We start from the raw sequence: 144,179 nt of genomic DNA on the forward strand, positions 1-144,179 counted from the left end.
GGACCACTGAATGGAGATGATAGCGAACCAAAGAAAACTGAAAACTGAAAACAAGTTCACTAGGAGAGACCAAATGAGGGTCAGAAACCTAAAATTGATCCACTTTATTAATGCCAAAAAAAAATAAGTTTTCGGCACAAGTGAAAAGTCTTCTTCAGAAAAAACACACTGACTACCACTATCTAAACACATTATATACCTTTTCTCTATTTCTTAATTGATTAATTGTCCAATAAAAATCCTTAAGACAATTTCCTTGAATGCACAAAGTGACAAAAAGTGAAAAAACATACCCATTCACATACAAAAACAAACTTTGAAATTATTAACATAAATACACATGGTAAATACAAAATTACTGTTTGTTATATAAAAATAAAAATGATTTATATCATTTGAATATAAAATTCCTAATTGTCTAAATATTAAAACCTAGAATAATAAAAAATGTATGTTTTAAAAAACCAAGTAGTTCCTTGGATTCTTCCAAACGGTTGTATAATGCTGCCACCTTGTGTATCTTTACACAAATTACATCAACGTTTTGCTGCTCTGAGCTTAAGAACAGAGGTAATAGACACACACTCATTTAAGCCAGGGGGTTTTGTAGATTCCAAGACAATCTGCCAAAACAATTCCCTGTATTCAAACCTGGCTTCCCACATACCACCTGTTATATTCTTAGAAACAATGTCCAATACAAAAAAGGAAAAAGTAGCCTGTGGACAGTCAATAGTATGACGGAACAAAGCATTATTACTATTTTGTTTTTTTAATTTCATAAAAATGTTCGTACATACGACTTTTCAATTTCCTTTCAGTTTTCCCAACGTAAAAGGATGCACATTGATTACAAGTAACAATATAAACCACACCTTGGGTGTTACAGTTGGCATAACTGTTGCTAAAAATGTGCCTGTCCCTAGCTGTCCCTAGCTGAAATGTATAAATCATTTTTGTTCACTATATGAGAACATTGTGAACAGGCACCACATTTAAAAGTGCCCTTCTTCCGTAAACCCCCTTCTTTACTACAAGATCCACCAAATTCAAATAATTGTTTGAAATTTAAATCCTTCCGTAAATAAATTTCAGAGGCTGATGACCCCCTAAATTCAGATCTGAATTTTCCACAAATCTTTTCCATTCCCTGGATACAAGTTCCCTGATGACCTTGGAGTCCCCTGTATAATCTAAAACAAATGCTTGTTCCCAATTGTTTGTTTGAATAGTCACCCCATCATTGTCCCTTGACGCTTCAATGCCCATCCCTAAAATGGGGGCAAGTCTACCTTTTCTCCCATGGAAAACCCCCTCAAAAACTTCCTGCATTAAATCCTGTGGATAGCCTCTTTCCTCAAACATACCCAGAACTTTCTTACCCTCAGCCAAAAATTCATCATCTTTAGAGGTCATTCTGCTTACCCTGACCAACTGCCCCTTAACAAGATTCTTTTTCTGATAAAATGGGTGGCCGCTTTTAAAATGTAGATAAGCATTGGAAAAAGTTTCTTTACGACGTATTTTAGATGAAAACCCTTGCCCTGTTTTAGTTAAAGAAACATCCAAATATATTAATGTCTGTGAATTAAGAGTATAAGTAAAATCCAGGAAGCCGGTGGTACTCTTTATATAATCCAAAAATTAAAAACATTTTTCTTGTGAATCAGTCCAAAAAATAACTATATCGTCAAGGAACCTTTTATACAAACTCCAACAACTAGAATAGGGGCTATGTAAAACAAACAGTTCCTCCCACCTAGTTAAAACTATGTTTGCATAAGTCAGTGCACATTTGGCCCCCATGGCTACTCCTTTGGTTTGCTTAAAAAACTCCCCCTGAAAAAACATAAAGTTGTTTGTAAGAATGGTCTCCATAAAAACCAAGCAGTTCCTAAAATCATTCTGGGTAAAAAGATTACTTTCTCTCATACTATCTTCTAACCATTGGAGTCCTATCTCGTGGGGAATGGAACCAAACAAGTCCGCAACATCCATTGTTATAAATAAAAGATTGGAAGAGAATAAGTGTGGTTGAACTAACCTGAGAAAATCCCATGAATCTCTGAGAACTGCTTCACCCCTATGTGAGAGTTGCTTTAGTTTGTCATTAACAAATTTAGCCAATGGTGTAGTGACTGATCCCTCAGAAGAAACAATGACTCGTAGAGGGGGGTCTTGTGAATCCTTATGCACCTTTGATATACCAAACATTGAAGGAACTTTAGGGTGTAAATTAATTAAATAATTATACAAGTCCCCGGTGATGGAACCATCTAGAAGTAAATCCTTCAAAAGCAAACTAATTTTGGAATTTGCTATATTAACTTCATTAATTGAGGCTCTTGCATATTTAGTAGTGTCATAAAGCAAATCCTTCATCTTAGATAAGTATAATATGGTGTCCATAAGGACCGTACCACCCCCTTTATCTGGTTGCATTATTCTAATATGACTGTTATTCTGCAATTCACTTAGTAATTTTCTCTCTTCATGTGGTAAATTTGGAAAAATTCTGTGATGAACTATTGTCTCTCTTATTTCCCTCTCTAGCAAGTTCTCCAGATTTCTCAGCTGTGGATGTAAAGGGGGACTTATTGTGCTTTTTTTCTTTAAGGAAACTGAACAAGAACCAGAATTGCAAGTATCTTGAAATAACAGCGCTGAGTTCTTCTTTCGTAAAAATAACTTTAAATCTACTATAGATCTTGGTATACTTGCTTTCCTGATAGGAATGAACTTAAATCCCTTGGAGAACAAATTAAAATGGTCCAAATTGACCAACAAACTACTAAAGTTAAATATTTTGTAGTTATTAAATTCAAAAATATTCCCCTGTTGTACAATCTGAGGATTTATATCTGAATCAGTGGTCACTGGTAAATCGGTCGGCGGTTGCGGGAATTGTAATAAACTGGATTCTTGTTGCGGATCCTGTCGGACCGTCGCAACAGGGGTGGATAATCTAAAGGGAACCTGTCCTCATTATTGTAGAAAACCTCTTGTCCATCATGCTCAGGTTCATTGACAAAACATTCAACCCGTTGCTTGTTTGTGTTAAAAGGAACTTCTTTAGCCCTATAATTGACAGGTCTAGGTTTAGGGTATGCCTCACCTGCCCTGTAATCTCTAAGGTCTCTTGCCAACTTAGCTTGCTTTCCTTTCATGTTGGCAATACATTTGATCTCAATGTCCGAAAAAATGTTAAAATAATGTTTTTTCTCAGCTTCAACAGTAAAAAGATCATTAATTATAGCAGTGTTAATACATTCAATCTGTTCAAGAGTAACTGTCCTAACTCTTTCATTCTCCCTTAATATAGCTCTAACTACTTCAAAACCATAATTGTCAAATATGTTCAGTAATTCTGCATGAAACTCTGAACCCTCCACTACTTTGTTCGGAAATTTACTAATTCTTAGCCCTTTAGGGACAACTTTTTTGTCCAAACATTCCCTAAGGAATGCACAGTCACAACCCAAACGTTTGTACTTTTCTAAATAAAAATAGAGGTCGTCCAAATTCTCCTTATAGGTTTTGACTGCACAGTTACTCTGTCTAGAATTTGAAGACGCACCTTTGAAAGAATAGTTTTTATCCGCAAATGCCTGAAAATCAAAGGCTTGGGAAAATGTAGAAAAGTCATCTTGTTTACGATGAGAATTAGATTCTTTTTCATTAGATGGTAGCGTTTGTTCTTTTTCACGAGGCTCCGAGGTGGTGGAACGTAGTAAACGTGGAAAATTTGTAAAATCCTCATTCAAATCTTGTTTCAAACCATTGGAGCCCCCAGGAATAGTTTTAGTGGATGGTATACGCGTTGGAACGTTGTTCCGTATCTTTTGCAATTGCTCAGAGCCTGTACTAGAACCGGAAGCAAGAAACACAATGGATTGGCAGGCTGGTGTCAGCAGTTCGACCAACTGTGATAGTTGGCCAATAACTTTTCTTAGTTCACCTTTCTCGTCGTGGTTAGTTATCTGATGTTCGGTTTCACCCCCTGGAATCTCCGCCATATCACACAAACACTGGAACCACTGAATGGAGATGATAGCGAACCAAAGAAAACTGAAAACTGAAAACAAGTTCACTAGGAGAGACCAAATGAGGGTCAGAAACCTAAAATTGATCCACTTTATTAACGCCAAAAAAACAATATGTTTTCGACACAAGTGAAAAGTCTTCTTCAGAAAAAACACACTGACTACCACTATCTAAACACATTATATACCTTTTCTCTATTTCTTAATTGATTAATTGTCCAATAAAAATCCTTAAGACAATTTCCTTGAATGCACAGTGACAAAAAGTGAAAAAAAATACCCATTCACATACAAAAACAAACTTTGAAATTATTAACATAAATACACGTGATAAATACAAAATTACTGTTTGTTATATAAAAATAAAAATGATTTATATCATTTGAATATAAAATTCCTAATTGTCTAAATGTTAAAACCTAGAATAATAAAAAATGTATGTTTTAAAAAACCAAGTAGTTCCTTGGATTCTTCCAAACGGTTGTGTAATGCTGCCACCTTGTGTATCTTTACACAAATTACATCAAAGTTTTGCTGCTCTGAGCTGAAGAACAGAGGTAATAGACACAAACTCATTTAAGCCAGGGCGTTTTATAGATTCCAAGACAATCTGCCAAAACAATTCCCTGTATTCCAACCTGGCTTCCCACATACTACTCGTTATATTCTTAGAATCAATGTCCAATACAAAAAAGAAAAAAGTAGCCTGTGGACAGTCAATAGTATGACGGAACAAAGCATTATTACTATTTTGTTTTTTTAATTTCATAAAAATGTTTGTACATACGACTTTTCAATTTCCTTTCAGTTTTCCCAACGTAAAAGGATGCACATTGATTACAAGTAACAATATAAACCACACCTTGGGTGTTACAGTTGGCATAACTGTTGCTAAAAATGTGCCTGTCCCTAGATGTCCCTAGCTGAAATGTATAAATCATTTTTGTTCACTATATGAGAACATTGTGAACAGGCACCACATTTAAAAGAGCCCTTCTTCTGTAAACCCCCTTCTTCTTTACTACAAGATCCACCAAATTCAAATAATTGTTTGAAATTTAAATCCTTCCGTAAATAAATTTCAGAGGCTGATGACCTCCTAAATTCAGATCTGAAATTTCCACAAATCTTTTCCATTCCCTGGATACAAGTTCCTTGATGACCTTGGAGTCCCCTGTATAATCTAAAACAAATGCTTGTTCCCAATTGTTGGTTTGAATAGTCACCCCATCATTGTCCCTTGACGCTTCAATGCCCATCCCTAAAATGGGGGCAAATCTACCTTTTCTCCCATGGAAAACCCCCTCAAAAACTTCCTGCATTAAATCCTGTGGATAGCCTCTTTCCTCAAACATACCCAGAACTCTCTTCAAAAGGGACCTTGACAATTGGATGGGAGAAAGGAAATTCACCCTGGGGATCACGTCAGTCACCCTGCTAGACAGGTGTCCAGGGAAGTAAATAGTGTGGGAAGAAATAGCCAGGGAATTGTTAGGCTTGTATAAGCCCTAGGGCTGATAGCCTAGTACCAACCTCAGAACCTATGAAACTATGAACTTATAAGTAAGGGCATGGCATCTGGGTCCAAAGCAGTGATTATCCCACTGTACTCCACCATTATCAGACAAGTCATAGAGTACAATGCTCCCTTTGGTATATACTTGACCAGGCATATGCAGCAACTAGAGTGACCTCAAAGGTTCCTTACAAAATTAATACAAGGTGTAACAAACCTGCATATTGAAGAGCAACTTAAAGCCCTTTCCCTCTACTCAGACTCCTATAAATCATTGAGGGGTGATCTATGTCAGACTTACAAGGCATCCAAACCCCACATTTATGAATCTCCTACATATTCGTAAGTCAAAGAGTACCAATAATACAAGGACTAAGGTCCTGAATTTTGTCTGTAACTTAAACAGAATATGCTGGAGAGACAGATATGTGTCCCACAGACTGCATTGCATATGGAACAGGCTTCCCATCCATATGAAGCTGAGTTTATCTATTACCTAGTTTAAACACAACCTAGACAAGTGGATGGGAAATAGAAAATGTCCACTGGACCTGGCACCCATGTCTCTTATGAACAGAGGTAGCTTATAAATGCCTGGTCCTCAATGTCCTATTTGGATGCAGGACATCATTATTCTTTCAGAAAAACTTAGCTAGACTTAGAAAGGCCCCCTGGTCATTAGCCTAGTAACAGTTTATGAATCTATGAACCTATGAATAAATGAGTCACATCTTGTAATCATGGAATGCAATGAAAAACAGGAAATAGCACAGGCCAGAAATGTTAGTACAGATACAGACAGTGATGCAAAACTATATGTATAATAAGTACTACAACAATAATCCAGAATAGTTCACTTTGCACAGTAGTGAGCAGACCCTGGAGTTGAGTGGGTACAGATCTGTAATAATCCTGTACATAAAAATATGTGAATAATTACTCGAAGTAGCATAAGGGATTAAATGAATAGACACCATGAGTAAAAGCATGATAACTGCATTGAAATGTAGGTAAACCAGAAGACAATGGTAGACAGTTAAGAGCATGGCATTTCAAATCTCTGAATGTGAATGGGAGATGAAGCCTATGATTTCAAGTCAAAGGCGTCCCTATTTTGAGACTATGTTAGAAGAAATATTCAAACGGTGAACACACGATGCTATAGTGTAGCAGTAGCCATGAGGATAGAGTAGAAGAATACTTGGCTGTGAATTCTCAGTCTATCACTAACTCAGTTAATAAATTAAAACTGAAAAATAACACCAAGGCCCCGGCACTTTCACTATTTAATTTAGCACTTTCATCCACTATACAGGACTTGTTCAGAATAACATTCATTCATTTTCATCCTTATACAGCAACTTAGAATCACATGATACTCATTAAATCAGCTAACGAGCACATAATTAAATGCTAAATTCCTAAAATATCACTATTTAAAATCTATAATAAATAATGAAAGATATCGCTATTTTTAAAATGTTTTCATCTCTAAGAGACATTTTAAATTCAAAGTACTATTTAAACCCGGATATCTCTCAGCTTGCAATCTAATCTGCTACATAGCTTTTTTTTGTTCCAATCTATTCTTATCATTGCCTTCTCTATGATCTGGAAGAAGAAAATATAAAGCAAAAAATAAAGCTTTTTATATTCAGGATTTTCTACCATATGTTTATATAAAGAGATGCATAAATCTCTATGCTTTATATCATATTGGAGCTCTAAAATATATTTTCCAAATGTCCTTGTTGTCATTCCTTCATAAAACCCTGACATGAGGTACACAACACACTATAGATTATTTATTTGTTGTTACATATAAATTACTGTTTGGCATAAATATTTTATTAATGGAGGGAATAAAATTAAACTTCCCATTAACCATATACTTAAAGCCTTAAATGTCCAACAACCATAAGTGCCTATTTTTTATTACTCTGTTCCATATTTATTAAATTACTACCCATTTACTAACAATTGTTTTAAATTCTTGCTTTTTTACATATTACTTCTGGTTTATCTCCTACAATTCGTAGTTCATCATCATCATAGGATCATAGGAGGTTACTAGGCTAATGACCCCAGGGCCCTTACAAGCTTAGCCAAGTTCAATCCATGTTCCCAAGGGTGCCTTGTTCAAGCAGACACTAAAATCAGCACCTAATACCCCTGTCCATGACGGACACAGGTGGAACCCCCTGGAAAGAATTTCCAGTTACCCATTCAATCGTCCAAATTATGCTTAAATAGGACCGACGAGGGGCTTTGTTTAACATGAATAAGAAGCTTGTTCCAAAGGTGGGGCAACCTCTGTGAGACAAATCTGTGTCTCCAGCAAGTTCTGTTAATGTCACATACCAGGTTAAGGTCCTTTGAGCGAGTGACCCACATGCCATTTGATTTGCGAATGTGCAGCATTTCCATTAAAGTTGGGTCAGAGATTGCTCTATATGCAAGGTACAGGTCACCTCTAAGCAGTCTGTAAGACATAGAGTAAAGTGACAATGATTTCCGTCTGTCTGCATAAGACAGCTCTTGAAAACCCTGAATATTCTTTGTAAGGAATCTTTGTGGTCTCTCCAATTGCTGCAGGTGTTTGGAAAAAAACATACCAAACAGAGTGTTGTACTCTATTATTGGCCTGATGAGGGAAGAGTACAGAGGGTTTTTTTTTCTGGAGGCAATGCACTTACTTATGAGATAAGCAATATCAAATGCCCTTCTTACTACTGTGGAGACATGGTGATCAAAATTAAGGTTGCTGTCGACCTATGTGCCCAAATCTCTCACCACTGACTGTGTGCTTAGAGTATTGTTATTGATGTGGTAGTTTGCAATTTTAAATATCTCTATATTCCCTTGTATTATTTTCCAGTTATTTGTTAAAATATGCTTTAGTATAAATAGCGTTAGTATCAGTGGAAATATCCATACCAAAAAAAAAAAAACTTTATTAAATTTTGCATGTTTATCTTTTTTCTCTGATTCAAACCATTCACAGTTATCGGGAGGGTATAATTTCTCCCTATTATTAACAACATATTTAGCTGTCTCTTCAAAATTTCCCCAATCATGCACTTTCTCCACAAACATTTCTCTTATAGCTTTCACTTCTTTTGAAAATCTTATGTCATAACTAATCATCCTTGAAGCCCTCATGAATTGTCCCTAAGGTATATTATTTCAATAAATACCAGATGTTCACTAGTATAAAACAATTATTAACTGCTGTAGGTTTTCTGAAACCCTGTGTTTCTAACTGACTATTCTGTTTGATAACCTTAACCAGTACATCTAAAATAGCTAACAGAACTACATGTATCACATAATGCAAATTCCAAAAAATGTGTAGCTTATTAAAATTTTGAATAAATTCTTAGATTCTTCCTTAGTGCCAGTCCAAATAAAATGAAAATTATCAATAAACCTGATGTAGACTCTTGTCCTATTGTATAAAGGTAGTACTGTCACCAACCTAGAACTAAATAAGCAAACACAGGGGCCATGGCCACCCCCATAGCTATACCTCTAACCTGTGGGAAATAACTGGACTAAAAAACAAAGAAGTTATTATTCGTTACCAAATCCAATAATGTACATAGTTAAATTTAGTACTAGACCAATTAGTATATTTAGTAATAAAGTTCCTAATAAATTCCATTCCCCAATAATTGGTATACTAGTAAACAGTGATTTCACATCAGCTGTACATAAAACTATGTTATTCCTTTCTACCTTATAAGTTCTAAGTCTATTTAAAAGTCCAATGCATCTCTAATATAAGTAGGTAAATTTTGTACCATTGAGTTTAAAAACTGATTTAAGTATATTGACATCCCCTCAGGGATGGAACCACTGTATGCCACTGTAGGCCAATAGGGAGAAATATTTTCATTTTTATGCATCTTAGGGATGCCATATAATATATACAATTTTGGTTTAGAATTAAATATAAACTCATATTTATCAGGACTAAGAAAACCCAACTCAATAAATCAAGTAAAACATCATTTATATAAATATACTTATGATGCATCCCTGATAAAATACCTTCTAAATATTAATTAGTATTATGTAGCATCTTCAAAATACTGTGAATATAGTCACTTTTATACATGATGACTAATCTTCCACCAGTACCAGTTTTCATTAATGTAATTTCTTTTATTATGTATAAGTTAATTTACCTCCTTCTCTCTATAACTGCTAAACTGTAGTATGACCAGGTCAGCATTTCAGTCACCACCTTTATTATTTGCTCTTCACAGTGCCACTGCCAGATCTGGCAGCCTCAAAACTAAGATGAGGAGAGAAAAAAATGACTCTTCTCTGATGAGACACTCCTCTTTGGAGTGCCACATTACCTCTGTAAGGTCCATACACTGATGTGAGGAGTGAGGAGCAAAAACAAAAAAATTAGAGATGCTGTTCTCAACACTTATGGTTGTACCCCCTAACACCTTGTACCCAATGTAGCTTAACTTTTTTCCCTACCCTAGTTGTGCTTATTTATTTATTTATTTATTTATTTTACATTTGTTGACCGGGCTAGTCCAACTGGATATATTTCCATTTTCAGCAGAGGCCCGGGGAGAAAAGCTCCACATTTAAACAAAAGGAAATACATTTTAAGCACAAATATCATAATACACATTATTACCTATTTCTAAAACAAGAATAGTAAGAGTAAGAGCAGGGCAAGAGAAATGAAAGAAAGTTGTCAAAAGAAAGAAGAGGAAGTTGACTTTCTAGGGAATAAGTAACATCAAGATGAACATACTAACATGTTTTAATACCAAGAAGAGAGATTAAAGATCAAGGAGAGAAAAGCAGCAAAAAAAGAGAGAGCAAAAATAAAGAGACAAATACTTGTTTGAAAGAGATTTGTAGCCATAAGGAGGAAAGATGAAGAGGAGGAGTTTAAAGAGGTAGAGATAGAAAGATAAAGAGAGGAAGCAGGATGGAGAGAAAAGTAGGGAGAGAAAGATGGATTAGATGGAGCAAATTACTTCAGTCAGGATTAGAGCAGGGACACATCCAATGGCTTTTAAGGTAAATTCTGAGCTTTTGTTTAAACAGAACAGTAGATGCAATGGAAGTAAGTTCAGTAGGCAGTTGATTTCAGTGTTTTCCAATAGTATTAGAGAAAAGGGAATCACCTGCTAGGTTATTGGATTTGGTTAAGGTAACTAGCAGCTTACTAGATGAACGGAGGGAGTTCAGATTAGAGTAGGGGGTTATGAGGTTGATAATGGGAAGAAGATTAATTAGTTGTGCGTATGATAATGGGCAGAAGATTAATATAAGGTAAAACAGATGTTAGAAATGAATCAACAAAAGCAGAAATATTACTATGAGAAGTCCTCCAAAAGATACTCAGGACAGCAGAGATCAGACACAGTGAAAAAACATCAATCAGTGAGGGATCAACAGCCTAAAGAAACTGAGTTCAATTATATCTAGTCTAAAGAGTCATGTACAAGCTAAAAAAGCAGTAAAGAACAATGATGCACAGGAATCACATTAGATAGTAGTTCTGCATGAACAAAATACTTCTGTTATTTCTTCACAAGGTCAGAAGTTCTGAAAGAATTGTCACGTGAAACAGCCTAGATTTGAAAGTCCATTGAAGAAACCAGACATATATATGGACAGCTTGAGAGATGATTATAATACTAAAGTCCAAAAAGTTGCATTCATAGAAATCTGTGTTGAATCTCAATACAAATCTGATATGATGTAAAAACCCAAAGATAAACTGAGTGTAGCTTTAAAGGTAATTAAAAATGATCATTGCACAGTAAGCATAATAAGAGAGTCTTCTTCGTCTTTTGGCGTTTTTAGGGGTCGCCACATCGGATCACCTGTCTGCTCATGATTGGCAGTGGAGTTTTACAGTGTTGAGCTGGCAGCCCGGTGCCAACCTTCCACTGAAGGCACACACACTCACACCTAGGGCCAATTTGGAGTGTCCAATCCACCCACATCTTTGGGATGTGGGAGGAAACCGGAGCACCCGGAGGAAACCCACGCGACCACAGGGAGGACATGCAGACTCCACACAGAAGGCACCCCAGCCAAGAATCGAACCGGAGAACCTCTTGCTGTGAGGTGGCAATGCTAACCGCTGCACCACCGTAAGCATAATAAGAGAGTATTTATTAAATAACATGTTATATAAGAAAAAAACAAGGAGTGTTGTACATTGGGAATATGCAAATACATAGAAGTACACAATATATATATATATATATATATATATATATATATATATATATACACACACACACACACACACACACACACACACACACACACACACACACACACACACACACAGTTTTTTTTAAATACAATTTACAATTCTTATTATCAGCAAATCTGGTCTTTTAATAATTACTTTTTAAACATTGTAATTGGATGTTTGCAATTTTTTTTATAGCAAATTTAGTACTTTTACTATTTTTTTTTTAAATATTGTTTAGGCCGGCATGCACACCTGCAAGGGCTCCACCCATCCCAGGCAACTATAGCTAACAATATACTTGCTGTATCTTTCCCAAAATAAATATGCTACCTTTCTGCCTCTATCTCTTCCTTGCTTTCACTTACCTTACAACTCCAAGGTTTCCACTTCTCATACTGATTGTTTTTCATTGCACTCTACTTTGAGGGGGCGGGACATAACTCTACCTGCTTTTTCTGGTTCTACCTTCCCCCATTTTGTATCTCCCTCCTCTAACTCCCCCCCTCCCTATTCACATTGACTAGCCTATATTAATTGGTCTTCTTGAGCAATGCCATTTTTAAATAGTTATTTTTGGCCTGCTCGTGGTGAGGAAGCTCTCAGCATTCCCTTTTCAGTGTGCAGGCCTGCAAGTAAGTGCCTGCAATTGTTGAAGCTATTCTCAAATATACGTTGTGCACCTGGGTCAATAGGCATTTTTATGCTTTCCAATTTAAGTACTTATACAACTATATGTAGTCTAGGGAACTAACTGTTTTTACTACAGAAATTGTTTGCTGTTACATATGCTATTATGCTTACAATGGATTTTGGCTGGAGACTTGTGTAATGTAATGTAATGCTCCTTAACTTGTTTTGACCGTTTTGTGTACTTGCCTACAGTATCCTTTCACTAGTTATTTTTAGAAGCTTCAACTGCAAATGGTCCATTTACTAAAGTGGTGTTTTAAGTTGCCAGAGATGGAAATGCTTGTTCCCTGTTGGCAACTGGCAAGCTTCTTCAGCCTCTATTGATCAGTGCTATTCTGTATTACTTAATATTAAGGGTCTGCACAAGTGTGTGTTCTGTGTTATCTTTAAATGTGCTCTAACCAATTATTACCTACTGCACTGTTATTTTGAGAAATGATAACTGCACAAGTTCTAAAGTTGGATGGCACAGTGGTGCAGCGGTAGTGCTGTCACCTCACAGCAAGAGGTTTTCCGGTTCGATTCTCGGCTGGGGACCCTTCTGTGTGGAGTCTGCATGTCCTCTCTCCATTCATGTGTGTTTCCTCTGGGGGCTCCAATTTTCTCCCACTTTACAAAGACATGCATCTGGAGACTTTCTCCCGGGGCCTCAGCTGAAAATTGGCTTCATTCCAGGTCGGACTTTCCCGGTTAACAAATGTTAAATAAAATAAAAATAAGTGTATGTTTTATTGTTACTATTGTATGATTTCTACCTGATATCTAATCCATTACAAGCCCGGAGGTCAGCAGTCCATACATTATGTCTGTTGAACTTCTGTCTCTCTCAGTCATTGCACGCTCACTCCACAGACACCACAGATCCTCTTACAGCCTTTCTAAGTTCCTTTATACCTCTCCTAACAACACACATCCGCACTCAGTCAGCTCACCCTCACTGCTCTTACTTTACTGCTCACTGAAGTGTTGTGCACTTCACAACTAGCCATATTCCTAACATGACTTATTATCCCATTTTTATAGAGCACACTTGGTCTATCTTTATCATCGCAGCTCTGGTCCCCCCCCCCGCAACATTGCCAAATAAAACCACTGCTACAGCCCAGTTTCTCCCTACAGTACTTTTACTGTTTATTTTTTTCAACATTGTTTCAGCTGGCATGCACATCTGCAAGGGCTTCTCCCCATGCCAGGCAACTACAGCTCTCTCACCACTAGGTATCTTGTCCCAAATAAATCTGCCTCCCTAGTGGAATTCCTGTAAAGTAACGCTAGTACCATTTATTTGGTGCATTTTGTCCCCAGATAGATTTGCCTTCCTTTGCTGATTTACTTACACACCAAGGCCATAAAAGTAGTGTTTATGTAACTATCTGGTTATACTCTTACATTTCTGCATCTACCTCTTCCTTGCTTTCACTTACCTTACAACTCCAAGGTTTCCACTTCTCATACTGATTGTTTTTCTTTGCACTTTTCTCTGAGAGGGGCCACCCCACTCTATTTAGCCTTGCTGCGCTCAGGCTCACTCCACTCCTCTACCCTACCCCCATTCCCTACCATCCCTGAATCACCTAAACTTATACAAACACTAACCACGCCCCCTAACTTCCCTAATTCACATTCACCCTCCATCCGCCAGTCACACCTCAATTAACCAATACACTATTTGTAACACTCCTCCCTCCCCTCACACAACTTAATTGCTACTGTCCTTAATCACTCTACTCCCACCACACTAAACCAACATTCCTCTGTACCTACATTTTTTATCACACCATCCAGCTAACCTAACATTCCAAAACAAAGAATAACCACCATGCTCTTTCTCCTGCCCACACTCTATACCCTAGTGCTATCTGCATACTATCTAACATCCTATACTTACCTACAGATACATGTCCATAGCCCCATGCTATATTATACTAATACCGTCCACTCCTCACTTTCCTACCTTGCCATCACCTCCCAACTCTACAATAACACACCTATTGCATACTTCTACTTCAAATATGTATTTGTCAGCAATACCACTAACCACTTCATCAAACTGTCACACAAACATGCACGTATATTATCACAGATTCTCCATAGTGGTGATATGCACCCCAATCCCAGGCCACATACTGCACAATATACCATCATGCCTACCATTCCACCCCTTCCTCACATTAAAACTTCAGACCTTCTCATTCTTAACATGAACCTTACAAGCCTCGTTAACAAAATCACAGACTTTCATGCAGTCATTGCACAATACTCACCAGACATTCTTATGGCAACAGAAACTTGGCTAAAACCCCATATAAGAGACCCAGACATACTCCCATAAGGTTATTGCATACACAGGTTAGACAGGATCAGGAAGGAGGGAGGCGGGGTTGCAATCTTCTACAAAGATAACCTAAGCATAGACTACCTACCCATCAAATACCCTTATGATAACTTTGAAGTCCTAGTAACTCGGCTCAGAATCAACCCAAAGAAAAATATTTCCATAATTGCCACTTACATACCTCCCGGCAATACTCCCACTGTCATTGAAGAACTCATAGCCTGGACAGCCTCAACCTACACCCATGAAACCATTATCACAGGCGACTTCAACTTAGACTGGAACACTTGCACTGGTGATAACCCCTCCACCTTCATAAATCTACATGGTTTCTCCCAAACTATCCAGTTTTCCCAGTCGAATAGATAAACAAAGCAAAAGGGAATCTATCTTAGACTAGTCACTTATTACAGTACCACTCAAAACTATCAATCCAGATGCCTTCCAAATAATTTAAGTAACCATAGACCTACCTACTTAATCCATCATCAGCTCAACCCTCCCAGAACCATAGTTTACAAAGTCATACAAAATACCAAAAACTTCTCCAATGAAGCATTCTTAGACGTGCTCGATAAATGTAACTGGACACCACTCCGTTATCTCCAACTCTACCAGGTTGTAACATACTTCAATGACACATTTCTAGCTACTCTAAATAGCTTAACACCAACTCATACATATCATGTTAAAAATAAGAGGTTGCCCTGGCTATCAAAAGAAACCATTAGACGTCAAAAACTAAGGGACAAAACCTGGTTTTAATACCAGAAAACAAAAAGACTATAAAACTCTGTTAGCATACCATCAGCTCTGAAATCAAACAAAAAACAACTCAAACTAGACAAAAAAAATTATTATGCATCTATGCAAAAACAAATATGAAAACAATCCCAAAAAGTTCTGGCAGGCAATTAACTCACTCCTCCACCCAGGAAAAGCCACAACTACAGAACCAGCAACCAATGACCAAAGCATGAGTATTGCCTCATAAATCAACACCTATTATAAACAACATCCTCTTCTTAGTTACAGGGAACAATTCCAGCCCACCATCTCTTGCACCGAATGTGGAAACTAACAACAGCTCTTTTGACCTCAAAACTGTCCCAACTAACACCATAAGAACGATACAAAAAAAACTGAACCCTTCTTCCTTAGCTGCTGACCAACTCCCCAATGAGTACCTCAAACTTTCAGCTCAGCTGATACCATAGCTCTGCCTATCTCCAGTCTGGTAAATACACCTATAGCAGAACAATATGTCCCAAAATTATGGAAAATTTCCCATATCATCCCTCTACATAAAGGAGGATCATCAACAGAATTAAACAATTACAGACCTATAGCCATCCTTCCCCCTGTGTCAAAATTTGGAAAAATGCATACATGCTCAATTACTACAGTACCTGCCATATCACATCCTTATATCTCCATCGCAACACAGTTTCAGACCAAAACACAGCACTACTACAGCCCTAATTAATTTCTCTAACACCATCAACCAACTCAGAAATTCAAACCAGAAAGTAGCATCAATCTTCCTAGACAAGTCAAAAGCATTCCACACTGTCTTCCATCAGAAATTCCTTAATACTCTTGCCTCACTAAACCTATCAAAGACGTCCTCTCCTGGTTCCTAAGCTATCTTTCTGACAGACAACAAGCAGTATGATGGAAATCTGAGCTCTTACTACTTCTGCCTGTCTCAGTTGGAGTCCCCCAAGGATCCATACTAGGGTCCCTTCCTTTCTCCATCTTCTTTAATGATCTAGCCTCATCCACAACACATGCTAAAGTAATTCAGTATGCAGATAATTCAGCTTTAATCTGCTGAGCAGATACCTTACCAGTCCTCCAAATCATAGCCTAAGCTTTTAATGATATAGAAACATATACAAATCACAACTAATCCTCAATCCCAAAAAGACACAGTTAATGCTATTTTCCAGTAGCAAACAATCCCCTACCACCCCCTCCTTTCACCATTCTCTCAGCAAACAACACAGTCATCCATCCAGTTAAGCATACAAAACTCCTCAGTGTGACTATCAACAACAAACTCAGATTTGACCAACACATAGCCAACACAATTAAGAAAGATCACATCAAACTTGGTTCCCTGTACAGAAGCAAGCCATTCCTCACTGACAAAACCAGACTAGCCATATCCAGAACCTTTCTCCTCTCTATGCACCTTTATACTTTCCCCCTCTTTACCAACTTAAAAAATCAGACTTAACCAATTTGGAAACTTGCTACAACAAAATAGGTCACTTTGCAGCCAACCTTCCCCACCAAATAAACCATTTTATTGCTCTACATAAATTCACCAACTTAAATTCACACACAATATCATCTTCCATCCTGACAGCTGCCCATCCTTCAAGGAACTTGTTGTCCCCTACTCATGCCCACGAAGTCTAAGATCTGCAGACAGAACCTATCTCGCAGTAAACAAAACTAACAGCACTCACAGTGAAACCCTATTCTCAAATCAAATAGCCAAATAATGGAATTCTCTACCCCACACCCTCCAAAACATACCTGAATCTACCAATTTCAACTATTATTTGAACATCTATCCAAAAGGTGGCATTGCTCCTGTGCCAAACGTAACTGACAAGATATCTATAACTCTGTCATCACACTGCCCAGCCCTTACCTCATTTTTCTCCCTCTCCTCAGTGTTATTACTACTCAAAAAGAAAAATATATATATATATATATATATATATATATATATGAAATCTCAATTGTTCATAGCCATTATTTAATACACAGTACTAATTTTATTTTTCTCACAGTGACCATTACTGAAATGCTTGTGTGTTTTTCTTTTTGAATTTATATCTACTAGAAAACTGTATTGAATATTTCTTTGTATAAACTAACTAGATGATGTGTATTCTGCATGTCATTATATGTATACTATTGTACTATCTAATTATTGGATTTTGCTTATATCTCTGTGAAGCTTTTGTTCCTGGGCCACCACTGAAAATGGGTTTCTGGCCCAGTCAGACTTCTGTGTTAAATAAATAAATAAATAAATTATATGAGTGTATTACTGAGGATCATAGATGAAACTATGACGGATCAAAGCAAAATACACTGAAACATTCCATGTATGATCACATACATTGAACTGCACGAAGATCATAAAACAATGATCGCGAATGTAAGCAATACTGTTAGATTTGTGATCACAAGCAACTAAAAAGAAAGTCATCTGAAACAAAAGAAAAGCCCAGTAAACTTCTCCATACTTCATTATGAACTATAACTACATAGCATTGTAAAATATAAATATATCCACAAAACATCATAAATATACATCTCCACAACTAAAGCACTACACTAATATACGCCTAACTCTCTTACGCCAGTGCCTATAATGAAGACATATTTTACTTTTTACTTTGTAAGTCTTAAAGTGTGCAGTCAGGCCAGTAAATTCAAACCCCATTAGCAGCTGTAGTCATGCCATGTTTTAGACTATTTTGACCTCATCAGTTCAGCATAAGTTGATTGTTTGGCTATATTTTATTAATACGGGTTTAAAAACCTATTCTGATGCCCATAAACATTAAAGTGCCTGCAAAATAACCCCAAAAGCATTTAAGCATAGGGTAAAAAGGTTATACAGATAAATCATTCAATAAAAACGATAAATAAAAAAGTCAATCAATAAAGCCAGACGTTATAGTTTCATACTTTTAATTGTTCAGATTATTTGTGTTGATATAAAAACTTTTGTTGCATTTCCTTTTTGAGTGAATTAGAAGCATGTTAAAAACTGTCCCTGACAGAATTCTTGAGCAAAGAAGTTGACAGGTATGTATTATCTCTGCTTCTCTTTTGCCTCTTTCTGTCTCTCTCTGTCTCTCTCTCTCCCCCTCACACACACACACACACACACACACACACACACACACACACACACACACACACACACACACACACGTGCACACACACATACACACACACACATACACACACACACACACGCACACAATATGCTTCCCTGAAGTTTTTTACCAGGTGATATCTGTACATTAATACCCTATTGGGAAGCTTTCATTCTCCAATAGGGTACTGATATATATATATATTGCCCGTTCTCAAAAGTAAGGTGAATTTGACTAACTTGCTAATCCTATGAGCCTGAGATTTTGTGTGGCAATATGTTTGCTATTCGGGTAGAATCAAAGTATACTTTTCTGGACATGATCTAAGCTAGAGTGGTAGAGCATTCACTTTGCATTGGTATAGTGGATAGAACAGCAAGAAACAAACAGGAAACCCAAAGCAGAGATAATGCATTGGCAGCTGAATCAAAAACAAAAAGCAGGTATGCAATTCAAGCAGACTATTGCAAAAAGGCTTAACTGTTAAACTAAACAATAGACAATATAAACCCAACTTACATTAGCAAGCAGAAGCTTAGTGTTGACATGGCAAACAGATGTACAAATGTTAAAACTGGAGTATGGCGCAAGTTTGTGGACATCTGTTTAATTAATGTGTGATTAATCATGTTGCATACTTTATGGAATGAATCTCCTATCCTTCAAAGGTGCACTGACTTTGGAGTTAATTACATTTAATAAAATATATGGGTAGGGGGGAGAAGCCTCCTACATAGGGATATGATGCAAAGCAAAAAATGGTTTTAAAAGTATTTTAGCAAGATATGGAAAGATCTTTTGGACTTTCTGGTTTTGAAATGGAAATAAGAGTCATGTCAGTCATATTCTAACCCTAGATGTTGTAAAAACTTAGCCTTGTATCTCGAGACTTCACTACAGCTGATGATTAGTAAACATGAAATGGAAAACTACCAGAAGATGTACTTACACAGACTTTCCATGAAAATGAATACAAAAGCATTCTTAGCAAATGAGCAGAATACAGTGTTTAATTAGAACTCAATAAAGTGGATAAACACATGGCTAATTGGAAGAAAACAAAGTGAGAGTGATGTTGGTTTTGTATTCGCAGATGGCAGAGTAATGTGTGGAATTCCTTTGAGACTGGAATCGGACTTGCTGATGCTAAGCAACTAAGTGAAAAAGGATTCATGAAGAAGCAGAAATGGGGGTGCCTGAATCTGTATGAAAGACTGAAGCAGCAGACTGCAAGGAGGGAATAAAAATCATTCAAGGGAACCGACTAAACACAGTAATTAGGTAGTAAACTTTAGGATGTGTAAACAAAGTTGCTTTACCAAATGAAAAGTAACTGAGCTAGATATCTTAAATCCAGTCCCTAAAGAAGGCACACATGGAGTAAGTAAAATGCTTAATTTATATTAAATGGACCTTCTGTAACTAGATTCTGGAAATCAGTTTCAGTTTGCTTATTTTAAGAAAAGTCCCTGTAGGCAGACTTACAATCAAAGAGGTGTGAGAAGTGGAACTCCTGACTCTACACATTACTTCTCAGACAGTATATCTTATTTCTGTAGTTTCCCTTTCATTCATTGCTTATGAATACCTTCTCCTGTGCAATAATTGCATTAACCAGTTATTCTGGGGAATGAAATGTTAGTAAGGACTTTTGAGAGATGTTTTATCTCTTTTTTGTGAATACTGCCTTTCATTAGATTAAGAACGTTTACACAAACACAGAAAAAATGCCTAGTAGGAAACATCTTTTTTAATCTGAACAGGGGTGTGGTCAGACGTATGGCACTTACCTGTTCTTTAAATGTCACTAGCTCATATATCAGTTCATTCCTAATATTCTCATTTTCTGAATAAAAAATTGTGTTGCTGAATGAGTATCATTTCAAAGTATGTCAAAACGCTGAAATTACTAGCACAGTAAGCACATGTACAAGAATTGTTAATGATTAGTAAAGCACATTACCAAAATTCTAGCTCTACAAGAGCTCCATGTCTAAACAGCAAGTTCCATAAGAAGTGTTGCAATACCTGTGCATTTGAAGAAACCACAAAAGTAGGCCAAAGAGCATATCAGCAGGTCAGTTCCCTACTACTGAAATAAGTAGCTAAATATCTGAGAAAGTAGGCACCACTGAAAATGGTTTAAATCTGTTTCAGGTCTAAAATGCCATAAACAAAACTCTGAACAGACCTGTAATGTATAGGAATCAGTTTCCCAGAAAAAGATAAGAGTACAGAGTGTAAAGGCAAGGCATCATGCAAGAAGTAAGTAGCTCTGAGCATGCAGAGTAGTAAACACCATCAAGGCAAATATCTTTACAGACACAACCCAGAGACCAAGCATGATCGTAATAGAACCCATTGCAGCAGTGTGCTTTATTAAGTCAGACTGCTTCACCTCACTATAAGATACATAGCTATGGAAGATCTGTAGGGTGCAGAACCTCATTAACAACTAATATGTATGTCTATGAAAAGGTCAAATGAGCAGTTTAAAATCAGCTGCACCATAGCACCCTGCACACACAGGCATCCACATAAACACACACAAAGCATGCATACAAAGACACAGTCACACACAGGCACATACACACACACACACACACACACACACACACACACACACACACACACACACACACACACACACACACACACACACACACACACTGACATACATAAACACAACCTGCATAATCTATCCACACCAATGACTATCTGAGAGGGGAGACTGAGTACATCAGAATGGAGTATGAGCATCTGCCACTGGGAGGTCTATTATTTCCCTAATGCACTCAGTTTTGTAGTTGTTTTATTTTTTATATATACATATTTTTAATATATTTTAATGTAAAAAAGTTCTCTGCATCAAGTCTCATAGTTAATTGTTGTTGAAGGGCATATTTTGTATCCAAAATTGACACGTATACATCATGTATTTAATGTCTACACAGACACACACACACACACACACACACACACACACACACACACACACACACACACACACACACACACACACACACACACACACACACACACACACACACACAGTGTTTTATATATATATATATATATATATATATATATATATATATACACACACACACACACACACACACACACACACACACACACACACACACACACACACACACACACACATACTAATAGATGCAGACACAGAGAGGCAGGCTCTCACACATACGCAGAAACTCAGCTGCAAAGCTACACACGTAGAACAGACTCACCACATATACACAGAAACAAAAGCACTCAGACACACACACACACACACACACACACACACACACACACACACACACACACACACACACACACACACACAAGGTTTTTATTGCGATAAAATGACGGTTGCTGGCAAAATGTATAAACGTGTTTAAAAACATGGGCTTTCTATATAATTTTAAATTAAATTTTTGATGTTGAAAATCCTTTCGCAATGTTACATCCAGGTAGTTAATGATTTCTATAGAGTATGTCAAGGTAAAACTCAGAAAGTCAGTAGTTGAGTTTAAATGTGTTATAAAAATCTCTACTGGAATGCACTGCCTTTCAAAATCGCAAATGTGTTATCCAGAAAATGCAAAAAATGTGATTATGTGGCACATATGCTTGGATTTGAACACCTGCTATTGCTCCCAGTACCACAATACTAAGTTGGCATTCAAGGGTTCACATGCTGCCCACATTGCAACTCTTGCCACCTGCTTGTAATATCCTCCCACAAAATAGAGGAAATTATTAAAAAACACCATTTCCATTAATTTATCTATTATATTAATGCCCCTACTTTGCAAGGTGTCACTTTTAAGACGAGACTCTCTGAAGCACTATACCTGTATTATGTGGTATGCATGAATGCGAGTTAGTTACATCAATATCGACTAAAAGACATTCATTGTAGCATAATTCATGTTTAATTTGAGTTAAAAAAATCCCATGAATCTCTTAAAATGTAAGGGTGCTTTTTTAGAAACTGTTTTAGATTCCATCGATGTATACGGCGAAATGATGAGGTTTGGATCCAGCTGCTGCTGCAATGGGTCACATAGGTGCATATGATGCCAAATATTGCCGGAATTAAAGGATAATCAACTTTTAAGAACCTGTATAATTTGAACTCAATCTCATCTGGATCAAATAAGTCCTTTAAATATAAATCAGTTTTGTGGTAAGAGATATTGATCTCATTCTTTGAACCTCCAGTATACTGTAACTCATTATTGAGTATATTATACCTTCTAGATCTGTAATCCATATTGTTCATGAAAGCCACACCACCACCTCTATCAGGCTTCATTATTCTAATTTCATGTTGTTTTATTAGTTCATTCATTGAGCAATACTCATCATTATTCAAATAAGCAAATGCAGTAAATCTTTGCTGCTGCACCCATTTCCTCAAATCTTTCTCACAGGATTTTTAAAACAAGTGCAGTGTAGAATGCAAAGGTGGGATAAATGTACTACTTCAGCAAAAATTGTTCCCACTGTCACTGTTACTAAGTTTGGCATGATGCAAAATCTTTAAATTCAGTTTTCTCACATAAAGCTTGAGATCCACAAGAATATCTGCTATGGCCATGTTAAGTTTAGGGACAAAAGTGAACCCCTTAGTAAACAAGCTAAAATGTCATTTATCTATATTCAGTTGGCTATAATTGAAGATTGAATTAAAGATTGTTTAAGAAATATTGGAAAGTGAAAGGATGCCGAGGAGTGGAGAAGAAGTGTATTCGTATAGATTTTTAAGAATAAGGGTGATGTGTAAAGGCATATTAACTACAAAGAGATAAAACTGATCAGTCACAGCATGAAGTTATGGGAAAGATTAGTGGAAGCTAGGTTAAAAAGGGAGGTGATCATTAGTGACCAGCAGTATGGTTTTATGCTGGGAAAGAGCACTACAGTTGTGATGTTTGCTTTGAGAGTGTTGATGAAGAAGTATAGAAAAGGTCAGAAGGAGTTGCATTGTGTCTTTGTGGACTTAAAGAAAGCATATGACAGGGTGGCTAGAGAGCAGTTGTGGTATTGTATGAGGAAGTCAGGAGTGGCAAAGAAGTATGCAAGATTGGTATAGAATATGTACCAGGGCAGTGTGACAGTGGTGAGGTCTGTGGCAGGAATGATGGATGCATTCAAGGGGGAGGTGGGATTACATCACGGATCAGTTCTGAGCCATTTTTATTTGTAATGGTGATGGACAAGTTGACAGACGGGATCAGACAGGAATCCACATGAACTACGGTGTTTGCGAATTACATTGTGGTCTGTATTGAGAGTAGAGAACATTGTGAGGAGACCCTGGAGAGGTGGAGATATGCTCTAGAGAGGGCAGGAATGAAGGTCAACAGGACTAAGACAGAATACATGTGTGTGAATGAGAAGGAGGACAGAGGAATGGTGAGGATGCAGGGAGTAGAGTTGTCGAAGGTGGATGAGTAGAGTTGTCGAAGGTGGATGAGTGCAAATACTTGGGATGAACAGTTCAGAGTAATGGTGAGTGTTGGAAGAGAAATGAAGAAAGTACAGGCAGGGTAAGGTGAGTGGAGATTTCTGACAGATGGGTACCACTAAGAATGAAAGAGAAGGTTTACAAGATGGTGAGACCAGCTATGTTATATGGGTTGGAGGCAGAGTTGAGGTGGCAGAGTTAAAGATGTTAAGATTTGCATTGTGTGTGACAAGGATGGACAGGATTAGAAATAGGTTCATAGGTTCATAGGTAGGTACAAGGCTATTGGCCCTAGGGCCTATATAAGCCTAGCCAAAAAGGTACCCCGGCTTTCACCACCCAAGAAAATTATTTTCCTGTGCCCCTGTCGAGCAGAGCTACAGAAGTGATCTCCGGGGTGAATTTCCTATTTCCCATCCAATCATTAAGATTCTTCTTGACGAGTGCTAATGAGGAGCTTTGTTTGATAGAGATAGGTAGTTTGTTCCAGAGTATGGGAAGTCTCTGGGACAGGAATCTATACCTCCAGCATGTTCTGTTTATTGTGGTGACAAGGTTTAGGTCCCTACAGTATGTAGCTCGGAGGGATTGGGATTTCTTTGAGTGGAGCATGTCCAACAGCTCTGGGTTTGACATAGCTTTGTATGTTAGGCAGAGATCGCCTCTGAGTAGGCAATATGCAACGAAGAAATGCTGGAGTTTTTTGAGATGGTCTGTGTAGGGTATCTGATTGAGACCAGTAATCCCCTTTGTGAGGTATTTCTGCAGCATTTCCAGTTGTTGTAGATGTCTTGTGAGGTAAATACCAAAAGGGGAATTGTATTCTATAATAGGTCTAATGAGTGAATAGTAGAGAGGAAGCAATGACCTCTTTTTTCCTCGATGAGAAACCTTTTGTGATGAGGTGTGCCACAGAGAAGGATTTCCTGACTACTGTGGCAATGTGACTATCAAAGGAGAGACTACTGTCCACCTGTGTCCAAAGGTCTCATCATACTTTCAGTGTTAAGTAGACTACCACCTATGTGGTAGTTCATGGTTACAGAGCTTTTACCAAAGGGGATGACAATGCACTTTTTGGCATTGAGTTTGAGGCCATGGATTTGACACCAGGCATCTGTCTCACTGAGGCCCTTTTGTAGGATGTCCACATCATTAGGAGTTTCGATTATGGCTCCTAGTTTGCAGTCATCTGTGAACTTCATTAGCCAAAAACCTTCTGTATTAGCCTGTACTTCAGAGAAGTAGATACCAAGCAGGAGAGGACCCAGGACTGAACCCTGTGGTACTCCACTTATCACTTGTCTGAAGTCAGATTTGGAGTCTTCTACTTTCACAGTCTGGGTTCTGTCAGTTGGCAACCCATCTTGTGACATAGGGATTTATACCTAGTTTAGTGAGTTTATCTATGATTCCAGAGTGGGGGATGGTGTCAAAAGCCTTGGCGAGATCTAGATAGGCTGTGTGAACCACCTTACCCTCGTCTATGGCTTTGGTGACTGCTTCAAAGAAGTCTATCAGGTTTAGGAGACATGATCTGCCTTTTACAAACCCAAACTGGGTGGGGTCCAGAGTTTGGAGATTGCCAATGTTTTTGTTTATAAGTTCCATGATGATACGTTCCATGGCCTTGCAGACCAGGCCATCAGTCTAATAGGGTGTTAGTCCCCGGGGTCCGTGGTTGCTCCCCTTTTGTGGAGTGGGATAACTGTCACTGTGCACCATTCAGTGGGCACAAAGCCTGAGGTGAGGATATGATTGAACATAGTACTTGGGTGGGGTGCCAGTTTGTTCTGTAGTTCATGTAGAACGCAGCCTGGGATGTTGTCAGGTCCAATGGATGTTGTGTTCTTGGCTTTGGAGAGTGTGTTTTTTACCTGTGCAGCTGGGATTACAGAAACTTTGCATTCTTCCAGTATAAAGCTGGGCCCTATAAGGGATGGGGGGGGGGGGGTAAAGTTAGCACTTATCCTATCTGCCAGGATGTTGGCAATATCACTTGGTTCTGTATATTTAGTGCCATTGTGCTGTAACTCAGAGCAGATCTGAGTGTTGCCATTGAGATTCTTGACATAACTATAGAATGCTTTGTGGTTGTCTTTAGAATCAGTGGCAATTTTGTTTTCGTAACTAGCTTTGGAGGATTTTATGAGGGATCTCAGCTTCTTACTGAGGCTGACCAGGGAGTTCCTCCAATCATGGGATTTTTACTCTTTTTTGCAACAGTTTCTTCTGTTGTAGAGTTTGTTTATGGCAGGGGACCACCAGATTGGTTTCCTTATTTTGGAGGATAGCATCTTGGTTCTGTTAGGGAAAGTACGATCCATGCACACGTAAGTGCATATAAAGTGTATGTCTGTAGGATTCAACAGTCGTACCTCTATTGTCCATCTGCATGGGTTTCGTGAAGTTTGCCTCTTCTGTCTTAAGAAGCGTGAAGTTGGCTTTGGAGAAATTTTTAACAGTGGTTTCCCTAATGGGGGGGTGGGGGCGGGATGTGGATGTTTAGGGTGATTAGCTTGTGGTCAGATCTAACCAATGAGGAATTAACCTCTGGTGTGAAACACCAGTCGCCCATGTTGGTAATGACCAGGTCTATGATATTGCTGCTCCTCGTGGGGGTGTGGATAATTAGATCCAAGGCATTGAAATTTATGAATTCCAGAAAATGGTGAGCAGAGTTGGTACATGAGTAGTTTTCCCAGTTAATGGTGGGGTAGTTGAAATCACCCATTATTAGGGTGTTGGGTTGTACCCTAATATTTTCCAGTGTATCAAGAAATGAGGAGTGGAAATCCTGGGGCACGGTGGGGGATCTGTAGCAAGCTACAATTTGCATTGCGGTCTTGCCCAGAGTTAGTTACACTTGGATAATCTCAGATGCATTATGCTGAGCAACTAGCCTGGAGGTGTGAATATCCTTAATGAATATGGACATGCCTCCGCCTTTAGTGTTTTGGTCCAGGTTGGGTGGCTGAACGGTGTGGTATGAATTATAGCCTGGTAATGCAGGGGTGCTCTCTGGAGCCTTGAACCAGGTCTCTGTCACTGCACAGATGTCGATGTTCTCCATTTAAGGAGTGCCCCGAGTGAGTGCATTTTGATATTTAGACTTCTAGCACTGTGTAGCATTACCCTCAGATTTTGCTTGGTTGTACCTGTTACGGTTGTGAATTTCTCATTTGAACCTTGCCTAAAAAAGACACTATAGGGGTGGCAAGAGCCTTAGCTAGTATCCAGAATCCTAAGGGCAACAGGTGCAAGCCATCTCTGGCAAAGCATCGAGGTCTGTTGATCATGTCATCCCAGGCAGACAGACACTGAATCCCCTTAGAATGACACCAGAAGCTTAGCCATTTGTTGAAGTCAATCATTTTGTCCTTGTACTGTGGTATCATTCTGGGTGATGACAGGATGCTACGCAGGGCTAGGGTCATAGCTACCTGAGCTACAATATCGGAGAGCTATTCCATGTCTCTTTTCATGTAGTCCAGGGAGGTATGTTTCAGGTTATTCACACCAACATGGACAATGACAGAGTCATATTTGTACTTGTTGTGGAGTGAACTGAGTGTGCATTATGTGGCAGATCCTGGCACCCAACTGGCAGCTGACAGTAACTTTCTCCTTGTTTAGCCTGGTGAGTGGAACATCAGTGTGCCCGACTATAGTGTCACCTATGACTAGAGTGTTGGGTACATTGTTATGCTTTATGTGCTGTGGTTGAGTGGCACACTGAGTTTGCGGGCTATGTGTCATTTGAGTTGTGTTGGGGGGGGGGTGGAGGTTGCTTGTGTTTCTGCTTTGGAGGACTCTGTTGCTTGAGCAAATTTTTATTGAGAGCCTCCATGAATGTAGAGGTGTGTGTTTTGTGTTTCTGTGTGTGTGCTTTGGTGGTGTAGGTTTTGAGGGACCATGTGAGGAGTGTGGTGTGGTGCAAGTGTTTACCTTCTCTGCTTGACTGACTAGTCCAGTCTTTGGTGAAGAGAGTTTTGCTTCCAGTTTGGCCATATAAGTGCATCTCTCACAGGTTGTAGTGTTGGGTGGTAGGAGGAGAGGGTTGTCTGTGTACATGAGACAATTGCTGCATTGCCCCAAGATGCCCAGATTCATCAAGTAGACAGGAGAAAACACCAGGAGCTGACCCTTAGACATGCCTAGATAGGTGCTTATTTATTAAGTACTAAAAACTGTTTTCCACTAGATAAGTGAGGAAAGTTGAGTGCTGTAGTCATTTGTAGCTTATTTAGTGCTTACAATGAGTTCTGAGCAAGTGCTGAGCTCAAAGAAACAGATCTGAGTGCTAAAACTAAAAAAAATGGCTAGTTCTAAGGGAAAATTTGAAGAGCAGACTTTAGCGACGATATATAAAGTGTATTTTCTTTTTATATAACAGTAGCAAATCAGCAAACTGATTTAAACAAATTAACCAATAAAAAGATAAAAACTGAACAAAGCCAGAGAGGTGAAATTGCTTTGGTTTGGACATGTGCTGTGGTGGGATGTTGGGTATATTGGGAGAAGGTTCCTAAGGATGGAGTTGCGAGGTAAGAATAAAAGAGGAAGGCCTAAGATAAGGCTTATGGATGCGGTGAGAGAGGACATGCTGGTGGTTGGTGTGACAGAGCAAGATGCAGAGGACAAGAAGAAATGGAAACAGATGATCCACTGTGGCGATCCCTAGCAGGAGAAGCTAAAAGAAGTAAGCCATAATGTTCATATACAATGGAAACAAACTTATTTATAACAAGTGATGGTACATCATAGCAGGCAAAATAATTAACAATGTCAACATTTTTATTGTTGCAAGAACTGTCTACTAAACCACAATTTTCAGTTATTGTCTGAACTTCCTGGATTGATTTCCATGTACATAGTTCGAACTGTGATGAACAGGATAATTCCTGTGCTCCATGTTCATATTCCTTACCATCTGGACTATTCTCTCTGAATGCCAAAGGGGAGATTGTGCAGGGTTTATACATTTTTCATTCTTTATAAAGGTGTTATTAGCTTTATCATCCATCTGTGTACTGGAAATGTTTCTTTTGCTATCATAACATTCAACATTACCAAAATTAGCTTCTCTGTCAAAACCCATATTAGCCTCAAAACATTACTGCACAACTTTTGTCTTCTGTAATATATATGTTCAACATGTAAAGAGAAACACTTGCAGATAAACGCTCCTTATCCAGGAATAAAATAAACAAAGTTTGATAGCAAATGGATAGGAGCGAAGCTGGACAACACACAAATGTAGTTCAAATCCAACACAAAGCACTTCCAAGTAAATTTCAAATATTCCAAGTAATCCAAATAGAACCACCAAGTCCTGTGGTATATATATTTTCTTTATTCGACAGACAAGCGCTTTCGCTGAGTACAGCTTCTTCAGGTCAATTCAAAAAACAAAATCAAGTCCCATAATATATAGGCAATCCAATTAAATAACAACAATATCAATTAAACATTTAAAAGGGAAATGTAATGTTAATAAAAACATAAAAAATATTGTTTCAAATTAAGACCTCTAAAACACTTATGATAAAAACATGTATGATAAAAACATGTATGATAAAAACATGTTCTGATGTTCTGATATACATGTTTTTATCATAAGTGTTTTAGAGGTCTTAATTTGAAACAATATTTTATATGTTTTTATTAACATTACATTTCCCTTTTAAATGTTTAATTGATTTTGTTGTTATTTAATTGGATTACCTATATATTATGGGACTTGATTTTGTTTTTGGAATTGACCTGAAGAAGCTGTACTCAGCGAAAGTGCTTGTCTGTCGAATAAAGAAAATATATATACCACAGGACTTGGTGGTTCTATTTGGATTACTTGGAATATTTGAAATTTACTTGGAAGTGCTTTGTGTTGGATTTGAACTACATTTGTGTGTTGTCCAGCTTTGCTCCTATCCACTTGCTATCAAAATTCTGTAATATATAGGCTACACCATCCTTGTATTCTGTCTCATCTCTTACAAGCTTGTTACTTTTTTTATTTTTACATTTTTCTAACATATTGTCAACATTCTTAAATAAATTACAATAATCATAGGTTCATATGTTCATAGGTGTTTACTAGGCTAATGACCACAAGGGCCTTTTTAAGCTTAGTCCTGCATCCTAAATCTCTGACAAGTTTTTGTAACTTTGATAAGTGTAAGCAGGGGCTTGGGAGATGAAACACTTACAAGCAGGGGCCTGGGAGATTAACCATTTATAGGTTGCCTGTGTCCATTGGAGACATAGGTGCCAAGCCAGGGATGAATGTCCTGTTCCCCATCTAGCTTAGACTTGAACTGGGTTAGGGAGGAACTCTGCTTCACATGGATGGAGAGCCTGTTCCCGCGACTGGGTAATCTCTGAGCTACATACCTGTCTCTCCAGCAAGCCCTTTTTATATCACAGGTAAGATTCTAGAATCAGTAACTCAGGTGCTGTTTGTTTTGTGGATATGCAGGAGGTCCATCAGATGGGGGTCTGACAATACCCTGTATTCCAGGCATAGATCTCCCCTCAACAACCTATAGGAGACAGAATACAGGGATAGGACCTTGAGGCAGTCTGCATGGGGCATTTTACTTATACCTTGTATTCTTTTAGTGAGGAACCTCTGTGGACATCCCAGTTGTTGGATTTGCCTGGTTAGGTACATACCAAAGGGGTCATTGTACTCAATGATAGGTATGATGAATGCCAAATACTGTGGAACAATGACTTCCTTGGACCTAGATACCATACCTTTTTTTTTTTTAAGTTCCACAACATAGAATGATTTCCTCAGTACTGTAGACATGTGATGGTCAAAGGCTAGATTACTGTCTGTGTGTCTCTAAGTCCCTGACTACTGGATCAATGCTAAGTAATATGTTGTCAACATGATAGTTTATCAGGGGTAGATGACTTCCTGATACTATTATGCAATTCTTGGCATTTAGTTTTAGTCCATGGCTCTGACACCAGCTGTTTGTCTGTATCAGCCCTTCCTAGAGAATATTTGTGTCAGTGTGGGATTCATTGACAGCTGCTAATTTGCAATCATCTGCAAATTTAGTCAGCCAGAGGCCATTGACATTAGCCTTGACTTCAGAGAATCAAATGCCAAAATAGAGGGGTCCAAGGACTCCACTTGTTACTGGCCTCTTTGTAGAGTTGGCCTCCCAATTCTACCTTCCTGGGTCCTGTCTGTGACCCACTTGGCTATCCATACTGTGACATACGGGTTTGTACCTAACCTCTTGAGTTTGTCAGCAATGCCCAAATGGGGTATTCTACTTCAAATAAGTCACACTTAAGTGAGTTGTCCAAAAGATGTAGTTCATCCAACAATTTAACCATTTCCTGTTCATTAAATCTAATAATGTGTATAATTTTACAGCCACATTCATCAAAAAACAGTAATCTGTTCTTTCAGCAATGTAATGTCCTTCAAAACACCATTTGGAAATTTCCAAACTCTTTATCCTTTTGTAACCCTTCCCTGTGAAACACGCTCTTTTAAATATACATTATCAAGCTGTAGCATTTTGTACTTAAGAAGTTTATTTTCAAACAATTTCATGGACATTCACAAGTTATATAGCCGGAACACCTGATGCCCTTAAGGGGTCATTTGCATATATCCCATGGGCCTCTATTACAGGAGGTTTAAGGTATCACGCAGTGAAAACTCTAGCTTGTTAGGTTTTTCTTGTAGTTTTTGCTAACTGGTCTGTCTGTGTGACCTTTTTATTTTCTTTACAATTAGTATAAGAATATACTGTTTATTTTATTTTATTTTTTATTTTATTTTACATTTGTTAACCGGGCTAGTCTGGCTGGATGCATGTCCATTTTCAGCAGAGGCCCGAGGAGAAAAGTTCCATTAACATACTAGTAGCTAACAGAGAAAAACAATCAAAAAAATTCAAACAATCATAATTCAATATACTTGTTCTTTCCATTTTAAATCTACAATGGTTAAACTTCCCCTTTTTGCTAAAGTTACATCTAATATCTTTACTGTATTTCTACAGAATACAGCGATTCCAGAACATCACTCATTTCCCAAATTCCAGATTTTCTTTCCTACCTATAGTTTCTTTGTTTGCAATCTTTCTTCATTTGTTAAAAATCATGTGTCTTCTTAATATAATTACATCTACATCACCCATTTTTTTTTCTTTTGTAGTTATCCCTTTAGATTTAATTTAGTGGTAACCACTCACTTTTTTAGTTAGTATCCCTTTAAATTTTTTTTCTGTCTTTAATCCTTTTACCTTTCCTACCTCCAACTTTATATCTTCGCCATCACTTATTTCAGAACCTTCTTCTGTGTCCTCTTTACTGTTTTTTATCTATTTTTCCTTCTATTTATACTACTTCTAAAATGTATTCTCTTAATTTTCCTCTTTCTTTTTATTTTTCCTTACACTTATTTTCATTTTGTTATCATCCATAAATATCCAATTTTGTTGCATTTATAACATTTTATTTCACATTTTTTGCAACGTCCCATTTCTCCACAAATATTACATTTGCTTTTGTCACAGTCACTTATCAAATGTCCTTCTTTTCCAAAAAATGTTTTGCATTGTCCCCAGTATTTTATGATACCCCTATGATACCCCTATTCCCCTCCACATTTACTATGCTTTGTATATATATATATATATATTTAGCACAATATTACAATCCCAGCGACCAGTCCGTAAATCCCTTTTGTAATAAACTTTTTCAATATCCAGTATTTCTTTGCATAACGTTTTCAAATGTCCTTTCAAAGTCTCTTTTTCTACCTCTGTTCAAACCTGTACATGAATCTTTTTTGCTTCTTTCCCTCTTATAAGTTTTTATCACATAAAGAGTCCATGGGTTACAATCTTTCTTTTTTCCTATTATCTGAGAAAATTTTTCATTGAAAAAACAGTCTCAAATATAATGTCGCAAAATGTCTCTGTTAATTAGAATAAATGCTTTTACCTCATGTACTTTTACAGCCAAATGAACTATTAAATTGTCCCACACTTCATACCTGTCCATTTCTTTGTCTTCTTTAGTTTGAACCCACAGACTTCTATTGTTTTATTTCTTCTCCCTTGTTTTCTGCCTTTCCATTTTTGGCTTATTTTACTTTCTCTGCATATGTGTTCTTTTCCATCTCACCACTATTCTTCAAGATTGTCTCTGCACCCTCCTTTTGTATTTTTTCCATAATGCCCCCATGAAACAACGTTTTAATTTTCTGTCTCACTTTGCACCACCATTTCTTTAAGTAAATCATCCTGCAACCCTCCCAACTGGAAGTTTGTAATTATACACCCATCATTTGCTGACTTATCTCCATCAAACAGGTTTCTTTGAAATATTTCGTCAGAATCCTGCATACATTCTCTGGTCTTGATATTTGCTTTCTCCTTTATTTCTTTCAACACTTCATCATCTACTTCTCTCTCCATCTGTCTCCCTGTTTCTCCAGGTTGCCTTTGCACCTAGAAATAAAACAAGAAGTGTTCCTCCAAAATGGGTCCCACTCACAATAATGACAAGTAGTTTTTTTTATTGATATATACATTATATATTATTTACATGTTTACATTACTTATAACTATTTACAAATCTCCATAATCAACTTCAGTTTAAGCATTCCTTCCCCACTCTTTTATCCATAACCAAAGCATTATTTTCTCCAAAATCTTTGTCAATGTCCATTTTCCATTGTATGTAATTTCATTTAGTCTCTTGTTCCATATAGTCTGTGAAACATAAAATATTATTCTGTCCATTTTCTTCACTTCTTCCTGTTTTCATGCACCATAATAACCAGATTCTATTATGTCCCTATTTATTTGCTCAAATTTTAACAAACTTTTCACCCTATTATATTTACATATTTATTTCCACAAATTAACTCTTTCACATTTCAAAAACACATGTCAGTTGTCTCAAACTCCCCACATTTATTACTTATTCTACCTTGCTTTTTTGTATTCCATATTTGACTTAACCATCAATTATTTAATAGACAATCTCCATAAAAATCATTACATTCTTTAATCTTTTTATAGTTATTGCATTTCATCAGTATTGCTTTTTTCTTATCTACTTCTAAAGCTTTCTATGGATCAATGCAATAAAATACTTTCATAATATTTAAGTGCAATTCCTTTTTATTTTTCACACATATATTCTTTTTTATTTTCCATAACACAATTTTGTTGTGATACTCTTTCATTTCTTCATTCACAATGCTTTTACTTATTTTTTTAACTTCCATTCCTTCCCACATTTCTTTGTATTAGAACATAGTATCATTTCTATCAAGGTTTTATTTTCCTTCATAATTCCTTTTAATACCTTATACACAATTAAAGATGCTGCATGTACTATTGGGTTTATTAAACCAAAGCCTTCTTGCCCTTCATTGATATATAGAATCCCTCTCTTGACTGGATTCAGTCTAGAGCCCCATATAAAAGAAAATATATTCATCATTAGCTCCTTTTCATACTTAATAGGAATCATATAGACTTTAGCAACACAAGCAATTTTTTCAGTTACCATGGTGTTCAACAAGTGTGATTTTTTTCTATATGAAAATCTATATGATTTCCAAAAGTTAGGCATATCCTTTACCTTTTTGAGTACATTATCCTATTGTTGTTGTCTGTATTCATTTCTTTTAAATGTTATTCCCAATATATCTATATATTTTTCATTGAACTCAATACTTCCTATCATACCTTCAAAATCAAATACTTTACTTTTCTCTTTATCTATACTTAAACCATTTTTTTAATTTATACTTAATTTTTCATTTACTTTTCCATCCATATTTTGTTTTTAATAATTAAGACAATAGCATCCCCATAATTATACAGTATTGGCAATTGCACTTCCTTCGTCTATTTGCATCCACCACTACTTGACATTTTATTAACTTCATTCACTATTACATTCATAACTAATATCCCGCGGAAGTGGTGCTGCGGTAGCGTTGTCGCCTCACAGCAAGACATTGTCCCATTCGATTCTCAGCTAGAGCGTCTTCTGTGTGGAGGCATGCGTGAATGGGCATACCTTCATTGAAGGTTGTGCATCAGGGCTGGTAACTCAGCACATAAAAATCCACTGCCAAACATTAGCGGACCGGAGTTCCGCTGTGGTGACCCCTAACTGGGATAAGCCAAAAGACACAACAACAACATTACATTCATAACTAATGAGAAAATTATACTACTAGCGGGGCAGCCCTGCTTTATTCCACATCCTATTGTTATTTCTTCCCCAGTCCAGCTATTTACATTTAGTTTCATGTAGTTCCTTTTATAAACAAATGTTATTGCATGTAATATTTTTTGTTTACATTATGTGCCTGCAACATTCCCCATAATGATTTATATTGAATATTATCATAGGCTTTACTTATATCCCCTATCATAACCTTTGCTTCTATATTTTTATTTATGATATCATCAGTGATTTCTCTTATTATCCATAATAACTCTTGACTTCCTTTTCCTTTTCTTCTGAATACATTTTAGTCATATATTCTATTCATTTTTGTAACCTTTTTATTATTATTCTCATAAAAATGTTATAATCTATATTATTCAATGTTATAAGTCTCCAGCTTTTTACCTACTCTTTTTTTCCTTTTTTTAAATATACATTTTATAACTCCTGTACATATCTCTTTCTCTTTAATTCCTAATTCTAACCATTCATTCAGAACTTCTATAAAAATTATGTTTGTCACACTTTTACTTCTTTATACATACCATATTCAATTTCATCCAATCATGTTGCAGAATTCATGTTAATATCTTTTAGAATTTCATTCAATTCTTTCATAGTTATTTTTGTTCTAAATACTTATTATCTTCATTATTTAAATTTTCACGTTTAGAAATGTGTTCTATGTTTTCTTCTCTTTTAACAAATAATTCCAATACATGTTATTTAATTATTTCATATATTCCTTCTTGCTGTTTTATTTGCTTACCTTACTTATTTTTTAATTCTCTTATTATGTTTCCTTCTTTTATTATTTTACTCGAATATGGTGCTACCTCTTCTTTCTTTCCTTGTAAATAATATTTATGCTTGTATAACAAGTTGTTAATTTTAATTTGATTTATTTTATATATTTTTCTTTTTCATAAAAGGAATTTTTCTTCTCTACTAAGTCTCTAAATGTTTCTTGACTTAATATCTTATATCTCTCTTTTTTCTTCTTTTCTTCCTTATACATTCTAAAAATACTTTTTTATATTCATATAATTTTTCCTTAATTCCATAAGTTCTTTTTTCTCTACTAAATCTAATTCCTTTTTCATTATTTCTCTTCCTATTCTTATATATTCTTCATTTTCCTGTACTTTAACCCATATAGCCACATGATCTGAAAACCCAGCATACTTAATTCCTTGTTTCTAACTTTTAAATTATCAGGTATTAAAAAATAATCACTTTCTGTCTTAATTGCATTATTTTTGTAGGTCCAGTGGCTATTTTCTCATACACTTAACTTTCCATTTCTAATAATTTCTTTAACCATTTTAACATCACACTTGCTCTTATTTTTTTCTTAAATTACAATTAAAATCACTCACCACCATAATGTCCATATTTACGCAAACATATTCAAGAATATTTATTTAATATTAATATTATTTTAATTAATTTAATTTCATGCATACAAATATATTAAAGAATATGAATTTTAATATTAATGTTAATTAATTTAATTTAATATTAATTTTATTATTTTTCTCTATCTATATCTGCTACTGTTTCCTGCATTGAGAATGAAGCATTGTAATTTTGTTCAGTTACACTGATGTGTAGTTCTGAAAGACAATAAAGTTTTCCATGACTTTGACTTTAAAATATTTTTAAACATCCTTCCTCTCTTTTTTTGTTACATATGCATATACAGTTATAATTCTATACACATATTTTTCCATCTCAAGTCTATTACCCCAATTTGTCCTAGTTCCACTATAGTTGCATCTAATAATTTAATGCTTTCTTAACATAGTAAACATATGCCTGAGCATGTTTCTTTCCCCATGTTCCAAACTACTGCACCATTCCAAAGTTTTTCAGTGTTTTTTCTTCCTCTGTTAATAATCTGATATCTTCTGAAACAATTTGTGCATGTACTGCAGCACACCATTGTAATATACTTATACTCCTCTTAAGATCTTTATCAGTCACATATTTTTGTATATTTTCTTGTATAACTCATTCTTCTATCTCGTTCTCCTGTATAACTTCATTTTCATTTTCATGCACATTCATTTCACATTCTAGCCATGAATGACCAGTATTGCCACATTTTCTGCACTTTAAATAACAATTTTTGGATTATCCCCTGTTTTACCACATAAATACATTTTTTATGGCATTCATTGATTAAATGATCATTTTGTCCACAAAAATAACAAGTCTTTAGTTGATTCCTGTATTTCACAAAACCCCTATTTACCATGAACGTTAATAATACTAAGTACATGCATAACTTTATAATTTTCCGTTTTCAGTATTACTCAACATTCTCATCCCCAGTCAGTGCTCTTTCATCATATATTTTTGCAATGTCCACTACTTTATTGCATATACTTAACAAATGTTCTTTCAGTTCTTTTGCTTCAACTTCAGTTTAAACTGGAACATTATTCTTTTTTTTTTGTTTGTCTATAAACAGCTTGCACCACATATTATGACCAAGGATATTATTCTTTTGTTGATATGCATCCAAACAATTTTCCATAGTCTGCGCAGTCTCAAATATCAAGTCACAAAACATCTCTTTATTATCTAAAATAAATGCTTTGACACCCAGAGGTGCTATAACAGAGTCCCAAACCTCATACCTGTCCAAATTTCTTCTTTTTTACTGCTCACACATACTCTATACTTCTTTTTTGTTTATTTTATTTATTCTGTCTTCTTTGCTCCTTCTCCAACAGTTTGTGTATAAGTTTTTGTCTCTGGAACTTTTTTCTGGCATAGTCTCGTCTTTTCTTTTCTCTTCTTCTATTTTTTCCATGATGCCGCTCCATGAAATCGCTGATCCACTTTCTGGTTAATTTTGGTTTACCATTTCTTCCAAATAGTCATTCTGCAACCCCCCCCCCCTACTGGAAGGTTGTAATTATGCATTTTTCAGAGGTAACTCTCTCCTTCAAATAATCTCCTCTGAAATGTTTCCTCTGAATCCATCTCAGTTACAGCTACATTCTCCTTTTCCTCAAATGTCAATGTTTTTTCTGCACCCACATCATCAGAAAAAAACTTCTGGTAGCAACTTTACCATTTTAACTATATTTTCAGCAACTTTCACTCTATTTTCAGCAAAAGCTGAATCAGCCATGGTTTCACCCTGTTCCTCCTGGCTGTCTCTGTGCCTGGTCAGGAAACAGGAAGTCAGGATGTGTAACACACAAAGCCTTCCTGACTACCAAGAGTAGGGGAAGTTCCCTGTCAAATGTCCCCTAATGGTATAAACACCATCTCAGGTCTCTTCTGAAAAGAGGCTACTAGCATAGTGGGACTAATTCAGTAATCTAAAGATAAATACATTATATTGTATACAAAAGTCATTCAATAGTATTTTTCTGGTGTCATCCTAAGGGGTGCAATATATGTCAGCATGGAAGGTGATGCTAAAAAGACCACGCTGCTTTACCAGGGATGGTCTGCACCTCACCCCCTGTATGCTTTCAAATATTAACTAAAACTATGTCCTTCCCCACAGTGCCTTTTTTAGGCAATGCCAAACTGAAAGTATTTCTGACATAGCAAATCAAAAACAAGAAAATCTAAAAATGTTACTGTTCAATGCTAGGAGTCTAAATAAAAGACTCTACTCCCTACAAACTCTACTCATCCTAGAGAATGCTGACAGGTGTGCAATCATTCAGACATGGTTTAAAGTCACAGACAGCACACCAGCAGTGAAAGGCTATAATGCCTTCTGCACATTTAAACCAGCTATTCACAGACAGAGAATAAAGGTGGCGGTGACTAAATTAGCATCAAAAATAAACATTCCTCAAAGCTGGTCAAACAAGATAATGCACTTGAGCTTCTCCATGTTCAAATCAACAAAGGCAAAATCCTATACCATTTCCTTGCAAGCTATAAGTCCCCCTGTATGACCCAGAAATCCCTTAACATGTATTTAAACTTATTGGAAACACTCACCATCTAACCCAATACTATATTTATGGGCAATTTTTATTACCCTACTATTAACTGGGAATCCTATATAACAAAAAAACATACAGGCACAGAGATTCCTGGATTTTGTAAACACAAACTCCCTGGACCAGATTGCTAGTACACCAACCAGGGGTGCAAACACCCTGGATCTGGTCCTCACTAATATGGGAGACTGATGCACACCCCCTAGTGTAATGTCTTCTTTGGTAAACTCAGACTACAGAATAGTCTCCTTTGAAGTAAAAATAAAATCTGAAACCCAAGCTAATCCTGGAATATTCAGGAACTGCTCTAAGGCTAACGTCCTACCATTAAGTTATAACCTGGCAAAGTTTCAAGGCCCATAAACCCTAAGAACACTGCTGCCTATGTGGAACTGTTCACATAAACTATATACAAGCATGTTAATACCTATATAGAGGAAGCTGTACCCACCAGGAAAAAGTATAGAACTAACTCAAAAAGCAAACCTCCCTGGTAGAATCCCAACATCAGTAGGCTGTATAACAGAAATAAGAAAATCATGGTAAAAATTAGGAGGTGTAGCACCCAGCAGAATAAAATCACTCTCATCAAACAAAAACAACTCAAAGGACAAATAAAGTATACCAAAGCCAAATTTCAGGTAAATTTGGCCTCCCAGGCTAAGGATAAACATAAGGCATTCTTTAGCCATGTCCACAACCTCAAAGGCAATACACAATTGCATGCAGAGCTCATTGTTAATGGAGGCAGCTATAATGAGCCAGAAGATATGGCAGACCTACTGGCCGACAAATTAATCTTCAACTTTACCATCCCCCTCAACCTTCCCTCAGAAAATACCACCAAATATAACTTCCCTTACTATCACCAGGAAAAAGATCCTTAATGTTTTCTCTAAGGCCAAGAACACTTCATCAATATGCCCAGACAATATCTCAGGATGCTTTCTAAATAGCTTGAAACATCATCTGGAATTGCTATTTAACTGTAGCCTCCAAACAGGCTTCATGCCTCATGAATGGAGAACAGCAACAGTAATCCTTCTGCACAAACGTTGACCATCTACAGACACTGGAAACTGCAGATCCTTAAATTTCACTAGTCTACTATGCAAAGCCATGGCAAGAACTATCATGGAAATGATCAGTGAATCAGTAATGACACAGGAAACCTCCAGATGCTGGGCCCAACCTAATCTGATTTTGACAAGGGCTGATCATGTCTACTCAACATTGTGGAGTTCTTTGAGAAGGTCACCAAAGCAATGGATTAGGGCAAAATGGTTCACACTGCCTCCCGTGACCTGGCCAACAAACTCAAGAGGTTAGGTACAAACCCTTATGTCACTCAGTGGCTCACAGACAGGACCCAGGAAGTTAGAATTGGTGAATTCAGATCTACAAAGAGGCTAGTTACAACTGGAGTCCCTCAGGGATTGGTCCTGGGACTTGAAAATCAAGGCCAGTGATAATGGTTTCTAGATGACCAAAGCTGCAGATGATTGCAATCAGGAGCTGTCATTGAAACCCCACTGACACAAATGTTCTCCTGGAAGGAGTGACACAGACAAATAAGTGGTTTGAGACCCATGGAACTATCCTTCAGGAAGTCATCCACCCCTGGTAACTATCATTTTCACAACACACCACTAAGAGCTGACCCAGCAGTCAGGGACTTGGGGACACACGTAGACAGTAATCTAGCCTTTGACCATCACATGTCTACTGTAGTGAGAAAATCATTCTTTGTTGTGTAACTTATAAACAAAGGTATGGCATCTAGGTCCAAGGAAATCATTGTTCCACTGTATTTGGCATTCATCAGACCTGTCATTGAGTATAATGTCCCCTTTGGTATGTATCTAATCACGCACATCCAACAGCTGGAATGTCTACAGAGATCCTCACTAAAAGAACACAGGCTGTAAGTAACATGTCCTATACAGACTGCCTCAAGGTCCTATCTCTGTGCTCTGTGTCCTACAGGCTGCTGAGGGAAGATCTATGCCTGACATATAAGGCATTATCCAACCCCACCCTGATGGACCTCCTGCACATCCACAAAACAAACAACATTACTTATTCCAAAGACTTAAACCTTGCCTTTGATATACATAGGACTTGCTGGAGAGACAGGTATGTATCCTAGAGATTACCTCTTCTCTGGAACAGGCTCCCTATCCATGTGAAGCAGAGTTCCTCTGTAACCCAATTCAATGGTTACTTGGACAATTGGATGGGGAACAGGAAGTTCATCTCTAGTTTGGCACCTATGTCTCTAATGGACACAGACAGCCTGTAAATGGTTTATCTTCCAGGCAACTGCTTGTAAATGTTTCATCTCCCAAACCCCTACTTACACTTATCAAGGGTACCAGAACTTGTTAGAGATTTGAAATACTTGGCTAGGCTTAAAAAGGCTCTTGTGGTCATTAGCCTAGTAAATACCTATGAACCTGAATCAAGCCATTATAGTTTCATACTTTGTAATAAAAAGGATGCTTATGTAAAACTTGCTGATCTTTTAACTTTTTAATTGAACTGAGGTAATATTTAAAAATTGTCCCAAATTTTTGGTCTTTGCCACCTCATTGTTGTTTGCCTTGTTCAGGATTCTTGAACAGAGAAGCTGAGGAGTAAACACACACACACACACACACACACACACACACACACACACACACACACACACACACACACACACACACACACACACACACATATATATACACAGACACACACACAGACACATACACACAGACACACACATACACACACTCTCCATTACTGTCTTTTTCTCGCTGTCTCTCAGTACAGAGGTACATGTAGACACATATCCATGTACGCATGTAAAACTGCAGTATTTTTGTTTCATTTTTCCACTCTCACTAAATCTGACTTTTTAAATCATGGTTAGCATAGGGAACAAAAAATGGCAAGTACTTGTAACTGTGTTGCATTTACTTTTGTTAACAGAGTCATTTGCTTTAAGTTTTGTTTCTATTTACCTGTTTTACTTTTTATGTTCTCAAAATGTCTGTATTTAACGAGCATAAACAAGAAGCTGGCCGATTTTCTTTTTTTTAATGCATCACAGTGACTTTATAAGTTGCAGTGTTCCATTGACTTAATACTGGCATCTCCTTGTATATTAATACCCTGTTGCAGAATATCTGTTCTCTAATAGGGTATCATGTTTTAGATCCACACATATTCTAATGCTAATTATAAAATGAGCAAGAGACTTTGGCTAATCAGTTTGCAAATTACTTCTGCATGAAATCTGTTCAAACCTACGGCAGAAAATTAGTGATTAGATATCAGATTCCTCTTCCTCACAGACTTCAGAAGCTAACTAATATCCATTTTTCTCATCTGACTGCTATCATTTGCAAATAATGGTAGTCTGGCTGTTGGTACAGTGAGTTATGGCTGTGAGCTGTAGTCTCTGTAGTACAGAGTTCAATTCCCTCAGCTCTTATTTGCCTACTGTATGACCTTGAGTAAGTCCCTTAATCGGACAGTGATTGAGGGCACCTGTGGATTTTGGCTTGGTTCTATAATTGGTCTCCCTGAATGCAAGCCTAGTAACTACCTAAGAAGAAGTTTACAGCTTTTTTCTCAAATGAAATAAGGGGAAACTGTATGTTTATGTGTATTTATTTTCTGGAAATTGGTTAGCACTACTGTATGATTCGTTTGGCTTTGTGACCTACTCTTACTTTTTCTATTTTGAGCGACATTGCACAGCCTCGTACTTACTTGCATTGAGCTGCCCAGTACTACACACCTATGCACCTCGTTTCTCTGGAAGACTTTTGAACAAATCCTTTAATACCAGGGAAATGATTTCAAGGTTATATCGAGACTGGTGTTGAATACTGCCACTGTTTTTTTTTTCCATTGGCTGTTTTCTCTAATACAAGAAAGGGAATCTTCATTGTTCTAGGCATTTATTTGCTGGAGACTAGTTGACACTGTGTTTTTTAGATGTGTACCTACTCTTGTGATCAGTTTTGTGTAAAACTGTATTCTGTAACCTTTTCCCTCTTTAGAAATGTACAAAATAAATATACTCTAACACAGATTTTACCATTGTTTTATATAGTGGAAAAATAACCTTTTTGGGTCTCAAAGTTGTTGTTCCTAATAATATTTTTATAAAAAAATAACATATAGAAAGATAATATTTCATAACTATTCAATTTTCTTATTTCTTTGAGGCTGTGTCTGGTGTTGAGTAGCAGACAGTTTGGTGTTTTGAAAGGACTGACAGAGCTGGTGCATTTTGAGGTAATTTCAGAGTGAAGCAGAGAAAGAGTGGGGGGAGCAGAAGGGAGGAGTTGGAACTAAACTGTCAGTGAGTTTGTTGGCTAGGTCATCAAGATATAAACTGCGGTTACTATCAGAGATCAGCTCAGTCCATTGTTGAATGTCACTTCTGGCATTCTTAAGATATTTAACATGCTTTATGGTTGTCTTTGAGGAGGTACTGATATTCAACTTATAGATGGCTTATACATTTCGGTCTTATGCCTTAGTTGTTTACAGACCTGTCTGAGTTCACTTATAGAATTAATGGATTTAAGTTTATTCTTTGGTGTAAAAATGTATACTTTATAGACCTGGATTATACGAGGGTTCTACCATAGGGACTTATTCTTATATTTTTTCATCATACTTGTACTTAATTGGGGCAGGGGCTTTATTGCAAGAATTAAGTTGTATATAGACGTTGGTGCCATAGGTGCATATTTTTAATGAAATCCTTAGGGGAGGGAAAGCGTTTTAATTTTTTAGGTTGCTAGGTGGCTTGTCTTGGAGTAATCTGAGAATACTGTGGGGTTAGGTGCAGTCTTAGGCTGTTATTGTGGGAAAATGTAATGATGTTCTGATGGAGATTTGGTCGTGGAGGGGAAAACTTTAGGTGTAGTTTGGAATGATGCTACGGGGAGGACAAGAAAATTAACTCTCCAAGAAAGATAGGGTACCAACTGATCTACTGAGTTGGCATTAATAAAATTAAGGAATAATTGTGCATATCTGTTGTTTGTGGTGCATGTTCCCCAGTTTATGGGTGGGTAGTTTAAATTCTCCAGGTTGATAGTGTCATTTAAAGACTTTAGCTTGTTGAGGTAGGTGTCATGGGCAGTAAGAGTTGCAGAAGGGATTCTGTATTTGACAGTGATATTATAACTGGGCTTCTCTGTTGAAATTAGAATGTGTAGGCATTCAAGGTTATTATATTTAATGAATAAAGCAAACACTGCTTGCACCACGGTCTTGAACAAACCTTTATAGTAATTAGTATAAAAAAACACACACGGATTGAGCGCTTTCTTCCCTTACACAGGGATTTCATCAGAATCAGTTGTCCGCCATTAAATTCACCTTTATATACTCCCCCTATTAATAATTAATTAATTACATCATCCCTTATATAAAGTTGTTGTATTAAATTCTTAAAAAGAAACCACACTCCATATTTAAAACTGTAAACCTATAAAGTACTATAAAGTGCCTAATTTAACAAAATGTGCAAAACCATACATTTAAAAACTTTTAAAAACACTTTAACCATAACTAAATCATGTTTATATAAATACACCTGTGTCTATCAATAAACCCATGTCAGTAAAAAGGTTATTATCTTACTTTCTTTCCATGAGGTTATGTAATTGTGGAAAAATATGGATGCACCCCCTTTGTATATACCTCTTTCTTAGCTAGATGATCTAAATGAGGGATAGGCTTTGAAACCGGGTATAGTGGGAGTTTTATCACTACACTGAAGCCATGTCTCAGTATCTTTACAGATGTGAATGTGCCAAGGGTCAATAATGCCTCAAGGTCAGGCTTTTTTATTTGTGTAGCTGGCATTGAGCCATGTGAAATTTATACATGTATGATTTCTATTTGCTAGTTTGGAAGGTCTATGAGACTAACTGTGCCTAAAATTAGCAGTGCAGCAGTAGGAAAGTGTCTTTACCAGATGTGTGGAAGCCATGACGTATAGACCATCTCCCTTCAAGCTAACACTCATTGGATCCCCTTTGAGTGACACAATACACTAGGCCATTTGTTGAAATTAATTATTTTCTGTTTATATTTTGGCATCATTCATGCTGATGGCACGATGCTGCTGAAAACTAGCTGCTTTCCAGCCTTGGTCATATACATTAACAGCTCAGACATGTGTGTCTTTATTTACCTCCAGAGAAGCACATTTGCAATCATTCCATGCCATGTGGTGAACGACTAGGTTGTATGCATACTTTGAGTAAGGTGATCTAAGGGCCATAGTGACATCACAAATTCTTGCACCTAAATATAACTAGTAGTCACTTTATCCTTGTTCACCTGGTCATTGGAATGTCTGTGTCTCTTGCTACAGAGCTACCTTGAAATGGAACATTTAACTGTGTGGCAATATGCTCTGTCTGTGTTGATAACTTAGGCATACAGCTCTGGTGTCCTGTGTTAAGGAAAGAAGCAGTTGGTATTGATGCACATACAGGGGATAAGATGTGAGGATAATGTTGAGGTCTGTGCCTATCAGTACATTTCCTAGAAGGCTGAGTAAGAGATTTTTTAAGTCACTCAGTATAAGTAGGTGTAATGTTTGTTGTTAACTGTTGTGGGGTAGTTTGCTTTGTGTACTGACAGTGTGGTAGGTGGGGTGGCAACCTCCAGTTTGAGTAGGTGCTTACACATCCACATCTTGCAAGTAGATTCTGGGTCAGGTAACAATAAAGGGCTGTCAGTGAGATTGTGGCAGCTACTACTCTGCCTCAAGTTTCCAAGTGCTGTCAGAATTGCAACAGATGAAGTGATTTTAGACTGTTGTCCCATGATGGCAGAGAACTGGTAAGCTGAAAATACAATACAACGGAGTGCAGCCCAGTAAGGTAGTAGGGCAGGCTGTAGGACAAAAATGCAGTGCAGTATGCAACACAGTGCAGAATATCAAAAAGCAGTCAATGTAGTATATCAAAATGCAACTGGAGGGTGGCCTAATGGTTAAGGTATTTGCCTTACAAACATAAAGTGCAGGGTTTGAGTCTCACAAGGGATAATTGGCTAGGCTTAAAATGGCTCGCAAGGGCAGTTAGCTTAGTACTAATCTATGAACCTATGAACAATGCAATAACAGGCACCACAATAGCTAGCTTAATAACATTAAGATAAAAACACAATGAAATGTTCATGACAAAGCAGTAGTAAATAGTGTAATATGATAAAAAGCACAATACCACAGAGTTCAGTCCTGGGACCTCTCCTGTTTGGTATTTACTTTGTTGAAGTACAGGCTAACACAGAAGGCCTTTGGATAATGAAGTTCGCAGATGACTGCAAACTAGGAGCCATAGTCAAGTCCCCAAATGATGTGGACATCCTACAGAAGGGCCTCACTGAGACAGATGCCTGGTGTCAGAACCATGGCCTCAAGCTCGATGCCAAAAAGTGCACCGTCATCCCCTTTGGTAAAAACTCTGTACCCATGAACTACCACATAGGTGATAGTCTAATTAATGCTGAATGCTGAATGTGTGATAAGAGACCTTGGGACCGAGGTGGACAGTAGTGTCTTCTTTGATAATCACATCACCACAGTAGTCAGGAAATCCTTCTACGTGGTACACCTCACCACAAAAGGGTTCTTATCCAAGAAAAAAGAGGTCATTGTTCCCCTCTATTCGACACTCATTAGACCCATTATAGAGTGCAACGCCCCTTTTGGAATGTACCTCACAAGACATCTTCAGCAGCTGGAAAGGCCACAGAAGTACCTCACAAAGAGGATTACTGGCCTCAAACAGATGCCCTACACTGACCGTCTCAAAAAACTCCAGCTTTACTCCGTAGCATATCGCCTACTCCGAGGTGATCTCTGCCTAACATATAAAGCTATGTCAAACTCAGAGCTGTTGAACATGCTACACCTAAAGAAATCTCAATCCCTCCGAGCTACATGCTCTAGGGACCTAAACCTTGTCACCACAAGAAACAGGACATACTGGAGAGATAGATTCCTGTCCCAGAGACTTCCCATACTCCTGAACAAGCTATCCATCTATGATGAGTGGATGGGAAATAAAAAATACACACTGGGGATCACTTCTGTGGCTCTGCTCAACAGGGGCACAGGAAAATAACTTTCTTGGGTGGCGTATGCCAGGGAACCTTGTTGGCTAGGCTTGCTTAGGCCCTTGGGCCGATAGCCTAGTACCTACCTATGAACCTATAAACAGTGCCTGACAGTATAGATGTTAAGCAAGGACAGTAGACAATATTAAATACTGCTGGACAATGTCAGCACAGTTACCACAAATAATGTAAGAGTGTTATCAATTAAAGGTATGGGTGTCCAGTACTGGCATAGAATTTGAGCAGTGTACTTTCTAAAGGTACAGGTGAACTCTGCAGACACGAGTGACACAAATAGTGAACAGTGCAATTTGCTAAAGATGCAGTTAAAATATGCCCAAAGCAGTATAGTAATTAATTTCATAAAAAGCATATATAAAAGTATTCCTTGTAATGGAGGCAATGGTATATTTGGTCCACAGGATAAGACTGCTATATAAAGCAATAGTATGGATTAGTACCATGCTGAGCACAATGCAGCTGTGTGCAGCACAGGGCATAAAGTATTAAGAACTATGCTGGGATCAGAAAGGATTGATCACCATCACCATGGTGTCCATTAGTTAAAATGGCTAAGCAATAGGTCAATATAAATATCGTTTGCCTACGTGTGATTTCAAATCTTAGTGTAGCCTGTTTTGGGGATGGAGGGGTTGCAATAATGGTTAAGGTGTTTACCTCATAGACACACGGTACAAGGTTTGTTTTTCACCTTTGGGTTAGAAAACTTGGCTAAGCTTAAAATAGCCCTCAAGGGCAGATAACCTAATACTAACCTATAATCCTATGAACCAGTGTGGAACAAGAAACAACAACCTGTTGAGATTCAATACAAGAATGAAAATTAACTTTTTTCAAGTAAGAAATTCTATGGAATGGAGTAAGATACCAATATTAATTAGGCAGTCAGAGAGTTTGCAAGTGGTTAACTGAAACTTGAACATGTATTATGAAAAAGTATTTGAGATAACACATTTCTTAGAAGTAGTCTTTATTTAAAAACAGGTCTTAGTTTCATAGTTTCATAGTTTAGTACTAGGCTATCTGCCCTGGGGCATTTGTAAGCCTAGCCATAGTGATGTGGCTTTTGCCACCCCATGAAATGGTACAACAATGTACAGAATAAATTTAGAATACTGTGCCTCTGTCTAGTAGTGACACAATGAAGGTCCCCTTATATAATAGAATTAGTTTACTGTGCCCCTGTCTAGCAGTGACACAGATGTGATCCCGGGGTAAACTTACGATCTCCCATCCACTCATCAAGATTTCTCTTGAAGAGAGTCAGTGAGGGGCTCTGCCTAATATGAACTGGGATCTTATTCCAAAGCATGGGAAGCCTCTGGGTTATGAATCTATCCCTCCAGCATGTCCTATTCATACTTTTGCAGAGGTTTAAGTCTTTAGCTCTCGTGGTCCTGATGGATTTGGATTTTTTGAGGTGGAGCATGTCCATCAGATCCTGATTGGACATGGCCTTGTACGTCAGGCAGAGATCACCTCTGAGCAGGCGGTATGCTACTGAATAGAGCTGAAGTTTCTTTAGTCTGGCAGAATAAGACATATGTTGGAGACCCTTGATCCTCTTGGTGAGGTACTTTTGTGGTCTCTCAAGCTGTTGGAAATGCCGGGTGAGGTACATACCAAATGGGGCATTGTACTCAATCATGGGTCTGATGAGGGAGGAGTATAGGGGTACAATGACATCCTTGGATCTGGATGTGAATCCCTTCATGATGAGGTGTGCAAGGTAGAATGTTTTTCTAACCACTTTGGCAACGTGGGTGTCAAATGACAGGTCGCTGTCAACTTGGGTCCTTAGGTCTCTGATTACTTTTTCTGTACTCAGTGGGTTGCTGTCTATGTGATAATTTGTGGGTACTTTGTTTTTCCCAATGGGGATGACTATACATTTTTTGGCATTTAGTTTAAGGCCGTGACTCTGGCACCAGTTGTCCGTTTCTGTGAGGCCTTTTTGTAGGATGTATGTGTCCACTGGTGTATCGACTATGGCGCCTAGTTTGCAGTCATCTGCGAACTTTGTCAGCCACAACCCTCCCATGTTTGCTTTAACATCTGAGAAATAAATGCCGAACAAGAGGGGTCCCAGGACAGATCCCTGTGGGACACCACTTGTGACTGGCTTTGAGTCTGACATTGCTCCAGCAATTTTAACTTTATGGGTTCTGTCCTTTAGCCAGTTTGCAACCCATCTAGTGACATAAGGGTTTACGTTTAAGCTGTTGAGCTTATCTATGATGCCTGAGTGGGGTATTGTGTCGAAGGCTTTAGCCAAGTCCAGGTAGGCTGTATGGACTGCTTTGCCCTCATCAATGGCTCTAGTGACTGTTTCGAAAAAGTCAACCAGGTTCAAAAGGCAGGATCTGCCCTTTACAAAGCCGAACTGGGTGGGGTCAAGTGTCTGTAGGTCCCCTATGTCTCTGTTTATGAGTTCCATAATGATTCTTTCCATAGCTTTGCAGACCAGGCTGGTTAAGCTTATGGGGTGGTAGTTCCCAGGGTCTGTAGAGGTACCACCTTTGTGGAGTGGGACCACTGTTACTGTACGCCAGTGTTCAGGTACATATCCTGTAGTAAGGCTAAGGTTAAATAGCATTTTTATGTGCGGGTTTAGCTCCTCTTGGAGTTCACGTAGCACGCAACCCGGGATACCATCAGGTCCCATTGATGCTGTGTTTTTAGCTTTGTTGAGGGCGGTTCTCACTTGGACATCTGAGATGACAGGGAGATTACATTCAGCTGGGATAAGTATTTCTTCTTTTGGGGGTGAGGGAGGGGAGAAATTTGCACTGAACCTGTCAGCCAGAATGTTGGCAATATCTGTGGGTTCAGTGTATTTTTTGTTGTTGTGAACTAACTCTGAGCATATCTGAGGGTTTCCGCCCAGGTTTCTAACATAGCTGAAGAAGGCTTTGTGGTTATCTTTAGTGTTCTTAGCAATTTTTCTCTCAAAGTTGGCCTTGGATGTTTTTATGAGAGAATGTAGTTTTCTGCTATTGTTGATCAGAGATGTCTTCCCTTTATGGGATTTTGATCTGACGTGCAGTAGCTTCCTTCTTTTGTTATACAATTTGTTAATGGCTGAGGTCCACCAGACAGGATGCTTGCCTTTGGTGGAGAGGGACCTGGATTTATTTGGGATTGCATGATCCATGCATTCTTGGAGATGTCCATAGAAAGCATTTGTGAAGGATTCGGCATTGTGGGATGTGGTATCCACTGGCCCAGTGGGTTAAAGGATACCATCTCAGTCTTAAGAAGAGTGAAGTCTGCTTTTGAGAAGTTTTTCACTGTGGTCTTTTGTGCTGGGGGTGGAGGTGGGATATGTATATCCAGGGTGATTAGTTTGTGGTCAGATCTCACTAGTGAGGGGTATACCTCCGGTGTGGAGCATTTTGTCCCCATGTTTGTGATGATCAGGTCTAGTATATTATCTCCCATAGTGGGAGAGGTGACTAGTTGTTCCAGTGCATTTGAATTTATGAATTCCAGGAACCTTTGGGCTAGGGTGTTAGGGCTAGAATAATGTACCCAGTCTATGTTTGGGTAGTTGAAGTCTCCCAGTATGATGGTATTTTGTGATACATTCATATCCTCCATTGTCTTCAGGAAGGCTGAGTGGGGTTCCTGAGATTGGGAGGGTGGTCTGTAACATGTTACCAGTTGTATAGCAGTTTTGCCTATGGTTAGTTGCACCTGTATGGTCTCTGATGCTTCATGTGTTGTTACTAACCTGGAGGTGTGGGTGTCCTTGATGAATATGGACACTCCCCCTCCCTTTGTGGTTCGGCCTGGGTTTGGGGGCCAAAAAGCATGATACAAGGTATAGCCTGGTAGCACTGGGGTGCACTCAGGAGCCTTGAACCAGGTTTCAGTTACTGCACAGACGTCGATGTTCTCCATGCTGAGGAGTGCATTGAGTGCCTGCATCTTGAGATTTAGACTTCTGGTGTTGAGCAGCATTACCCTTAGTTTTTTTCCATTTTTGTTTTCTAAGGAGGTGGGTTTGTCTTTTGAGCCTTGCCTAAAAAAGGCACTATGGGGGTGGCAAGAGCCTTAGCCAATATCCGGAAGCCCAGTGGTGACAGGTGTAAGTTATCCCTTGCGAAGCAGCGTGGCTTGTCCAACATGTCATCCCAGGCAGACAGACATTGGATCCCCTTAGAATGACACCAGTACTTGAGCCAATTATTAAAGCTGATCATCTTGTCTTTGTATTGTGGCATCATTCTTGGTGAGGGCAAGATGCTGCTCAGGGTCAGGGTCATACCAGCCTGGCCTACATAATCGGAGAGCTCCTCTATGTCTCTTTTCATGTAGTCCAGGGAGGTACGTCTCAGGTCATTCATGCCAGCATGGACAATGACGGAGTCATATTTGTACTTGCTTTGGAGTGACCTGAGTGCATGTGTTATGTGGCGGATCCTAGCTTCCGATAGGCAGCTCACAGTCACCCTCTCCTTGTTCAGCCTGGTAAGCGGGACATCAGTGTGTCTGACTATAGAGTCACCTATTACTAGTGTATCAGGCATGGTGTTTGGCCTTAAGGGCTGTGATTGGTTGACACACTGATTTATTGAAGTATGTGTTGCATGTGTTTTGTTTTGAGGTGGTGGATTTTTGGATGTCTGCTTTGGGAGCCTCTGTTGTTTTGGTAAGTTTTTTGTTAGAGCCTCCGAGTATGTCTTTTTTTTTTATGTGTTTGGTTTGCAGTTGTGGTAGGTCTATGTGGGACTGGGTTTGTTGAGTGTGTGGTTACCATCTCCTCCTGTCTGGTCATGCCAGCCCTGAGTTGAGAGACTTCAGCCTCCAGTTTGGCTATATAGTTGCATCTCTCATATGTATTTTTGTTTGTTGGGAGGAGGAGAGGGTTGTCTGTGTACATGAGACAATTGTAGCATTGTCTCAAGATACCCAGATTAACCAGCTGAACTGGAGAGGACGCCAGTAATCTACCACTCGACATGCTAGAACAGTATAAGGGAGTGCTGTGCCTTTAAGGGAAGTGGATATTCACAGGGGTGGTAGGTGGATGTAGTGCTTTACTTAGTACGAGAGTGCTTACTTAGTAGAGAAGTTTTGAGAACAAGTGCTAGGCTTATAATATAGTGAGTAGTCTGATTATACTAAGAGTAGAGCTTCCTTAAGGGAAAATTTGAAGAGCAGACTTGGCAGAGCCAGAAGAAGTTTAACCTTGTTTAACTGGTGCTGCACTATGCGCACAAACGCGCAAAGCCGTGCAAATGCGGATTTTAAACAGGGAACTACAAAAGAGCTAGAAATGGTCCAAAACAACCAATTACTACAGCTCTTGTGCTGAGGTCACTTCCTACAGGGACAGGTAGGCTGCTCAAGGCTCCCCACTCCCACTGGTGAGCAAAGAAACTTCCTTCTATCCAAGTAAGGTAATGGACAACACAGGAACTACACCACAGCCCAGAATACAGCAATGCCTGTAAACTGGTCTAAACTAGTCGAGGAGAGGCGGGAAAACAAGGATTATTTTTTGTTTTTGATAGAAACACACAGAAAATGCAGAAACAGTGATAAATCAGTTACACAGGCTAGCACACTTTAGTGGGCAGCCTCAACAGTTAAATTAAACAAACAAACAAACAAACTTTCGATCAAATTCGACTAAAAAGTAACTTTAAGTGCAGATTTTAAAATAATGCAGCAAACAGCTAAAAAACAGTTTAAGCTAATTCAGGCTAAGCTACAGAAGCTATTCCAAGTAAAAAACCAGCAAAGATACTTAAATCCAGAAAGTAGTCGCTTTTCTGAGTTCTCTGTAGCTAGGACCACTCTGCAGGACCACGAGGAGCTTGTCTGAGCAGTATAGCCAGAAAAAAAACGCCTAGAGGCGGATTTTAAACAGGCAACAAAAGCATTGAAAGACATTGAAACATTGAACCGTTAGCACATTCATGGATAATGAACCCCCCTTTGACCAATATCTAGCAACTAGTATTAGGAAGTCCATCTACCCAACACAACTAATCACTAAAGGCATATCCTCCAGAAACAAAGAGGTCTTTGTCCTCCTCTGCTTCTCTCTGATTTAACCACACTACTATTTAATGTCCCCCATCAGCATGTACATGTCCAAATATATTACATACTTGATAAAACTCAAGGATTTTTGCCAAAACAAAACTTGGGTATGACCTCCTTATGCTATGCAGAATATATAAATGCTCTGTTATTATAAACTGACCCCTACAAATTCTTACACAGTAACTTCTGTTTGGCCTACAGAGCAACTAGAGAGAACCAATCATTTTGCAACCTTTGCACATACGCAATCTGGCAATACTTACACTATGTCCTCTAAGGTTTATGGCTCAGAATATTAACAGAACCTGTTAGAGGTATAAGTATCTCTCTCGAATGATCCTATATCTTTAGAATAAGCTTCTACTCTATGTCAATAACAGTAGCTCCCTATCTCACTTTAAAGCAAACCTCAACATGTGGATGGGAACCCATAAATTTCCCCCAGGACTGTCCATACAGTTCTTAATAAATAAGCAAGCATGTAATAGGAATCACAGTGGCTAGGATCCAGAAGGTATACCGAAACAATTGCTAGTAAACACCTATTAATCTATATGATCCCTGAAAAAGCAGAAGCTTCAAAAAACTGAGAGTAAAATTTGTGTACAGGGAAACTGTAAGCATGAGGGTGAAATTAGAAAGCTGAAAGTGCTTTTAGTTTTGTACATTTTTAAACAAATGTCTATAACTCTGTTACAGCCTAACATTTTAGCTCAGGTTTGCAGCATAAAACCACTACCTTAACTAGAATGCTGAAAGAGGACAATTCACATTTAATATGCAGTCTTCAAAAACAAGACCACTAAGAAGACTACCTGAAAATTCCATACTAAAAATTGCAAATAGTTAAAAATCAATAACTTGTACAATAATCAGTTAAAATGTGTAACATAATCACCCCCCAATGTTCTTTTCAATAAATATTCATAATACTGACAAAAGTGAAATGTCTGTGCTCTCAATTTCAGCATACCATCTCTGGACCACTCTCACCTGAACTGAGACAGTGAAACAAATCCAGAATTCATTCTGCAAAAAAAAAAAGAATGAAAAGATATTAGAAATGGAATTGAGTAATGACACACAACAGCTTAACAGAAAAGTCCCTGAAATGACAATCCTGGAAATTTCAAACTAAAATTCCACACAGTTAAAAAGCTATAATACTACAAAACAACTAATTGGTTAAAACAGGCAATGCTCTCTTTTTATTTTTATGTTTTAACACTATTTTCAACAACAAATACCCTTAACTCTTTAAAAACTTAAATTTTCAACTCAAATCTTCAAAGTCTCATTTATGGGCTACCATTACCTACACTGTGAAATTGAATTACTGCAAATCAGATCCAGGACATGATTTATGAAAATGACTGCAAGATAACATTTGCAAACAGAATTGTGCAACAGCACACAACGGTTTGATAGAAGGGTCCCTTAAATGACTACCCTGAAAATTTCATATGAAAAATTCCACAGAATTAAAATACATAATTCCGCAGAACAATCAATTAGGAAAACTGGGCAGAGGAACTGTTTTACATTAAAATGCACAATAACACTTCCCATAAACTACTAAATGTAGAGCTCATGATACAGATATTGCTAGATGTCCAAAGACTGCAAGGCATGAGCCCAACCCCCATACATACAGTAATAATTGTACCATGCACGCCCCCTCGTGCGTTACTGTACCCATATCCCATGGCATATGTTGCAGGATATCACTAGTATCCTGGCCAAATTTCCTCTTGTCAGTATGAATGGCATCCCTATCTTCCCTGTTAACAGTCATAGGCTTGGTCAGCCCTTCCATCCACTGAGGTGCATCTGACCAATTAGCAGAAGCTACATGTAAACTAAGGACAGTGGTTCATAGTTACAACAAACAATGCATCATCACAGTTTTGTTTTCTGCTTTAGGGCCACCTTGTGTCAAATGTTTCCTATGGAATTCGGTGATGATTACATGCAGGTGAACAATGAGAGTTGTGGCAAACATTTGTCATTTAACAGGCAAACATGGTCCAAAAAAATGCTTCGAATAACTGGGACAGGCTACAATAGAATTCTAGTATAGACAAATGCACAGTGATACTGCAGAACCAGACAAGGAGAGAGAGTGTTAGCACTTTATACATAAGAACATGGAATGTGACTACAGTTTAGGCAGAGATACAGTCTGCCTTTCAGAGAAGTAAGGCAATGCTTGTTGCTCAGTCTATTTTCCAACACAAGTGAAACGCAGTCACCAGTGTCAGAGCTATCACTTCCTCTTCTAGCAACTGCTGCTGTTCCATGATCTGGTGTCCCTAAATTGTGAAAACAAAATAGAAAATGTCTGCTACTTTAAACTGTAGCAAACAAATACAAATGTTCGTAGCAAGCAGTTTGTTGCTTATAATTGTAATAGCACCCACTAAGTGCTTCAGTGCTTCAGCCCTGACATCAATGGCAGTGCCCAGCATTCATTTCTGAATGCTGGTACTATATAACAGAGCCCCATCAGAAACTGCCAATCACACCCACAAACTTCTTGGTCCCCTGTCACCCCACCATGGCTACGTTTCTTAACAGTGTTTTACATTAAAGGGCATATGATGATAATAAATTGCAGATTATACTTGTGCAGGCACAGTCCGTTTTTATAAGAAAGATGGTATTTCATGCATGTGGCATAATGCTATGAGCATTCTGACAAGTTTAACTATGTATATACTTTTTATGTCCAAAATGCCCTATTATTATCACAGCATTCCTCTGTCAAGCTCTTTATCCTCATTTCCATGGATGTATCCTGAACAATATGTGTCGTTTCATTAATCTGTTTTTTCCTGCCTTTTCTTAAATGTTTGCTTTGTTGTCACAGCATAATGCATAGACAGAAACAAATGTTTCTGGCATCAAATAAGCAAAAATCAGAACTCACAAAGCACAAGTAAAAAAAAAGTTTGTATGCTGCATTCATTCAGCTTTCTGTGCTGTGAAGATTCCAGAATCTTAAAAAGAATTGAAGTGCATTAATTTTTTTTCTTGGCACAGTTGGTAGCTGTTGGAAGCCATTTGCAACGCAAAATAAAGGACTTAAAAGAAAGAAAAAAAATAGGAAATTCATGAGCTGTGGAGAGAAGCTCTTTCATATTCATTCTGCTTGGCTTGGAGCAGTGGACTTACGACTTCAGGAAATGATCACAATGACAGCTTTATTTTTAAATCTTGGTCATCAGACTTGCAAATGAAATAAAAGTAATGTGGGTTATGTCAAACTGCATTACTGTTGGATGCTTTTTGATGTGCCATGTTATAGTGAAGGAAAAGTTGTTTATTTCATTAAAATTCAGTTTTGGCAATGCAAGTAAGGACAGTTTAGCTATGGAATATGCAGTTACAGGTATTTATAAGAAATCATTATTGTGAGAGATCACAGGGGATCTGTCTTTAAACTAGCTAGCCAGACTATTTGATTTATTGTGACATTATGTACATTTTTTTGCAGGGTCAAGAGTTAAATGAGATTAAATGTCTTACTTATCCATAAAGCAATGAACTCACAAGAAGTATCTCAAGTAAAAAGTACTGGCATTACATACATTTAATGTATTCAGATTAAGTTATGGGCTTCAGATTTTCCTTATCTCGCTGTGAATTTAGAAAAACAACAAATAAAAAATGTAAAATCTCATTTTGCTAAGCTCCTTCCTTTTATGATCTTAGCTGTATATTCAATTAGATTTCACAAAATGTATTATTCATTAACATGAGATACACCAGAGTAGAGAATGTGTCATCCACAGAAGGGAATGAAAAGGGTTGCAGTATCCTGTTTTCAATTTTCAGCGAGTTCCTATTTTTTCATGTTAATATAATAAATCAAACAGGTTGACTGATTTGTGATCTTTCTTCTTTTTTCATTGAAGCCTTAATTTATTATGTTATTCACCACATATACCCGTAACTGGGCAGTAGAAATAGCATAAAGTATTTCATGGATCTGGTACTTTATTTTACAAATTTTATTCCATGACTAAAAAACTATGGTATGGGGATACTTTTGTTTCATAAAGCCAAGCCTACTTGCTAATGCTAACCCTATGCATTCATTTTTTCTTATTCTAGCTTTTTATTTAGTATGCTTAAGACCCCTGTAGCCCTCTGCAGATCTCTAATCCAGATGCAGTATTATGGCTGAAGTTCTCACTCTGTGAAGTAATACTTATGTTGAGCTTAAATCTACTCTACATATTCCCCTGTTGTCATTAGTATCCTTGTCTTTTTTTTCTCCATACTTCTGATTCAGTTCTACACCACATAATTTCTTCTCATTGAACTGCTGCATCAGTATCATACCATATCATATCATATATCATATCATATATTCTACTTTCCCTTCATTCTTTCGTGGTATAGGTTCATAGGTGTGTACTGGGCTAATGGCCATGGAGCCTTTACAAACCTAGCCCATAGGTTTACCCTGGCATCATGCCACCTGACCTTAGTTCCCAGTGCCTCTGTCGAGTAGAGCCACTGGAGGGATCCCCGGGGTGAATTTTCTATTTCCCATCCACTCATCAAGATTTCTCTTGAAGAGGGCCAGTGAGGTGCTCTGCTTGACAGGTATAGGAAGTCTATTCCATAGCATGGGCAGTCTCTGGGTTATGAATCTGTCCCTTCAGCATGTTCTGTTGATTGTGGTAATGAGGTTGAGGTCTCTGGAGCGTGTGGTGCGGAGGGATTGGAATGTCTTTAGATGTACCATTTCTAACAGAGCTGGGTCAGACATGGCTTTGTAAGTCAAGCAGAGATCACGTGTAAGTAGTCAATATGAGACAGAGAATAGTTGAAGCTTTTTGAGTCTGTCCATATAGAACAAGTGTTTAAGGCCTAGAATCCTCTTTGTGAGGTGCTTTTGTGGCCTCTCCAGTTGTTGCAGCTGTCTAGTGAGGTACATGCCAAATGGGGCATTGTATTCAATGACTGGCCTAATGAGGGAAGAGTAGAGGGAGACAATGACCTCTTTCTTCCTGGATGCAAAACCCTTAGTAATGAGATGTGCACATAGAAGGACTTTCCGACCACATCATAGTGCTCTGAAGTTTTCCTCATATACTAAGCTTCACCTATTCCCTTTATTATCATGGTAACCCCAAAGTACTCATCCAGTCAGCTTGAGCTCCCTTCCTATATATGGTCTCCAGAAAAGGAAACAATTTACCAACAAAGCTTCTCCAATATGCTTTATAGTATGAGGCTATAACTTGCATCTCTGGAATCTTCGACCTTCCACTGATCTTTGATACACTGAACAGCATAACTTCTCCTGCAGTTGATAATAACATTCAGATGTCTTCTTCTTAGTCCTCATAATTCATAATTGCTTTGTAATAAACCTTTTTCAAAGTATATAACCTTATTTCTGTGCCCACAGTGATCTACAGTTGCCATTTATATGACTACATTGCATGACACACCATGCTTTGCTGCTGGCTGACTCCCCTCCCTGAGAGCTGCTCCTTTCCTGGTGCTGTTAGTAAATAGGCTGACCTTATTCTTCAAGGCCTGTTGGAATGCCTGACATATAACACTGACTAAGATTAGCTTCAACAAAAAACATCATCCCTCCACTGGCTTCTCGCATGACATATTCCCACAAATACCTTCCACCTTTTGCTGTTAACTAGCCATTCCCCTGTTTGCATCACCAGTTTTTTATAGATCCAGTACACTTCAATTTTCCTACTAACCTTGTTTGAGGCATAGTGAAGTCCAAATGCACAATTTTACTGTTACCTATCAGAAAGACATTTTGTATTTTGTAACTCTATATGCCAAGTTACAGAAGAGATCCATGACCTTTTCTGTGATGAAGCTAATGTTGACTAATCTGTTATTACCTGGCTTCTACTGTCTTGTACAAAAATATCTCAGCTGCAGCTCTGTACTCCTCTGACATTAATTAAGTCACCAAAAGTTGTTTTGTGTGGTCCCCTAAGCATTCACCTCCTTGAAACTTGTTAGCCTCTTCTACTGTAGTTTTCCAAAAGTCCCTTCATATTTTCCTTACCTCTTCTTTCATCCAGTTTGTCTGTTTCCAATTTAGGCTGGAACTCGGCCTTCTTACTTTGTAAGTATTGCGGTAAAGAGTCTTCATAGTCCTTTCCTCTCCTTTAGCAGTAACTCAATACCACATTTTCCTGTATATCTGAACAACTTGCAATGCTAATCCTTTGATTCTTCTGTCAGTCCTTCATCAAGGTCTGCCTTAGAATGCCAGTTGCTTGTTTCGTTTGCACTCACTCCTGCTTCTCATTCTACTTTACACCCTCTCTTTACTTTTATAGCCCCGCAATTCATTTTCCAGTGCATTTATATAAATATCTGAAGGCTTTAGCTCATGTACTTTTGCTGTATAATTAAGCTGTCATGGGTTGAATATAGTTGTATTTAACTAGAAGAACACCATTTACCCCAGTGTGAAAGCTCTGTATGGTTATACATTGCTATAGGAGTTGAATACTGCATAGCTCAAACTACAAACAGCTCAGAAGATAAATAAAGTCTACCAAAGTCAAATTTGAGTAAGTTTGGACAACCACAAAGCATTCTTTAGCAATGTTCGCAACCTCAAAGGCAACACACAATTGTGTGCAGAGCTCATTGTATATGGAGCCACTTATACTGAGCCAGAAGATATAGCAAACCTCCTGGCTGATAAATTCAGCTCCAACCCCCCCACCTCTTTCCCCCTCAACCTTTCCTCAGGAAATATCATCAAATATAACTCCTCCTACTATCACTAGGGAACAGGTCCTTAATGCTCTTTCTAAGACCAAGAACACTGTATCAGTGGGCCCAGACAATATCCCAGAATGCCTTCTAAATTGCATGAAACATGACCTATCAGGGCATCTGGAATTGTTATTTAACTGTAGCGTCCAATCAGGCTTTGTGCCTCATGAATGGAGAAAGGCAACAGTCATCCATCTGCACAAAGGTAGGCCATCAACAGACCCTGGAAACTACAGACCCATAAGTCTCACTAGTCTTATATGTAAAGCCATGGAAAGAATTATCATGGAGATGATCAATAGAGATATAGTAAACCTCCAGACACTGGACACAACCCACTTTTGTTTCATCAAGGGCAGATCATGCCTACTCAACCTAGTGGAATTCTTTGAGAAGGTCACCAAAGCAATGGATGAGGGCAAAATTGTTCACACTGCCTACCTGGACCTGGCCAAGACATTTGACACAATACTCCACTCAGGCATTGTTGACATGTCACCCAGTGGATAGCCAACTGGCTCACAGACAGGACCCAGGAAGTTAGAATTGGAGAGTCCACCTGTACAAAGAAGCTAGCCACAAGTGGAGTCCCTCAGGGATCAGTCTTTGGACTGGTCCTTTTTGGCATTTACTTCTCAGATGTCAAGGCCAATGTCAGTGGTCTCTGGCTGACTAAGTTTACAGATGATGACAAATAAGGAGCTGTCATTGAATCTCACACTGATAAAAATGTTCTCCAGGAGGGGCTGACACAGACAAATAATTGGTGTCAGAGCTAGGGACTAAAACTAAATAGATTCATAGATTAGATTAGTTCATAGATTAGTATTAGGCTAAACTTCCTTGGTGGGCCCATTTAAGCCCCTAACCCCCTACCCTCTGTGAGAAAATCTGTACCTGTACCTTGTGTCTGTGCAAACCATTAACCCAACAACACCCTCTAAATGCCAAGAAATGCATAATAGTATCCTTTGGGAAGTCATCCATCCCTGGTAACTATCATATTGACAACACACACCTTAGAGCTGACCCAGTAGTCAGGGACTTAGGGACACACATAGATAGTAATTTAGCCTTTGACCATCACTTGTCTATAGTGATGGGAATATCATTCTATGTTGCACAGCTTATAAACAAAGGTATAGCATCTAAGTCCAAGAAAGTCATTGTTCCACTGTATTGGGCATTCATCAGAATTATCATTGAGTACAGCTCCCCCTTTGGTATGTACCTAACCAGACATATCCAACAATTGGAACATCCATAGAGGTTCCTCACTAAAAGAATACAGGGCATAAGTAAAATGTCCTATGCAGACCTCTTGAAGGCCCTATCCCTGTATTCTGTCTCCTACAGGCTTTTGAGGGGAGATCTATGCCTAGCATACAGGGCATTGTCAGACCCCACTCTGATGGACCTCCTGCATATCCAGAAAACAAACAGCACCAGAATTACCTATTCTAAAGACTTAAACCTTGCCTGTGATATAAATAGGACCTATTGGAGAGATAGGTATGTATCCCAGAGACTACCCTGTCTGTGGAACAGGCTCCCCATCCATGTGAAACAGAGTTCCTCCCTAACCCAATTCAAATGCAACTTGAACAATTGGATGGGAAACTGTAAATTCAACCCTGGTTTGGCACCTATGTCTCTAATGGACACAGGCAACCTGTAAATGGTTCATCTCCCAGGCCCATGCTTACACTTGTCAAGGGTCTCAGAACTTGTCAGAAATTTGGGATGCATGGCTAGGTTTAAAAAGGCCCTTGTGGTTGTTAGCTTAGTAAACACCTATGAACCTATGAACTCCACTGCTTTACAAATTGGTGTTATGCAACATATTGTAAACTCCACAATGATACTGGATGCAGGGCATATGTAAAATCCCAAGTTTATTCAGCAATATACAAACTAGAATATTAACCTCCTTGGCTTCACTGCTTCAAAATAAATAAAACATTTTTTCCTAACTGTGTTCAGAGCCCATTACCCTTTAAACACACAGCCTATCTTTTTAACTAAAGGACAAGTCCTCCGCTGCAGGTCTGCCCTGACTCAACTTTCAGCTCTAAAAGTAATCATTCCTACATGTTATACTGCATAGATTAGCCCTAACTAGGGCTTCCCACTCCAGACTTCCATGTCTTCCTTCAAATGAATCTCTATGTGAGGAACTAACTTTCTGAGTTTAGCACTCCAGGCTACTCCATTTTTATACAATAGTAATTGATAATTAAGATCTTGTAGTTTAGCTAATTGCTGTGAGAATATTTCCACACTCCATACTTATATATACATTCTGTGAACATAAATTCATAGGATCATAGGAGATTACTAGGCTATCGACCCAGAGGTCACTTTAAGCCTAGCCATTTCATCCCAATGTAATATCATAGAAATGCTAATCAGTACCTAAGATTGCATTTAGTTATAACTGCCCATGTCCAGGAGGGTTGTGGGCTCTATCCCTGGTAAGAATTTACTGTGCCCCATCCACTTGTACAAGTTCCTCTTGAACAGTGTCATGGAGGTGCTCTGTTTCACATGAATTGCTAGCCTGTTCCAAAGATGTGGCAGTCGCTGGGAGATAAATCTGTCCCTCCAGCATTCTCTATTTAAGTCACAGACCATATTTAGGTCTCAGAATGGGTAGCCCTAGTGCCATTTGATTTATGGATCTGAAGCAAGTTCATTAGGTTTGGGTCTTCGATTGTAGGCCAGGCATAAGTCTCCCATAAGAAATCTATACAATATGGAGTATAGTGACTTTATTCAGTCTGTGTAAAGCACATGCTGGAGCCTGTTGACCTTCTTTGTTAGAAACCTCTGAGGTCTCTGTAATTGCTGCAGGCGCTTGGTACGGTACATGCCAAATGAGGCATTATTCTCAATTATGGCCAGATAAGTGCTGAGTATAGGGGCTTATATCTTCTTTTGCTTTCAAGGTGATGCCTTTCCTAATGCTATGTAGAAAGCTTTTCTTACTACAGTAGACACATGGTGGTCAAAGTTAAGGTCACAATCAACTTGTGATCCCAGGTCTCTTACCACTTCATGGGTACTTAGGGCATTGTTGTTGATTTGATAGTGTGAGGGGACATAGTTTTTGCCAAAGGGAATGATGATGTATTTCTTTGCATTCAGTTTGAGACTGTGACTAATACACAAGTCATTGGTCTGTGTAAGACCTTCCTTGAGTATATTGATATAATTTGAGGCTTCAGTGATTGCACCTAGTTTGCAGTCATCTTCAAACTTGGTCAGCCACAACCCCTTAGTTTTGACCTGAACTTCTGAGAAGTATATACTAAACAGTAGGGAGACCTACACTGACTCCTGTGGCACCCCACCGGTAACAGGTCTGCTGACTGATGTGGAGTCACCCACTTTGATAGTGTGTATCTGGTTTGTGAGCCATTTGACAACCCATCCTACAATTAAGGGGTTTATGTTTAGTTTGCTAAGCTTATTGGTAATGCCAGAATGTGGGATTGTGTTGAAAGTCTTTGTCAGGTCGAGGTATGCTGTGTGCACAGATTTTCCCTCGCCCCTCATCAATGGCCCTGGTCACATTTTCAAAGAAATCCACAAGATTTAACAGGCAGGATCTGCCCTTCATAAAGCCAAATTGGGCAGGATCCAAGGTTTGGAGGTCACCTATGTCTTTATGAGGTCTATAATGATACATTCCATGGCCTTACGGATGAGGCTGGTCAAGCTTATGGGTCTGTAATTCCCTGGGTCTGTTGCTATGCTGCCTTTGTGGTGGGGAATTACTGTTGTTGTTCTCCCTTCTGCATGAACAAAGCCTGGGGATAGGCTATGACTGCAAAGGTACTTAGTGGTGATGCTGGTTCATGTTTTAACCTGTTTAGAAGACAGCCTGGGATGCTGTCTGTTCCTACAGAGGCTGTGTTGTTTGCTTTGGACAAATCTTTGAGGACCTGGTCTTCAGATATGTAGGGTGGGGGAAGTTTAGGGGTGCATTTGTTGTAAGTTGAGAGAATAATGCAGTGCAAGTTGCACCAAACCTATCTGCTAGCAGGTGTGGGGTGAGTGTGTGTGTGATACCATTTGCCACTAGTTCTGCACATGCTTGTCTCCTACCCTTTAGGTTATGTACATAGTAGTAAAAGGCCTTATGGGTATCACTGGCTGTACTTGCTAAGTTTCTCTCAAAGCAGCCCTTGGAGGATTTGACAACTTGTCTTAGTTGCCTGTTGAGTCTTAGGAGTGTGCTTTTCCATTGGTGGGGCTTTGCCTTTGTTTTCTTGGACAGCAACATTTTGCGTTTATTGTAAAGTCTTTTGATGCTGGATATCCACCATGGTAGCTTGCTTTTACTTGGGGCTCTGGCTTTGATTCTTGCTGGTACAGCCAGGTTTATACACGTATACAAGTTATTGTACAGGGTGTTAGTGTAAGCTTTGGTGTAGTTACCACTTCCAGCTTGGGACGGGGCTTGGAATGCATTTATACCTTCACCGAGGAGGGTATAGTTTACCTTGGTGAAGTTTTTAGTCTGATTTCACCCTTTGTGAGTTCTGGTGGTAGTGCAGCTCATAGGTGACTGATTTGTGGTCAGTTTTAACTAATGAGGGTCCTACAGTTGCGGCAGTGCATCTGTTTGACATGTTGGTGAGGACCAGATCCAGAATGTTTGTTCCCATTGTCAGGGTATGGATAATTTGTTCCAGTGTATTTAAATTAACAAAGTCAAGGAACTTTTGCAGTAGCAAGTTAGGGCTACCGTAGGTTTCCCAGTTGATGGTGGGATAATTGAAATCCTCCATAACCAGTGTGTTCAGTAAAATTTGAATTGTCTCCAGTTTGGTCAAGTAGGCTTCATGGGCATTGTGATCCATGGAGAGGGATCTATAACTGGCTATGACTTGAATGGGGGTCTTACCCACCATAACCTGGACCTGGAGTAATTCCATGGAGTTGTCCAGTCTCACTAGATGGGAGGTGAATTCATCTCTAATATAAATTGAAACACCACCTCCTTTGGTTTTCACATGTTCATTTTGTGTGGAAGGCATTGTAGCTTGCAAGGCTGGGGTACTCTCTCAGGTTTTGATCCAGGTGTGTGTGACTGCACAGACATCTACATCTTCTAGTGACAGAAGTGCTTCTGGGGAGTGCAGTCTTTGTTTTAAGATCCTAGCATTTAGCAGCATGATCCTTATTTTGTTCTGATTGGTGTTTTAAGATCCTAGCATTTAGCAGCATGACCCTTATTTTGTTCTGATTGGTTAATTCCCTGTCAGTAATGTTGTTTTTGAGACCTTGCCTAAAAAAGGCACTATCAGGGAGGAAACAGCCTTTGCTGTAGCTGAAAGCCTAAAGGTGCGAGGTGCAAACCATCCCTGGCAAAGCAGCGAGGTTTGTCATCCTTGGCTTCCCAGGCTGACAGGAGCTGTATCCCCTTTGAATGACACCAAAAACTGAGCCAATTATTGAAATCAATCATTTTTTGTTTATACTGTGGCATCATCCTAGGTGAGTGTAGTATGCTGCTAAAGGCTAGGAACATACCTGCTTGGGACACATACTCAGAGAGCTCAACTGTGTCTGTATTCATATAGTCTAGTGAGGTACATCTCTGGTCATTCACACCAAGATAAATTATGACAGAGCCATAAAGGTACTTGTTGCTAAGAAACCTAAGTGCATGCATGATCTGACAAATCCTGGCACTGGACAGGCAGCTGACCGTGACACTCTCCTTGTCCAACCTGGGGATAGAGGTCTTCAACTGTTTGACTTTAAAGTACTGACATAGCTAATGCAGTACCATTGACATAAACAGAGTTCATTGGTCAGTATGTATCTGCTTATGGATACCTACTCTGGAGAATAACACTGAAAGCCCTGTGGCAATTGGCCTAGCATATCTTTGTATAATGGCACTGCTTCTATAAATATATAGCATAGCCCCTTGTGAGTAACATGCACTGATAACCATTGCTAGATTTTACTAATGGTCCCATGATGTCAGTAGTAATCATTTGAAAGGGTACTCCTATGATAGGCATGGAGATCAAAGGATTTTTATATCCAGGATGTGGAGACAGATTTCTGGCATTCTGATCATGAAACATAGAAGATTTCTATATACTTCATTATGTTAGGCCAGTATAAAATAGTTAATACTCATGCCTTAGTTTTGAACATCCCCAGGTGACCTCCTAATACTACATTACTAATACTTCACTAATAGTCCTATAAGGTTTTAGCACTAGTAACCGATGCAAAATTTCCTCCCTTTACTTACAATGTTTAAGAGGTCATTATTTAACTCAAAGTATGGGTAAGACATAATGAAAGTATCCTGTTCACTCTTTCCCTACAATGTTAGTTAAATTGTCTCAAGATTTACTTAAATATCTATCTTCCCAGTGTGCCTTTTCAAAGTTTATGTGGCTTACTTGTAAGTCCACTATCTCAGGATTAATTTTTTCAGTAACATGCCTTAATGTGGATGGTGTAGTTTCTTCCCCTAAAAGTACTGGCACTGCAGATTCTTCTCTGTCTTCTCCTGCAAAAGGGAATTCTAAACAAATTCATCTTCTGATTTACTTTTCTGACAATAAACAGAAGCCTCTTCAGTGCTTTATTCTTTTTTAAGCTGCTCTCCCCTACATTTCTCTGAGTACATATCACTCTTACACTTACTTTTCATTCATTATTTTGCCAGTTCACTGCAAAGGGTATCTTAGAATAAAGTTTATCATCAGTTTTATTCCTTCTTGTCTTGGAAGGAGGTTGTCTTTATTTGTAGTCTCTGCCATACACTAGCAAAAAGAAGCTCAAAGCTATGCATTTTTATGCTATCATCATTTTTCGACTCACATTATTCAGAAGGTCCTCACTTTATGCCCGAATTTGCCTTCACTTTTTCTACACATTTTGTTGTGGAGATCCTCACTCAGTAGGCTCACAGATTAGATTAGTACTAGGCTAACTGTCCTTGTGGGCCATTTTAAGCCTAGCCAATTAATTCATGTAAGAATGAAACCCTGTACATTGTGTCTTTAAGGTAAATACCTTAACTATTATACCAACCTCTCAGCCCATACATTTGTTTTACCTATTTTTATTCTCCCTGTGTTTCTGTGCTAACCTTGTAAGTCTTTAGGTATGCTTCTGATTTGAACTGACTTTTATTTTAATATTTTCTATCTGCTGATTTCCATTTCCTATACTTACATCTCTTATAGCTGTGGGTTCTGGTGATCTGTCACTGAAGCATGTTTCTAGTAATAGACAGGATCCTTTTTTATTTTCTAGCCATAGCCAAATTCTAGCTCCTATTTCATTTGCTATGTAAACCACTTTATCCTAATTTTGATTCTGGATGTTTGTAAGAGTGCTTCAGCATTATTTCATCCCTCCATTATTATTCTGAATGGTTGTATCATCTTGCTGCACAGTGTCTTCAGACTCTACCTCCTCCCACATTTTCCACGCTATTTTAAAATGATGAAATTATTTTCCTAATATTAGATCATGAGTTTAGCTTTGGGGTTACAGCCACAGAATACGGTAGTTTCCCTAGAACTGTATGAATTTCTGCATGTGTACTTAGATACTCTTTTCTGTCAACCTGAATCCATATTCCCTCCAATTTTTTGATTGTTAACTGTCCATATGCTTACACATCAGGCAAGGTTTGACAAGGGCAATCGTGCTGCCAGAATGTAGCAGAGCTTGTATCTCCCTTCCTTCTAAAACTACAATTCATTTTATTTAATTGGTTGTAAATCAGTGACGAAGGGTTGCTTCAGTTATCCTGGCTTAATTATATCACTCTCCATAGGAATTATGTCAACTAAAGTGGGATTTCCAGTTTTCAAATTTCTGTCAAAAACTATCTTCAGGCTTAGTAACAAAAAATGTAACAATGTAACCCCCTATCCATGTATGTGCCAGATTAACACATTATACAATTATTTTTGTTTCACAGACATTACATTCCTTACTGCAGTTTTATCTTTAGAAGTAGACAATTCTTATAAACTTTTGGTGTGCTAAAATAGGCTCAGACTTAATGATAAAAGCATGTAGTATCATCATGTTTGGTAGACAGTCCTTCCTCTCATTTCCTCTCATTGTACTGTATAGACAACACAACAACTACAAAGCAAAAATATAGTGAGGGACATAGGTACTTGGGTTGATTTCTTCCTCTCTTTTGAACATCAGGTGGCAGTGTTTTTTAAGAAATTATTTTATGTAGCCCAGCTAATTGCCAAAGGAATGTTATCAAGGTCTAAAGACCTAGTTACTCCCTTGTATTCCGTGTAGATCAGGCCAATTACTGAGTACACTGTCCCCTTCATGGTGCACTTCACTAAACATATCAAACAATTAGAAAAATGCAAGGGCTCCTAACCAAAAAGATCACTTCCCCAAAGTCCCGAGGATTGAAGCTATGTTCCTTTATTAAGTGCCATGCAGGCATTTTAGGGGAAATCTCTAACATGCCATTAGAGACCCATTTGTTATGTTCCTCTTTCATCTCTACAAGTCTAATATCTCTACCAATAATAGAACCAAGGACCTAAGTCTTCAACAACAGATAAATAAAACAAAGTGGGATGACAGGTTTATAACCAAGCACCTCCCAAACCTCTGCTTTAGACTTCCCTTGCATATTAAGCAGCACGACTTACCATATTCCTTTAAACATAACCTTCATGACTGGATGAGTGTCCACAAATTTACTGCAGGATTGACTGGTATGGCCCACTTGGGAATGGAAGTGCAGTCTAAGGGAGGGTACTGGCAAATCATGAATGGTCATAAGTGATCATGGAATATCTATGAAATCTATTCATTTTTAAACATTGTATCATTAACTAATAGGCATTCTACTAAAGTTAGTAGCTAATCAAAGTACTCAGGATCTTTTCTTATTTTACTAAGCAAAGCTCTTTTAAACTTACCTACTACTACAATTTCTAACATTTTTGCTCATGCATCGGTGCAGTGACCAGTTCGTCTACATTAGAATTCCAGTTATGAAATTTTACTGCTTGTAGCTCATGAGTTATACCAGCCTTGACTATTCTAAAGTTTATCATAATCAGTTCAGTCAGCCTATTCCATGTCCATACACATTTTCATTGTCTGTCCTGTCAACTGGGATGGCTGGATTGTTGTCCAGTCTACTTGGCTGCAACATATTGTTGTGTCATAACATTCATGTTACTTATCATTCTCTCTGGCAAGTTTATTCACAGGCTGCATAGTTTTAGGGGTTGTTGTCCATGCTGGACAGTATAATCAGTTGTTGTAGCTGTACCAGTTTTTTGGTCACTCCCCACTTGTAATTCTAAGATTTTTTTCCAGTAATTCCTCCATGGTTGTGAATACCAGTTAACCATGCCATGAACACAACAATGATAGTATTATGGAGAATGTTGTATCCCAAATATGGTTTGTATTTGGCAATGGAGGTAACATAAGGAACTAAAAATTAGAAAGTCTCTGCCTACCTGCCTGCTTTCTCCACATGCAAAAAGACACTCATCCTAGGACATATGTAAAACAGTTTTTTCAGTAGCTTGCCTAATATGAATCATTGTAATCATACCAAATGTTTCAAAGCAATATAACCAAATATACGTGGCTGCTTTAAGTACTTATCTGTTTTAGTTCCAGTTACATCATTCTCAGTCACAAGAAGATGTTGCAATCATAGGTGCCTACTAGGCTAACAACCACAAGGGCTTCTTTAAGCCTAGCCATTCATCCCAAATCTCTGCCAAGTTCTGATACCCTTGATGAGTGTAAGCATGGGCCAGGGAGATGAACAATTTACATTATAGACATAGGTGCCAAACCAGGGATGAATTTCCAGTTTCCCATCCAATACTTCAAGTTGCACTTGAATTGGGTTATGGAGGAACTCTGTTTCCCATGGATAGGGAGTCTGTTCCTTAGATGGGGTAGTCTCTGGAATACATACATATCTCTCCAGTGGTTCCTATTTATATCACAGGCAAGGTTTAAGCCTTTAGAATGGGTAATTCTGGTGCTGTTTGTTTTGCCCTGTATGCCAGGCAAGGATCTTCCATCAAAAGCCTGTAGGAGACAGAATACAGGGATAAGGCCTTGAGGTGGTCTGCAAAGGACATTTTACTTACGGCCTGTATTCCTTTAGTGAGGAACCTCTGTGGACATTCCAATTGTTGGATATGCCTGGTTAGGTACGTACTAAAGGGGACATTGTACTTATTGATAGGTCTGATGAATGCCGAATAAGGTGGAACAATGACTTCCTTGGACTTAGATGCCATACCTTTGTTTATAAGTTGCTCAACATAGAATTATTTCCTCATCATTGTAGACACATGATGGTCAAAGACTAGATTACTATCTATGTATGTCCCTAGGTCCCTGACTACTGGGTCAACTCTAAGGGGTGTGTTGTCAATATGATAGTTTCCAGGGATGGATGACTTCTCAAAGGATACTATTATGCATTTTTTGGCATTTATTTTTAGTCCCTGGCTCTGACACTGGTTGTTTGTGTGTGTCAGCCCCTCCTGGAGAACATTTGTGTCAGTGTGAGATTCAATGACAGCTCCTAATTTGCCATCATCTGTAAACTTAATCAGCCAGAGACCAGTGACATTGGCCTTGACATCTGATAAATAAATGCCAAAAAGGACCAATCGAAGGACTGATCCCTGAGGGACTCCACTTGTGACTGGCCTCTTTGTAGAGGTGGACTCCCAAGTTCTAACTTCCGGGGTCCTGTCTCAGAGCCAGTTGGCTATCCACCGGGTGACATACGAGTTTGTATCTAACCTCTTGAGTTTGTCAACAACGCCCAAGTGGGGGTATTGTGTCAAATGCCTTGGCCAGGTCAAGGTAGGCAGTGTGAATGATTTTGCCCACATCCATTGCTTTGGTGACCTTCTCAAAGAAATCCACCAGGTTGAGTAGGCATGATCTGCTCTTGGTGAAACCAAACTGGGTTGGGTCCAGTGTCTGTAGGTTTACTATATCTCTGTTGATCATCTCCATGATAATTTTTTCCATGGCATTACATATAAGACTAATGAGACTTATGGGTCTGTAGATTCCAGGGTCTGTAGATGGCCCACCTTTGTGCAGGGGGCTGACTGTTACCTTTCTGCATTCATGAGACATGAGGTCTGTTTGGAGGCTACAGTTAAGTAGTAACTCCAGACACCCTGGCAGGTCATGTTTCATGCTATTTAGAAGGCATCTTGTGATATTGTCTGACTCCATTGATGCAGTGTTCTTGGTCTTAGAGAGAACATTAAGGATCTGTTCCCTAGTGATATAGGGGGGAGTTATATTTAATGATATTTCCTGACAGAAGGTTGAGGGGAAATTTTGGAGCTGAATTTATCAGCCAGGAGGTTTGCTATAGCTTCTGGTTCAGTATAGGTGGCTCCATTTACAGTAAGCTCTGCACACAATTGTGTATTGCCCTTGAGGTTGTAGACATAGCTAAAGAATGCTTTGTGGTTGTCCTTGGCCTGGTAGGCCAAACTTACCTCAGATTTGGCTTTGGTAGACTTTATTTGCCTTCTGAGTTGTTTGCTTAGTTTGATGAGAGTGCTTTTATCCTGCTGGGTGCTGCACTTCCTAATTTTTGCCATGATTTTCTTCCTCGTATTACAGCCTATTGATTTTGTGATTCCACCAGGGTGGCTTGTTTTTTGAGTTAGTTCTGTACTTCTTCCTGGTGGGTACATCTCCTTCTGTGCAGCTATTAACATGCTTGTACAGGGTTTCTGTGAACAGTTGTGCATATACAGCAGTCTTCTCAGGGTTTATGGAGGCTTGAAATTTTGCCAGGTTCTCACTTAATACCAGGATGTTAGCCTTAGAATAGTTCCTGAATGTTCCAGGTTTAGCTGGGGATCCAGGTTTTATTTTTACTTCAAAGGAGACCATTTTGTGGTCTGACCTTACCAGGGAAGGCATTACAGTAGAGGGTGTGCAGCAGTCTCCCATAATAGTGAGGACTAAATCCAATATGGTTGCACCCTTGGTTGGTGTACTGACTATCAGTTCCAGGGAGTTTGTGTTTACAAAATCCAGGAATCTCTGTGCATGTACGTTTGGTAATAACTAGTGGGAATTTGTGAAGTGCATGAAACATCCTGAAGAACATCCCAAACATCTTTATTAATGAAATAGCTTCATGACACTGTGATCCTCAAACTGTGTGCACCAACAGGAGTATGCTAAACCTTCATTTGTTCAATTTCCTGTCAGTCTCAGATGGCTGTGTATAACTGGTGGGGCACTAAATATCTTAGGATCATGAAACCATGTAGAAAGTGAATAGAGTCCAACAGAAAAAATAAATTCTAACTTTTCAAACAGATATTTCCAGCTTGAATTTGTATATAGACCATACTTATTTATGCTAATGATACATGTTTTCTAAGGTGTTGAAAATGGTCAGCTTTCTAATCCTCTGATATAATCCCAATTATATAATGCAAAGGCATTGATCAAATCTGGCAGCCAATCAGCATTGCGAATTTAGTCTTTATGTGGGATGTTATTTCTCAATAAATACCTATTGAAACTCTTGATGCACAAGACACGACACATATAACATGAACTCTTAGATGCTTGTTGTATATATTTACAAATAAATATACACATAGTCATGAAGTTCACATGATAAACTAATCACATTAGCTAAAAACATTTAAAGACTGAAATCATTACTAATTTGCAAATACCTTATATGACACATCTTAATTTAGTAGATATACTATCATATGCTGTACTGTGTATATCTTATGACAGACACTAATACAAATAAAGGCACCTTATCTGCTTGTTTCTGATGCTCCCAACAAGGATATACATACCTCTAAACCTATCACAAAAAGTCTGAACAAAACTAAAAATAATGGGAGACAAAGGCACAAAAATAGGGACAGATTATAAAGACTGCTCTTATAAACTTTGAAAGTTGCTAGAATAACAGTTTTTGTGTTAGCATGCATTTTGTGAAGGTTATGAAGTCTGAAACTCAAATATCTGTTATTATTAAGTGACCTCATTACTCAATGATTTTCCAGAAAACCAGAAATTTTATTAGGAACAGATCAAAAATATGAGACAAGAATATGGACATACTGCAAAAATCTGGAGAGTTGAGAGGTTGATCTGATGTGCAGTCACTACAATGATTTCTTTTTAATTAAGCATTGATATCTAGCATAAACATTCACTAGTGATGATACTGGAGCTCTAACATAGTATTTTTCTGGAATCTACATACCTGGAGCACTATTCTTAGAATTAGTGCTGGAGACATCTTGAAATGAAGACTGAGCATTTAAACTGAACCAAAGTCTCAAGGACATTTATATTTTTACAAAGTCGTAATGGCTCTTACAGTTTGAATTTGAGAACTTCACTCATCTGGACTCACACACACACACACACACACACACACACACACACACACACACACACACACACACACACACACACACACACACACACACACATTCGGGTATCAGTTGAACATAATTGTTTAAACAATAACTTCTTGGTTTCTTCTGTAAAACTGCATATTAAGACCATGCATTACATGAAATCTCGGTTGCTCTGTTTCACTCATTTCATTAACAGGGACATTGTTTGGCTAAGAACAACCAAAATAATGCAAGTTTTGCTCACAATCCATCCTTACTCATACATTGTTGCTAGATATAATGATTTGTCAATGATCTGTCATTGCAGAACTTCTGGTTTCTACTGAAATGCCTGCATAAACTCCACTGCACTGCTTCTTCTGTAAGGTACTAATCAAAGTATAAAGTAAGTAGTTTAAACTTGATAAGTCTATCAATGAACAACTGAATTAGCAAAGGCTTACAGATTGCAGTCACATATAGTTTCATGAGCTGAAAAATAACAAAATAAGAATCAACTTCTGTGAACTGTTGCTCTTCCAAATATGAGTCTGTTTGTACCATTCATTCTACTTGTTCACTATGCTGCGGATACCTAGGATTTGAGGAAAGCACACACATTCCCACAGTGGGATACAATTACAAACCCCAGTGGTTCACAAGTTGCATACCGTTGTGTGACATAACTTCACAAGGAACACCATGTCTTATAAAAACAGACTTCAGCACTGTAACGAAATTGTGACGAGGTTTCACATAACAGTACAACTTCTGGAAATTTAAGGTAATAACCCACACACAGAAGATAAAGTAACTATAAGGAAAAGATAGTAAAATTCTTATAAAACAATATATTATGTATAGTGGTTATGTGACTATATATGTGTGTGTGTGTGTGTGTGTGTGTGTGTGTGTGTGTGTGTGTGTGTATACAACACAACATCTATATATATATATATATATATATATATATATATATAGATATATATATATTACAAACACAAGGTGCAGGGTTTGAGTCTCACATGGTCAGTTTTCGGAAAATCGATCATATGGTCTTGGCCATATGAAAGTCGACTTTGTGAAAAGTCGACCATGTAAAGTAGACCCATATATATATATATATATATATATATATATATATATATATAAATATATATATATATTTAGTAAATTTCAGCATAAAAAATATAAAAAAACAAGAATTGTCATAATATAAAAATGTAAAAATATGTAAATATTTGACTAAGTTTAAAAACATTTTAAATATAAATAACTGTCCAAAACACTGTTACAAATTCATGGACCGCAACCTAAAAATACTGGAGGCACTAATGCTGCCATTCAATCCAGAGGTATCTTGCGCAATTTAAGTTGCCAGTGAAATTCCCTAAACTCCAGGATAGTCTCCCATGGAATTGCACTGGCAACTTAAATTAAATTTTGGCATTTTTTCCTTATAGTTACACTGATAGTGAGTCGTGGAATATTTAGGTGCTTGTTTCTTTAAATTTTAATATATGCATCAAGATTGAACATTTTTTAAAGGAAGCAATGCACCTCATGATTGGTTGTGAAGAAGTCTGTAGAACTTCAATTCAAACAAAAGCACTTAGCAGATTTTGTACTATATTTGTCTTGTTTAAATAAGTAAATTCAATCTTTCTTCATTTCCTGCATAGCAGTTCCTTGGGGCAAAACAGTTGATGTCCTTACATTCACCACTGCAGTATTCCTTACGAATGGGATTCCCTGCTGTGAAGCCCTACGCACAGCAAGTTTACAAAAGTCTATCATTGCTTTAAAGTATGCTGAATGTCACCTGCACATTCCTTGCGTAGGGTAGGGCATAAAGGTGACGTTCAGGTGTACGATCCTTAGAACTTCTTTGCCGCCAGTCTGAATGCTGTTTTAACTGTTGTTCTGTTACCTCCATCTGTTTTTTTATCCATTTTTCTGTTTGTTTCTAGGTTCATAGGTTTATACTAGGCTATTTGCCCTAAGGCATTTATAAGCCTAGCCCAAAGTTTTGTGGCTTACGCCACCCCTTATGTTAAAAAATACTGTGCCCATTAATTTGTTGTGCCTCTGTCCAGCAGTGACACAGAGATGATTCCCGGGGTAAACCTACGATCTCCCATCCACCGGTCAAGATTTCTCTTGAACAGAGCCAACGAGGTACTCTGCCTCACATGGACTGGGATTTTATTCCACAGCATAGGGAGTCTCTGGGTGACAAATCTATCCCTCCAGCATGTCCTATTTATATCTGTGCTAAGGTTTAAGTCGCTTGCTCTAGTGGATCTGGTAGATTTTGTCGGGTGTTATTCCTCTGCTTACTCCTATTTGCTGGAGTCCTCACAGTTGCAGATAAGTACCCAGTTAGGTTTTTGGTTACTTGTTCTGTTTCTTTTGTACTGTTTGGGGTTAATGTCATCCAAGAAGGGTAAATGCCAGTGTGGGAGACTGATTCCCCATAAAAACCACCAAGATAAGTGTCTTTTTTTTGCCTAGGTGCTGCTCACGACCATACGTCTTGTTCAATTTGTCAGGCGTTTGTCACCAAAACTATTCGCAGTAGGTTTTCTTTCCTTTCCTTGCATCTTGTGAACCAGCAACTTAAGCTTCTTGCTGCAGGTACTATGGTTGGAACTTCCTGACCTGAAGGTCTGCCATCAAGGAAGAAGAAGGTGCATAAGGTAAGACCAGAATCTTCCACTGTCCAGCCTCTGCTAGGAGTTTCTCCTGAGGTTATTATGCACCTAGAGGCTCACCTGGTTGTTTTGTCAGATTCTCGTATCGTGTCTGGGTTGGAGGCCAGTGAGGATCTGGTAGGCAGCATGTCCAGTGAGGCTTTGCAGGTGTCTGTTTTGGGTGTGCAGAGGGAACCATGGTTGACTGTTTCCAAGGGGTCTAGAGGGGTTCTGCAGTTTCTCTTTAGGGAAGAGGTTCCTACTGCAGTTTTGGAATTCCGTCCTGAGTCTGGGCCTTCTCAATTTTCTAGGATGACTGTCCCCTTAAAAAAGAAACAGGAAACTAACCATATTTCTTCTGCTCCTAGTGATCTGCAAAGTGAGTGGCAGGCCTTTACTCAGGGGTTATTTAATGCTTTACTGTCATTGCGGCCTCCTCAAGGAGTTTCAGTTCCTGCTCCTCACTGGTCCTCCTCTTGCCCTAAAAGACTCAGAGAATTGCTTTCTTCTGAGGTGGATTCTGATGATGAATCCCTCGCTTATTCTACCCAGATTCCTTCTTCTTTAGACTACGGGTCTGAGGAGGAGGATTCTCATACTCTAGATAATCCTTCTGAGGTAATTTTCTTTGGGGACATGGTCTCTAGGATGATGGAATTTTTTAAGTTGGATTGTGCCCAGGTTTTGCATGTCCATAAGAGGTACTATGAGTTACTGCAGAATGAATCTCCTAAAACTCTGGCCATTCCTCCTGACTTGCCTGCTTTATTGAACATTTTTTTCCACTGACTCTAAAATGCTGGATTCTCTGCCCCCTGCTCCCAAGAAGTCTGATAGGTTTTATAGGGTGCCTGAGGATTGTTCCTTTTTGTTCAAATGTCTTGCTGCTGACTCCTCTATGATGTCTGTAGCATCTGATAAGCCATCTCAATTGCTTCCTTCATCCAAGTTACTGCCTTCTATACAAGGACAGTAGAACCATTGATGGGCTGGGAAAGAAGGTTTATACTTCAGTTACCGTAGCTTTTAGGGCTATTAATTATCAGACCCATATCTCTAGGTATGTCTTGGCTCTTCTTTCTCAGGCTTGTCAGATGCTTTCTGATCTTCCAGACTCTAAGAGTAACTCCTCTGCTCTTTCCTTGCTTGGGACTTCCTCTCAGGTAGTTCATCATTCTATCAAATGTAGTTATGATGCAGCAGATGCCTCTTCTAGGGCTGCTGCTTTTGGTTCAGTAATGAGAAGGTATTCTTGGCTTCAGCTTCAACCTTTGCCCAATGATGTTAAGGCTAAGTTGATGGATGCTCCTCTGGATAATACTCTTTTGTTTGGTGAAGTGGCTGCTGGTTTATTTAAGTCTCTTCAGGACAAGGGCAAGGATTTACAGGAGCTTAAGCATGTCTTTGTTTCTCCTGTGCCTAAATTTCAGTGAAACTACCATTCTAAGCCAGCCTTTGTTCATAGGCAGTCTTGCAGATAAAAACGGTAGTAAATGGACTCCTCCTGCTAAGGCCACTCAGACTGCAGGGATTATTAAGCTTTCCTTTCCTGACAAACCAGGTGCTGTCTGACTATCCACCTGTTCCCAGCCACATTCCTCTTTCTCTTCACCTTTCTCTTTCTCTTCCTGTTTGGCTCCGAATCACCCAGGATTCTTGGGTTCTGTCAATCATTTGACAAGGGTACTTCATGGTCTAGATTTCCCGCAATCCTTTTATGGGCATTCCACAGCCTCCTTGGGAACAGCTTGCTTTTTTCCCACAGGTTCTTCAAGACCTCTTGTCTCAGGGTACTATTCAAGAGGTGCCCGTGTCCCAAAGGGAGAAAGGGTTTTATTCAAGAATATTTCTAGCGCCGAGAAAAGAAGGTACTTGGAGACCTATTCTAGACCTCTCCCATCTAAACACCTTTCTGAAGGTGCCTTCCTTTCAGATGTTGTCCCTTCAGTCCCTTTTTCCTCTCTTGCTCCCTCAGGCTTTTCTGGTGTCTCTGGACCTAGATCTATAGATGCTTATCTCCATATTCTGATCAATCCTCCTTTCAGGAAGTTTTTGCATTTCTCTGTTGCTTCCTGACATTTTCAGTTCTGTGCTTTACCCTTTGGCCCTTCTACTGCCCCAAGGGTGTTCACCAAATGCCTTGCTCCTGTGATTGTCATTTGGAGGCTTCAAGGGATCCAAATATTTCCCTATTTGGATGACCTGCCGATGCAGGCATTTTCTCCAAAGGTCTTTTTGCAAAATCTTCATTTTACCATTTCTCTTCTTCAGAGCCTGGGGTTCACAATAAACTTCAAAAAGTCTTCCCTGGCTCCTTCTCAGGATCATGTCTTTCTGGGTTGCATGTTTCAAATGGTGCCAATGCTGGCATCTCTGCCTCCTCCAAAGGCATTAACTCTCATTTCTTTCTTTCAAACTCATCATCCCCTGACCTCCATTACAGGAGTTTCTGAGAGCTCTGGGGTTCATGGCTTCCACCATTCTGATGCTCCCTCTGGCCAAATTTCACATGAGGAAGTTCCAGTGGTTTCTGAAGTTGGTGTAGCTTCAGCATGCTCATCCTCTAGACTTTCCTGTTCCTCTTCTGCTGTGTCTCAAGAAAGAACTTCTGTGGTGGATTCAACAGTTGTCTCTGAATCCAGGGTTCCCTTTTCAGCTTCCTCTTCCCTATCAGGATCTGTTCACAGACAATTCAGATGTTTTATGGGGAGCAACATTTGGCTCCCTGAAGGTTCAAGGAGTGTGGTTGCCTCATCAGCAGAAGGAGCAGATCAACATCAAAGAGATGCAGACTCTTATGCTGGCTCTTCAGGCCATTCATCCTCTCTTCTCTGCAGGGCCTCTCAAGGTATTCACAGACAATACCACAGTCATGTGGTATATCAACAAACAGGGGGGTACAAGATTGTACTGTCTTTGCCGGCTAGCACGTCTGGTAAGGGATCTGGCTATCCAGTGTTGAATGACTCTTCAGGCAGTTTACATTCCTTCAGATCAGAATGTTGAGGCAGACAATCTGAGCATGTCCTTCACTCAGTCCCATGAATGGATGCTATACGGGGATGTGTTTCTAGACATTGTCCACCCATGGGGTACTCCTCAAGTAGATCTCTTTGCCTCCCCTCTGAACAGACAACTTCCTCTGTTTTGTGCCAGAGTCCCAGGTCCTCTGGTATGGAAGGTGGATGCCCTCTTATTTTCTTGGAAGGGGATGTTTCTTTCTGCATTCCCTCCCCTTCCTCTCATTCCGAGAGTCCTGTTCAAGATTCAACAGGATGCTCCCAAAATCTTGTTGCTGACTCCCTTTTGGCTGCAACAGCACTGGTTCCCTCTACTTCTTCATCTAGCCAGGGGCAATCATCACAAGTTACTTCACAGGGTGGATCTCCTCACACAAGACAAGAAGTCTCTCATCCATCCACACCTGTCCACGCTTCAACTGACACTTTGGGTGATAGGGTTTTGATTCCTAATAAGCACCTTTTTTTCTGAGGATGTTCCACAGGTCCTGCAGGAGACCAGGAAATCTGCTACTAGGAAATCCTACTTATCTAAATGGAAGAGGTTTTCTATTTGGTGCCTTTCTCATGACCTGGACCTACTTTCTGTGGATGTTGCTTCGATTCTTTCTTATTTATGTGAGTTGCTCAATGCTAGTTTGGCCTATTAAGGGCCACTTATCAGCTGTTTCTGCTTGTCAGCCTTTAACTCCCCCGTTAGTTTCTAAGTTTGAGGCTAAGCAATTTCTTAAAGGCATCCTTAATATTAGACCTCCCAGGAAGCCTGCTCCTCCTCCCTGGGATCTTAATTTTGTTCTGGAAAAATAGACTCAGGCTCCTTTTGAGCCTGCTGTTTCAGCTTCCTTGTAACATTGTTCTTGGAAGACAGCTCTTTATTACCTTATTACTTCAGCCAGATGAGTGTCTAAGTTGCAAGCCCTTATTGTTTTGTCCACCTTTTCTGATATTTCATGTGGACAGGGCATCCTTGTGTCCTAAGGGGGTTGGGAGGGTGGCCTAATGGTTAAGGTGTTTGCCTTATAAACACAAGCTGCAGCGTTTGAGTCTCACAAGGGATAATTGGCTAAGCTTAAAATGGCTTGCACCCCTAGTACTAATCTATGAACCTAATCCTTCTTCCATGCCCAATGTGGCTAATGAGTTGTCACTTAATCAGTCTATTAATTTGCCTACTTTTTTTCCCTCTACACAGTCTGACAGTGAGAGGGTGCTGCATACCTTAGATGTGCATAGACAGCTCAGATTTTATTTTGATAAAACTAAAGCTATCAGAAAGTCTGACCAGTTATTTGTTTCCTTTCATCCTAGGTTTTTAGATTTGGCTGTCTGCAAGCAAACTATTTCCACTTGGATTTCAAAGGCTATTTTCTTTTGTTATACTTTTCATAGGGAGAGCCTTCCTTCTCCTGTAAAGGCTCATTCCACTCGTGGTTTCTTTTGGTGCTTTTTCGAAGGCTTAGACACTAATTCTATTCTTGAAGATGCTACCTGGACTTCTGTGCGTACCTTTACTAAACATTACCAGTTGGATGGTATCTCCAGAGCTAGCGCTGGTTTTGCTGCTGCCATTTTTCATGGTTTCTTGGAGGGCTCTATGCTTCCTCCTCCCAAATTTCTTCTTGAGCTTTTGCACTCTCGCATTCATAAGGACTACTGCAGCAGTGAATGTAAGTACATAGTATAACTGTGCAAAATCTTACCATAATGGTAGATGTCCTTGCCTTCACTTCTACAATATTCACTCCCTCCTTCCATCCCCTTGGTCTTTTTCCCTTCCTGAAATCTGAAGGTTATCCTTGGTTTTCTTTGGATAACTGTTCTTACTGGGGCAATCAGTTCTGAGGATGGTATGCCTGAACGTCACCTTTATGCCCTACCTTATACAGGGAGTGCACAGATGATGTTCAGCGTACCTTAAAGCAATGGTAGACTTTTGTAAACTGGCCAAACGTAGGGCTTCATGTCAGGGAATCCCATTCAATAGGAATACTGCAGCAGAGTGGTGAAGGCAAGGACATCTACCTTTATGGTAAGATTTTACACAACTGCACTTTTTTTTAAACTGAAAACAATCAAACTTAAGAATAATCACTTGCTGGTGAATCACCTATAAAATTTTGTAATGTCTCAGTTCCATTCTAATGTTTTGCATCTGTTTGCAAACTTTGTATACCTAATGCTAAAAAACAAATTGATTCACAGCAAACAATGCCATGAATGTGTTGAACCAACAATATGTGGGTCCAATTTAATTATATGTCTGTATTGTTCTTGGTATATTATTTAACCAATATTTTGAAGACACCCACCACATCCTATCATGATAGGTCTAGCCAATGCTTTAACCAATCTCCTATATATGCAGCAAACAAAAATGTCAGGATTTGTGGCTTTTTCAATTTCAGTTTATCTTCTACAAAATCACCTTTAAAGTAAACAAGACATTCTCCTGTCTTAGGTCATCAAATGTCTCAAGAGAAGAACACAGAATGATGTTCAATGTAACATGCACATAGGTAGAAATATCTTTAATGAAGTTCGTACATTTTAAATTTAACTTTTCATTTTCTGAAACATAGTTGTTTTACAATTAATTTCCTTTTCAGTTTTATATCTGACATTAAAGTTGCAATCAATTTTGCAAAAAAAAAAAAAAAAAAGGTACTTATGTTTATGGAAGCTTCCAAAAGATTGTATTCACTCATCATGGTAGAGGTAAGTGCCAGGGAGTTTAGCAGGCAGTTAGTGTTGGTAGTGTGTGTATGTGTTTGCCTGGGAGGTCACAGTAGAGGAGTTAATAAAGGAGAGGAGTAGGCTTATATGTGTGTATGTAGGTCTGTATGAACTGAATGTGTGTGTGTGTGTGTGTGTGTGTGTGTGTGTGTGTGTGTGTGTGTGTGTGTGTGTGTGTGTGTGTGTGTGTGTGTGTGTGTGTGTGTGTGTGTGTGTGTGTGTGTCTGTGTGTGCATGCGTGTGCATGCGTGTGCATGTGTGTGACTGACATACCTCTACACTTCTATAGATGAATGAGCAAAGCTTGCAACACTGGGTCTCAGGGGAGTCGCTAGACACCAGAAATAACACTTTCATCTTTTGCCTTAATAGCACTTAACAAAGACAAGCATAGGGAACAAAGACAAGCATGGGGGAACCACTAGACAATAAGGGTACTTTATATGGAGTGCCTTAAAAGCACTTAATAAAAAAAGGAAGACAACATGGATGGGGAACCACAAGACACCAGGCAGAACACATTACTATCATTGCCTTAATGGTACTTAGGTTCAGTGGAAACACTACCCACCGAGAATAACCCTTTAACAATGTGCCTTAAAGGCACTTATACAAAAAAAAAAAAAAAAGAAAGATAATGTAGGTCAGGGGATCACTATTCACCAGGAATACTTTAGATAGTTTGACTTAGAGGCACTTAAAGGGACTCACACCCTGCACCCTCCCATCTTGAAGATTAGTCCCCTGCACTACCACTAGCCCCCAGGGATAAAATAGGAGTAAAAACTAAAAATATTAAATTACAAGTTGGGGGATTGAATCCTGCAGCTCTGATATAGGAAATTGCTATCTTGACCCACTGTGATAACTCATGTTAGTATAGCACGTTTTATCTTGTTTGTTACCATATAATGAGGGTCTCAAGAATTATGCAAGGCCTGTAACAGTTCATGAGTTATTAGGGAGAAGGATGGGGCATATATAATATATAAGTAAACCTCGTAGTGCAAGAAGTCTAGACAAAGGCAAAATTAATGGTGGTACAAAGGCACACAGTCAGGGACAGATTTTTATCATTACTCTTATAAACTTAGAAAGTCGCTAGAATATCAGCTTTTGAATTAGTATGCATTTACCGAATGACATTAAGTCTTAATACTGTCTGGCACTAATGGCTGAGTGTAATCATCAATGGTTTATGAAGACAGTAACTATATAAAAGGAGACCACTCCTGTTCATAGGTTCATAGGTAGGTACTAGGCTATCGGCCCTAGGGCCTATACAAGCATAGCCATAATGATTCCCTGGCTATTGCTTCCCACAAATATTTACTTTCCTGGACCCCTGTCTAGCAGGGCTACTGATGTGATCCCTGGGGTGAATTTCCTATCTCCCATCCAATCATCAAGGGTGTTCTTGAAGAGGGCCATTGAGGCACTCTGCCTGACATGTATGGGCAGACTATTCCAGCGTATGGGAAGTCTCTGGGTTAGGAACTTATCCTTCCAACATGTTCTATTCATCGTGATGACAAGGTTAAGATCCCTGGAGCATGTGGCTCAGAGAGATTGGGATTTCTTTAAGTGTAGCATGTCCAACAACTCTGGGTTTGTCATGGTCTTGTATGTTAGGCAGAGATCACCTCTGAGTAGGCAATATGAATAGAGTATAGCTGGAATTTCTTTAGATGGTCAGCATAAAGCATCTGCTTTAGGCCTGTGATTTTTTTTGTGAGGTATTTATGTGACCTTTCTAGTTGTTGCAGATGTCTTGTAAGGTGCATACCAAATGGGGCATTGTATTCTATAATGGGTCTAATGAGGAATGAGTACAGAGGGACAATGACCTCCTTTTTTCTAGAATGAAAGCCCTTAGTGATGAGGTGTGCCACATAGAAGGATTTTCTAACTGTTGTGGTTATGTGGTTATCAAAGGTGAGACCACTGTCCACCTGCGTCCCTAGGTCTCTTATCACACTTTCAGTGTTTAGCGTACTGCCACCTATGTGGTAGTTCACAGGTATGTGTTTTTTTCCAATGGGGACAACTACAGTTTTTGGCATTTAGCTTGAGCCCATGGCTCTGGCACCAGGCATCTGTTTCGGTAAGGCCCTTTTGTAGTATATCCACATCATTTGGGAATTCAATAATGGCTCCCAGCTTGCAGTCATCTGTGAACTTTGTAAGCCAGAGTCCCTTAGTATTAGTCTGATCATCTGACTTCTGGTTCCCATATACCCTCCCTTTACTAGAAACCGAACCAGAATCTCACACATATGTGTTACCATACACACACAGATAGAGCTTTGCAAAGATGTGCTATAGAATCTGAAAGCCATAAAATAATTTCAGCACTTCACCAGGGTAATAATTAGTTCATTGCTAAGGACAATACAACAAGATTTCTAGTCCTTGTTTTTTACAAACATTTTGTCTCTGGCTGCAAGCAGAACAGTAAGATACAATCATTATGGCCTAAACCAGGAAATTTAATTTCAGGATATTTTATAAAAGTTAGCTGGGGCTGAGCTTAAACTCTTCTCTTCCAGTATCCTCTGTTAAAATATATACATTTAATCAGTTACAATAGTACAGTCTGGCATACATGTATATTTATTTTCTGCCCAGCAGGACACATGGCTGGTACATTTTTAACACAAGCAGCTTTACAAATACATTTTTCAACACAAACATCTGTACAAATTACTTTGATATGCAAATTACATAATTCTTTACAAGACTCCAGCTAGTTATGCTAGCATAGGTTCATAGATTAGTACTAGGCTAACTGCCCTTGTGGGCCTAGTCAATTAACCCATGTGAGAATCAAATCCTGTACCTTATGTCTATAAGGCAAATATCTTAATCATCCACTGCCTTACTTCTGGCATAGCTGGTAATACCTCACATCATCACCGTGATCATAGATTGTTAAAGTTTTCTTGGATCTGCTGTTTTTTGGTTGTTGTTGTTGTTGTTGTTGTTGTTGTTGTTGTTATTTCCTACCAAAAAGCATAGATGTAGTTATAGATGCATTTAACTTGAGGTTTGAAGGGATTGCAGTCAAATTGTAGATTTTGCTCCAAAGTAGTTAGGCAGTGGTTGGAGTGGCATAAGATCATATCATCTGCATAAAGAAGAAGAAGAAGGCAAGGAAAAGTAAGTGGAAGTTTGTTTAAATATATATATATATATATATATATATATATATATATATATATATATATATATATATATGTGTGTGTGTGTGTGTGTGTGCGTGTGTGTGTGTGTGTGTCTGTGCATATATATATATATATATATATATGTGTGTGTGTGTGTGTGTGTGTGTGTCTGTGTATACATATATATATATATATATATATATATATATATATATATATACATACACACATACATACAGAGCATAATGAGGGCAAAAACAGATCGCTGAGGTGGAGTTATAGTTCACTGAGAAATGGTGGTTAGTCAGATAACTTAGAAGCAAAGGACAGCATCAGGGCTAATGCCTAGTTCTGAAAGGTGTATTATAAGAGATGAGTGATTGACTAAGATGAAGGCTCTGATTAGGTCTATAAAAATTGTACCAGAAAGCATTGACATGAGAATTTCCTCACTCATACCAAATGATTGCACCCCAACAAGAAGCTGTATTACTTCATAGAAACAGGGCCTTCTTATCACAAGCACTGGGACTCTTTCTGAATCCTCAAGATAACATCTTGTTTGATTTCTCAGCTACATCTCTATAGCCACACCAAAATACATGCTGTCAACATAGGTAGTGGACAGTGATTTTTGTATAAGTACAAAGTATTCTGTATAATCAAAAACAATTTACATCTTTAGAAGAGGCACTTCTACTTATGCTGTGGTTTCACTACTACATCATCATGTGATAATTGTCAGTGTAAGGCATTCCATCTGCAAGACCTAGCTGACAACTTGTCTTTCTAGGAAGTAAGATACTCTTGCTGATACAACTAGCATAGAAATAATATGGAAATACAGCAGCCTATACATTAGCTTAGGTAGTGAAGCACTGTAGGATCAGAGTTTCATGATGTCATGCAAAAAGTGTTCAGTCCCAAGAAAAAATTCAGAGGGTCATCGTTTTCAACAGAACAAAATGCAAAAACAACATACTTTTTGTACAAAAAATTGTATTGGTATTATATAAGGCAAGGAGGTTATGTCCAACTCCAAAGGTTTATTACTTGCATTTTTCAGAACATGACCAATACACTTTAAGTACTGTGTAACATTCAATATACATACATACATACATAGATACAAATATATCAAGCATGTGCATTTATGCCCTTCTACCTTGCCAATATACCAAAACACTTGCTCCCATAATAATTATCCAGGCTGTTCTTAAAAATATCTAAACTAGTATGTGCTTTAATGTAATTTGGTAGTCTGTTCCATGCATCAGCTACTCTGTCAGGGAACCAATTAGTACACATCATTCCTATAGAATCTTCTACATAGGTTGTCTGATGATTCTCTAGTACTTTTTGATAACCGGAAACATTCCCAAAGGTAGTTATCACTAAATGCCCTATATACCTGAATAAGATCTCCTCTTAAATATCTGTAACAGACACTGTACAAGTTCAGATATTTTAGTATTTCATAACTTAAATTTTCACATCCATGGATACCCTTGGTATATTTATGTTGTACGTTTTCCAGTTTACTCATGCTTGTTTTCTAATAGGATTTCCATATTGTTATTCCATACTTAAGTTTGGGTCTAATGTAACTAATAAACAATGACTTCATTATGTTTGATTTCCTAGACTTTATAAATCTTTTTATAAAATGTATAGTTCTATAACTATCATTAACCAATTGGTTGATATGATTAGAAAAACTCATAACTGAATCTCCCCATATACCCAGGTCCTTAAATGAGTATACAGTTTCAATCACTGTGTGCTGTATTAAATATTCACCTTTCAGTTTATGTCTCCCAAATCTCATATGCTTAGTTTTTGATGTATTTATCAGCATATTATTCTCCTATGCCCACATGGTCAATTTAGTCTCTGTAACACATGTAATCAGTTTACTCAATTTCAGGTTGTCTGCATATAGACTGTAGAATACCTCAGATGAAAAAGTTAGGTCAGAAAGATACAATCTAAACGAGTAAGGGCCTAGGACAGAGCCCTGTGGGACACCCTGACTGTAACCAAGGATTTCGCCTGTCCGGTTGCTGTATGATACTTGTCATGTCCTATTTGTAAGCCATGCAGCTATCCATCTTATCAAGAGTACATCAATACCTAGTTGTACTAATTTATTGATCAGTGTTATGTGGATGACTCTGTCAAATGATGAAGTTAAATATATATAAATTACATCACAGCACAATTTTTCATTCATAGCTGTTATTATATTGTTTTAGAACATCATGTTACAGGTGGTACTAGATCTGTTTTCAACATATGCATTCTGATATAAGGTTTGAAGTCCCAACCTATCCAGTTCTGATAATAACTTATCCAATATTACCTTCTCCGTTATTTTTCCACAACATGAAAGTAGACTTAAGGATCTATACGACTCTGGATTTGTCCCCTTTCCCTTAAAAACAAGTTTAATAAGCAGGTGTTTCTAATCTTGAGGAATCTCCCCATATTTACATGACCTAGTGAATAATAAATATAATGGTACTGTAAGCTCTTGCTGAAGTGTTCGCAGGTCATTGTTACTAATTCCGTCTCCTCCCTGTGCTTTATTTGGATCCAGTTTGTGCAGTTCTTTTTCAATGTAATCTAATTTGATTCCAGTAACTGGGGTTACCTTGATGTTACTAGGACAACTTACCACCCTTTTGTGGAACTAAACTGTTTTGCATAAGATTTTGTAAATATATCTATAATCTGTTGTGTCTAAGAATAAATTTTAGAATCTGCACACATTTATCAATTTGTGTGTCATTACTCCTTCCATATCTTATGTATCTATAAAAAGGTTTCCTATTATCCTCAATATCTTTATATAAATTTTCTTCAATTTTTTTTTATCTTGTATCACACTCTGCTTAATCTGTTTGTCCTGCTTGTTTATTTCAGTTTTCAAAGTTGTAGTTCGATCTCTCTTCCATTTCCTATATTTTTTGTCTCTTACCTCTTATGGAAATATATCCGTCTGATCCTGATGTTAAATATTTTTTATTTTTTTTTACACTCAGTTCCTCTTTCAAAACTTTCCACATGCCATCTGCAGTTTTATATAGCAGTTGTGTTGTGTCCATTGTCTGCTGGTTATATTGATTTTAACTGCTGGTAAACCATTCATTTTGTCATGTTATGCTTTTTATGCCTTTGCTTAAAATTCTCGATTTTTTTCCACATTATGATTTGCCAAAGCAGACATTGATTCCATCATTCTAAGGGGATGTATAAACTCATGACTTCCAAATAATTTGTAGTAACTTCACAATAGGATTTTGAAACAGTATCAAGGTCGGAAAGATAGGAAACAAATTAACAGTCACTACTACTTGTTTTCATCAAGAATATTCTCTATAGTGTTATAGCATTAAAATTATCCTTAATTTCAAAAACAAAAGGATAACAATTTTAATTTTCTCACCAACTTAAAAAGATCAGCTGTTACTTGGTGAGATTGGTGGAGCACAATAGGATAAAATGTTTGCCCTCTCTCAACACTGCATGTTCATAATCATTTAGATCATATTCAGCAAGATTCATAATATTATGGACTTCAGACTTAGCACAATTAATGCCTATTAAAAACTCAGTGTGCAAAGTATTATATTCAGTTTGATTTTTACTAAAAGTAACACATTTACTGTCTGCAGCATTGCAGTTTCCTTCAGTCCATTGGAAATTATCACTTCTGCTGCTTCTGTGAATGCTAGTTATAAAACTTTTGCGCCTTCCAAGTTTGTTGCCAAATAATTTGTTTCCAAACTTATCTGATGTTACAAACACTGAACAGCCAAATGGGCTTGACTCATTCCTTCTACCATCCATGCTTTCATGTCTGATATTCTTTGGCATCCTGGACACTCAGTGGTCTTGGTGCTGGCATGCCTCCTCGTTTCTGCCTGCTGCATCCCTTCCACATGAAAATTTCCTTTTTTCCAATATGCACTTTTCTTCACATTTGCCATCTCTGATGTCTCTTTCAATTTTATTTATTCTTCCATTTGATTAATCTTTCTTCTAAATAAGTTATTTTAGAATTAATCAGGGAAACCACATTGTCTAATTCAGAGATATGTAACGTTAACAAAAAATCATTGAGAATTTCCTTTATTTCTTCAACTAATGTTGTTTCACTTGATCTTACTCCACAAGGATTTTTACCTGCCATATAGAACACTGATGTGCCATAGTTATCCATGTAGCATAAAACTGCTTTTCATGTATGTTAGTCATGTCAAAAGGTGTGGTCATATTTTAGTAGTACATACCCCCTGACATTTTCAAATTAAAATACATATAAGCCTGTAGTGCCATCAAGTTTTCAATTATATTAGTCAGTTCTTTAATATATTGACTCATTTGTGGAATGTTTGGGACTAGATTTGAAGAAATTCTATATAGTGTAGTGGAGAGCCTCCACTGTTTTTTTTCTGTACCCCAAACATGAAGTGCATTCTCACCTTCAGCCATGATGTTATCCCAAGAGCTGAGGTATGCCCAAATCAGTACCTCACAATACCAAGGTGCTGAATATATGGGATTCCTACTAAAGCAGGAGGTGGTACTGAGATTCCGTAACATGCTAAGTAATGAATCTCATTTCCCATTTCTGACATAATATGAACCCACCACAGGAGTCTGTGGACCCAGAGGTCTAGCCAAAACTGTCTGGTGCCACACCACCAAGTGTAGGGAAGCACAACCAGTCCAAATGCAGAGTGTCACCCATGCCAGTAGTGATGTCTGCTTCCCCAGCTTATTTGGACTTGCATGTGGTAGCAGATCTTTTGTTGTGGTGGGTAGCATTTTTTCCTTTGGATACTGGTAGACCTGCTACTTGATGGTGACATACCTATACATTGCAGGTGTATACATTTGACCTTCATGCATACTACTACATGTGCATGCAAGTAATCTTGTTCCCCTACCATTCCTGTTGTACAATAACATATCCCCCCTTTACATATCAATATATTTGACCTTGCTGCACAGTGCTATATGTACACATGACCACCTTAAGTCTTCTACTGTTCCTGTGTGTTATGACTGTTACTGTTGTGATATACCGGTGGACAACTAAGTACATAGTCATTCACATTACTATATCATACACACACGTATTGGTAGGCATGTGTTACACTGGCTAGGATATGTCTACAATGTCATTGCCATTCACTAACAGTTTAGGACATTCCTCTCAACCTACAGACATTGAACATAGGTACAAAGGCCCTTGAAAACTGGAACATCCAGCCAAAACTCTGGATATCTAATATGGATAAAATTTAAATACCAAAAACCACATACCTCTTCCTGCTTCCAATGGGAATGTAAGCTAAAACTCAGTAACATTTTTTTAAAAAGTAGAGAGTGATAAAAATGATGGAAAAGTATAAGCACATCATCAAAGAGGGAATCTAAAATCTATAGACTTTAATAAACTGTATTGCAAAATTCTACCACACAATGCCATTTATTTTTGCTTCTGAAAAAGGAAGATGTAAGATGTGTGCCCTCTTTCTTTAAATTATTGGTGCCACTAGCTTGTTGGTCATGTAGTGTGGTTTTCCATTTATCAGACAGTGTAAAAAACGTGTGATTGAGGAGCAGTCGAGAAAATTGTGTGAATGGGAAAATCAAGCCTGAAAATGAGAACATGCCCCCAGAAATAGGTACATCATGTGGGGGGGTAAATTAGATCTGAAAATAAGTATGTTCCTCCAAAACAGGGACAGTTGAGAGGTCAGGCACTGTGGGACATGTTTGTGCTCTTGAGTTCAGTTGGCTAATGCATATGATGATCATTATTCAGTTGGCCAATGTGTACGCTCGCTGATCGTTATTGACTGCATATGTGCATTCTTTTAATGCTGACATTAATGTATTACATATACTTCCACTACAGCACCCACACACACACTCACACACACACACACACACACACACACACACACACATATATATATATATATATACATATAAATATATATATATATATATATATAGAGAGAGAGAGAGAGAGATAGATATATATTCCAAAATATCCCTCCAAACCAAATAGAAGGCAGCTGTAGCAAGCAGTAATAGCCAGACAACTCCAATCTGAATGTAAAAAATGCTTAATGGCGTAGCGTAAGTGCTTTCATAACATCAGTTACTTCCTCAGATGCATAAAAACCAATGTATTAACATCTCATATAAATACATCAAAGACATATCAGGAAACCAATCATATCTCACATATTTCCCTCCATTTTTTTAAAAAACCATAAACCAATTAAGATTTAAAGAAACAACTACAGCATTAAATAAACATATAAAAACTCCATAGATTAAAATACATTAATAAATTATTGTGTCATAGTACATGACAAAACATTATTTTGGTCATAATAAGCATGTATTTGTTTATATGTATCTATAACCCATATGATTCATCCTGTTCAGACATAATGACTCATCGTTTGATTTTCCTTCCCTTTAGCACAGGTTACAAAGTGACCATATCATTCAGTCCAGAGCCCCTGTGGGCTTCCATACATAAAATTCATTTTAGCTCTTGGGTTTCAGTTCTATTGGTTATGTCCCCTATTCTAGGGCTATCCTGTATAACTTGCAAAACCTGAAACTTAAATTGATGACTCCCATCTTCAGTCAATATGTGTTTAGCTATGGCACTATACTCACGTTTCATTCTTGTACAGTAATCATGGTCCCTAGTTCTTTCCCTTAGCCTGCGATTTGTTTTACCTGTATAGAATTTAAAGCAAGTGGTGTAGTAGGCAATGTATACCAGATTTTCTGCATTACAATCAGCATTACACCTTAGATGCCATATATATCCAGTGCCAGGGTGTCTAAAATATCTAGACTCATCTATAAATGGACAGTAACTGCACTTCCCACATGCAAGAGTTCCAAAATAATCATTTCCCCCCTGGTACATAACATAACTGCTGCTTCAAATTTAGACCATTCCTAAACATATATCTAGGTTTTGTACCAACTATCTTGGCAGTTTCGTCATCACTTAGCAGAATATGCCAGTTCTTATCAATCACTTGCTTCACAGTTTCTAAACCCTGTGCATAGGGTAGTGTAATTGGAACAGTGCTATCACCAACCACTGTCCTCTCACTCTTATTCCCTCCTCCTAATATGTAGGGTCTACCTCTCCCTCCTCTTTCTCTTTTCACCCGTGCACAAGCACACTTGACTTCATTACTAGAATAGCCTCTATTAATGAAGGCCGTTTATAAATACTTCAGTCCAAGTTCAAAATCCTGCTGTAATGATGATAGTCTAGAAACCCTGAGAACTTGTCCCTCAACAATGTTGGGGAACATGTTTAGATGGGTGCATACTGCTCCTTTGCAAGAATGAGGGTTGCTAACAATCTTTCCTGTGTACACTGGTTTGTATCTCACCATTTGTTCTTGTAACAGTTACATCTAAAAAGTGGATTTCATTGTGGATGCAATGATAAGTGAACTTCAGGAAGCCACTGCTACTATTGAGGTTATGCACAAATTCTTGCAAAGATGTGCGGTCACCCTTCCAGCAAATGAAAAGGTGTTGGAACACAATGTTTTTCTGTTTGACAACAAATACTACTGGCAAATTGTGATGGGGACTAATTGTGCCAATGTGTATGCCAATATTGTTATGAAGGAATGTGAGGAGAGGTACATCAAAGATAGTAATGTGAAGTTTTTTTTGCAGGTATGCGGATGACCTTTTCATTTGTTAAAAGCAGGCAATCCTTGCAGTTGTCATACATATAACTTACATGTGTATAATGTATAACTACATCTGCTCACTGTGTATGTACAGTTACATTTGCATCCTGCTTATATATTTATTGATTTCTGTACATTTCTCTTTGACATTGCATTATATGTATACAACTACCTATATCGGCATAGCTGATGTCACAGCTGTGCATATATCTTTGCTTATACAGCTTTTGGAAATATGACAGCTCTGACAATAGGTCACACATGAATATGCCTTTTCTATAATGGCAGAGTCACTAAGACATGCCAGGGTGACCATAATTTATTAATCTGTTTACAATTGTACAGGTAGCATGACATACCAGGGTGGCCATCATTTATTAATCTGTTTACAATTGTACAGGTAGCATGTCATTTCTCATAATTTCAAACCAGAATTTACTGGCTTACTATTGCTTGGTCATACAGCCATGATCTGTGTTTTGCAAGCATGAGTGATACCTTACTTATGTCCTCCTGATCTACTTATGGGACATGTAGTTAATTATTGTAGTTCCAGTTCGTGATATTCTTGAAATAGATCACCTATGCCATCAGGGGGCAGGCTGCTGTGCTTGGCTGTTATCATTTTGTGCAGTATGTCACATACAGTCTGCACTGTCCAGACACTGGAGTCGGGCTTTCAGCACAACAAAATAGCCTCTCTCCTCATAGGTTCATAGGTAAGTACTACCTTATCTGCCCTTGTAGGCAATTTCTACCTCTGTAAAATCTTAGAATGTATAAATGTAACTACTGCATGTGTACAAATATTAATAGCAATGTAACTACTGTATGTGTATAAATAGAAATGCAACTACTCTGTGTTTAGTTGAAATAAGTGTAATGCAATGTAAACAAATGGAGCTTTTCTCACCAGGCCTCTGCTGAAAATGAGTATTACCCAGTCAGACAGTCCCGATAAACAAAAACAAATAAATATATTTAAGCCTAGATAATTTCCCTCAAAGGTGAGAATAAAACCCTGTACCATGGATCTGTGAACGAATTACTTTAACCATTATGTAAACCCTTCCCCCTTAATGATAGTGCAACAAATAATAAGGAAACTTCTCTGTGTGGAAGATTTAAGATTCCCCAGATTTCTCTAGGGAATCTTAAATCTTCCACACTGATAAGTTTCCTCATTATTTGTTGTTGGACCCAGTATATTGACATACTGGGTTTGTGAGACTTTGAGGGACACCACAGAGACTGTTTTTTTTTTCCTTAATGATAGTATGTGTTTATAGCTAGATATCAGGCCAGCAATGTGTGGACTTTTACAAGCTTAGCCAGTAACCAGAGGCAAGAATCAAGTCCTACAACTTGTATCTCTGAGATAAAGAACTTAACCATTATTCCAACCCTTCCCCACTGTGACAGTCATTGTTATGGTGTGTGCTCTATCATAAACATCCTCTGCAGCCAGAAAGAGATTAATGATGGGTGTCATCAGCCATTACTCCAGTGGATAACTCATCGCCTGTAGGGAGAATAACATCTTTAGCAAAGTATGTTATAATAACATATAATGCAAAGCGAACTGGAACCACATCTGTGTGCCCTGTACATTCACAGCCTCACCTCAGGCTTTGTCCATACTGAATGGTGCACTACTACAGTCATCCCTCTCCATAAAGGGGGACTGACTACAGACCCTGGTAATTATTGCCCCATTAGCCTGATGAGTCCGATAAGTAAAGCTATGGAGTGCATCATCATGGACCTGATTAACAAAGATATAGGAAATCGCCAAACTCTACACCCCACACAATTTAGCTTTGTGAAGTGAGATCATGCCTGCAAATACTGGTTGACTTCTTTGAGTCAGTCACCAGGGCTGTGGATGAAGGTAAGGCAGTGCATACAGCCTATCTCGATCTGGCCAAGGCCTTTGATACCATTCCTCACTCAGGAATTATTGATAAACTCACCAAACTAGGCATCAATCCCTATATCACTAGGTGGGTTGCAAATTGGCTCATAGGGATCAGTCCTGGGTCCTCTCCTGTTTGGCATCTACTTCTCAGAAGTCCAGGCCAACACAAAGGGACTCTGGCTGACCAAGTTCGCAGACAACTGCAAGCTGGGAGCCATTATTAACTCCCCAAGTGATGCAGATATTCTACAGAAAGGCCTCACTGAGACCATTTGACTGGTGTCAAAAACCATGGCCTTAAGCTTAACGCCAAAAATGCGTTGTCATCCCCTTTGGTAAAAACTCAGTTCTCACTAATTACCACACCAAAGGGAGCCCACTGAACACTGAAGGTGTTATAAGAGATCTGGGAATGCAGGTTAATGGCAACCTCACCTTCGACCACCACATTGCCACTGTGGTCAGAAAGTCCTTCTATGTGGCACATCCCATTACCAAGGGATTTGCATCCAGGAAGAAAGAGGCCTTCATCTCTCTCTACTCTTCCCTCATTAGACCAGTCATCGAGTATATGCCCCATTTGTCATGTACCTCACTAGACACCTGCAACAGCTGGAGAGGCCCCAGAAGTACCTCACAAATAGGATCCTAGGCATTAAACACATTTCCTACACGGACGGACTCAAAAAACTCCAGCTATTCTCTGTCTCATATCGCCTACCTAGAGGCGATCTCTGCTTGACTTACAAAGCCATGTCTGCTATATCTGAAGAAATCCCGTTCCCTCTGCACCACATGCTCCAGAGAACTCAACCTCATTACCACAATCAACAGAACATGCTGGAGGGATAGGTTCCTCACCCAGAGACTGCACATGCTCTGGAATAGATTTCCCATACATGTCAAGCAGAGCACCTCACTGTCCCTCTTCAAGAGAAATCTTGATGAGCAGACAGATAATAGAAGGTTCACCCGGGGATCACTCCAGTGGCTCTATTTGATAGAGGCACTGGGAACTAACGTCGGGTGGCATGATGCCAGGGCACTTCTATGGACTAGCTTGTAAAGTTTCCAGGGCCATTAACCTAGTACACACTTATGAACCTATAATATGTTGTAAACATGTTTCTGTTGAATACTGGTCTGTATGCATACATAGCCACTAAAATATATTCTGGTATCCCCTTATCCTAAAACAATTGTGTGAGGACACTATGCCTCCAGAAAGGTACATCATGCACCGTACCAGCATATACAGTAACAAGGTTTAGGATAAGGTTCTCTGCTGAGTACTCTACTTGAAATTTTAAGATATGGACACCCATTCTGGTTGTAGCCTTCACATTCTGCAGAAAAATGGGTTTCAGCTGGTGTGTAAGTGCAATCTATTGTACCAAGGACATGGGGAGGTTAGTGATTCTGTAGAATTGATCCATGGCAGTTTGCCACTCTTGTGGTGTAAGTGGGGAACTTCATATTCTTCCCTGCATTGTGACACACGACTATTAGGAACTTTCCTAAGATGTGACAGTCTGGGACACCCCTACATTGTGATCCATATAATGCTGAAATGGCCCTCAAATTAGTAAGGTGTTAAACAGACCTTAGTTTCTAGGAGGACAGCATTACCCTTCAAACTGTGTGGTGACATTTGGAGTGCACATATCCCCCATACTATCTGCAACAGATCACTGTCAACCCCCAACAAATTATAATTGCCTGGCTTGATGTCACAATGGCACACAAGTTTCTCCTCTACATCCGTGGTCCACAGCACCCCCCCCCCCCCCACACACACACACGCATAAGTGCTTCTACAGCAAAATGCAACATCACTAACCTTCCATGAAATACAATTTTATTTACCTGTAATATTATGAACTCCTCTGTTTTCCCCAGTATGAGTAATGGTGTCTAATGTTATTGTGTAGAGAAATTATACTGACACTGGCGGTGTCTATTATGTTAAAAAAATTGGGGGTAGATCTGATTATGTCACATTGTTTAAAACAAACTGCAATTTGCAGATATGCCATAATATGGTATTTATAGAATCAATTATACTTAAGGTTTGGTGTAAGTATGGAATGGCTTCATCTTCCTGGTACAAATGTCTTTTGGAATCCTGCTCCGCATATAATTGAATAGCTGCAATTAACAATTTTTAAGAGTAGCTTGATTTAACTACAGCACTGGTTCTCAAACAGTGTATCACATGGCAGGCAAGAGGTGTGTCACCTACTTTTAACTTTACCTTTCCCAGTGCTCATCCTGGGAAAAAAAGTTTAGTTTGTCTGCCTATCAAACATAGCAGCTATTGTCCTGTGTAACTTAACTAAATGTTTAAGATGAGATCCTTCCATCATGCAATAATACATTGTGTACCAGTGCAGTTCAGTCAATGTTAAACTTTCAGAGTCACTGCAATTCCTTTCACTTCAAATCATCAGTTTTTGTTTGTTTATTTATTTTGTTTTTTGTCTGTCAGATTAGTGCCTTCTGTTTGGAAACTGCAGCCTGCGGCCATTATTCTGTCTACATAATAAATGGGAATAAATTGAGTCTGGAGTTCAACTGAGTATCACCCATGAAAATGAAACCTCTTGTGGATTACATATTTGGGCAACTCATCTTAAGAATCAGAGCTTTTCAAATGGTACTTGTCATTTTACTTTTTTGTCCCTGAATATGAATGTTTTCATTGCATCCATCTTTTGCCAGATATATATAAATCTGTCACACACCTCTACATAATTCTGAAATGGTTACCTGAAGAATCTAGTAGCAGTGTAACACTATAAATATTGCTACAGTTCATTAAGAAACAACATTATTATCTATTTTATTCACCAGACTAGTCCCACTATGCTAGTGTCCTCTTTTCAGGAGAGATCCAAGGTGGAGTTCATACTGACTACAGGAAGTTTGGCTAGGGCATTGGGGAACTTTACCTAGTCTTTTCTCAATAAGTGCTGTGGGATCTTTTGTGTCCACTTAAGCCATCACCAGCTCAAGTACATAGGAATTTAGTTTGATATCTCACTCGAAGGACAACACACTCCGAAACACAGCAACCCTTTATGCATCACTGCAGTGTCAGCACTCCATCTTGCTGGTGGTGTAGGAATAGAACTCACAACCTTCTGCACCAAAGTAAGTATGCTACCTGCTGCACTACTACCACTAACACATTAGACCTGTTAGAAGGGAAAGAACAAATGTTTAAGCTAAAACCCAGGGTGATTTGGAAGTACTCATGTCTATTATTTATTTTTGAAAACAGGCTGGCTCCTAGAAAATCATGTGTCTTGTTTATACTTTACTGGTGTTGGTGAACATAATGAAAACAAATGCAGTGATGCCCTCTGACAAACTACTTCATCCAGATGCTAACAGCTTCAGTATATGTTGGGCTAACTTTACCTGTTAGCTCTACAATGCATTGCAGACATCATCACCTGTTATGAACACAGACATGCTGGAAAAAATGTAGTGTTGTTAGTCTGTATCATTAATGTATGCTTTTGCTAATGTCAAGCATCAGTTTCCACTGAACGGATAAGCATTTCTGGTGAACTAATGCTATCAACATCTTCGTACTTGAATGCATGTGAAAGAGAACCTGAAATAAACAAGGCAGACTACAAATACGTTGTATATAATTGTCTGCACTTTGAATTCTCCTGGACAGATAATTCTGTATTCCCATTAGCATACTATATTGTATGTGGGGAGACACTATCAAACTATATCATGGTGCTAAGAGAATTACAAAAGCATTGTGATGGTAAACATTCTTCGCTGTCCAATAAATGCAGACTTATTTTTTTTTTTACACTTGAAAGACTAAAATGTAAAGCAAGCACAATTTATAGGGGGTGCTGAGACAGCTGAGGCAATGTCATTGCAGAACTTATTGCAAATCCCATACACCCACGCTCAATAATTGGAATTCTAATTATGCCATGCGATAAGAAAATAGCCATCATTATGATGGGTAAAGCTGCTGTCAAATAAGTTGCAAACATTCCAGTATAAGACAATTCAATCAGTCATTGAATTGACAACATATCTGATATTTTAGCATAGCTTCAAGAAATGATGTTAGCAAGTAAAAGTTTTGCTGTAACAGTGAATGATTCAACTTGTATTAAAACGAATGCCCATCTTCTGGTCAATAAAGGTATATTGAAGGCGACTGCATAGCTGAAAATATTCTGGGTTGTAAAATAGGAGAAAATGTGTAACGTTACTGTAACTTTCTTCGACAAAGAAGATCTGCAATGGAAAGACTGGTTAGTATTTGGAGAAATGGTATATTTTCTATGACTTGTAAAGGGAAAGGATTTCTGGCTAAGGTTAAGCAGCAAAATCCATATATGCAAGTGAAGCATTGTTTTTACATTGTGCAGTGCTGTTTGCAAAAGCTTTACCAGAAGAAATTAAAGCACTTAATAACAGTTGCAAAAATGGTTAACTTCATTAAGCCTCAACCATTAAAACTGCATTTTTTTCAAATATTACGTGAACACATGAAAGTGGATAACATAGGTTTGCTTCTGTGTTTTATAGCACATTGGCTGAGACATGGCACATATAGCAGGGGTATCTTGTCATAGTGGCTACTAGGGTGCAGACCTCCAAAGACAAACTGTTGTTAAAATTGTTTATAATACATTTTTTTACTTAAAAAATAGTCAAGTTTCAGGAGTCAGACCTCTATGTATGCTTTGATTTATTAAAAAAGCAAAACAAAAAAAAAAGTTTCAGGTAAGCGAAACAGTGAAAACACATGGATGTTTGTGTGTGTTTATTTGTTTTTGTATCTGTTGTGGGAACTCTTTGGGGCTAGTGCATTAGGACCCTAACTTTGTGAGGTGAAACGATCTTACAGGAAAAGGTAAGATTGGATGATGAAGTGAGCTAAAATGGAGATTTAATTGTAGCTTATTTGGTCTGTGTCAAGTAGAAATGCAGATCTTTATTATTAGAAATTCAAGGAATGTGATAATTTTAAGTCATTAGAGTTACAGGTGGGGCAGTAAGCTACACATAATTAAAGAATAGCAATGAATTGCACAGTTTTGTTTGAAACAGGAATTAAAGTCAACATAAGAAAACCATACAGAAAAAGAGATTGAAAAGTTATTTGCTTTTTTTTATTTGCAAGGGGTTAGAGAATGAAGACCACAGACAATGTTAAGCACAACAATATGATTTTAGTCTGATTCAGGAAAAAGGACTGGTGAGAGAGATAAACAGATCTATGCATCTGTATAACTCCCTGATCGCAGATTAAGTAGTAGGATATGATACAGAAACAGCTTTGAATTGCCATGGATTTCTCATTGGCATAAGGTTAGCCTACACCTTTCTGAAAAGGAAAGAGTAAGTGGAATTTCTAAAGACTACAGAAAAACATACAGAGGGACATGAAAGAGGGAGATAGAGAGAGAAAGAGAAAGTGCACAGATTTATGTGCATTGATTATGTGTTTCAACTTCTTGGCATCTAGGAAACAGCTTATGTTGTTAATGTCCAGTCACAATCTGTCAAGTATTTTGTGTTTTTGCCTTATCTCCTGGCAATATATCAGCAAAGCCACAATGCATTCACTCAAATAAAAAACACATAACAGATCCCCCATTAATTTAATGTGTCCCTATAAATAAAGCTGAAACGGAGTCTAAAATCTGAATCCAGACATCTATGTCACAGGAGCAAGCAGTAAGTGGAAAAAAAGGAAATAAACCGAGGCAGACTGTATAATTTTCTATACTTTTTCTCAGGTGAAAGAGTAAAAAGGAACATAAAATTCTGTCAATATGTTATTTAGCAGGAAATTAAAAATAGCATTTAAAATATAGTGCAGGGGATAAATAGGCAGGCACAGAATGTCACATTATCTAATCTGTCAATTCTCTAAAAATCAAAAATTAAATGATCATCTAGGCAAAAATGAGTTCATTACAGATGCAGCAAAAGGTGAATATTGAAGAAAACAAGGACCCACCATTCAGAAGTTGGAGGGGTTGTAACAGGCCTTACCAAATAGAATAATGCTCTTTAATATCACATAATTCAAGCATCCAGGTAGTAATAATAATAAAGCAGTTCTGAAACATCAGCCTAGTTCATGTGGACCAACTCAATTACCTGATAAAAAAGTTAAAAGACAAATGTATATAAAAATAAAATATAAATAAATATAAATTTGCAGTTGCATTTTCTCTGTTCTTATTGATTTGTCTGTTTGTATCACATACATATATGTATGAAGAAGAGATGGTGATACAAAATGTTAACCATTTTTAGCTGCTTCATTACTATAGTGGTAAAACAGGCTCCCTATTGAAATGTCAGCACTCAAAATGTAGAGTGCTGACAAGCTGAAAAAAAGACCGAAAATACAGGAGAAGAGCAAATTTCGAAAATTACTCTTCTTCTTTAAATTCTTTTTTGCAGGAGTGAAGTACCCCTGCACCCCCAGATACCCCCCCTAAATTATACATACCAACTCCAAGATTGCCATACCTCAGAGGAAAGGAAATATTCCAAAAAATGACATCTCGGACTTAGTGTATGCAAATCTGATAATTCAGCCATTCAATGTCTGTATTTCTGGACTCATTCTAGTGGGTCCAGACATTTCAAATAGTTACCTGTAAAACAGTGGGAATAGTGATCCAGCGGGCATAGGACTGAGTCCCATTTGAAGCACATATGTAATCAGTGCTGTACTTTGGTCAGCATCAGTGCCTTCAAAATGTCTAAATAAATAGCAGTTTATGTGAACTGAGATTCAAGGAGCACATAGATATACGCTCTCCTCTTCCCACTTTGTCATATTATTTGATATAGTAATGTGTTTAGGGGAAGAAGATGTTTCTGCACTTAGTTTCCATGATGAGCCTCAGTTATGGGTGAAAAAAAATTTCGGCATCAACCCATTTATCTGTATAAAAATAAGCACTTAAAATATATATATATATATATATATATATATATATATATCTATCTATATATATAGGCAGCCACGGTGGTGCAGTGGTTAGCATTGTCACCTCACAGCAAGAGGTTCTCTGGTTCGATCGTCGGCTGGGGTGCCTTCTGTGCGGAGTCTGCATGTCCTCCCTGTGGTTGCGTGGGTTTCCTCTGGGTACTCCGGTTTCCTCCCACACCCCAAAGACATGCTGTAGGTGGATTGGACACTCTAAATTGGCCCTAGGTGTGAGTGTGTGCATGTGTGTGCCTTCTGTGGAAGGTTGGGCGCCGGGCTGGCAACTCGACACCGTAAAATTCCACTGCCAGTCATGAGTGTACAGGTGTTCCATTGTGGTGACCCCTAACCAGGAAAAACCTAAAGAAGAAGAAGAATATATATATATATATATATATATATATATATATATATATATATATATATATATATATATATATATATATATACACACACACACACACACACACACACATATATATATATATATATATATATATATATATATATTTGTGTGTGCACAGAATATAAACAAACAAATAGTGTTGATATGGTCTCTCCTTTCCTGTCTTTGCCTGATGTACACACATTTATGTATATATATATATATATATATATATATATATATATAGATAGATATATATATAGATATATACACCCACATAGAAATGGATGCGCACACACAGACACATACATATATATATATATATATATAGAGAGAGAGAGAGAGAGAGAGAGAGTAAAAGATAGATATGTATCTATAGCTGATTTACCTTCAGTTGGTCGACTAATATGAAATTCGATATCTTGAAGGTAAGCCATTCTACACTGAAAATGGAAATGTTAGATTCCTAGTATACATATGCCCAGGTTGCTTTTCACCACATGCAAATTTTACTTAAAAAAAAAAAAAAAAAAAACATAAACAGCATCCCCCCATGTGGGGGGGCTGTTCCCCCTCTCATCCCCTGCTAATTATATATACCAACTTTGAGAATGCACAATTCTTGGGGAAAGTGAATATTGTCCTACCCATGGATTGCTGATCTCACGTACCTTTTGACTTGTCTGTATAGTTGACCAAATGTCGTCGATTAAACAGCTGTCATCCAAACTTCCTGTTGCCCAAACCACATACACACAAACACACACAGAAGAATTTTAATTTATATACAGCTTCATCAACAACCCCCTTTTTTCTCATTTTCTACTTGTCTTTAGGGTGTCATGTCAACTGTTGCCATCTATCTCTCTGTTCAGTGCCACCGAAATACCTTTTTCAACACTGCTGCCTGACTGTCAAATGGTCTTTTCTCACACAATTCATCCAACTATTTGCTGGATGCCTTCGTTTCCTCTTGCCTTCTTCCTGTCTGTCCCAAATCTTCTTCACATGTACATGGCCCACTGTAATAAGTTCTCTTTGAACTTCTCTGCAATTGGAGCTACTTTGGCTTCTGCTCTTATATCTTCATTTCTTCATCTGTCCCACAGTTTGCATCATACCACCCATCGCAGGCACTTCATCTCCATCACCTCCAGGTTCCTCAATTGCTCTGCCTTTACTGCCCAGGTTTCTGTACCATAAAGTAGTACTGGTCGCACCACTGTTTTGTGCACCTTACTTTCATCTTCTTTGGCACTCTTCTATCATACACTACTTCTGACACTCTGTGCCAGTTGGCTGCAGACCCTCTGATACTAACTTTGATCTCATACGTACTTCCTTTTCAACCACCCCTCCTAGACACTTGAAGCTGTTAACCTGTTCCACTATTTTCCCTTTTTTTCTCAATGCTCAGCTTCTTCTGATTTCACTAATTTGTTGCCATTACAGCTGTCTTATCTGAACTCAGTTTCATCCCATGTGCCTTCAGTTTTGCATTCCATTCCCCTATTCTTTGCTGAAGTTCTTGCTCAGAGTCTGCCTGTAATGCCACATTGCCTACATACAGCAACTTTGTTGATCTGTCCCCTCCAACCTGTTTGCTGATGTACACATCAGCCTTTAAGTGTACATAAGAAAATGTAATGGATACATCATTTACAGGTTAACAGGAGATAACAATTGCTCTGTTACAACTGCTACTGCTTCCTTGCTATACGACTGAACAGCAAAATCAATAACATTAACATTTGCCATTGCTAAATGTTTCCCAAAAACTACAATACTGTCTATGATTTTTGTGCATTACTTCTTTAAACGCTAAATACTGAATTGCAGTTTAGGATTAGATTAAGAAAGCTACATGCAAATGTATTTTTTTAATTTTCTGTCTTAATGTAATTATCTAATATGAATTGCACACACAACAAAAAAATGCGACAACAGCCACCGTGGAACTTAAATAATATACAGAAAAAGGTTACATACCGTAGTCAGTTTGGATTTTCTGTTCTTATTTCACTAGTTTAGTAAAAGTGGTATGTATAGGGTAGCCATGGTGGTGCAGCAGTTAGCATTGTCGCCTCACAGCTAGAGGTTCTTTGGTTCGATCCTCAGCTGGGGTGCCTTCTGTATGGAGTCTGCATGTCCTCCCTGTGGTCGTATGGGTTTCCTCTGGTTGCTTTGGTTTCATCCCAAAGACATGCTGTAGGTGGATTGGGCACTATAAATAGGCCCTAGGTGTGAGTGTGTGTGCCTTCTGTGGAAGGTTGGGTGCTGGGCTGGCTACTCAACACTGCAAAACTCTAGTGCCAATCATGAGCAGACAATTGCTCCGCTGTGGTGACCCTTAACCAGGAAAAGTAAAAGTGGTATGCATGCTATTTGGATCTGGTTGATAGCTTTTGCTGTTGTGCTAGTGACACCTCCTCGGCTATGCATACAATGTAATTTACCATGCAGCCACACACACACACACACACACACACACACACACACACACACACACACACACACACTCACACACAAAAAAATTTAGGAACCCAAAATACCACTTTTATAACATCACCTTTTTTATCATATAGCAGAAGGGAAAATATTCACTATGATGCCCATGCCCAGGCCCAGCATTCAAGAAGCCTCAATCCTCACCACTACCACCAGAGAGGGCATCTCATATATGAAGGAAAGGATAGCCAATACACACAGTAAAGTGCAATTTCCCTTAAGCGCACACAGAAATCACAGTCAGTCCAGGACTGGTCACTCCCTTGCTCCCCAGGTCCCCAATAAGACTCCCCACTGGCAAAGCTATAGGGTCCAGATCTCAGCCAGCTTGGCAAGCTAAAATCCCCAGCACCCTCTCTGTCCAAACAGTGCTTCATGTTCCTGCCCAAGTAGCTGACACACAACACTTTGAGATAAGAGTTTATATAATCACACAGACACTCCTGGGGAAGGCTGGCACAGGTTCTCCAGCTGTGCCTCTTTTACCCAGACTATATGGTAGAAATCACTGCTGCCACCCAGCTAATATTTATCAGCTTCTCAAAGGCCCTTAAAAGGGTGTCCAATTATTACTGTGCAATATTATTATCCAATTGGTGGTATAACTAAACATTCAAGGCTTATTAGAGTGACTTGGTACAGTGATCACTATAAATATGCAATGTACTCTAGAGCTTAAATTATCTCTACACAAAACAGCCACAGTTGAAATGTTCTAAAATATTTAATAATAAATAATAAAAACACAAGACAATACTTCTTACTACACAGTGCTAGTCAAGAGTTCAGAGATCACAGAGAAATACTTAAAATAATTCAATAGTACAGTTCTGACATCACAGAAAAACACTTAGTCTAATCTTTCTAGTTTCTAGCTATTTCTAAGAGAAAACACAAGTCTAAGATAACTTACATATGTAAACAGGCAGAGTGCTGATGAGTTGGATGGTCAACACAAAAATGTTTAATAATCTCTGGTTGTCTCTGTTTAAATTGAAATTGCAGTCCAGATACACATTACATCAGTTTTCACACTTTCCTGGGTTCCCAGGCTACATATTACATCATTCTTCACACTTCCCTGGGTTCCCAGTATAACAGAAACTGCATTTACATTCTTTTACACCTAGGCAGAAACCAGAACAATAAAGGACATTTATGCATGCAAATTATGGTCATTAACTTTAGCCTTAAAACAATAGGCAGGAAGCCTTCATCTAGCCTGGCTGGAGCCAAATTGTAAACATCAAAGACAGTCATGAAATGCTTGACTTAGCTTTTTTACAGTAGAGTGCACTGTTGCCACATTTTTCCAGTTCCACATGCAACACTATTTCTTTACATTTAAGACAACAAGCCTGTAGTTTACATTCATATTTACAAATGACAGAATTATCTGCAAAATTCTATATGGCTAGGCTGGCAGCCTTCGTCTATATTTACCCACTCTTCACATTCACATATACAAACAAAGAATGTGAATTTACTCAGCAACTTATCTCAAATATTCAAAGAAATTTACCAACCATTCCAGAGCCAAATAAATCATAATTTTGCTTTACAATGAATAGAAGCACATCTTTGATCAGTTTTCAATGGCAATAATAAAAATAAAATTTGTGTTCTTAACTTAATGGTAAATCTTAAGAGAATTCAGTCTTCGTTAACATGTAGGATTCAGGTGTTCCATACACACCCACCTAACTGCCTAAAACTTTCCAAAGCTAGTCTTGTATCCCCTCCTTCCAATGATATCATGCACTTTACTTGCTATTTTCAATTTCACACCGATTTAAGGGCACCAGAAATACAATCCCCGTAAACCATCCCCAACAGAGTCAAAGGGATTGAAGGCTAAATTCTCCAAGCAACTCTAATATTATAAGTACATAACTCATATCTACTAAGGAGAGACCTAGTCTTCATTTAACATTAGCAAAAAGTCCCCATCTGATCTTCCTTGGCATTTAGTCTACTGAAGCATACCCTTGATTGCTGTAGCCCCCAAAGAAAGCTCTATATCTGGAAACAATATCCAGTTTATATCTAGCAAAAGTACTCAGTGAGGACCACATTGCAGCTGCACAGATGTAATCCAAAGATGCCTTATGGATAAAGGATGTTATGACACAAAAGCTCCAGCTGACCAGCTGACTTACCCTTAAGCAAGCATGGTAAAATTTCCAATACCTAAAATAAACAAATGAGACCTAGAAATACAAGGAGCCAGAGGGAACTTTGTGACCTTCTGCCCTTTGACCAAAGGAAGCAAACAGTTGATTGTCCTTCCTGAAGGTTTTAGTTCTGTCCACATAATACCAAAGCTGTCTGTAGAAGTTCAAACAATGCAGAAAGTACTCTTTTTGATTAATCTCTGCAGAACACCGAAATTAAATAGCTTGATTAAGGCTAGACTCAATAGCAACCTTTGGCATAAACAAGGTATTTGTCCTCGAAGAAACATTTTTCTCTGTGAAAAGTAGCAATAGAGAGAGGGTTGACACACAGCACCTATAACTCAGAAATTCTGATGGCTAAAGTAATAACTATTAAAAAAGGGGCTTCTATTTCAAAAACTTCAAAGCCACAGATGCCATTGGTTCAGATGGTGGAAGAGTTAGATGTACTTCCTTATCACTTTTGCAGTTTTCCTAACATGTGGGCTATCCTGCCAAAGATTGCCTAATGTCCAGTCAGCATACCAAAGCCTTTACATAATCAGATTGATGTACATCATCAAATGCTTCCCACACAGGTGTAGAGCATAAAGGGGATGAGTGAATGTTCAGTACTCAGAACTTCTTTGTCGCCAGTCTGAATGCCTTGTTTGAACTGCAGTCCGAGATGTCTTGCAATGCTGGTTTTATTGAGCCATTTACAAATAAGTGCAACTTTGTGGTTGTTTCTTTTCATTGTCTTTGTTTGTATTATGAGTTCACATCATCCAAGAAAGGGAAATGTCAGTATAGGAGGCAGATTCTCCATAAAGACTAACAAGAAAAGTGCCTGTTCTGTTTAGGTGTTACGTATGACCATATACAATGCAGTATATGTCAGGCCTTTGTTCCCAAAACTCTTCACATCCATCTATCTAGAGAACCAGCATCTTATTTTTTTGACTCAGGGTGCCATGGCTGAATCTGCACACCCTAAAGTTCAACCACCTCTTAAAATGAAGACTAAAAAGACTTGCTTTGTCGACTCCAGTTCCCTCTACCACTACCCAGTTGGAGGCCACTTTGGTCCAGCTTCTCACACACATCCTCCAAGGCTGTACACACATCTGCAATGGATTTCGAGGAGGGACCAGAGCTAATCATTTCTCAGTGGTCTAGAGAAATTCCCTAGATTTTAGCTAGGGAAAAATGTCTTGTTACTCTTATAAAATCTAGTTAAGGCTCAAACCTCCAAGATTCATCAAGGCTGATGTCCGGTTAAAAAGGAAACAGAAGACCAAGCATCTCCCATCCATTGCTAAGGATCCCATTAAAGAGTAGCAGGACTTTACCTAGGGATTGCTTAATGTGCTTATAGCCTTAAAGCCTCTTCAAGAATTATATGTTCCTGCTATTCCTTGGTCATCCACTCCCTTCAACTGGCTTAGAGATTCTGCTTCCTTGGATGAGGAGCTGGATTCTCGGAATGAATTCTTGATCTGTTCTTCACTTACAGGCCTTACCGATAATATTTATGGTAAAATTTTAGATTCTCCCTTGGATAACCAGAATCTTTCTGGCACTGATGCTGCAGTACTGTTTAAAACTTTACAAGACAAATGTAAAGTTATGCAGGACATTAAACCTATTTTTGTTTTTTCTGTCATCAAATTTCAGAGGAACTATCCCTCCACATCTGCTTTAGTGCATAGGCAACCCCCTAGAAGCAAAACTGTTTCCAGACTTAAGATTTCTGATAAGCTCACTCAGACTTCTAAAGGCCAAAAACATTATTTCCCTGATAAATCTGCCTCTATCTGACATTCCATCTCACTTTCCCCTCAGCCAGGTTCCCTTGTCCCTCAAGTTGTCCCTGTTTCTACCTGTTTGAGAATGGATTACCAAGGACTCTTGGGTCCTTTCTGTTATTCAGCATGGTTATTTTATAGTATGAAAGTTCCTTCCCCATTTCTAAGGCCTTCCTCGGCCTCCTCCAGACCAATTTTCTCAATTTCCAGTCATCATACAGGATCAGTTGGATCCAGGGATGCAGGGAACAGGGTTCTATTTCAGGATGTTCCTAGTGTCCAAGAAAGAAGAGCCATGAAGACCCATTCTGGACCTTTCCTTCCTCAACACTTTCTGAAAAATGCCTTCTTTCAGGATGTTATCTCTTCCAATTCTTTTCCCTCTCTTGCTCCCCTGGCTTTTCTGGTCTCTGTAGAAATAAAGAATGCCTATCTTCACATTCCAATTCAACCTCTTTTCAGGAATTTTTACATTTCTCTTTTTCTTCCTCATATTTTCCATTCTGTGCTTTGCTCTTTAGTTTTTCAACAGTCAAAAGGGCATTCACCAATTGTCTGGCCCCTGTGATAGCCTCCTGTAGGCTCCAGGGGATTTAGATATTTCCATATCTGGATGAATTGCATCTTCAGGCTTCCTCTCAGCCCCAGCTGATTCAGGATCTACACTTTACTATGCTTCTTCTGCAGAGCCTGGGCTTTACTGTCAATCTCCAGATCTTAGTCCTGACTCCTTCTCAGGACCACTTTTTCCTTGGTTGCAGACTTCAAACCATTCCAGTGTTGCCCCCCCTCCCCAAAAGTTATGTCCCTGACTGCTTATTTTCATTCTCTGCTTCCTCTATCAGTTCTCTCTGACAGGGAATTTCGCAGAGCCCTGGAATTCATAGCATCTGCCCTTCCCTTGTTCCCACTTACCAAATTTCACATGAGAAAATTATGGTGGTATCTCAACACTATCTCGTACCAATATTACTATCTTCTGAAATTTCCACTCCCTCTATTACCCTGTCTTAGACTAGGCATTTTTTGGTGGATTCAGCAGATCTCTCTCAATCCAGATCTGCCTTTTCAGTCTCCTCCTCCTCCTACTCAGGAGCTCTTCACAGATGCCTCCAATCTGGGATGGGGAGCCATTTCCAACTATCTGAAAGTTCAGGATATTTGGCCCTTCCATTAGATGCCAGACCACACCAATATCAAAGAGATGAGGACCCTCATCCTTGTTCTGGAGACCTTTCATTCCGTTTGAGTAGCAGACCCTCTAAAGTTTTTTTCAGCAACGCCAGTAATGTAGTACATCAACAAACGGAGGGGCACAAAGCCTTATTGTCTTTGCAGACTGGCTTTTCAAGCCTGGGCTTTGCTGTCTGCCATAATAGTACTCTTCAGGTGGTATACATTCTCTCAGAGCACAGCCAAATTTGCAAAGTCTCTGAGAAGGTCAAAGACAAAACCTCATGAATGGATGCTTCACGGGGAGGTTTGTCTGGAGATTGTTTAGCAGTGGGGTACTCTTGAAGTGGATCTCTTTGTCTCCCCTCTGAACAGACATATTCATCTATTCTGTTCCACAGTTCCAATCCGCTGTCTTGGAACGTGGATAATAGTGTCCTTCTCTTAGAAAAGTGGTGTTCCTGTATGCCTTTATTCCTCTTCTCCTGCTTTCCAGGTCCTGCATAAGATTATGATGGACTCTCTCAGAATCTTTCTGGTGACTCCTGTTTGGAGCAGACAGCACTGACTCCCCCTTCTCTTTCACCTGGCCAGGAGCAATCATCACAAGTTACCTCGCTGCATATATCTTCTCACACAACACAAGGGGTCTCAAAGATTTTTATCTCCTTTAAGCACCACCTTTCTGAGGATGTGCTTAGGGTTCTGCAGGAGGCCAGAAAACCCACTACCAGAAAATCCTATGTAGCAAAATGGAAGAGATTTTCTGTTTGGTGTCTCATTCATAACCAGGATCCCTTTTCATTGAGAGTCCCCTTTGGTTCCTTTCTATTTTTGTGAATTGCCCAGTGATGGCTTAGTTTATTCTTCTATTAAAGCTCAGTTGTCAGCAATTTCTGCCTGTCTGCCTTTGACCCCTCCTTTGGCTTCTTGTTTTGAGGTTAAGTAATTTTTTTAAAGGCATCCTTAGAAGCAGGCATCCACGCCAGCATAGTCTTCCTTCTTGAGACTTTAATTTTCTCCTTGAAAAACTCACCCAGGTCCATTCTGAGTCAGGTTCTTCTTCCTATCTGCAACATTGCACCTGGAAGACTGTCATATCTGTGGGGCTTACTTCAGCCAAGAGAGTTTCTGAACTCCAGGGTCTTAACTTATTACATCCGAGTGACGCCTCCAGGTGCATCTGCAGTTAACTCCTATTGACGCCTCTAGGTGTCAAATATTGCTTGTTCATATTTGCATCAATAATTCCAAAACTATACCATGTACAAGGTTTTAAAACATTTCATCTTAAAGCTTACACAATGGCAAACTGAACTGCATTAATATTTGACCTCTGTCTAATGCAAGTAATTAGATATTTCCCGGGATGCATGAAGCTTATGCCAGGCACAGGCATAGCGTCGACGATCTAATGCCTAATATGGCTGATGAGGGATTCAGGTAGGAGCTGTTTCCACATGCACTACCAGCATACGCCACAGCTGCACAGCTCCTGGCACATGTATGCTAATTACCCCATGTGCAGCAGCGTAGCATGCAAATGAAGGTATATAGTGATTCCTGAAGTGGTACAGGCATAGCGTAAGCATGCAGAAATGTAAACCAAAAAAATGGTTTACATTTATTCAAACATAAAATGGGAGCCATGACAGCGGACCAAACTTACGTATTATACTGTTAATATATGCCAATGGCTAAATATATAGCCATTGGCATAAAAAAACATACACAACACATAAAAAAGAGCATTTAATGTCATGGCCACAAAACTGCAATGTAACACATTTCATGAATTCCCCATAATAGTCAATGGCACGCATGCTACACCACAATCATGGCGCAAGGGTTGCTAAGGGTCTGTGACAGTGTTCTGTGCGGTAACTAGGAATTAGTACTCAATGCCATGCAAATGAGACAAGTAATACTGAATTGCAAAATCCCCAACGGCGTAAGGATGTACCTCACAGCGTAGCGGTACAACACCGAGGTGTGGCCTGGAGATAAAGATGACATCAAAAGAGGGGTGCGCCACCTTAGCTGTAAGCACATTGGAGCATTGCTAATCCGGGTTGCCTGTTGCTAAGCAAAGCCGCAGGATAGGGGTGTGGAAGTAGCCATAACTTTGCTTAGCTGAGAGCACACAAGGTAACCAAAAGTGCATGTGAACGTGGATGAAAATGTGCTCAAAATGCGGTAAACGGCTGTGTGCAGCGTGCACCACAGCTCAAACAGCAAGGATACGGGAAGACAATAAGTAAATCATGCAGCATGGTAATTGGAGTACAAATGAATAATTAACACCTAGGAACTCACAGTGGGCCATTGACAACAGCTAACAAGACTGCTAGCAGCTACCTGCAGAACAGGAAAGGGGAGGTGCCGTACTGCAAAGAAAAGAGAACTATCACAGCAAAACAAAGCAAACTTGCAGTAGATCAGCTACATAACAAATTTCGCTACACAATCCTGAGTTGGGAAAGTACAAAACAAGAAAGCCAGCAGCTGGATGCATGCCTGTCAACGGGAGGGAAATTGGGTTGAAAAGTGAAGTAAATGGCAATAGATTAATCACGGCAGCTAACCGTAATTCAACATCAAATGCCCCACAATAGCAGTACCTGCTGTAAATCCCATAATTAAGATACTCTACAGCTGTAATTGCACATACACACCCATTTACACCAGCAGCATCTATTTCACAATAGTATAAAGTGTGAAAGCACCTCACACACACTTGTGTATTCTCAGAAACTCTGTACCATTGGTGTATACAGACAGGGAACTTTTAATATGAACATGTTAGGGGCTGCCATAGCTTTGATTCACCAGCATGTGTTGGAGACTGACGGTGGTGTGGAGGATGATGCTGACAACCATCTCAGGCACTGGAGGAGGAGAGGAGTGTTCAGACCCAGGGTAGCCTGCCAGAGGCAACATAATCTGGAGATAGTAGAGCATTACAGGGTGTATAGGGACACCATACAGCAACGTGTTGAGTTGTGCTGGCCACACCTCAGAGCCAGAAGTAACAGAGGGGAACCCATCCCAGTGGACATGAAGGTATGTGTAAGCTTGAGAATACTAGCCACAGGTACCTTTCAAAGGCCAACTGGGTATATCATGGGTATCTCACAGGCATCAGCATCCAGGGTACTCCACCAGTTCCTGGATGCCATGTTACCCATGCCAATGAGCACATATACTTCCCCTGAATGCAGGAGGAGTTGGCCAGCAATATGCGTCTCTTCCACTGTGTGGCAGACTACCTGGAGGTCCTGGGTGCAATAGACTGCACACACATACACATCAAGACACCACCCGGTGAGCAGGGTAGGCCCAACATAAACCGCAAGAGATACCTCTTCATCAACTGCCAGGTCGTGTACAATGCCCAGGGCATTATCATGGATGTGTGTGCTGGCAGCCCTGGAAGCTATCACGACTCCCACATCTGGCATGCCTCACAGCTGCATTAGGTATTTGCCAGGGGGGCCATCCCATATGGCCACCTGGTGGGGGATGCTGGCTATGCATTGGAACCGTGGATGATGACTCCCATCAGAAATGCACACACACCCATGCAAGAACGCCATAATGAGGCACACGCAGAAACCAGAATCATCATAGAGCATGTGTTTGGGATGCTGAAATCACAGTTCACTTGCTTGGACATATCTGGTGTAGCCTTGCAGTACTCTCCAGGCATGTGTGCCCACATCTTCCTAGTATGTGCCATGCTACACAATATGATCCTGCGGAAACAGCTGCAGCAGGGACAGAATGGTGAACGCCCTCACAGCACACCACCATTGCTAAGGGCCCCACAGGCACAGAGGGACTCAGACCATGAACACCTTGTGCCAGCCCCAGTAGGCAGACAGAGGAGTGCCCAGTATGCCCATGCCTTGGCAAAGAGGGCATGTATAGCACACACACTGACAGTGTAGGCACCTATGAACTGACACCCTTCTCCACCTGCACACAATGCAAACATGGATGGCACACACACACACGACCACCTGTAAATTATCATGTATAGGTGGTCTACTGTGTGCATCCTACATAGGCAGCCCTCAACTATTGCACACACAACTGCCATTGGCACAAGGTAAGTCAATACCTGAACAGTATATTAAGCTATCAGCATGTGTCGATACTGTATGTATAGGTTCATAGGTACATACTTAGGTACATGCCACCCCATTGATTAACTAACTGTCCCTCTGTGGAGAAGAGCCAATTGCAGGATCCCTGGGGTGTATCCACTGTTCCCCACCCACTCTGCAAGGATTCCCTGGAGTGTTAGTGAGGGGCTCCATATAATGTAATCAGGGATAAAATCATGGGGAGTACCTGTGACAGGAATCTGTAAATCCAGCATCTTCCAGTTATGGTCGTGGCAAGGTGTAGCTCATTACAGTGTGTGGCTCACTGTAACATGGATTCCCATAGGTGGAGCATATCCATTAAGCCTGACTTGGACACGGCTTTGTTCGCCAGCAAATATCATCTCTGAGTAAACAAGATGCCACTGAGTAATGCAAGAGTTTATGCAGTCTGGCAGCATAGAACACATGTCTGAGGGCATTATCCCTCTTTCCGAGGTACGTTCGTGGCCCTTCCAACTGTCGGATGTGTCTTCTGAGGTACATCCAAAATGGGTTATCATACTCGATGATGGGATTGATGAGTGATGAGTAAAGGGGCACAATAACCTAAGTCTGTTTAGATGCAAACCTTACGTAATCAGACAGCCTACGTAGATGGATGTCCTAACTACTTCGCAGATATGACTGTCAAAGGAGAGATCACTATGTAATGTAGTCCCTACATACACATTATGCCGTCTGAATAGGTTCATAGGTTCATAGATTAGTACTAGGCTAACTACCCTTGTGGGACATTTTAAGCCTAGCCAATTGCCCAATGTGAGAATCAAACCCTGCACCTTGTGTCTGTAAGGTAAACACCTTAACCATTTTGCCAACCACATAATGAATTATAGTGTCTGCCACTCATGTGTTAATATGTGTGTGTGTGTAGTTTCCCAAAATGGAATGACCATGCAGTATGTGGCTTTTAGCTGGAGGCCATGACTCTGACACCCTGTGTTGGTCTATGTGAGGCCAATTGAAGGATGTCTGTGACAGCTGGACTGTCAGTTATGGCTCCTAGTCTGCAGTAATCGTCAAACATGGTCTGCTGTAGTCCACTGTGTTAGCCCGTACCTCTGAGAAGTATATGGCAAACAGTAGGGGTCCCAGGACTGAGTCCTGTGGGACACCAGTTGTGACTGGTCAAGAGTTGGACCAGGAGGCTGCTAGGCTTACCATGTGGGTTCTGTGTGTAAGCCTGTTGGCAAACCAACCTGTGATGTATGGGTGAGTGTAGAAATAGTACCTGAGTGGGGAATGGTGTCAAAACCCTTGGCGAGGTCCAGGTAGTATGTGTGAACTACCACACCCCCACACCTAAAGTCTAGGTGACTGTAAGATGTCAAACAGGTTCCGTAGGCATGATCTGCACTCAATCAAGCTGACCTAGGTTGGGTACAAGTGTCTGGAGGTTACCATTGTCTATGTTAATGAGTGCCATGAGGATGCACTCCATAGCCGTGCAGATCAGGCTACTCAGGCTTATGGGGTGGCAGTTACCATGGTCAGTTGTGTCATCACCCTGGTGGAGTGGAATAGCTGTTGCCATGCACCAGTGAATGGCCATGTAGCCTGTGCAGAGGCTGATGTTGAATTGCTATATTAGACGGGGGGATCACTTTGTCTTGTAGTGTCTGCAGGATGCAGTCTGGGACACCATCTGCCTCCATTGATGCTTTATCATGCCATTTGAAAGGGCCATTACCACCTGTATGTCTCAGATGTCTGGGATACTGTATGTTTTGGGTATTGTTGTGGGCCCTGTAGGGGGTGAAGTCAAGGGTGTTGGTGATATCAGCAGGGACAGTATATTCAGTGCAATATTGCACCAGCACAATGCAAATCTGTGTGTTACTGCTTACATCCTTGACATAGCCAAAGAAGCCTTTGTGGTCATATTCTGAATCCATGCCTATTTACCTGTGGATGCCAGCCTTGGATAATTACATGAGTAGCATAAGTATCTTGCTAATACTGGTCACGGACGTCTGCATGTCTTGGGATTTGCTGTTGTTCTGGACTACTGTCCTACTTCTGTTGTATAGCCTGTATAATGCAGGGGTTCAGCAGACTGGTGTTCTTGTGTAGGAGTAGTGAGTCCTGGCTTACCATTGATGGCACGACCCATACATCTTTGCAGGTGCTTATAGATTGCATTTGTAATTCTGTCTGTATCTTGAGCAGTGTCATCTCTGAGCATGTGGGCTGTGAACCCTCCCACCTCTGTCATTAGTACTGTGAATTTAGCTGTAGGAAAAGTATTCACTGTGTGTTCCTTGGGTGGGGGAGATGGTTGGGAGTGGAAATCATCAGTGAATAGTTCATGGTCAGATCTAAACAGTGACCGGTTTACCCCTGCTGCAGTGCACCTGTTGCACATGTCAGTGATTACCACTTCTAGTACGTTTTCACCTCTCGTTAGTCCATCTACCAACTGATACAGGCCATATGAGGTTATATATCCCAGGAAGTGCTGGGCCTGGAAGTGAATACTTGAGTATGTTATCCAGTTAAGTGTAGGGTAGCCGACATTGACCAATAGCAGGGTGTCTGGTAGGACTGTCATGTTTAGCACTGTCTCCAGATAGTTGTAGTGGCGCTCCTGGGTCATGGAGGGTTATCTGTAGCAGCTCACAGTTTGCATTGCAGTCATGGCGGATGTTAGCTGCACATGGATGATCACAGAGGTATCATGCTGCCCCACTAACTTGGAAGTGTAGGTATCCTCGATGAATATGGATACACCCCCTCCATGTCTGGGCCAGTCCATGTTCAGTGGCTGAAATGTCTGTTATGGGTTGTAGTCTGGTAGTGCCGGTGTGCTCACAGGAGCCTTATACAGGTCCCAGTCACAGAACAGATGTAGATGTTGCCCATACCGAGGGGTGCTGTGAGTGAGTGCATGTTGTGAGTACTACCCCTGGTGTTGAGTAGCCTAACCCTCATTGATTCCATTATTGTGCAGTTCATGAAGGTGAGATTCACCTCTGAGACCTGCCTAAAATGGCAACATGGGGGCACCAATAGCCTTCCCCAGCATTCCAAAGCCTTAGTCTGACGCATGCAAGTTGGTATGGCATTGTTGCAGGCATGCTTCCCATCTGTGCTTGTGTCCCACCTTTCCTGTAGGTAACCTACTGGTAAGCAATACAAAGCCTGAAACCTATACATGTCCACTAGCTTCCAAGATAGGCTTTTGGAGTGATTATGTATCAGTAGTCTGCATGCTATTGCTGTACTTAACTGTTGTCTGACTACATGGTGATTTTACACTGTATATTGTGATCAGAAAACTCTGTATAATCACATATGATGTTGGAGATGGCCTGCACTGTAGAGGTTCACATATAGGTAGTAGGCTATCTGTCCAAGAGCATATAGAAGCATAGCTACAGTGTGGTGGCTTTACCTGCACCATTGATGAAGTAACTGAGCCTCTGTCAAGCATAGCCAATCAAGTGATTCCAGGCAGAGTTGCTGGAAGCTGTTGAAGACTGGGGTGCTGTAGGGTGACAGGGGCACATAGTGATCTCAAAAGGGCATGTTAACATGACAACCCAACAGCATTCAATTTCCCCAACAGGTCTTGCAGCTATAAAACTGGACTGGCTCCCCCACACCCTGGCTGTATGTTTCTGGGACACATGATCCCAGGGGTGTACATACTGTTGGCCAGTCACACATCAAGGTTTCCCCTGAAGTGTGTCAGTGAGTGGCTATGCCAAATATAGTTAGGATGTTAATGTATAGTCTCTCAATTCATGTGTCATGTTGGTATTTCGAGAAGCTCACTGGGTGTGGGTGGCTCCACCTGTTGAGTAGCCAAGCTTACACATAGGATTAATGGACATAGGAAATAGGCTGAAGGAACGTTAATGTCAATAATGTAGTGGCTACAGCATTTGCATAATATCTGTGCAGTCCTGGTTCAAATCCCAATAAAGTCATAGTTGATTTACATGTTACATAGTATACTTTAACCACAGCTTGCATATATAGGTAGTATTCCACAGAATAATAAACATTTGGAACGCACAACCGCTGAAATGTGCATTAATCATCCTTGCACTACCATTGCCTGCTCTGAGAGGTAAAATGACCACTACCAGGATTAGAACATGCAACCATGTACTCAATCTTCACAATAACCTATCACTACCTACACCTGAGATGTACCAACGGCAGTTGTGTCTTCTGACAGGTTAAAACACAAAAGGGAGGAATGTGTGGAAATAGGACAAACCGCCATGTACCCAAAGAAAGTTGTATGCTATATATATATATATATATATATATATATATATATATATATATATATATAAATCAACATATATATAGAGAGAGAGAGAGGGAGAGATAGATATATGTCACTATATAGAGATATACATATATATGTAAATATATAGATAGGTTAACAACATCTACACAACCATGGAGGAACATATAAATGGAATACCTACCAAATACCGAATGCTTGACAAACCGACGCACGTAATCACGAGGCTTAAAGACCGAAAGACCACAGTACCAAAACACCAGAAGTGCGAGTTTTAAAATCCTGATGTTAAGGGACATTTAGTTAGTGCTTCTGGTGTTGCGGTTCAGGTAGGTTACTGTGTGTAAGTGTGTTCTGAGGGCTGTAGTGTGTGTAACTTTGTGTTCTGAGTGTGGTGTGTGTTCCTGGGAGACTGTAATGTGTGGGTGTGGGTTTGCTTTGTGCATCTGTTTGTGCCATCTCGGAGGTAGAATATTAAAGTAGGGGGGGTTTGGGGGGGTGTAGCCACCCACATGGGGCGTGTAGGGGGGCTTGCCCACCTGCTCATACGTAGTGTAGGATGGTTTGTTTGAATGTGGTGAGTAGCAGTGTGACTGTGCATGCGTGTGTGTGTTCTGTGTTTGTGTTACTTTCGCGAGTTTGACTGTCACGAGTTTGAGTGTTCGGTAATGTAGGGTTTAGGTTCATAGGTTCATAGGTTTATACTAGGCTATCTGCCCTAAGGCATTTATAAGCCTAGCCCAAAGTTTTGTGGCTTACGCCACACCTAATGTTAAACAATACTGTGCCCATTAGTTTGTTGTTCCTCTGTCCAGCAGTGACACAGAGATGATTCCCGGGGTAAACCTATGATCTCCCATCCACCGGTCAAGATTTCTCTTGAACAGAGCCAGCGAGGTGCTCTGCCTCACATGGACCGGGATTTTATTCCACAGCATAGGGAGTCTCTGGGTGACAAATCTATCCCTCCAGCATGTCCTATTTATATCCGTGCTAAGGTTTAAGTCGCTTGCTCTAGTGGATCTGGTAGATTTGGATTTTATGAGGTGGAGCATGTCCATTAATTCCAGGTTGGACATGGCCTTGTATGTCAGGCACAGGTCACCTCTGAGCAGATGGTATGCGACTGAATAGAGCTGGAGTTTCTTCAGTCTGGCAGCATATGACAGATTTTGGAGTCCCTTTATCCTTTTGGTGAGGAACTTTTGGGGTCTCTCCAATTGCTGCAGGTGTCGGGTGAGATACATCCCGAATGGGGCATTGTACTCAATCATTGGTCTGATAAGTGAAGAGTACAGGGGAACAATGACCTCACTTGATCTGGATGTGAATCCCTTCATGATCAGGTGGGCAATGTAGAAGGTCTTTCTAACCACTTTAGCAATGTGAGTGTCAAAAGAAAGGCCACTGTCAATCTGGGTCCCCAAGTCCCTGATAACCTCTTCTGTGCTTAGTGGATTGCCACCTATATGGTAGCTTGGGGTTACCTTGTTTTTCCCGAAGGGTATGACTATACATTTTTTAGCATTTAACTTCAGGCCATGGCTCTGGCACCAGCTATCAGTTTGAGACCCCCCCTGAAGGATATCTGTGTCCGATGTACTTTCCACCATGGCGCCCAGTTTGCAGTCATCTGCAAACTTTGTCAGCCATAGTCCTCCTATGTTTGCCTGTACTTCTGAGAAGTAGATGCCGAACAACAGGGGGCCAAGGACTGAGCCCTGTGGGACACCACTTGTGACCGGCTTGGAGTCTGACATGGTGCCAGCAACTCTAACCCTGTGGGTTCTGTCCTTTAGCCAGTTTGCAACCCATCTTGTGACATATGGGTTTACATTTAAGCTGGTAAGTTTCTCTATAATACCCGAGTGGGGTATTGTGTCAGCTTTTGCAAGGTCAAGGTAGGCTGTATGGACTGCCTTTCCCTCATCAATGGCCTTGGTGACTGTTTCGAAGAAGTTGACCAAGTTCAAAAGGCATGATCTGCCCTTGACAAAGCCAAACTGGGTCGGGTCCAATGTCTGCAAATCCCTATGTCTTTGTTTATGAGTTCCATTATGATCCTCTCCATAGCTTTGCAGACCAGGCTTGTTAAGCTTATGGGGCGTAATTACCAGGGTCCGTGAGGCACCGCCTTTGTGGAGTGGGACCACAGTTGCCGTACACCACTCCTTGGGCACGTATCCTGTGGTAAGGCTAAGATTAAACAGCTGCCTTATGTGCGGGTTTAGTTCCTCACTGAGTTTGTGTAGCACACAGCCGGGGACACCATCCAGTCCCATTGATGCTGTGTTTTTAGCTTTAGAGAGAGCAGCTTTCACCTGCGCATTTGAGATGTCTGGGAGGCTACACTCCGCTGGGATAGTTATCTCTCCTTTTGGGGGTGAGAGGGGGGTGAAGTTTGCACTGAACCTGTCTGCCAGTATGTTGGCAATGTCTGTGGGTTCAGTGATTTTTGTATCATTTTGGACTAATTCTGAGCATATCTGGGAGTTTCCACCCAGGTTTCTAACATAGCTGAAGAAGACCTTATGATTGTCTTTTGAATCTATGGCAATTTTTCTCTCAAAGTTGGCCTTGGATGATTTTATGAGTGCTCATATTGTTTTACTAATTTTATGGATTTTGCTCTATCATGTAACAGCTTTCTCCTCTTATTGTAAAGTTTGTTTATGGCTGGGGTCCACCAGACTGGACGTTTGCCCTTGGTGGAAAGAGTCTTGGTTTTATTATGGATTGCCTGATCCATGCAGTCCTGGAGGTGTTCGTAGAAGGCATTTGTAAGGGCTTCCGCAGCTTGGGTTGTGGTTTCCACTGGCTCAGGGGCCTTGAAGGATACCACACCAGTCTTGAGTAGTGTGAAGTTTGCTTTAGAAGTTCTTCACTGTGGTCTTTTGTTTGGGGTGGGGGCAGGATGTGGATTTCCAGTGAGATTAGTTTGTGATCTGATCTCACCAATGAGGGATATACTTCGGTGTGGAGCATTTTGTCCCCATGTTTGTGATGATGAGATCTAGTATATTTTCTCCTCTTGTGGGAACGGTGACTAGTTGTTCCATGGCATTTGAATTTATGAACTTCAGGAACCTTTGGGCTAGAAAGTTGGGGCTTGAGTAATGTTCCCAGTCTATATTAGGGTAGTTGAAGTCACCCAATATAATGGTGTTTGGAGATACATTTATACCCTCCAATGTCTTCAGGAAGGCTGTGTGGGGTTCCTGAGTTTGAGAGGGTGGCCTGTAGCATGCTACAAATTGTAGAGCAGTTTTGCCTATGGTTAATTGCACCTGGATGGTTTCCAATGCTTGATGCATTGCCACCAACCTGGAGGTGTGGATATCCTTGATGAATATGGATACACCCTCCTTTTGTGGTGTGGTCCGGGTTTTGGGGCGGAACGCATGAAATGAGTAAAACCTGATAGTGCCAGGGTGCTCTCAGGAGCCTTGAACCAGGTTTCAGTCACAGCACAGACATCGATGTTCTCCATACTGAGAAGGGCCTCGAGTGCGTGCATTTTGAGATTTAGACTTCTGGCACTGAGCAGCATTACCCTTAGTTTCTTCCCATTTTTGTTTTCTAGGGTGGTAGGTTTAGAATTTGAGCCTTGCCTAAAAAAGGCACTATGGGGGTGGCAAGAGCCTTAGCCAATATCCGGAATCCCAGGGGTGACAGGTGCAAGCCATCCCTTGCGAAGCAGCATGGCTTGTCAAGCATGTCATCCCAGGCAGACAGACACTGGATCCCCTTTGAATGACACCAGAAATTAAACCAATTGTTAAAGCTGATCATCTTGTCTCTATGTTGTGGCATCATTCTTGGTGAAGGAAGGATACTGCTCAGGGTCAGGGTCATACCTGCCTGGGCTACATAATCAGAGAGCTCCTCTATGTCTCTTTTCATGTAGTCCAGGGAGGTACGTCTCAGGTCATTCACACCAGCATGGACAATGACTGTGTCATATTTGTACTTGCTGTGGAGTGACCCAAGTGCTTGTTTTATGTGGCAGATTCTAGCGCCCGATAGGCAGCTTACTGTGACCCTCTCCTTGTTCAGTCTGGTGAGTGGGACGTCAGTGTGTCTGACTATGTAGTCACCTATGACAAGTATGTTTGGTGTTGTATTTGGCCTTAAGGGCTGTTACTGCTTTGCACACTGCTTTTGTGGTTTATGTGTTGCCTGTGGTGTGACATGAGGTGACAGTTGCTTGGGTGTCTGCTTTGGAGGCCTCTGCTGTTTAGGTAAATTTTTGCTCAGAGCCTCCGAGTATGTCTTTGTGTGTTTATGTGTTTGATTCATTGTTGTGATAGCTTTATGTGAGACTGGTTTTGTGGTGTGTGTAGTTGCCTTCTCCTCCTGTCTGGTCTTGCCAGTCCTGAGTTGAGAGGGCTCAGCCTCCAGTTTGGCTAAATAGCTGCATCTCTCGCAAGTATTTGTGTTATGTGGGAGGAGGAGAGGGTTGTCTGTGTACATGAGGCAACTGTAACATTGCCTCAATATTCCCAAATTCACCAACTGGACAGGAGAGGAGTCTGGGCCTGGTACTGTGGGCGTCGGAATTGTGTGCGTTCGGGATTCCATAGGTATCCCATATACAGCGGTTGAAGTGTTCATATATGAGTATAACATGGACCATAGCAATCACACATTCCACCATGACCAAACTATGAACAAAGGATATGGAGAGTATATGCCTATACACTATTACAAATATGTGCTATGGACATGAGCCAAAGATAGGGTTACCACCTGTCCCACTTTGCGAGGGACAGTCTCTCTTTGGGCTGTTGTGTCCTGACCAAAAATATTAAAAATGGCAAATGTCCTGAGATTGTAGGACATAATCATGTTCCATATGTAATGTAATAGTTGCATAAAATAGTTATTTCTGTATCTAAAATAACTACATGTTACAAGAAACAGGATAAGCAACTAAAGTGCTACAAGAATAAGCTTATATTTAGGCAAAAAAGGAAAGTTATATCCTTTGTACTGACCGTGGGCTTGTGTCGGCCTGTAAAATTTGATGTGTGTCCTGAAAATGTCCTACTATGGCCATTTGAAGAGGTGGCAACTCTAGCCAAAGAGGATCAGTCACCGACACTATTCCAATGACTGCAAATACTTATGACAGAAATACACAGACAGCTTTCATGTAGCAACACTTTATTACATTCCAATGTATTGCCGAAAGGATTCAAGGACTAACATCTCCTGCATGCTATATAGGAACCAATTAACAGTGCCTTAATGAATCAGCCTGGAATCACCATAGTATTAGTCCACTAAAGGATTGGTGTTCAAATAGGGAAGGAACCGTCACACACATATCGATTATGTATAAAAGCAGTTCCTACACACCTGCATCTGCTATGTACATCCACCAACATCTCCCCCACACCCAAACCAATTACAATACAAACTGTAATAACATCACAAATCATTCACTCACTGTATGACATCTGCAAAAGCCTTAATATACCTTGTCAGAGACACACTAGCATGGCCTTATGTGAAATAGCTGCTGTTATACAATGGAACAGCTGCTGATGTTACAGGGTTTGTTTGCACTAATCCCATTTCAGAGGGTCGTGTGTACACCAGGAAGTGTTACCAATTACTGATTAACAGCACAGTATGATACACATGTACACCAAACCAAAGATGTCTGGTGAGCACACTGTAAACCACCTAACATTTCATGCATAGCCATACAGCCTTGAACTGCCCAAACATCCTTGTCAGACTGAAATATCTGCAGAAGTATCAGGTACAAACAAACCCTGCATAAGTAGCAATGTTCTGAAATATAACAGCTGTACTCACATGTAGAACAACATCTTCTAGCTATTACACACAATCCACGGGAGTCATGAAGTTAATATATCTCTGTCTGTCTCCATATAGCTGTTGCAATACATCACAAACAACACATCCAGGCCATCTTCCTCAAACATAAGTCAAAGGGACAATGCCCAAGTGGAGTACTCAGTTATACACCACTGTTGCCATGGTATTGGCTAATGGAGTAGCTGCACAGCTGACGTGCATGTAATTAACTACTTTGGAACACCAGTTGGTGGTCAGGATAGCACGTTACCAATATTAAACTATAAAAGGATGGCTTGTCACACATTCAAACCATCTGTATATACCAGCAGGATATTACAAAGAAGATTGAAACACAAACTGAAAAGAATTGAAATAACAGTCAACGACACCTCTGATTACTAGTAAGGTATGTAGAATACTCAGTATGTCTGGGTAGTTAGTTCCTGTTCTGTAATAATTAAAGTGTACGCAATGCATATAGTGGAAACAGTTATCTTGTAGTGATGTATTGCTGAGCATAGTAACACTTGTGGTATTTATGTGTGTACTGCTGTAGGTCACAAGGCAAACACAGCATATAATATAAGGGATGCTATATAAGGGCTTTGAACCCAACAATTCCTCTCCAGCCACTGTCAGTGGCAGGGTTGGTCCAACAAGTGCGTGCTATAACAGGGGATAGTATATGCTGATATATTGTAACAGTAGGCCTATGTATGGGTGTATTACTGAGAATAAAATGTCGAAGGTGGGCCTATTGTGCAATTATGATTTGCATTGTGGGATATTGTGCCAATAACTGTGTAATGTACAGTATTGTAGGCAGATATGTATTACATTTTACATAGCATTACTGTTATGTTAGGCAAACATTAGTTATGTCTATTGGCATTTACAATACACAATAACAGGATACATATGACTTGTAGTCACCCGACAGTTTATCAGCATGATAGCAAACTAAAATGGAAGAGCTAGTTAACTATCCATGCACATAAGACATGTAATAGATTCAAAGGTAGGTACTAGGCTGTCTGCCCAAGGGTATTTATAAGCTTAGCTAGAGTGTGCTGGCTTCCGCCACCCCCTTAGGTTAGTTCCCTGTGCCTCTGAACAGCAGAGCCATTAGTTCCCTGTGCCTCTGTCCAGCAAAGCCACTGCACTGATCCCCAGGGTACATGTCTGTCTCCCATCCACCTGTCAAGGTTTCTCTTGAAGAGTGCTAGTGAGGGGCCCTGCCTGATGTACATTGGAATCATGTTCCTAAGCATGGGGAGTCTCCGGGTCAGGAATCTATCCCTCCAGCACATCCTAGTTATCGTTGTAGTTAGGTGTATATCCCTAGAGCATGTGACTCTCAGGGGCTTTTGTTTAGGTGGAGCATATCCAGCAATACTGGGTTGGACATGGGCCTTGTTGGTCAAGCAGAGATCACCTCTGAGTATATGGTATGCAACCGAGTACAGCTGGAGTTTCTTTAGTTGGGCTGCATAGGTCATCTGTTTGAGGTCAGTAATCCTCTTGTTGTGGTACTTTTGTGGTCTTTCAAGCTGTTGCATTTGTCTTGTAAGGTACATCCCAAATTGGGTGTTGTATCCTTTAATGGGTCTAACAAGTCATGAGTAGAGAGGCACAATGGCCTCCTTTGTTCTGGATGCAAACCCATTTGAGATTGGGGGGGGGTCACATAGAAGGATATTCTAACCACCTTGGCATTATGGTTATCCAAGGAGAGACTGCTATCTACTTGGGTTCCCAGATCCCTTATTACCTTTTCTGTATGTAGGGGACTAGCACATATGTGGTAGTCCATGTGTAATTAGTTTTATCCAAAGGGGATGACTATGCACTTTTGGCATTCAGCTTGAGGCCATGATATTGACACCAGGTATCTGTCTCAGTGCGACCCTTCTGGAGGGTGTCTGTATCAGCTGGGGAACCAATTATGGCCCCTAGTTTGCAGTCATCTGCAAATCTTTTCAGCCAAAGTCCTCCTGTGATTGCCTGTACCTCAGAGAAGTATATGGTGAACATGAGGGGTCCTAGGACTGAGCCCTGGGGGACGCCACTTGTAACTGGTTTACGGTCGGACCTAGGGTATGCAACTCCCACTGTATGGGTTCTGTCCGTGAGCCACTTTGCAAACCATCTTGTGACATAGGGGTTAATGTTCAGGTGGATGGGTATGTTGATAATACCAGAATGGGGAATGGTGTTGAAAGCCTTTGAGACATCAAGGTAGACTGTGTGGACCTCCTTACCCTCATCTAATGCCTTGGTAACTGTCTCAAAAAAGTCCACCAGGTTTAGGAGGCATGGTCTGCCCTTAACAAAGCCAAACTGGGTGGATCAAAGGTTGGGAGGTACCCAATGTCTCTGTGAATGAAATCCATGATGATGTGCTCCATAGCCTTGCAGACCAGGCTAGTCAGGCTTATAGGGCAATAGGTCATTGTGGCGCCACCTTTGTGGAGTGGGATAACTGTTGCTGTGTGCCATTCAGGGAACACAAAGCCTGATGCGAGGCTATTATTGAACATGGTGCGTACGTGGGGAGCCAGTTCATTCTGAAGTTCGTGTAAAATGCAGCCTGGGATGTTGTCCAGTCCCATGGATGCTGTGATATTGGCTTTAGAGAGTGCAGCTTTTACCTATGTAGTTGTGATTATAGGGACTCTGCATTCTGCCTGTATAAATATGGGCCATTTAGGGGGTGATAGGAGGAAAGGTAGCACTGAACCTATCTGCCAGGATGTTGGCAATATCAGTTGTTTCTGTAATGTCCGTGCCTTTGTTCTGTAACTCAGAGCAGATCTGGGTGCTGCCATCGAGATATTCGAAATAGCTATAGAATGCTTTGTGGTTGTCCTTGGAATTAGTAGTGGTTTTGTTTTCATAGCTAGCTTTGGATGATCTTATAAGGGATATTAGCTTCTTACTGAGGCTGACCAGGGAGCTCCTCCACTCATGGGATTGTACTCTCTTTTGCAACAGTTTCTTCCTTCTGTTGTACAGTTTGTTTATGGCAGGGGAACACCAAATTGGCTTCCTTATTTTGAAGGATAGCATCTTGGTTCTGTTTGGGATAGCATGATCCATGCACTTGTGTAAGTGCTTATAGAGTGCATTTGTGTAGGATTCAGCAGTTGTAACTGTATTGTCCATCTGCATGGGTGTCATGTTCACCACTTCTGTCTTAAGAAGCATGAAGTTGGCTTTGGAGAAATATTATACTGTGGTTTCCTTAATGGGGGGTGGGGAGGGATGTGGATATCAAGGGTGTTTAGCTTATGGTCAGATCGGACCAACGAGGAGTTGACTTTAGGTGTGGAGCACCGGTCATTCATGTTGGTAATGCCTAGGTCTAGGATATTGTTGCCCCTGATGAGGGTGTGGATAAGTTGATCCAGGGCATTGGAGTTTATGAATTCCAGAAAGCGTTGACCTAATGAGTTGGTACACAAGTAGTTTTCCCAGTTAATGGTGGGTTATTTGAAGTCACCCATTAGTAGGGTGTTTGGTTGGACCCTAATACTTTGCAGTACATCAAGAAAAGAGGAGTGGGAATCTTGGGGCATGGTGGGGGATCTGTAGCAAGCTACAATTTGGATTGCAGTTTAGCCCAGAGGTAGTTGTACTTGGATAACCTTGGATGCATTGTGCTAAGCAACTAGCCTGGAGGGGTGGATATCCTTAATGAATATGGACACACCTCCACCTTGGGTGTTTCGGTCCAGGTTACATGGCCGAAAAATGTGGTATGAGTTATAGCCTGGTAGTGCAGGGGTGCTCTCTGGAGCCTTGAACCAGGTCTCAGTCACTGCACAGATAACGATGTTCTCCATTACAAGGAGTGCCTCGAGTGAGTGCATATTGAGATTTAGACTCCCACCATTGAGTAGCATTACCCTCAGTTTGTGCTTGCCTGTTCTTGTTATGGTGATGAATATGTTATTTGAACCTTGACTAAAGAAGGCACTATAGGGGCAGCAAGAGCCTCAGCCAGTATCCAGAATCCCAGGGGCGACAGGTGCAGGCCATCTGTGGCAAAGCATCGTGGTCTGTCGACCATGTCATCCCAAGCAGACAGATACTGGATCCCCTTAGAATGACATCAGAAGCTTAGCAAATTGTTGAAGTTACTCATTTTATCCTCGTACTGCCGTATCATTCTGGGCAATGGCAGAATGCTACTCAGGGCTAGGGTCATACCTGCCTGGGCTACTAGATTGGAGAGCTCTTCCATGTCTCTTTTCATGTAGTCCAGGAGATGCCTCAGGTCATTCACACCAACATGGACAATGACAGTCATATTTGTACTTGTTGTCGAGTGACCTGAGTGCATGGGTTATGTGGCGGATCCTGGTACCTGGCAGGCAGCTTATAGTAACCTTCTCCTTGTTTAGCCTGGTGAGTGGGACATCAGTGTGCCTGACTATAGAGTTACCTATGACTAGTGTGTTCATAGGTTCATCGATTAGTACTAAGCTAACTGTCCTTGTGAGCCATTTAAGCTTAGCCAATTATCCCTTGTGAGAGTCAAACCCCGCACCTTGTATTTGTAAGGCAAACACATTGTTGGGTACCCATTGTTGGGTACGTTGTTTTGCCTTATTGGCTGTGGTTGAGTGGCACACTGAGTCTGTGGGCTATGTGTCATTGGGATTGTGTTGGGGGATGGAGGCTGCTTGCATTTCCACTTTGGAGGTCTCTGTTGCTCAGACAGATTATTATTGAGGGCCTCCGTGAATGTTTTTGTGTTACTATGTGCTGATTATGGTGGTGTAGATTTAGTGAGACTATGTGATGAGTGTGGTGTGCAAATGTTTACCTTCTCCACATGACTGTCAAGTTCAGACTTGGTTGGAGAGAGCTTTACCTCCGGTTTGGCTAGATAAGTGCATCTCTCACAGGTTGTAGTGTTGGGTGGTAGGCGGAGAGGGTTGTCTGTGTACATGAGGCAATTTTTACATTGCCTCAATATGCCCAGATTCATCAGATAGACAGGAGAGAACACTCGGAGCTGACCCTTGCACATGCCTGAATATAAAACTTGTTTCCCCTAGATAAATGAGGAAAGTGAGTACAAGAGCTGTTTTACTCTAAGCAAGTGAGAAAAGTATGTACAAAAAATGTTTACCTCTAGGTAATGAGGAAGGTTGAGTGCTATAATAATTAGTAGCTTACATAGTGCTTACAAGTTCTGAACAAGTGCTGAGCATGAATAAGCAATCCAGATAGGGTCTTGGATAACATAAACACACTGTTCCCCCCCAACAGGTACACAATCATATACCCATGTACACTACAGAGCCCCTGTAACCACAACTATGCAGGCACAAGCTGCACTCAGGCTGCATTGGACCTGTCCACTTCCCAGGTTGTATCATACACATATGGAAAAACAAGTTGTTCTCCACATACACATAATGTAAAACATAGCTTCATGTCAGGCTGTGTACACACTGAATGGTGCACACCAACAGTTATCACAACCCACAAAGGGGGAGACACCACTGATAATGGAAGTACTGCACTACTAACCTGATGAGTCTTGTCTGAAAGGCCATGAACCTTGATCAACTTATTTGATGTCAGCAGTACAGATGTAGATGACAGTAAGGTTGATTTCACACTGCATATCATAACCTTGCCAGGTCATAGGACACCATCACCCATACTGTGTTCCACCTACACTCAGTATACTAGATATACATTCCTATGTCACAGGAGTGTTTTGCAACGGGACTGCTGGCAGAAACAACACTACCGAAGGTGTCTGAATAATACATGCACATCACACCAGTGCCAGCTACAGTAAGACAGGGTTAATTCATAGTACTCCCCCTCATTGTAGTCAATACCACACAGACTAACAGAAGGAATATGCCTATTGAAGTATGCGAATGACTATGACCTAGGAGCAATAGCTGACTCAGAGTGTTGTGGACAACATACAGAAGGGGCTTTGTGGGTGAGGTGTGTGACATATGGCCACAATCTGACAGCTACATATTGCATTGTCACCCCTATGTTAATAACCCTGTACCCATGAACTACCACCTAGGTAACAGTCAACATAATGGACACTGTGTGTAAGGGATGCAGCTGGGCAGTTGTCTTTCCTGTGATAGTTACATCACCACACCTGTCAGGTAGTCGTATGTGGCAACCCTAATCATGACAGGGTGTCATCCATGAAAATAGAGAACACTGCCCAGCCATACTCAACACTCAAGTGACCCATATCAGATGACATATTTCTTTTAGTATTGGCCATGTTCAGATGGCCTACACCAGCCTTCCCAATCCCTATCTCCACTATATAGCATGATGCCTACCCTGAATAAAGCCATGTCCAACCCAGAGATGTTGGACATTCTACACGTACACATCCTGATCTCAAACACATACTTCATGGACATCCACTTTCCTAGTACAAAGATCACCACATGCTGGACAGATCCTTGTCCCATACACTTTACATACTCCTGCCATACTATGCATCCCTGTCCATCAAAGCTGCACATTGCCCCCTTCTCAGACATGGTGTGATGACCGTATGGTAAATGTATCATTAACCCTGTGGATCAGTTATATGGCACTGCTTAACCTGGCCCCAAAAACCTGCCTGTTGGCTACAGATAGGTAACCTTTCATCCTAGATTCATACATGGCCCAGGGCATATAGCCTACTAGTTGACTTTGACCATACATGCTATAGTTGATATCCATCTCTGTAATTACCATCTAGCTAGCCAGTGTCCCATGTGTATCACATGTGCAACACAGGTGATACATGGCAGGATGTTGAACTGCTGTACAGTGCTGTGTAGATGTATATGGCAAAACACATACATGTAAAACCTTCCATGAGCAAGTCTGCAGGGTCACAGGTCATGTCCGTTAAGGCAATGTAAGTCTTTATATGTGACATATACACAGCATCAAGGTCGACTGCATTAATGTGGACACATCCAGGCATGCACTGATAGGTAAGAACACCAGTACAGGCAAACAGACATGCCCACATCAAGACAGCATCCACATGGAGTATGAGCAATGTAATCAGGTGACACACACACATATATGGTGATAATATCCAGTCACCATTGAGTGTCAAATGTGTGTGACACAAACATGTCAGTGGTGTCAGTGTCATGTAGATTTGCAAAGACAGCTATTTAATTGTAATAAATGTGATACACATGTATGTTCAGCTGTAGCTCTGTACGTCTCTGTAAGTTACTGTGACCTGTCTCCATCATTATGTCTTCCAGGTTTGCCATGTGCAAGGCAACCACCTTATACCCACTTGGAGTATGAGGCCCTCATCCCATACCTACATGACAATCATGATGTCCTGTTCAGCCATGTGCCACAGGATGCACAGCAGCGGGATCCTTCGCAGGAGGGTTAATGATGTGGGTGGCCACAACCGCACATACCAGCAGGTGCGCAGACACTGTACAGACCTTATTAGATGGGCAAAACAGTGTGAGAATGCAATCACTAGGGAACAAGGTGCAACAGGTGGTGGGCCACCAACCCAGCCGCTACTCACATGTACCGAGGAGCTACTGGCCAACCTGGGGACACCTGCAGAACAACATCCACAAGCCTTAGCCGATATCATGGAGGTGGGTGTCTCTCAACCACCGAACCTGGAGTTGCCTGGTAAGTCACTACTGCACCTATACCAACTATATTCCATATAGTTACATGTGTCACTGTACAATATGTAATGTAACATCATATGCAAGGCATGTATACACACATGCTGCATACTTTCGTATGCTACTCTGTGTATGCACACATGTGCATACTCCATAGTATAGTCTATTGTACTGGCGTATGTGTTAACATGCACATTGCACCCTGTAGCTATCATACAGTCCTGGATAATGATCATACTGCTGTGTTACTCCTATTTAGGTACCTCTGGCGTTCTGCTGTGATAGCAGCCCACTGCAGGTGAGACTGTTATTATTTATCAGGCATGTTAATGCACAGATCTATCTGCCATGTGGCCATTTACCACATGTACACATAATGTATGGTACTGTCACAATATATAGGTCCGACCTGCAATGCATCACAGTGACTACCCATGTGCAATACTTGCAAACTATGTGAAACACCGACATGAAACCTCATAAACTGTCATTGCCAGATGTGTGGACAGCTGTGCATACAATGGTGGAAGTGCTGTTCACTGTAGGGACATGTACTACAGATTAGAACTACACATGTGGGGAATACAAACAGTACTACACAGTGAGCTGAAGTATGGCCAGCCCACAGGATTCACCGGTGGTGGATCATACCCCTGCTATGAATGTCACACAATGTAATGTGCTATCTGACATGTCCATGATATCTAGTGGACTGGCTGCAATACTGCCTAACTATCCTGAAAAACATATCCCACATACCAAACATACCACCCTTTGTCTGCATAACCCTGTCGCCAGTGGAGCATATGACATCTATGGGTGTATGTCATACGGGACAACATAGACATGTGAAATAGATGCCTGTCACAACCATTTGGCCAAGACACGTACACACATGGCCATGGAGGATGGCCACAGACATGAAGCAACACACACAGTAGACGTGATGTGCTTGTGTGTACACCCTGTCATACATTGGCTTCACATGGTCCAACTATGGCCTTTGTTTAATGGTTATATTGCAGATGTGGAACACTAGACATCCTACAGGCCTGTGCACATCCTGTGTAGGTGTGACATCAATCCACCACATAAGATGTGTTGAGCATCTTGAGTGTGTCACGACATGACAGCAGCCACTTGTACAGTATCCATATACATACACAGACAACCACATCAGCCCACAGTTACAGTACATTCCCCTTGCTGGTGTCGGACATCACTGTCATCCTTGCTCCTCATGTGTATGTGTGTGGTACACAGATGTCATGTGGGACATGGTGTACCGACGACTTTGCCATGTCTGGCCATAGTTGCCAGGCAGCAGCAAAATGGTTGCAGATGTGCAGGGGTGTTATCCGTATACCCTTCAGTGACCTGTGTCACACATTCCACATCGTGGTTTAGTGTGTATACACCTCAGTGATGTGGGTCACATTCCACAGTATATATGTATTGTATCTGAACACAGTCATGGCTTTGAACTGTGTCTGTAACTCACACTGTATAGCAATAGAAACGCCTTATGATTCCCTGCAATGGCCACGTACATCAGCTAAGTGTGCAGCATATCTGTAGGGCAGACAGACAACACTGCATTGGGACACCATTACCCCACTGTATATTTGACAGGACACCATTGTGTTAAACATGTATGCATGTCATTGCACATTAGCAGATCACATGTCATACTACATGTGATTGTCAAGGTCATATGCCACACATCAGGCAGGTGTACTGTTAACCTGTGCTGGTCTACATGGTGTAACACAGGGATGTATGCTAACTACTACTATGATTGTGTAATTTGCATGTCTTCTGCTATGATGCATGCATGCTGTTCTGTGCAACCCGGGTTATGTATGATAACTACCACTATTATTGTCTGAGCTGCATGCCATCTGCCGTATCACATGCATGTTGCATGCCTTCTGTCATATCACATGCATGTTGGGTGCCATAGCATATATCTGTGTGTGTGTCTATGTGTGTGTCTATTATATAGATTGTAATGTATAGTTCTTGTCTGCCCCTCACAGGTGATGTAGGTGCACTCCCCTCCTGTGGTCCATCTGATGTTAGTGTCCCCACAGACTCTAGCAGTGATGATGAACGTATGATTGAGGCACAGGCAGGGTTATCAGGGGCTGAATCTGTGCCATTGGTTGCCATTCCACCTATATCCCCCTCATCCCCGTACACAGTTCTCATGCCAACACATACCCCATCATCAGTGGCTATAGAGGAATGACAATTGGCATGTGATAGCTTGGAACAGGAGAGTGTGGAGGCTATGGAAGGTGTGCCTGCAAACCATGGTGTCAGCCAACTGACTGGTGATGCCCCATACAGGCATGTGGCCAGTGCTGCTCGTAGGAGGACCTCTGGCCAACATGCCCCTGCAAGACAGAGTACAGCAGCTGGTGTCACCAGATGCATGTTTCAGGCTGTAATGGAGGCACAGGCACATGCTGAATGGCACAACAGAGAAGATCAGAGGCTTCAGAGGGCTGCTGTCCGTTCTTTAAACAACAACATCCAGGCAATGGTAAATGCTCAACAGCAGATTGCTGAAGCTTTGGATAGACGATTGGGTGACATGGTTGGAGTCCTTGACCATGGCATGAGAATCTGCGAGCATGAGCTGTCTGTGCTGGAACATCTGGTAGGAGTGAGGCATCGGGCACATGGACGTAGGCCTGCTACATCACCTGTTTCAGGTCTATGTGAACAAGCTACTTTACATGCCCATTCCCATAGTGGCAGTAGCAGCAGCAGTGCAGCTGGTGCTGTGCTGTCCATACCATGACACAGCAGGCCACATGCATTTGGCCCTGGATAGTCCCAACAGTGGACATGTGTCATCAGGCAGTACCCAATCTGTACCACTATCTGTTAGTGCCCAAGCAACCCCTGGCAGGCACAGGTCACGTGGCTGTGGCCGGACACCGTGAACTGGTAAAACCTGGCCTGTACATTCTGCAGCTGTCAATAATACCCCTGTGTTGGCCAGACACATGCCAGAACTGTGTGCATACATACACTCACACACTGGAAACATATGTAGGACACCACAACACACACACATGCATACCATCCACACACACCCAATTAAATCAAAGGCCCTAACCCACACATATGATGTCATCCAATGGTGCAGCCTAGGCCTCTGGCAGACATTATCACCCTGTGAATATGATGATGCCTGTGCCGCATCCCTGTCATCCACACCATTGATGCAGGGACATGCTCATATGGTCTGATGCACAAGGTGAACAGACTAGGAAGATAAGTGTAGATTACAATTATTGTGTACTGTTGACAGGCAGCAGAAACACCATGTAGTACAGGTGTACAATGCTTTTCGTACTGTAACAGCATGTGTCTTGTGTAACAACAGTAACTGCATGTTGGTCATGATGTTCTGCTTTCCTCCTTCAGGTCTAATTGCATGTGCCGGTGGATGTCAGTGTTTGCAGTTAGTGTCCCATATGTAAATGTGGACTACTCACAGGTATGTATGAAAATACCAGCATGCACCTTGTAGCTGCCACATCACAGTTAGAATGTCCCACATTCCAAACACGTCTACTGATCTACTGATCCAAGAGCATGATAGCTGTGTATTAAGCTACTGTGGCTACAGACGTGACATCCATACTGAGTGACATCACAGATACAGTTACATGGAATGGGGAGGTAAGAGAGGGGTCTAACTGATGACAAGGGTAGAGGCCAGTGGGAAGTGTGATGCCTCATTTAGAAGCAGTAATACACATTCCCATGACAGGATGCGAACACATAACTGCACCCACACACTCAGGTATTCACACACATGAATTCAGAGACACAGTAACACACCCATGCACTCATGGATTCACCGACACAGTGACACACACACACACACACACACACACACACACACACACACACACACACACACACACACACACACACACACACAGTTGCTAGTGTTGAGGTGAGGACCCCTGCCTATGTGCAAATCATCATTACAGTACTGTACACTTACATGACGTGACACAGAGATTACACATGTACAGGTAGTCAGTATGGCCTAAGATCGGGGACATCAACATAGATAGTAGATTGCATCACCTGGATGGGGGGAGGGGTCTTATCAGTTCACTATGGTAACATACATCCTCACTCCAGGGACCAGACAGCCATACATACACACACACACACACACACACACACACACACACACACACACACACACACACACACACACACACACACTGTGGCATTCACTATTGAATACACCTATGTCATGCACATACAGATACCGCACATGTGTGAGATACACACCCCTGCCTATGTCCTGCTTTCTGCATTGCAGTCTGTACAGATATCTACAACACTGTACAGGAGAGTGAGTAACAATTGAGATGTATTCGCCACCATACATGACATATACGAACACACACGCAACCACACATGCCAAACACCTGGCTATCTCATGATACGTATGACAGACTTACAGCAGTATTGCACACGTTACAAAGTGTACTGACGCTTCCTTTGGCAACTGTGCTGATATATGCACATGGGATATCTTAACTGTTACAGGTGTCAAGTGATTTACCTTCGGTGACACCCTGACCGCTGTCTATGTTGTGTGTGTTCCCCTTCAATTAACAAAACCATAGCTTAGCGGTTACCCAGGTTATTGTAGGACCATTTGTGACACACCTGTGAGCTGTCCTCAGCAAACATCCATCTGCAAAGATGCCCCACCACTTAGTTATGTCCACACATCTGTCCATACCTGAGGTACATCTTTCCATACTTTCAGCATATCACCATATACAGTTGTCAATGTTGAGGCTGCATTGCAACTGCATGATGTACTAAGATACACGTCACCTGCATACATCAGCAACTGCACACGCATGGTATCTGAATGCACACCACTACATGTACATGTGTGTAGGTCCTACATTCCTGTTATTCGGGCATGTTTGTAGGCATTGCAATTGGTGAACATGTGTAATGACATACATGAAACATGGACTGTTGTATGATATGATAGGTGTAATGGGTGACCAGTACAGAGGGAATGTTACCTCTGTCAACATTGATATCACACTATGTACTGTTAGCATTCAGCAGCCATGGACCTACATTCCATGTGCATGTGTGTTATGGCTGTAGCCACCTGTCTGCACAAAGGACAACAACAGCTATGTTATTTACATATATGTTGTATGTGTGTGGCATGTACATATCCAGGGCAGGTACATGTATGTCATATCCAAACATGAGGGTGTTTACTGGTGTACAGCAACAGTCATCTGTTAATGCTGTAAATAACTGAAGGCCCCTGGTATGTGTACAGCTGACCTGGTTACAAACAGTGGTATCATTGCATTGCATAACACATGATGCAACCATGTCAGTACATAGGTACTCTGCACAGTTGATGTAGAGCTAGGTACAGTCCACTGGTCAAGGGTTACATGCTGTTGTACTATTATATGTCCTACCACATGTATGGATGTGTGTTGGTGGTCCGAGGGCATGGTGGTGTCTGAGGGTTATATCCTAGAATGCAGCTTTTGACACTGTGTCCTGCATCTGACTCATCTGTGATGCCTTTTGTGGGAGTACTGGTCAGTACATGTGAGTGGCCTTTATGTATGTGGGGACACCACCACCTGGAGCGGTCCATACCTATGTTATGGCCCCCATGGCTGGTTCTGAGGTATATGGTGGTAGTGCTATTGTGCACTACAGAGCCTTCAACCAGGTGTTCCTCACTGCACAGATGTCAGTATTCCCCATTGTTGGATCTACAGTGAACAGCTGTGATTACGAATGCTACACATCTAGCACTGGTTAGCATAAGCATACAATGCAATTGTCCTCTAGGTGTCAGGGTGTTATCCTGTGTTTAGGACATTTGCCTTGGAATGGCACTATATGGGCGAATGCGACCTAGGTATTATCCCTACTCCCTTGAATCATGGATGCATGTGATATGTGACAAAGGCCTGTCTACTTTCAGTCATGTCATCCCAGAATGACAAACACTGAACAACCTCATAATTACAGTAGGACATTGGCTCACTGTGTTGGTCAAGCAGTTGCCACTCCTAGCAAGACATCACTGCGAGTGGTAGTATTGTGCTTGGTATAGAATTGTACATCTAAGGTGACAGACAGCAGCAGATGTTGTGTATAAGACTGGTGTCAGATATATGTAGTGCAGCGTTCCTGCTAACAATGACAACTACTAACACCGGAGTCCATTACAATGTGTTCTTTACGTCTAACTATAATAGCATGGCCACTGTGGCCTTCTGTGTTTAGAATCAGAGTGCATCCCAAACAGCCTTGTGCTACTAGGTGTATGAACCTGCCCAGTATAACCTTGTGTAGATGGGCACATAGTGCATTCCGAACAGCCCTGTGCTACTAAGTGTGTGAACATGCCCAGTGACACCTTGTGTCGGTTATGTGCCTCTATGTGTATGGGTATGGCCATTGTAACTCTGTGTAGTGAGAGTAGTCGTCCATTCCACAGATGAGCATACTCCAGTTCAGGATGGATTCCTACTTTAAACACACAGGTTCACAGGTATGTACATCTTAACTGCCAGCATCCCTGTGGATGTCCGCATTCCTAGAAGGTCATAATGACAGCCTTGAAATGTGTAGTCTCTGTGGTGCGACTCATAACTATGGAGTATTGTAATAGTGATCTGTAGATAGGCAGGTGTTCTGTTCCCACCACTGGTGTGTTTGTGTGTGTGTGTCTGTGTGTGTGTGTGTGTCTCCATTTGCCTGAGGACAGAAAAATGCTTTTAGACTGCTCACACTCCATACAATTCCTATACCCACCTTTGGCAAGGCTAATGATGTCACCCACCTAGAAATACATCTCTGGGAGTGCTGTGACCCAGTGATCTCAGTAGCACATTCTGTAACTGCATAATGCTGTAGTGTAATAAAGTAGTTAGGTCGGTGTTCTAATCCCAGACTTACCAAGTGTGTGTGTTTATCTCCATCTGCCTGAGGACTGAATAATGCTTTTAGACTGCTCACACTCCATACAGTTCCTATACCCACATTTGGCAAGGCCGATGATGTCACCCACCTAGAAATGCACCTCTCGGAGTGCTGTGACCCAGTAATCTCGGTAGCGCATTCTGTAACTGCGTAATACTGTAGTGTGATAAAGTAGGTAGGTCAGTGTTCTAATTCCAGATTTGCTAAGTGTTTGTGTGTGTGTGTGTGTGCGTGTGTGTGTGTCTCTGTCTGCCTGAGGACTGAATAATGCTTTCAGAATGCTCACACTCCATACAGTTCCTATACCTACCTTTGGCAAGGCTGATGATGTCACCCACCTAGAAATACACCTTGGAGTGCTGTGACCCAATAATCTTGGTGGCGTATTCTATAACTGCATAATGCTGTAGTGTGATAAAATAGTTAGGTCAGTGTTCTAATCCCAGAATTGCCAAGGGTGTGTGTGTTTGTCTCCATCTGCCTGAGGACAGAATAATGCTTTTAGACTGCTCACACTCCATACAATTCCTATACCCACCTTTGGCAAGGCTGGTGATGTCACCCACCTAGAAATACACCTCTGGGAGTGCTGTGACCCAGTAATCTTGGTAGCACATTTTGTAACTGTGTAGTGCTGTAGTGTGATAAAGTAGTTAGGTCAGTGTTCTAATCCCAGACTTGCCAAGCGTGTGTGTTTGTCTCTGTCTGCTTGAGGACTGAATAATGCTTCTAGACTGCTCACACTGCATACAGTTCCTATACCCACATTTGGCAAGGCTGATGATGTCACCCACCTAGAAATACACCTCTGGGAGTGCTGTGACCCAGTACTCTTGGTAGCGCATTCTGTAACTACATAATGCTGTAGTGTGATAAAGTAGTTAGGTCAGGGTTATAATTGCAGATTTGACAAGTGTTTGTGTGTGTGTGTTTGTCTCCATCTGCCTGAGGACTGAATAATGCTTTTACACTGCTCAGACTCCATGCAATTCCTATACCCACCTTTGGCAAGGGTGATGATGGCACCCACCTAGAAATACTCCTCAGGAGTGCTGTGACCCAATAATCTTGGTAGCGCATTCTGTAACTGCGTAATGCTGTAGTGTGATAAAATAGTTAAGTTGGTGTTCTAATCCCAGACTTGCCAAGTGTGTGTGTGTCTGTCTGATGACTGAATAATGGTTTTAGACTGCTCGCACTCCATGCAATTCCTATACCCACTTTTGGCAAGGCTGATGATGTCACCCACCTAGAAACACACCTCTGGGAGTGCTGTGACCAAATAATCTCAGTAGCGCATTGTGTAGCTACATAATGCTGTAGTGTGATAAAGTAGTTAGGTCAGTGTTCTAATCCCAGACTTGCCAAGTGTGTGTGTGTGTTTGTCTCCATCTGCCTGAGGACTGAATAATGCTTTTAGACTGCTCACACTCCATACAATTCCTATACCCACCTTTGGCAAGGCTCATGATGTCGCCCACCTAGAAATACACCTCTGGGAGTGCTGTGACCCAGTAATCTCGGTAGCACATTCTGTAACTGTGTAATGCTGTAGTGTGATAAAGTAGTTAGGTCAGTGTTCTAATCCCAGACTTGCCCTCTGTGTGTGTGTCTTCCTGCATGAGACAAGTACAGTACTTTGTAGAGCATGCACTCTCTGTACAAATCACAAGACCACCTATGTCAATCCTGCTGTTGTCACCCACCTAGGAATACATCTGTAGGAGTGCTGTAACCCAGTATTTGCTGTAGCACGTGCCCTAAAAGTATATTGCTGAAGTGTGATACGGTAGGTAGGGGTTTGAATACAGGACATGGCAAGTGTGTGTGTGTTTGGCTGTCAGAGCCTGTGTAGAGGTGGCTGTGAGTGTCTAACTACTGGACATGTTGGGGAGCATTGCAATTTTCCTATAAGGTGTCAGTCTTATGACACATTGGCCACCTCACGAGGAGTACAGCAGTCAGTCAGCCATGGGACTGTATTGGCAAGCCATACCCCTACATCTGGCAAAAGGCCTGGTGAACAAAGTATGCAACCCTACTAGTACCCGGTATATGTCCTGCATGCATGTGCCATACACAAACACACTTGCCTAGGATATCCCGCTATGTTGCTAGTACCATGCACATTGATGACAGACAGTAGGCATGGTGTGAATGCAGTGGGCTGCAGAGGACATGGCACCCTGTACAGCGGTACAATAGGCACATATTTGCGGACAATGTCCCTTCACTATGCTCCCCACTGGATGCCTGCAACAGCTGTGGTGCCATTAAATGTGATCCACAGAGGCCATACAATGCCGTACACATGTGCCCTGTATGGACCTATGCCACTGACACCAGGGAATACCTATATCATGCTATCAGTGCAGGTGCAGAGACAACCTGCTGACTATAAGCAGGTTTCGCCACATCAAGCCAGTATTAGCATATGGGGGATAACAGTCTGTGTACACAACATGTGCCTGTCAAACCAGGTACACCTGTACATGTCACTGTACAGTATTGTGGGACATGCACATCCCAGGCAATGTCCATGCGAAGGACTATCAAACACAGACATGGCATGCCATACACATTGGTAACCAGGATGCCAGGGCAGATCATGCAGTACCCATCTGTGTGGGACATTGCAGACACTAAACCCCTGTATCACACTGCACACCATTGTTGGGTGACACAATGCCAAGGAATAACCCTCACCCAGCCTTATACAGCCATCTTGCAGAGCCAACCACTACACACCCATGAAGCAATGCATACATGCATGTTAGTACTGGCACCTTGTGTCTGCGTGTGGATTATGATGCTCCCAACCACAGTCACTCCCAGTATAACCCTCGTTGGCATACCAACAGATGTGAAACACTTTCCACATGCCCTAGCCCATAGAACCTCCAGATATCCCCTGTGGTGCATGTAGTCCTGTACATTACTGCAGTGTGGCAAACTAAGTAGTTAGGTTGTGTATTTGTGGCCCTGGCAAAGAGTGTCAATGTGAGTCCATTAGAGAGTGTGGTTGTGGTGACAATGGCATCCATTCACATGGACAGCCATGTGTGCTACACCTAATGTATGTCTACTATATCTCTGTTGCAGATGTCTCTCACCTACACACATATATGTTGTTACAGCACAGCAACATGTCGGCTTTTTGGCACATGTAATAACTTCATGCACACGCAATAGTAATGACTAGTCAGTCAAGGGTTTGACCCCTGTACTGTTAGTAGTGTGGCAGACGATGCTTAGGGTTTAGTCTCCAAGCCCTTCTCTGGTGTACTTTGCCTGTCCCTCCCACACACTCTCTGGTGGATGTGGAGTTGTACACCTGCTCAGCAGCAGCATGTGTATTGCAAGTGATGGACATGATCAGGTGATGGCTTCTGCACCTATTGCAGTCCTCCTCTAGCTGATTGCATGTGGAACAGCTGTGATGGTGCTGTGATGGTGTTTCCATAGCCATTCACATGATAAACACAGTACACTATCTAGGAAAATCATGTTGGTATTTGGCCATGACAGTCGCTGTGAGTGGTACCTGGATGTGGTGTTCTGAAACGGCATCACAGATGATATCTGGATGTACCTCAAACATCATACACAGTGGGAAATAGCCTAAAGACAGGAGGGTGATGTGCCACACATGACTACAGTATGTAAGTGTAGCTATGCTGCATTGAGACTACTGCCTGTTTAACATGTTGTGTGTGGTAATGGCTATTCTGCATGTTTTAATACAGACATGACAGTACTCTGTTTGTGAGGGACCCCCATCTGTAGGGCCATCTGTAAACTGGTCAGTGTGTGGAACCATTTGTTTCCTGTGTTACACACTGAACACACATCTGTGCACAGCAGGAGCATAGTGTGAGGATTGCAGACAGTACATGATGATAGGGATGTGTTACTGCCATTGCATCCCTGACTGGACATATGTCACATGAAACAGTGGTATGACAGACACTGTCTGGGGTTCCCAGTGACAAGCCAATAATGGGCAACTGTCCATAGCTGCAGTCACATGTCTACTACAAATTGTACAGATATCATGCAGTATATAAGCATGTGTTGTGCTCCCTCTGCAAATGTATGCCATCTGTTGTGTTGGGTTGATGGTGATCTGTATGCATGCTGTTGTAGGTAATCCTGAATGCTGTTGTCTATCACTAAGCCATATGTGGGTTTAAACTGCAACACCATAGGCTGTATGGGTTGGGAGGTCCTGGCAGAACCTCCTGTCCCACTTCAGCTGACCATGGCACCGGGCACTAGCACATCTAGGGCCCAGCCTTGGACCTCAACCTCTGTTGGCACTGCACCACCTTCTGGTGGTACCACCACTGAGGATGGAGCATGTCATCCCTGGGAGCAGGACCAGACAGGAACAAGTCTGCTGTCATGCAGTCCCGGACATGTTCCGTTGGGGGCTCACTAAGGGGTTCTAAAGCCAGATACACAAGCTCAAGGCTGGAGTGTCACATTTACAGGGTGATGCTGCCCCTCCTGGACAGCTCCCAGCACTGCCTCCTTTACAGCTGTTTAGTTGCAGTGACAGCTGCTCATGGCTGGGGACCTCCGTCCCACTGTTTCCATGGGCCTGTGAATGCCGAACGCCCATCTCTGTCCGAGGTGTATCCCCCCATATGTCTCATATACCGACCCTGTATGCTGTCTTGTCTGTGATCCTACCCTACCTATCCTCCATGACCATATCTACTCTCCTTCCCCCACATCCGACCCTCACCCTACGGAAACATAAGGCCAATTGGCTCATAGTACAACATCTGCCCTATACATAGCTGTCCATTTCACACACGTGCCCACTGGACACATGTAACCCTTGTAATGTGCATCACAACATACTGCTGTTATCCTCACCCCTGTCCCTCAGGCGCACGGTCCTGGTATGCACATCACTCTTAAATGGTCCAGGTACACATGATAAGGATGACCCCATTGTACACATAACACTACCAGTCCCTCTATTGT

The sequence above is a fragment of the Protopterus annectens genome, chromosome 6.part0 (assembly GCF_019279795.1).
Source record: "Protopterus annectens isolate FY-2018-M chromosome 6.part0, PAN1.0, whole genome shotgun sequence".
In the NCBI taxonomy this organism is placed as follows: Eukaryota; Metazoa; Chordata; order Ceratodontiformes; family Protopteridae; genus Protopterus; species Protopterus annectens.